This window comes from Manis pentadactyla, chromosome 13 (genome assembly GCF_030020395.1).
Source record: "Manis pentadactyla isolate mManPen7 chromosome 13, mManPen7.hap1, whole genome shotgun sequence".
Taxonomy (NCBI): Eukaryota; Metazoa; Chordata; class Mammalia; order Pholidota; family Manidae; genus Manis; species Manis pentadactyla.
In genome coordinates, this window is record NC_080031.1 from 10,287,890 (window position 1) to 10,432,068 (window position 144,179).

A 144,179-nucleotide genomic window follows, 5' to 3' on the forward strand; every position below is an offset into this window, starting at 1 on the left:
ATAATGAAAAAAGGAAAAATCACTATAGATACAGAAATACAGAGAATTATTAAGAATATTATGAAAAGTTATATGCTAACAAATTGTATAACATAGAAGAAATGGACAACTTTCTAGAAAAATACAACCTTCCAAGATTGACTCAGGAAGAAACAGAAAATCTGAACATACCAATTAGCAGCAGTGAAATTGAATTGGAAATAAAAACACTGCCTAAGAAAAAAATGCCTGAACCAGATGGCTAACCGGAAGAATTTTACCAAACATTTAGTGATGGCATAATACACATCCTTCTAATAGTTTTCCAAAAAGTAGAAGAGGAGAGAATACTTAAAAACTCATTCTATGAAGCCAACATCACTCTAATACCAAGACCAGGCAAGGACACCACAAAAAAACATAATTACAGACAAACATCCCTGATGAGCAGAGACGTAAAAATCCTCAACAATATATTAGCAAACTGAATTAAAAAATACATCAAAACATCATCAATCATGGTCAAGTGGGATTTAGTCCATGAATGCAAGGATGGTACAATATTAGAAAATCGATCAATCTCATACACCACATCAACACAAAGGACAAAAATCACATGATCATCTCCATAGATGCTGAAAAAGCTTTTCAGAAAATTCAACATCCATTCATGATAAGAACTCTCAAAAAATGATATAAAGGGCAAGTACCTCAGCATAATAAAGGCCATAAATGTCAAACCAACACTCAACATCACACTTAACAGTGAAAAACAAAGCTTTTCCTCTAAGATCAGTAACAAGACAGAAATGCCCAATCTCCCCACTTTTATTCAACATAGTACTGGAGGTCCTTACCACAGAAATCAGACAATGCAAAGCAATAAAAGGCATCCAGACAGGAAAGGTAAAATTAAACTGTCACTGTTTGCAGATGACTGATAATGTACATAAAAACCCTAAAGAATTGACTCCAAACTACAGAACTAATATCTGGATAGAGCAAAGTTGCAGGATACAAAATTAATATACAGAAATCTGCTGCATTGCTATACCATAACACTAAATAAGCAGAAAGAATTCAGGACAACAATTTCATTCATAATTGCATCAAAAACAATAAAATACCTAGGAATAAACCTAACCCAGGAAGTGAAAGACCTATACCTTGAAAAGCATAAGACACTTGATAGAAATTAAAGAGGAAACTAATAAAAGGAAATACATCCTTACTTATGGGTATGAAGTATTAATATTTTCAAAATGGCCATCCACCCCAATCAATCTATAGATTCAATGCAATCCCTATCAAAATACCAACAGCATTCTTCAATGAACTAGAACAAATAGTTCTGAAATTCATATGGAATCACAAAAGACCCCAAATAGCCAAAACAATCCTGAGAATGAAGAACAAAGCTGGGGAGAGTATGCTACCCAACTTCAAGCTCTACCACAAAGTCACAATTAGCAAAACAATTTAGTACTGGAACAAGAACGGACCCATAGACCAATGTAACAGAATAGAGAACCCAGGTATATACCCAAGTATAGATGGCCAATTTATATATGATACAGGAATCATGGATATACAGTTGGGAAGTGAGAGCCTCTTCAAAAACTAGTGTGGGCAAAACTGGACAATTACATGTAAGAGAATGAAACTGGATTCCTTTCTAACTCCAAACACAAAAGTAAACTTGAAATGAATAAAAGACCTGAATGTAAGTCATGAAACCATAAAACTCTTAGAAGAAAACATAGGCAAAACTCTCTTGAATATAAACATGAGCAACTTTTTTATGAACATATCTCCTTGGGCAAGGGAAACAAAAGCAAAAGTGAACAAGTGGACTATATCAAAGTAAAAAGCTTCTGTACAGAAAAGGACACCATCAGTAGAATGAAAAGTCATCCTACAGTATGGGAGAATATATTCATGAATTATAAATCCTAAAAGGGGCTGACATCCAAAATATATAAAGAGCTCATGTGCCTCAACACCCAAAATGCAAATCACCCAATTAAAAATGGGCAGAGAATCTGAACAGACACTTCTCCAAAGAAGGAATTCAGATGGCCAACAGGCACAGGAAAAGATGCTATACATTGCTTATCATCAGAGAAATGCAAATTGAAACCACAATGAGATAACACTTAATACCAACTAGGACAGTCACAATCCTACAGACAAACAACAACACATGCTGGTAAGGATGTGGAGAAAGGGGAATCATCCTACACTATTGATGGGAATGTAAATTAGTTCAACCATTGTGGAAAGCAGTACGGAGGTTCCTCATAAACTTAAAATAGGAGGCAGAGCCAAAATGGCGGCGTGAGTAGGACAGTGGGGATCTCCTCCCAAAAACATACATACTTTTGAAAATACAACAAATACAACTAATCCTAAAATAGAGACCAGAAGACACAGGACAACAGCCAGACTACATCCACACATGCGAGAGCCAAGTGCCTGGTAAAAGGGGTAAGATACAAGCCCCAGCCCGGTGGGACCCCACCAGCACCCCTCCCCACAGCTCCTAGCGGGAGGAGGGGACTCGGAACAGGGAGGGAGAGGGAGCCCAGGCCTGCTAATCACCCGGCCCTAGCCATCAGCACCAGAGTGCAGACACAGTGCATGCATGGAGGGCTGGAAACTAGGGAAACAGGGCAGCAAGACCTCGGAGCGGGTTCCAAAGCTGGTGCCCCTGTGAAAAAGAAAAGCGAGTGCTTTTTGAAAGTCTTAAAGGGACAGGGACGCAACAGCTGGACGGAAACAACAAAGGTCACAGTCCAGAAGCTGGAAATTACAGGAAAAACCGGGTGCACTAACGCCCTGGGCAACAGCTCTGAGACCCCTCATTGAGGTAAACAGCCAAGCAGCCCCCCATTCATTAACCCTCTGGGGTGCGGCGAAAGCAGAGAAGCAGCCTGAGGCTGGCCACGCCCTCAGCAAGGGAGCTTCCTCCATACCGGCCGGGCAAGACACAAAGACCCAGTCTACAAGCAATTACCCAACACAAACCACTAGGGATCGCAGTTGTCCCAGTAAAGAAAGGCCAGTAGCAAGCGGAAAGTTTGGCCCTCCCAGCTGACAGTCAATAGCACCTATCAACATGAAAAGGCAAAAAAATATGATCCAGACAAGACTAATCCAGACAGCTTCGGCATCTGCTACATCTTCCCATGAGAAGGAACCTGGGGAGATAGATCTAACCAGTCTTCCTGAAAAAGAATTCAAAACAAAAGACATAACCATCCTGATGGACTTGCAGAGAAACATCCAAGAACTAAGGAAGGAGAATACAGAAATAAAACAAGCTGTGGAAGGACTTCAAAACAGAATGGACGAGATGCAAGAGACCATTAATGGACTAGAAAACAGAGAACAGGAATGCAGAGAAGCTGATGCAGAGAGAGGTAAAAGGATCTCCAGGAATGAAAGAATTCTAAGAGAGCTGAGTGACCAATCGAAACGGAACAATATCCACATTATAGGGGTATGAGAAGAAGAAGAGAGAGAAAAAGGGATAGAAAGTATCTTTGAAGAAATAATTGCTGAAAACTTCCCCAAACTAGGGGAGGAAATGGCCTCTCAAACCACAGAGGTACACAGAACTCCCATGACAAGGGATCCAAGGAGGGCAACACCAAGACACATAATAATTAAAATGGCAAAGATCAAAGACAAGGAAAAAGTATTAAAGGCAGCCAGAGAGAAAAAAAAGGTCACCTACAAAGGAAAACCCATCAGACTTCTCAACAGAAACCCTACAGGCCAGAAGAGAATGGCATGATATACTTAAGGCAATGAAACAGAAGGGCCTCGAACCAAGACTATTGTATCCAGCACGATTATCATTTAGATATGAAGGAGGGATTAAATAATTCCCAGACAAGCAAAAGTTGAGGGAATTTGCCTCCCACAAACAACCTCTACAGGGCATCTTACAGGGACTGCCCTAGATGGGAGCACTACTAAAAAGAGCACACAACAAAACACCCAACATATGAAGAAGGGAGGAGGAGGAATAAGAAGGGACAGAAATAAAGAATCATCAGACTGCGTTTATAATAGCTCTACAAGTGAGTTAAGTTAGACAGGAAGATAGTAAAGAAGCTAACCCTGAACCTTTGGTAACCACAAACTTAAAGCCTGCAATGGCAACAAGTACATACCTTTCAATAATCACCATAAATGTAAATGGACTGAATGCACCAATCAAAAGACACAGAGTAAAAGAATGGATAAAAAAGCAAGACCCATCCATATGCTGCTTACAAGAGACTCACCTCAAACCCAAAGACATACAGAGACTTAAAGTCAAGGGATGGAAAAAGATATTTCATGCAAACAACAGAGAAAAAAGCAGGTGTTGCAATACTAGTATCAGACCAAACAGACTTCAAAATAAAGAAAGTAACAAAAGATAAAGAAGGACACTACATAATGATAAAGGGCTCAGTCCAACAAGAGGATATAACCATTCTAAATATATATGCACCCAATATAGGAGAACCAACATATCTGAAAAAAACACTAACAGAACTAAAGGAGGAAATAGAATGCAATGCATTCATTCTGGGAGACTTCAACACACCACTCACTCCAAAGGACAGATCCACCAGACAGAAAATAAGTAAGGACACAGAGGCACTGAACAACACACTAGAACAGATGGACCTAATAGACATCTACAGAACACTACATCCAACAGCAACAGGATACACATTCTTCTCAAGTGCACATGGAACATTCTCCAGAATACACCACGTACAATGCCACTAAAAGAGCCTCAGTAAATTCCAAAATATTGAAATCCTACCAACAAATTTTTAAGACCACAAAGGCATAAAACTAGAAATAAACTGTTCAAAGAAAGCAAAAAGGCTCACAAACACATGGAGGCTTAACAACACACTCCTAAATAATCAATGGATCAATGACCAAATCAAAATGGAGATCCAGCAATACATGGAAACAAATGACAACAACAACACAAAACCCCAACTTCTGTGGGACACAGCAAAAGCAGTCTTAAGAGGAAAGTATATAGCAATCCAGGCATATTTAAAGAAGGAAGAACAATCCCCAGTGAATGATCTAATGTCAAGTTATCGAAATTGGAAAAAGAAGAACAAATGAGGCCTAAGGTCAGAAGAAGGAGGGACATAATAAAGATCAGAAAAGAAATAAAATTTTGAAGAATAAAACAATAGAAAAAAATCAATGAAACCAAGAGCTGGTCCTTTGAGAAAATAAACAAAATATACAAGACTCTAGCCAGACTTATTAAGAGGAAAAGAGAGTCAACACAAATCAACAGTATCAGAAATGAGAAAGGAAAAATCACGACGGACCCTGCAGAAATACAAAGAATTATTAGAGACTACTATGAAAACCTATATGCTAACAAGCTGGGAAATCTAGGAGAAATGGACAACTTCCTAGAAAAATACAACCTTCCAAGACTGACCCAGAAAGAAACAGAAAATCTAAACAGACCAATTACCAGCAATGAAATTGAAGCGGTAATCAAAAAACTACCAAAGAACAAAACCCCCGGGCCAGATGGATTCACCTCGGAATTTTATCAGACATACAGGGAAGACATAATACCCATTCTCCTTAAAGTTCTCCAAAAAATAGAAGAGGAGGGAATACTCCCAAACTCATTCTATGAAGCTAACATCACCCTAATACCAAAACCAGGCAAAGACCCCACCAAAAAAGAAAATGACAGACCAATATCCCTGATGAATGTAGATGCAAAAATACTCAACAAAATATTGGCAAACAGAATTCAAAAATACATCAAAAGGATCGTACACCACGACCAAGTTGGATTCATCCCAGGGATGCAAGGATGGTACAACATTCGAAAATCCATCAACATCAATCACCACATCAATAAAAAGACAGACAAAAACCACATGATCATCTCCATAGATGCTGAAAACGCATTTGACAAAATTCAACATCCATTCATGATAAAAACTCTCAGAAAAATGGGTACAGAGGGCAAGTACCTCAACATAATAAAGGCCATATATCATAAACCCACAGCCAACATTATACTGAACAGCAAGAAGCTGAAAGCTTTTCTTCTGAGATCGGGAACAAGGCACAGATGACCACTCTTCCCACTGTTATTTAACATAGTACTGGAGGTCCTAGCCACGGCAATCAGACAAAATAAAGAAATACAAGGAATCCAGATTGGTAAAGAAGAAGTCAAACTGTCACTATTTGCAGATGACATGATATTGAGCATAAAAAACCCTAAAGACTCCACCCCAAAACTACTAGAACTGATATCGAAATACAGCAAAGTTGCAGGATACAAAATCAACACACAGAAATCTGTGGCTTTCCTATACACTAACAATGAACCAACAGAAAGAGAAATCAGGAAAACAACTCCATTCACAATTTCATCAAAAAGAATAAAATACCTAGGAATAAACCTAACTAAAGAAGTGAAAGACTTATACTCTGAAAACTACAAGTCACTCTTAAGAGAAATTAAAGGGGACACTTACAAATGGAATCTCATCCCATGCTCGTGGCTAGGAATAATTAATATCATCAAAATGGCCATCCTGCCCAAAGCAATATACAAATTTGATGCAATCCCTATCAAACTACCAGCAACATTCCTCAATGAACTGGAACAAATAATTCAAAAATTCATATGGAAACACCAAAGAGCCCGAATAACCAAAGCAATCCTGAGAAAGAAGAATAAAGTGGGGGGGGATCTCACTCCCCAACTTCAAGCTCTACTATAAAGCCATAGTAATCAAGACAATATGGTACTGGCACAAGAACAGAGCCACAGACCAGTGGAACAGACTAGAGACTCCAGACATTAACCCAAACATATATGGTCAATTAATATTTGATAAAGGAGCCATGGACATACAATGGCGAAATGACAGTCTCTTCAACACATGGTGCTGGCAAAACTGGACAGCTACATGTAGGAGAATGAAACTGGACCATTGTTTAAACCCACACACAAAAGTAAATTCAAAATGGATCAAAGACCTGAATGTAAGTCATGAAACCATAAAACTCTTAGAAAACAACATAGGCAAAAACCTATTAGACACAAACATGAGTGACCTCTTCTTGAAAATATCTCCCCGGGCAAGGAAAACAACAGCAAAAATGAACAAGTGGGACTATATTAAGCTGAAAAGCTTCTTTACAGCAAAAGACACGATCAATAGAACAAAAAGGAACCCTACAGTATGGGAGAATATATTTGTAAGTGACAGATCCTATAAAGGCTTGACGTCCAAAATATGTAAAGTGCTCACATGCCTCAGCAAACAAAAATCAAATAATCCAATTAAAAATTGGGCAGAGGAACTGAACAGACAGTTCTCCAAAAAAGAAATACAAATGGACAACAGACACATGAAAAGATGCTCCACATCACTAATTATCAGAGAAATGCAAATTAAAACTACAATGAGGTATCACCTCATACCAGTAAGGATGGCTGCCATCCAAAAGACAAACAACAACAAATGTTGGCGAGGCTGTGGAGAAAGGGGAACCCTCCTACACTGCTGGTGGGAATGTAAATAAGTTCAACCATTGTGGAAACCAGTATGGAGGTACCTCAAAATGCTCAAAACAGACTTACCATTTGACCCAGGAATTCCACTCCTAGGAATATACCCTAAGAATGCAGCAATCAAGTTTGAGAAAGACAGATGCACCCCTATTTTTATCGCAGCACTATTTCCAAAAGCCAAGATTTGGAAGCAACCTAAATGTCCATCGGTAGATGAATGGATAAAGAAGATGTGGTACATATACACAATGGAATACTACTCAGCCATAAGAAGAGGGCAAATCCTGCCATTTGCAGCAACATGGATGGAGCTGGAGGGTATTATGCTCAGTGAAATAAGCCAAGTGGAGAAAGAGAAATAAAAAATGATTTCACTCATCTATGGAGTATAAGAACAAAGGAAAAACTGAAGGAACAAAAGATCAGTGGAAACACAGAACCCAAGAATGGAGTATATGGTACCAAAGGGAAAGGGACTGGGGAGGATGGGTGGGTAGGGAGGGATAAGGGGGGGGAATAAGAAGGGGGGTATTAAGATCAGCATGCATGGGGGTGGTGGGAGAAAGGGGAGGGCTGTACAACACAGAGAAGACAAGTAGTGATTCTACAACATATAGCTATGCTGACTGACAGTGACTGTAAAGGGATTTATAGGGGGGCCTGGTATAGGGGAGAGCCTAGTAAACATAATATTCTTCATGTAAGTGTAGATTAATGATAACAAAAAAAAAGAAAGGAAGAAAAGGGGGATTACTCCCTGATAGGATAAAACTAACTGCAAAACAACGATTAATGCATGCTTTAAATATCCTTAATTTTGATCACTTAAAGTGTGTCAGATGATCGGCTATGAAGGTACATTTTTCAGATAATATTCCTTTCTCTTAAAAAAAAAAAAGAAAAGCAGTTCCTGTGTGGTGACCTCCAATGAGTTCTACACAATGGTATAAAGGGCATATCAAAGTGTGGGCAAAGGGTCTGTTTGTGTTTATACAGAGGATAAAAGCCTAATTTGGCTACCCAGAAAATGAACTAAGATACGATATGAATAAGAACTTCCTACATCAGCACTCTCTAGGAGAGTCATACCAGAAGATGATCATCAAATAACCTCAACAAAGATCCAGGCGCTGCTACAGCTGTAGATGCACTCATCCCACCGGTTCCTGGACTTTCCATGGGAATGAAGAAGGAGATATCTAAGCTGGCCTGTGCATACAGTAAAACAACAAATTTTACTGGAACTATACTGTTGGAACTCAACCAAGTATTAGGAGAAGTGCAAGTTGTAGCGCTCCAAGATCTTACAACTACAGACTATCTAATGTTAAAAGAACATGTGGGATGTGAACAGTTCCCAGGAATGGGTTGTTTTAATTTGTCTGATTTCTCTCAGACTGTTCAAGTACAGTTGGACAATATCCATCATATCATAGATAAATTTTCACAAATGCCTAGGCTGTCTAACTGGTTTTCCTGGTTTCACTGGGGATGGCTGGTAATTATAGATCTGCTTTGGTTATGTAACTGTATTCCTATTATGTTAACGTGTGTGCACAATTTAATTAGTAGTTTAGAACCTATATATGTTTAAGTTACTCTACAAGAAGGTACGTCAAAGAAATATTCAATCTTCCCATGTTTTCTTCTGTCTGCTACTTCTATAGCTTTTCTTCTTCCTTCCTAATTACAACCCTTAAATAGAATTCGTGCCTCATATCGAATTTACCGAGTATCATAATTCCTCCAAGTGGTAAAGATACCTCAAGACAAATGCTGGGCATAGAAGAAACAGGGCATAAATCTGCAAAGAAGTAAAAAGCTAACCTTTTCAAACAACATGGTTTCTCTCTCACTTACCAACTTTACATTTCCCTGTATGGCCCCGGAAGATGACTGGTTAGCCAGAGACGGGTAAGATTCCTCAAGGGAGGAACAACGTAAGACAGGCACAGTTGCACGGGGGCCATCAGGTGAGAAATTGGGGATCAACAGAGGTGAGGCTTAGAACCTCACCCCCCTGTTTTGAGAGAAATCTTCTCCATCCATGGATGTTTCGTTGCCCTTGTCTAGCTTGGATTAATATTTAGTCTACAGGCACACACCTGATCATCTACATTTGCCCTCTTACAACACTAAACTATGTTTTCTACCTTTATCTTGCATCTACCTACCACTTCAGCATTTTATTAAAAACAATAATAAAAATAATAATAAAGGGAGAAATGTGGGATCCACATATAAATCAAGTATAAAAATCAAACGAATATTCATATCTGACCTGATTGTTTGTAGTTCATAATGCGTGATCAAAACCGAAAGTTTCTGTGATGACTGCCCTTGTACTCTTCACCATGTAAGAACTTATTCACTATGTAAGAATTTGCTCACCATGTAAGAACTTGTTCATTATGCTTCAGAAGATTGGAGACTGAAGAGAATTAGGCTTGGGGTGGATTAATGATTGTGCATTGAGCATTGACTCCCCTATACAGAATTGTATTGTTGTTAACAACCATTTGATCAATAAATATGAGAGATGCCCTCTCAAAAAAAAAAAAAAAGAACTCATAATAGAAATACCATTTGACCAAGGAATTCCACTCCTAGGAATTTACCCTAAGAAAACTGGATCACAGATTCAAAAAGATATATGCACCCTTATGTTTACCACAGCACTATTTCCAATAGCCAAGAAATGGGAGCAACCTAAGTGTCCATCAGTAGATGAATGGATAAAGAAGATGTGGTATGTATACACAATGGAATACTATTCAGCCATAAGAAAGAAACAAATCCTACCATTTGCAGCAACATGGATGGAGCTGAAGGATATGCTCAGTGACATAAGGCAGGCAGAGAAAGACAAGTGCCAAATGAGTCCCCTCGTTTGTGGAGCATAACAATGAAGCAAAACTGAAGGAACAAAATAGCAGCAGACACAGAGACTCCAAGAGAGAACTAGTTGTTATAAAAGGGGAGGGGCATGGGACAGTGGGTAGGGAAGGGGGAGAAGGGGATTGAGGGGCATTATGTTTAGTACACATGGTGTGGGGGGTCACAGGGAAACAGTGTAGCATAGAGAAGGCAAATCGTGAATCTGTGGCATCTTACTTGACTGCTGGACAGTGAATGCTTTGGGTTATGGGTGGGGACTTTATAATATGGGTAAATGTAGTAACCACATTGTGTTTTCATGTGAAACCTTCATAAGAGTGTATATCAATAAAAGCTTAATTAAAAAGTTAACAAGAATAATAATAATAACAGTCTACCCGTTTTCTGTCATAAACTCAATAAAGATACACAGGGTCTGAAATAAACTTGTTTCTGGAATGAATCTAATTAAAATATCCTTTTGTGTAATGAATGAAGTTTAGGCCACCTGTTCAAATCCCAACTTCCTACTTTGTGCCATAATGTTAGGCAATTCAAATATTTCTGTAGCATAACAATGAGAGTAAATTTCAGACCCTTGCAAACATGTTAATACTCCTTTATCATATGATCCTCTTTTTGTTGTGATATCAATGTTATTATAACAATTTGAGGGGCTCTCTCTTTCTGCTCCACAAAAATATCCAGATAAATATCAATAAATATAATTCACCATATCAAATGAGTAATAAAACTATGTGATCATCTTAATAACAGAAAAATACCTGTCAACACTTAGTGTTTATTAATTTTTATTGGAATAAAGTTGATATGCAATATTATATTGGTTTCAGAAGTACAACATACTGACTTGATAATTACATGCATTACTAGATGCTTCCCAAGGTAAGTGTAGTTCCCCCTGTTACCAATACCAGGATATTAAGTATTATAGGTTATATTCTATATGTTGTACTTCCACTCCAATAAGTAACTTCTTTTACAATTTGCAGTTTTTACCTCTTTATCCCCTTCACTGATTTCACCCATCACCCAACCTCCTTCCCTATGGTAACCAAGAGTTAGTCTGTTATTCATATGAATGGGTCTATTGCATTTTTGGTTGTTTTCTTCTCAGATTCCACATGTAAGTGAAACCATATGGTATTTGTCTTTTTCCACCTGGCTTATTTCACTTAGCATGATACCCATTAGGTCCACCTATATTGTTGCAAATGGCAACATTTCTTTCTTTCTTGTGCCTGAGTAATATCCCATTGTGTATATGTACCAACTTTTCTTTATTCATTCAACTATCAGTGGACATTTGGGTTGCTTCCGTATCTTGGATATTGTAAATAATACTGCAGTGAACATAGATGTGCATATATCCTTCTGAATGAGAGATTTTGTTTTCTTCCAGTAAATTCCCAGAAGTGGAATAGCTCAGTCATATGGTATTTCTATTTCCAGTTGTTTAAGGAACTTTCATATTGTTTCCCACATTGGCTGGACCAATTCACATTCTCACCAACAGTGTAGCAGGGTTCCCTTTTCTCCGCATCCTTGCTGACACTTGTTATTTCTTGTCTTTTGGACAGCAGCCATTCTGACTGGTGTAAGATGATACCTAACTGTGGTTTTTATTTGCACTTCCACAATGATTCGTGATGTAGAGCATCTTTTCATATGTCTTTTGGCCATCTCTATGCTGTCTTAAGAAAAATGCCTGTTCAGGTCCTCTTCCCATTTTAAATTGGAATGTGTTTTGGTGTTGAGTTATATGAGTTCCTTATATATTTTGGGTATTAGCCAGCTATTGGATATATCACTTGCAAATATATCATCCCATACAGTAGATTACCTTTGTGTTTTGTTGAGGGATTGCTTTGTGGTGAACAACCTTTTAAGTCTGGTGAAGTCCCACTTGTTTATTTTTGCTTTTGTTACCCTTGTCTGTGGAGATATATCCACCAAGAAATTTTTCATGGTGATGTTCATTAGATGCTAGCCTTTGTTTCCTTCTAAGAGATTTATGGTTTCACATCTTACATTTAGGTCTTCATACATTTAGATTTTACTTTTGAGTATGGTGTAAAAGGGTGATCTAGTTAAATTCCTTTGTTTATAGCTGTCAAATTTTCCCAACACTGTCTATAGAAGAGACTGTCTTTTCCCCATTTTATATTCTAGCCACCTTTGTCATATATTAATGGGCTATATATGTATGGACTTCTTTTTGGGCTCCCTATTCACTTCTGTTGACCTGTGGGTCTGTTCTTGAGCCAGTACCATCCTGTTTTAATCACTGTAGTTTTGCAGTATAGCTTGAAATCAGGGAGTGTGATAGTCCCAGCTTTGTTCTTCTTTCTCAATATTGCTTGGGATTTTCAAGGTCTTTTGTGGTTCCATATAAGTTTTAGGATTATTACCACTAGTGCATTGAAATATATGATTGGTGTTTTGATAGGGATTGCAATGAATCTGTGAAATTACTTTGGGCAGGATAGCCATTTTAACAGTATGGATTCTTCCTATCCATGAACATGGGATAGATTTCCATTGCTTTATGTCTTCTTCAACTTCTTTTACCAGTGTCTTATACTTTTCAGAGTATAACAGGTCTTTCACCTCCTTGGTTAGTTTTATTTCTAGGTATTTTATTACTTTTGTTGTAATTGTAAATGATTTTGTTTTCCTGATTGATGTTTCTTCTATTTTGTTGTTAGCATGCAGGAATACAACCAATTTCTGTGTATTAATTTTGTACCCTGCAACTTGGCTGAATCCAGTCATTCATTCTAATAGCTTTTGGTGCAGTTGTTGGGTTTTCTTTGTATAACGTGTCATCTTCAAGTAGTGACGGTTGTAATTCTTCCTTACGAATTTGGATGCCTTTTATTTCTTGGTGTTGTCTCCTTGTTGTGGCTAGGACCTCCAGTACTATGTTGAATAAAAGTGGTAAAAGAGGACATCCTTGTCTTGTCCCTGATCTCAGTGAAAAAGCTTCAGCTTTTTGCCATTTATTATGATGCTAGTTGTTGGTATGTCATATTTAGCCTTTATTATGTTGATGTATGTATCCTCTATACACATATTGTTGAGAGTTGTTATCATGTATGGATGTTGAAATTTGTCAAATTCTTTTTCAGCACCTATTGAGATGATCATTGTTTTTTATCCCTTTTGTTAATGTGGGATATGATACTGATTGGTTTATGGATATTATACCATCCTGACATCCCTGGAATAAATCTCTGCTGGTCATGATGAGTTTCTCTATTTTTGAATTCAGTCTGCTAATATTTTGTTGTGAAATTTTACATCTTTGCTCATCAGGGATTTTGGTATGAATTTTCTTTCTTTCTGTAGTGTATGTTTCTGGTTTTGGTTTTAGTGTAATACTGACCTCAGAGAATGAGTTTGAAAGTATTCCCTCCTATTTTTCAGGTATCTTAAGAAGGATAGGTATTAGCTCATCTTTGAATGTTTGGTAGAATTCACCTGTGAAGCCTTCCATCCCTGGACTTTGGTGTGTTGGAAGTTTTCCTATTACCAGTTCAATGTCATTATTAGTAATTGTTCTGTTTAGATATTAGGTTTCTTCCTGGGTCAGTCTTGGTAGATTGTATGTTTCTAGTAATTTATCTGTTTTATCTAGGTTGCCAATAAATTTTATCAATATATTGGCATATAATTTTTCATAGAATTCTCTTATAGTTCTTTGAATTTCTGTGGTGTTGGATGTAATTTCTTCTTTTTTCACATCTGACTATTCTATTTAATCATTAAATTAAATTAAAGCATATAAATATAAAAATAAAAAAGTAAACTAAATAAAAAAATCAATTATTAAATACACCAGTTATCCACTGATTGGCTAAAATAACAGCTCAACTATACACTATAAGAAACTCGCTTCAAAAAGAGTAATGTAAGTAGGTGAAAGTAAAACAATGGAAATACGTATACCATGCAGACATTACTTCTAAAAAATAAAGTGTGGATGTCTTCATATCAGTTAAAGTAGACTTCAGGGCAATAAGGCAAAATATCAACAATAACAAAATACTAAAAAGTTCATCCAGTCCGCAAAGGAAGAAATACAACATTTTAGTAATACATTATTGCCTGCATAGAAAACCGTTTGGAATCTACAAGTAAAGCTTCTATAAATAGCAACTGAGTTTAGCGAGATGGTAGGAAACAAGATGAATTATACAAAATCCATCATTTTCAATATATTACCAATGAACAATAGGAAATTAAATTTTAAAATACCATTTGCAAAAACATGAAACATGAAATCCTTAGTGATAAATCTGGCAAAATATATGTAAAATCTTTACAAGCAAAATATTTTTGAGAAAAATTAAAGAAAACCTGAATATATTGTGTTCCTGCATCAGTTTTCCTCACGTTTATTTATAGATTCAGTATAATCCCATTCGAACTCACAGCAGGCATTTTATGAAGATTGATAAACTTTCTACAGTTCATGAGGAAATGCAAAATGACAAGAATTTAAAAAGCAGCTTTGATAAACAAGAACAAAAGTCAAGAATTTATGTTATAAACTTTAAAACATATTATGAGGCTACAATTAACAAGACAGTGTGGTTTAGGGATCAAGATAGACAAGTAAATTAAGGGAGTAGAATAAAAAGCACCAAAATAGACACACACATAGATGGTCAGTTGATCTCAACAAAGTTTCATTCTAAGGCAATATGATGGTTCTTAAAAAAAATAACATCCTTATGCAAAGAGGAAAAGAAGAAAAAGAAGAATGAAGTGGAGAGAGGTAAAAAGAATTTTTGATACTTGCAAAACCATAAGTGATTCTCAAAATAATTATGCTGAATATAAGAAGCCAAGGAAAGCATGTCTGTTTATGGTTCTATAAGTAAAGCATTCTAGGAAATGCAGACTCATCTACAGTGAAAGAAAGTGGATTCATGGTTGCCTGGGGATCAATGGAAGAAAGCTCAGAGGAAAGGATTAGAAAGGGGGTTGGATAGGTTAATTTTCCTGATGGTTTCATGAGTAAATATGTCAAATTTACCTAATTATACACTTTAAACGTGCAATTTATTGTAGGACAATTATACTTCAATAAAGATTTTTATCTACAATTTTGATAAAGATATGAACAGACAGTTCATGATGGTTTAGAATGGAAAAAATTAATGTATTTGAAATCAGGTCTGCCCAGGAAAATTGTAGGGATATATGCTTTCCATAGACATGTGACTTTACAAGAAAATCCTGTGGGGCCCAGCTTACACTTTCTGAAATCACAGACGAGAAACAGATCACTTATTCTTTTTCTCGATGTATAATCCCCCAAAACATCCAGATAAGTTAGGAATAAAAAAGCTTGTCTATGTTTGGATATGATGGAATGGATTTGGCTGGATTATAGAATTCATAAAATGCTTACAAAAATGGTGTTTTGCAGTCTTGATAAAGCACTTTAATTTTAATGTGTCAAAAGCTGTGTATTTACTATGGAATCATTATTAATCTTCTTAAGACTCAGGGAAATAAATTTGATGTTTTCTTTGAATACCCCAAGGATCAATAAGAATGTCACTGCACTGCCAACAAATATTTATTTGTAATTGTTTCTTCCCTATAGAGCCCAACTACTGAGGCAACAAGCCCCTAAGGAGGACGTCTGTTTACAAATACACCCAAATAAAATTCCCTTTAATGATAGAGGACTAAGGTCAGTAAGATTATCTTGTTCTGCTTGGTCAGTCGAAAACTGTTACTCTTCATCAGTACTCTCTGAATTTTTTATGCAGATTCAACTCCATAATTTTGCCAGAATCAGAGTAAATCTGGCCCATTAGTGTTTGCTGATAGAATTATCTTCTAAGTGTGTGTGTGCACACATGCACTATATGAGACCAAAGATAAAAAATCATGCAGACCAGCAGCACCTTCCCTGGTGGCAATATTCAGGTAAGTCATAAAATGATTCTATTTATCATTGATAAGATACTGTAGTTGTAATCAAGCTTTGTAAGGAAGTTAAAAATTCTTACTACTCATGCTATATGGACAAGGCTGCACAGCCGGGCAGTGTCTGCTTCCTGACCGGCGGACACAGAGCGCAGTGCATGGAAACGTTTCCCCTTCCGCTAGTTCTATACCTGTATCTTCTGACCTCAAGCGCTTGGCTTCCCCATGATGTGTCCAGTCATATTAATATATCTCTCATTTATATTGATCTTGGAAATTTAAAGAGCATTTGCACACACATTCACACTGTAATAGGAAAAGGGTTATGCCAGGAAATCCTCTTTATCTACCTACTCTCCAACATCTGAGTTAGAAGTGGGTCAACCCAGCAATACAAATTCAAACTCCTACTTCTATCCCACCTCACAAACTGCTATATTCAGGGTCAAAAATGGTCTCTTTCCCCACTTAACACTTTTCCAAGAGTGGATTCACAAGGGTTCCCAAAAGCCAATCTTAAAAATGAAAGGCAGGAACCCCCGGCATTGCCTGTCATTTTTATTCATTTGTTTTATGCCTGATTTCCTTTCCTGATTGTAATTCAGGAATAAGAATCTTCTTTCAGCACTTGAATTACATTAAACATTTCTACTAACTGAGATTAAATGTATTTTTCTTGAGACTTAAACACCCCGATCCTCAAACTTCTCCTCAGAGGCACCATCACTCAGAGATCCTATTGTGCTACAAGTTGTTAAAGAATTTCTGTATCTAATAGTTTGTCAAGGAAGAAGGATCAAAGTATTTTGTTGATGTCACAGCCCACACAGATATATGTCTTAATATTTATCTGAAATGTGTCAAATTTGGAATAGCACTGGACTGTATGTCAGTACTTATTATTTAGATTTATAATAATGATGAGTAATGAGTGGCATATTAAGTAAAGCTGCAGAGAAGTTATGATAATGTGGTCAGGTTTAGGAAAAAATATCAGTTAACTTGACACATTGTTTGACTTGTAACAAAACAGACAAGAACATGAATTCTGGCTCCAACCCTTCTAGTCATGTAAACTTGGAATATTTACAGAATCTCATTTATAAAAGAGTGACAATAATACTGCCTACATGTTATGTGATGTAGGGCACGCATTTACTTAACCTCTTTCTCTGTCCCTCAGTCAATCTACAAAATAGAGGTAAGACACAGTATCTGTTTCACAGGGTTAATAAGAATATTAAACCAGATCCTTAATAAAATCTTCTTAACACATGGCACATGATAGATGCCCAATAAATGCCCCAAACCAGCTCTTCCTGTCATCACTCTTCTCCTCTTACTACAGCCCATGGCACCAGCTCTCCCTCCACCACTGCCCTCCCCCCACTGCCCCCAGCACACTTTCATTCCTCTCCTATCTGTGTCATAACCTGGGTAGAGGATAGAAAAGGCAAGGCAAAAACCAGTAATTGAGAGGGGAAAGGAAACCTTGGAGGAAACCCAAGTTCGTTGTGACTGGAGTCAGGGTCTGAATGAGCAAAGGGAAGCTGTCAAAGCCGGTGGGGACGTTCAAGGGACAGCCGTAGGGAGAGGTTAAGCTCCCAGGCATCAGAAGCGGGTGAGGATGGCTGCAGATGAAAATCAGCAGAATAACACCGTGCAGTCTCCCTAAAGGTGACTGAATAACTGAAAGCTTATCTTTGATTTATAAGAGTTTCCAAAACTCACTTTCTGAGGACAAAATGATTTTCATTTCTAAATATCACATGAAGCCAAGTGAAGCATTAATATCTTGATAAAGGCTTCAGTTACAAGTAGATTTTGTCTCTTGGTTTTCAGAAATTCTGTGTCATAATAAGTTAAATATAATGTCTTTAATCAGGTCTCTGATGACTGAATCCTGTAAAATGTCAATGTTCACCGAATGAGAACATCTTCCCTGAGCCACTCAGCCTGTCACAAGTGGAGAAGAATGCAAACAGGAAATCATTCCTTGGTCACTGAGTTTATTCTTGAGGGGTTAACAGACCAGCCAGGACTCCAGGTTCCCCTCTTCTTCCTCTTTCTATCGATCTACATGGCCTCTGTGGTGGGAAATCTGGGCTTGATCTTTTTAATCAGGATCAGTCATCAGCTTCAAATGCCCATGTATTATTTTCTCAGTCATTTGTCCTTCATAGATCTCTGTTACTCCTCGGTTATAATTCCCAAGATGCTGGTGAACTTCGTGTCAGAGAAGAATTTCACCTCCTTTCCTGAGTGCATGACCCAGCTGTTTTTCTTCTGCTTCCTTGTTATTGATGAGTCTTACATGCTGGCCGCCATGGCATATGATCGTTACGTCGCCATCTACAACCCCTTGCTCTACAATGTCACCATGTCTGAAAGAGTCTGTTTCCAACTTGTTGCCAGTGTGTATACAGTGGGGATATTTGGAGCCTCGATTCACACCGGCTACATATCTAGGTGCCTCTACTGTGGAACTAATGTCATCCACCATTACTTCTGTGACATCCTTCCTCTTCTGACTATATCTTGCTCGAGAGACTACAGCAAAGAGCGCTTGCTGATGGTTTTGGTTGGAGTCAATGTATTTGCATGCGCTTTCGCCATCTTCATCTCTTACACCTTCATCCTTATCAACATCTTGTTCATCCGCTCAGCTGAGGGCAGGTCCAAAGCTTTCAGTACCTGCAGCTCACACCTTGCAGCTGTTTGCGTCTTCTATGGCTCCATCATCTTCATGTATTTTAAAACCTCTAAGAGTGACACCAAGCAGGAGAAGGTGGCCTCTGTGTTTTATACAACAGTGATTCCCATGCTTAACCCCCTTATCTACAGCCTTAGGAACAAGGATGTCAAAGAATCCCTAAAAAAAGTTCTGAAAGGAGGGAAACTTTCTGGGTCTATGTAGAAAACTGCATTTAAAAAAAAGAAATAACACTTCTAAACATAAATCTTGTGCTTTGTTTCTGCCAGATTTTAGGAGTAACTAATTAGTTTCAAATCAAGGGTCATGTTAAATTAAAATGTCTGATATATTTTTGGTGACCCTCACTTCCTTTTTGGATGAGTGAATTTCAAACAGAATGAACTTTAGACAGAGTGTCCTTTAAATAGAGTGAGCCAGGATCAGAGTAAGAAATAGTGCTTTCTTGTGGATGTTGGAGTCAGAGAGGCAAAATCTGTATGAATTTAAGGGCAATTTGAATGGTTTGCTGTTCCTTTAAGTGAATGGGAAGCCACTGAAGTGTTTGAGTAGAAGAGTGACATTATCTGATTGATAGATTATTACTCTTGTTTTTTTCATTGCATGGGTTCAAAGTAATGAAATCCTAGTAACACAGCTCACACCTATCATCCACTGACAATCTTTTCTAAATAGTATACCCCACTAAAAGAAACAGAACTTCAGAGAGAAGTGGCAAATGCATTCCATGATGAAGTATCTAAACTTCAAGATTAGCCTAGCACATCTTAGTATCCCATTGGGTAAATAAGTGTCCAATATTTATGGACATGGGTCAAAAGTAAACAACTCTACTGTACAAATTTAAAACAATTTGAACATCAAAATGGAAGGCTCATGAGAATCTTTGAGTTCTTACTGATACAATGATAATGAGCCTAATAAAATAAGAACCAATTGAAAAGGGAAAGCTCTTCTTACATAAAATATCAGGTAGTAAGTGCAAAAGGAATGATATCATTACAATATTATATTATAATGACCACATAATTGAATCAGATAAATCTTCAATGGAAACTAAAGTCCATAGGTACAGATTTATAGGGGAATAAGGACAAGACAGACCCACAATCTCAAAGTACCCTGTCTCACAACACTTATTAATAACAAAGAAAAGGAAGCACACTTATATTAGTAAAATTTTGTGCAAACTATCTTAATGAATGGTTAAATCTAACATGAATGATGGGACAAAAATGACATCATGTGCCTTCTGGTGTTATTTTTCTGAAAAAAAAAAAACAAAGCACAATATCACATGTGTAGCCATATGAGTCAAAAATGTTTAACCTGAATTGAATCATGAGGAAAAAATCAGAGAAATCAAAACTGGGGGATAATCTCTAAAATAGCTAACCATGTATTTTTTAAACTGTCAATGTCATAAAAGACAGAAAAAGGCTGAGGAATGATTCTAGAGTATGTACACTAAAGGGAGATGTCAATTAAGTGTCATGCTTAGTTAGGTATGGATAAAAAGACAAAGAAAAAGAACCTATAGCACATGTTATTGGGGAAATTGAAGCTATTTAAATGTAGATTGTATATTTATCAATGGAATTGAATCGATGTTAAATTACCTGAATGTAATTGTTGTAAGTTGGTTATATGGAAGATGATCAACTATATAAGGCTGAAGTGCCATGATGAGTATAATCATCTCTGAAATAGTATGGTACTGTGTGTGTGCATGTATGTTAGTGTCATGTAGTGCGGTGTGGGGAAAGAGAACAGTAAAACAAATCAGGCAAAATGTTAGCAATGGTGAACCCAATGGAGAAAGTATGGGTGATCATTGTTCTTGGGACTTCTCTGTAGTTGCACACTGTTTGAAACAAGAAGTGGAGAATTAAATAATCACTCTGTTTGTTCTCTGGCAAATGAAACATAGTAGGATGTGGCTGGAAGCAAGGATATCACTTATGAGGTGATTACATTAACCCAGGTGGGAGACCAGAGGATCAGGGGTCTGATGGGTACAGTAGAGGCAGTGAGAAGAAATATGACTCTGGCTGTATCTTGAAGATCAAGACAATGTTTATTAACAGACTCAATGTAGGTTTTTAGAGAAAGAGCATAATGAAAGATGGCTCCAATGTTTTTGGCCTCAGCAACCAGCAAGATAGAGTTGCAATTTCCAAGGATGGAAAATTGTGAGAGTGGCTTAGACAAGAGTACACTTACTCCACATAGGAGTCTCAAGTCTCCTTTACTAGAAAAAAGGCCCCTTTGAGGTACAAAGAGTTTTGTATACCTTATTTGTAGACCAACAATACTGTTAAAAATGTTTGCCAAAAAATTAAGCAAAGATTCTGGATCTCAAGAAGTAAACATAAACAGTAGCAGGAGAACTAAGGAAAGTGAGTGTATAATGACTGAAGACATGGACTTCAACACCTACTCACACAATCTGGGATGAGCTGTATTACTGAGTCAGCTTTCACATGCAACACTGAGCTCTTCTGCAAGCAGATTTGACTCACACAAGGCTTTTCAGTTGGACCAGTGTTGAAAATAGCAGAAAGAGATAAAATTGAAATAATAGACTCTCCCTCTAGTGTTTGAGCTCTTCACTCTAAAATGTGTCACAAGAAAATCACCGTACTGGGATTTAGGGAATCTGGACAGATTTGCTCCAAAATAGCTTTGTAATCTTGGACAGCTTTCTATGTGTCTCTCTGGGGGTGGGTTTCCTTAAGTTCTATACATTCTTTTCTTGCAGATTCCTAGGAACAAAATAGGGAAAGCATTCTGAAAAATGAATTCATAGAAACCTATTCATCTCCTTTAAAGTACTTATTGCAACTTTAATTAAATATTTAACTCTGGAAGTTATCAGGTAGTATCTGTCCACCCCCTGTAATAAAAGCCTAAGGCAATAGTGGCCATGTCTCTCTTACATGCCTTTCTATCTCCAAACCTAGAGCAATAAACGGCATGTGGTTGTCCAAACAATACTTATTGAATAACTAAATGAGTTTCTATGAATAAGAATTTTAGGGGAAAAATAAGTAAGTAAAGCAAATAGAGGGAATGTATGCTGCAAACTCCTCTATACATATATTTCTCTCCTCTAGGAATCTTCCTGTCTGGTCTCTGGTTCTTAAACCTTTTAAACCTCTCAAAGGTTTTCCACTGGCCTCCTAAGCAAGATGTGTAAAGATTCTCAGGCCACAGTGAATAAAGGCAGCTGGAAGACAAGAACACATTGTTCCTCAACAATTGAGTTTTTAAAAATATTAACTAATAATTTATTAACTACCACGTTTATAGAAATTACCTCATGTCATTCTTACCAAAGTCCTGTGATCAAGGTTTTTGTATTTTATGGTATATAAATGGGAAATTTTAGACACCAAGAGAATAAGTAGCTTGCTTAAGATTTCAGCTAGTAAATGACAGAACAAGGATGTCTTCAAACCTAGTTCTTTGGAATCTAAAGCCCAAACATTTTTACTATCATGTTGATTAAGACTTGGTTATTTCTGTGTTAACAAAGAATTCAAGAAATTCCTACAAAATATATGATGAAAATTCACAGACGATTTTTGTTTATGAAAGCTTGCACAGCACAAATCTATTTTAATAAAATGATTTCTATTTGTTCTTCTGTGTAATAATACTCTGTGTGTACGTTTGTCTCTGTATATGATTACTTGCTGGTGTTTTACGTTGCATGTGTAATCAAATGAGAGATGGCTTTTGTTGCTTTTCTATTTTACTTCTCTTATTTGAATACCTTTGAAATTAGCATAATTAATTTTCATAAAAATGAAGTTATTCTAAAAAAATAAAATGCTGACAGATGCAACTAGAGAAAGTAAAATGCTGTCATCATTTCCTTGTGCAACATGCCTGGAGTCTGAGGGTTGCTTCTTATTCGTTTGCTTTTTCAGTAATTTTTTGCTAATGTTTGTGTTGTTTTTCAGATTATTGAGCCAAGAAATGGGTTGTGCTGGAAAATGCAACAAGGTACCACTATATATGTTGTCTCCTTAACTTTTACTACACTGAAGGGGCTCATTAAAAAGTACTAAAATAATTAGAACAATCAGTAGATAAACTGAAGCGGGGAACAGTTACTATTCAGATGTTCATTAGTGACCTGAAAGAAAAATGAAATATCAAACCCCACACAGACACACACACAAATACACACAACACACAAAAGATATACAATTTTCAGTAGATTTCATTTTTCAGAGCAGCTGTAGTCTCATAGAAAAATTGAGCAGAAGGTACAGAGTTCCCATACACCCCTTCTCACCACCCCTCTACCCCAGCAAATTTCTCCAATTAGCAGTATCTTGCATTGGTGTGGTTCATTTGTTGCAATTGATGCTATATTTTTAACTAAATTCCATTGTCCACTGTGTTACTTTCTGTGAGTTTTAACAAGTGTATAATATGTATCACCATGATAGTAACAAAACAAATACTTTCCCTGTCTTAAAAATCACCTGTTCTCCACCTATTCATTTCTTCCTCTCTCTCCGCAAGCCCCTAAACCACTGCTCTTTTACTGTCTCCACACTTTGGCCTTTTTCAGAGTGTTTAGTTGGATTCAAATAGAACAAAGCCCTTCCAATTGACTTCTTTTACTTCACAATATGCTTTTAAGTTTCCTCCATGTCTTTTGATGGTTTGATAGCTCATTTCTTTTATATTGCATAATATTTTATCATATGAAGGTACTACAGTTAATCTATTCTCCTTATAAGGCCATCTTGATTGCCTCCAGGTTTTGACAAATATGAATAAAACTATTATAAACATTTATGAAAAGGTTTTTATGTGGACATAGTTTTCAAGTCATTAGGGTAAATACCCTGTTGCTGGATGATATGGTAGGAATATAGTTTTGTTAAAAATTGTGGAACTATCTTTCACAATTGCTATATACCATTTGCATTTCCACCAGAAATGAGTAAGAGTTCCTGTTGTTCCATATCCACACCAACATTTTGTGTTGTCAATATTTTCTATTTTACCTTTGTATTATGTATGTTGTGGTATCTCATTGTCTTAATTTGTAGTTTCAGGATGGCATATGATGTTGAATATGTTTTCATATGGTTATTTTCTATCTATATATCTTCTTTTGTGAGGTGTCTTGTCCAAATCTTTAACACTTTAAAGACTGAATCGATTTTTTTTTCTTACTGTTGAGTTTTAAGGGTTCTTTGATACCAGTCCTTTATCAAACGTGTCTTGCAAAGATTTTCTCTCAGTATGTGGCTTGTCTTTTCATTCACTTAATAGTGTGTCAGGGAGGAAGTTTTAATTTTGACAAAGTCCAACTTATCAATTTTTTCTCTCATGGATTGTGCCTTTTGTATCACAGCTAAAATGTCATTGCCAGATTCAAGTTCATCTCACTTTTATCCTATGCAGTCTTGGTGGTGGTGGTGACTTTTTTTAATAGGCTATATTTTTAGAGGAGTTTTAGCTTCACAGCAATGTTGAGGGAATGTATATCTCAGCTATGAACTCAAATACCCCTTCCTTCACTGTTAACATGCCAATCTAGAGTAGTGCATTTGTTACAATACAGGAACAAAGATTAACATATTATCATCACCTAAAGTCCATAGTTATATCAGAGCAATTCTGTGTTGTACATTCCATGGGTTTTGACAAATGTGTAATGGCATGTATCCATCAACATAGTATCACACATAGTTTCACTTCCCTAAAATCTGTTCCCCACCTATTCATCTCTCCCTCCATTGAAATCCTGGCAATCACTGAATCCTTTACTGTCTCTAGTTTTGCCTCTTCCAGATAACTATATATTTGGAATCATACAGTATGGAAACTTTCACTTAGTAATATGCAGTTTGTTTTGTGGTGTGATTTCATTTCTTTTTAGTGCTGAGTAATTTTCCATTGTATAAATGTATTTCAATTTATTATCTAGTCACTGGCTGAAAAATTCCTTGGTCTCTTTTAAGTTTTGGCAATTATGAATAAAGCTTCTATAAACAACCATGTGCAGGTTTTGTGTAGACATACAATTTCAATTCCTTTATCTAAGTACCAAGGAGTGCAGTTGCTGGATTATATGATTCAAGTAGTTTCAGTTTTGTAAGAAACCACCAAACTGACTTCTTAAGTGGCTATATCCTTTTGAATTCCTACCAGCAATGATTGAGATCTTGTCTGCATTGGTGCTATTAGAGCTTTGGGTTTTAAACATACTAATAGATGTGTAGTGGTGTCTCATTTTTATTGATTTGTAAGAATTTATAAGAATATTTATTGGTGGCTCATATTTTAGAATACTCTTCTCATTTTAAGTGTGCTCTTTATTATTCTTTAATATTAGGTATTTTTAATTCCTATGCATAAGATGTCCCTGGTTGACTTTTCCCCTCCAAGTTTCATAGATTATATCCAAATTTGTCTCATGATTTCTACTTTCATATCCAACAATTATCTCAAACTCATTTTGTCCTGCATTGAAATTCTGATCTTGCTTTCCCAATCGGCTCCCACTCCTCCGGCAATATTTTCCATTTAAATTAATGAAAATTCAATTCCAGTTATTCAAGCAAAAAACTTCAGTCACTGTTGGCCTGGCCTTTCTCTCTCACACAAAATCCAGTCAATAGAAAATCCTTCAAAGCTACCTGCATCCAGCCGTGTGTCACCACCTCCACTGTGGTCCCAGTCCAGACTCACGGTCTCTTGCTTGAATTTTTGCAACAGCCTCAGAACAGTTCTCCCTGCCTCACCTTTGCCAAACCACCAGTGGCCAGAGTGAACCTGTTAGAAGCCACATCATGTCACTCTTATGTCCCAAACCCTCTGGAGGCTCCCCATTTCACTCAGGTTAAGAGCTGAAGTCATTATAGTTTCAACATATATAGTTTCAAGTCATTAGGGTAAATACCCTATTGCTGGATGTTACAGTGGTCTGTAAGTCCCTAAATAATCCCTTCTTCCAACCCTACCCCTTGGATTTTTTAAATCTATTTCCCTTCTCTCACTCTGCTCCAGTCCCTCTCTCTCCTCTTTCTTCCTCTAATTACCCAAACACTTTTCCATCTCAGGACATTTGTACCAGCTGACTCCACTTTCTAGAATATTCTTCTCCAGATACCTACCTGGCTCACTTCCGTACCATTTTCAAGACTTCACTCAAATCATAACTTAGTGAAAATTTCTCTGACCATCTATTTGAAAGATGTACTCCCAGAATTCCCTATTTCTTCTCTGCTTTATTATTTCCATAATCATCATCTTCTATTATATCACATAATTGACTTATTTTGCTCATGGTAAACAACACACAGGTAGAAAATTTGGTGTGCTATATTTCCTGTCTTATTTCTAGTACCTGAAGAACTGTAAGGAACAACAGTAAATATTTGTCATGTGGATGAATGAATGGATTATTTTGCTGTTTTCTGGTTTATTGTTGTGGTTAATGTCCTTGTTGGTTTGTCATTCCTTCCAAAGTGAGTGAGTCATCTTTTCTCTTTACCTGGTCAGACTATTTCCTTGGTCTTTGTTGCTCTATAGTACTGTAATGTGTCTGGGGATGGGTTTATTTGTGTTTGTTCTACTTTATATATGCAGTGGCTCCTGTATCCCTACAGGATCTGTTCCTCTCCCTTTGCCATTTAGGACCTCTAATTTATTACCTTTCCCTCATTACCTTTGTTCAGCAAAATTAGCCTATGCCTGTGAATTCATATATTTTACAAATCTTGGAAAATGCTCAGCATTCACCTCTTCAGATTATTTCTCTTTAACCTGTTCTCTATTCTCTCTTCCTAGCGCTGCACTTTGCCATTTATGAGTGCACAATGTTTAGCCTCTTTCATATTTCTTATCTTCTAGGGTCTCTGTGCTGCATTCTAAATAATTTCTTCAGATTCTTCCTCTAATCTGTGCCTGATCTGAATTGAGTTTATTTTTATGCCAGAAATTATATTTCTAAAAGTTTTATTTTGAATTTTTGTGTATTCTCTTGTTGCTTGCTCATTTCTATGACTCTATCTTCTAGTTATCATTTCATACATTATTGTTTATAATTACTTATCTAACAGTTCAAATGTCTTAAACCCTTGAAAGACTCTGTCTTTAATTGGTATTTCTAATGACTACTTAGAGGTTGTTCTGTTTTTCCCACTGTGTGTTTGGTGATCTTTGACTATAAAATTGTATTTGGTTTATATTTAGCATTAGAAAGCCTACGGACTTAAACTGGGGGCACTAATGATGCTTTCCTTCAGTATGTATTTACATTTGCTTGTTTCGACCTTGTAGGTTTGTCATTCCTTCCAAGGTGAGTGAGTCATCTTTTCTCTTTACCTGGTCAGACTATTTTCCTGATTGCTTGCTAATCTGATTAAATGATATCATTCCTCATGTGAGCCCCTATGTGTATGGAATGTTGTTCCCATTCCAGTGATATATATTTTAAGTTTGTCTGACTTCTTTCCTTCTCTCTTGTTTCCTTACTTCCTTCTTTCCTTCTTTTTTGTTCTCCTTGGCAATTCCCATATATCCTTTTTGCACAACAATTCAATGTATATTATATTTTATGCAGGATCCAGTTACTTTATAGGGATGGGACCCACTAGAATATCTAGTTCACCATATAGCAGGAAGTGAAAGTTAATACCTTTTATTGCTTATTGTCATTTTTACACAAGTATTCATGGTTTGGTTAAAAGTGTTTTATTATGGTTTTTTCCTTCTGTGTTCACACATTGATGGCATTTAGTGGTTACAAAATATGTTCTGTTTTATATTGTTTTTTACATGAACACAGGAATGACTGAAGCAATAACCATTTCCTCTTCTCAGATTCAGCAAATACTTTCTGTTCAGCTCTTGCCCTTGGGAACTATAACTAGAAACCATCTACTTGAATACATGAATGTGCACAGCAAATATTAAAAGTGGGTTGTATGCCATGCTTTAGATATTAAGCAGGGAGCTCATAAGATATGAGTTGAGACACTGTGCATGTGTGTGTGTGTGTGTGTGTGCGTGCGCATGTGTGTGTGTGTGTGTGTAGGGATGCAGGGTAAAGAAGAGCGGAGGATGGGGTTCAATAATGTTGGGGGTTCAGGCATTAAAGGGATAAATAACTCAAAACCCTTCCACTTCTGGCTGTCATCAGCCCTCAACCGCAGTGCACCCTGATCATGTTCATCCCAAACTGGATCCCGAACAAGAGCAGCTCATTTAGAGAAGGTTTACATTAAACAAATTCAGAACATAGTTAGGGGACTTTCTTTAACTCGGAGGACAATTTTCTCTTATGCCTGGAAAATAAAATCTTTCTCACTGACTCGGAACAGCTGTGTCCTAGTACACGGACCAGGCTTCTTTGTTTGACTCTCAGCTGTACACCTTTAATAGAATCATACTTTCTCTCACTACTTTCTTAGAGCCATTCACAAAACACAAAAAATTAAAAACTATAAATAATAAGTTAATGTTGTACATGTAAAACACCCTAACTTGATTCCCCTCCTTTGAGAGAAGTCCAGAGCTTGAGTTGCGTATTGAAAGTTATAGCTAAGTTGATTCTTCTGCAACTTTGTCAAACATAAGTTTTACAAGGTGTATTTAAACTTTATTATTTTTCCCAAAATAATCTGAAAGAATGGAAGCTAATTTGAAAGATTTATCTTTTCAAAAATGAAATTTAATTTTGAGGCTTCTCAAATAAAAGTTAGTGACCAGGTTTAACACACACTTTGGGCCACCTCAAATAATAAGCAAATAAGTAACAATGTGGAAGCACCTCTGCAATGTTTACAGAGATTCCCAAAGGTCACAGATATTATTTACTTATTTAAATACACCTCTCTTTTAATAAGGAAAAGAACTTAATCAACAGGGACAATAAGTAAATGAAAAAACAAAAAAACTAAAACCACCAACCTAGATCAACTATTTTATAAAAATAGAACTTAAGTGAAAATGAAGCATATTAATATTGGAGTCAGGGGATTTGATGTAAGTGGTCACTTAAAAACTGTAAGTTAAGAATTTAGCCATGCCAAACACCTAAAAACAAACAAGCCAACATACCATGTTAATAATTTCATAGTATCTAAAACTTAATTGGAGATTAGAAAACAAGTACAATACAAAATATTATTAAAGTTATCTTATAAAATGTTGAAATCGTCCCCTGGTTAATATTAAGGCTTTTTAGAGTAAAATACTTTTATGTCTGTTTCCTCAAAGAAAAATAATCCAGCATCTTATTCCAGAAGAGACATTGTCAAGCTTGATATATTCACTGAAATTTCTTTGAAATTACCATTGTTTTCCTAATTAAAATTTGAGGGTTTTATACCTTAAAATCTATTAGGAAGTAGTGTACAGGGGCCTACAAAAACAGGAGTGATTTAGTCATTTCCAGGTCCTCCAATTTTGTGAGTTAAACTTTTTAAATTTCAAGTTACTTGAGCTTTTATCCTCTCCAGAGAAATCCCTTGGCCCCCATAATATTTCTAGTGAAAGAAAAGAATCATAAGAATAAGCTTTTATTGTCCATCATCTTACTTTAGGGTTCCTACTTTCCAATTTGACTTTGATAACTACTCATTTCATTTTATCTCGTGAAAAATGTCCCATCTCCACCTAGTTCCTCAAATGTGGCCCCAGCTTTTCACCTCTTTTCCCCAAAATACTACAAATGTATGGTCACTGCATTATAAGTTTCATGAAAGCTTCAGGAACTGTTTATTTATAGTATCATATTGAACAGGATAAACTTCCAGACGAAAGTGTGGTTTTAAATCCTCATGACCCCTCTGCACACAGGAATCTCTTAATTATTGGCCATACGTCTTGTTGAGTCCTGGACTAACTACATGTTCTGGGCTCCTGTCCCTCTCATGCCCCATTCTCTGAATTACAAATGCTTGCAAACATTCCCAATATTTTTTTAATTCTGTGGAAGAAGAAACTTTCTTATTCCAGCCAATTATTTCCCAACTGTACTGGCCCAAAAGACCTTCCCTTCCCAATGAAAAGAACCATCAAACTATTTTTCTAAACAACAAACAAAAGAAGAAATACACAGATTGAGAAAAATTTATGTATCATCTAGGAACAAAGCACAGTCAACTTTTCAATTAGATATGTTTTCTCATATTCCATGCTTTTGTAACAGAAATAATATAATAAAGCACTAACAGAGTATACTAGAAAAAGTAGGAGACTTGAAATCAGAACACTAAGAGTTCAGATTTTTTTGTTAAGAATATTAGTGACTATAAATCATTAACCTGAGCTTTACTTTTTATGATACATGCAATAAACATGTTCTGCAAATGGCTACGTGCAGGGTCGGAGTGTGCAAAAGTAGAAAATACTTAGTGAAAGAAAACATAGTGCAGTCTTTACAGAAGCAAAATGGGTTGCACTTAACAGTCTTTTGGGACCTTCCATCTCTGGAATTGAGACACACTGAAGAAAAAAACCAGTGATAGAGAATTTTGTTATATTATAACTAGAATTAAATAAAGGTGAAAATAAAAGAAAAAGAGATAAGAAAGGGTGAAAATGGTGAAGAGAAAAAGAGAGATCTATGTGGTATAAACTTCAAATTAAAACAATTTTGTTACAGGCATGGAATATATAGAGAATTTAGTTACAGCATAGGGAATATAGCCCATAATATTGTATATCTTTGTATGATGATAAGGTAATTATATTTTTCATGGTGAAGATTTAGTAGTGTATATATTTAATGAATAGCTAGATGTTAAACAGAAACCAATATAGTATTGTATTTAAACTATATTTAAATACAAAATAAAAACAATAGAAAAATGAAAGGGAAAACGTAAAACTTTTTAAAAATAAAAAGAAATCATTGATAGAATATTTAAATTTCCTTCAACATGATAAAAAAATTGGATAAGACTGCAAATAAAATTATCATCATTAAAACAGAGTCACCCTGTCCAGTGACTATCCACAGACAGATGATGTTTCTAATCAAAAGATTCTCCTCAGGGTCTTTCTCAGAGCAAGTTTAACATCTTTGTTCCTCAAACTGTAGATTAAGGGGTTCGTCATGGGGACCACATTGGTATAAAAGACAGAAGAGATTTTTCCCACATTCATGGACCCAGCAGAAGAAGGTTGGAGATACATAAATGCAAACGATCCAAAGAACAAAGAAACAGCAATGATGTGGGAGCTGCAGGTGCTGAAGGCTTTGGACCTGCCCTCAGTGGAGCTGATGCGGAGGATGCTGGAGAGGATGAAACCATAGGAGACAAAGATGGTGATGCTGGGCACAATGATGTTGATGCCCCCCACAATGAACACCACCAGCTCATTGACATGGGTGCTGGTGCAGGAGAGCTGGAGCACAGGGAGGATGTCACAGAAATAATGGTTGATGGTGTTGGCGTCACAGAAGATCAGTCTCAGCAGGCATCCAGTGTGGGCCATGGAACCAGAAAAGGCCACCAAGTACGAACCAAGCATAAGGCTGGAACACACTTTAGGGGACATGGCAGCATTATACAAGAGTGGGTCGCAGATGGCCACATAGCGGTCATAGGCCATTGATGTCAACACATAGCATTCAGAAATAGCAAAAAAACAGAAAAAGTAGAGCTGGGCCATGCACCCCATGTAGGAAATAATATTCTTCTTTGATAAGAAATTCATCAGCATTTTGGGTGTAAACACTGAACAATAACAGAGATCTATAAAGGACAAATTGAAGAGGAAAAAGTACATGGGAGTGTGGAGGTGTGAATTCAGCCCAATAATAGTTATCATGCCCAGATTTCCCAGTGCAGTGACCATGTACATTACTAGAAATAGGAAGAACAGGGGGAGCTGGAGATCTGGCTGGTCTGTTAATCCCACCAGAATAAATTCTGTCAGGGAAGAACCATTTCCAGTAGGCATTCTCCTCTACAGCAATCTGTGGACACAGGACGAAGGGTTACATCACAGAACAATTCAACAATTTATGCACTGTCTTATCCAGAAAGAAAATGTATAAACTTGAAATGCCTGAGAGTAGCCCAACTTGGACACATAGAATATTACCACTACCGTGATATTGAATGGCACTAAATATCCCTTTTTGAAGCCGAAATAAGCTGAATATAGCACAGAGAATCACAAACTAGCCTACTGAGGGGAGGCCAGGGCTTCAATATGCAAACACGACTGCTGGAAAAACCAAGGAAGAGGGACAAGTTGGGACCCCGATAGGATCATCCTTCTCTCAACTCCATTTCTCCCAAGAACAATGTTTCTATGAGAAATAAGAGAGCAGAGTCTAGGACAGGTTAAGTTACGGTCCATGTCACAGAGTAAAAGCCATAAATGAGGAAGAGTGAGCCTTCCTTTCAGGGAGAGGGAACTTACTGAGATGATGCATCCCCTGAGCCCCGGAAATCTTTAACATTCCCTGTTTTCCCTTCAAAAAGATTCTTCCATCACATTCACCTGAATCTCAGAAATGCAGTAAAATGGGAACGCAAGTGGCATGCCTTAGGTCCCTAAACTTAATCTCAAAAGAAGGAACATATTTTTCTAAGCAGAACTAATAAACTCACCTCCTTAGGTCAGAAGACTTCACTGTCCTAGTATCCTTGGTATTTAACCCTGTGGTCCTGGAAAGGAAATTACAGGCTCAGAGTCTTGGATGCCTTTGATTCTAAGAGGAAGGCAATTTATGTAAGACATAAACTCAGGTATGTCCTGGAAGTCTTTCTGGGCTACACATTGTGATTCCTCACTGTGACTTTCAATCCTCTCAAGCAGCAGAGAAAACCAGAGTCTTTGTTATGATCACATTTGCTACCTGATTAGACATAGATTTAATGTGAATTCAGTGAGACAGTGCACTTGGTTATAAACAGGTAGAAGCTTGCTCATCTTTTCTTCAGGGAACAGATTTCTGGTGTAAAGGTGCAATAAGGAGATCACATACCTGGACCATGATATGCCTTTAGTTCCATAGGGACTCAGTGTTTCATTCATTTTCATTTCACTCTAGGGATTGTACATCCCTCTCTGCAGATCCAACCTAAATTCCCATATGTCTATTATCTTCATCTCTGAAGGAAACCCTACTATTGTTTTGTGTCCTCTTTACTCCCATAACCTATATGGAAATTTTCTTCTGCACTGGTTCTGCCTCCAGTCTTCTTTTTTCTTCTCTGCAATTTTTCAAATATGCAGTAACCTATTTCAGCTGTTCTCTCTCCTGAGATATCTCCAGATGTGATGTTGGGTATCTCTTCTACAGTTTACATTTTAAACACTTACTGGAAATTTCTACCTGACAGTCCTGCTGGATGAATATAAGTAACATTTCAGTTACAGATGTTATCGGCCTTTCTCATCACAGACAAGATCAGGAGCTATGGAGTTAGAGGGTGTTTGTATCAATCTGACCTCCCTTCTCTCAATCTTTTGTACAATACATTGAGATTATGTTACTTAATCTCTCTGTTCCTCTGGCTCATTTTTGTCAAATGGGGATGGTAACAATGGCAACTCTTTCAGTGGGTTACTATGATAATTAAATGGGAAAAAATGTAAATAAAATGGTGAGAATAGTTCCTAAAGAGACCTAAATGGGTAATGCTAATTTTAGGTGTTTAAGTAAAAACAAATACAAAAACCATGGGTTTTTTCTTTTCATTGCAAAGCTTCTATAGTTATACTTACCTCTTTCAATAAAAGAATACATGTTAATTAAGGATAAAACGCCTGATTTTCATCTCATGAATACCAGTGTTTCCTTAAGCTCCCAATTTCTTTTACGTACAAAGAAAAAATAACGTGCAAGATGAAATCAGGAAGCCACGGTATTAAATCTGTAAACGCCAAAATCTTGAGACTCGCTACAACCACTAGAAGCACCATAGCTCAGCCACTATTTATTCAAGGAAACTCATTGAGTACATAAGAGGTACTAAAACCTGAAGAATTAATAGTTAGCAAAGTAACTATTTTCTCTAAAGATCTTACACTTTAGTGAGGAATGGAGATATTTTCTGAAAGGAGATGCCCAGGACATTCCTCAGTTTGGAGCTGAGACTCTTCACTCATTGAAGCTCACTTGGCAGAAATATAAAACTAGCTAACACATCTATAATATGATATATTGCTTGAGTATAGGCCCTAGGGATATTTTGGAAATGAAAGTATGACAAACAGTTGTACATATATATATATATATATATATACATATATATATATATACATGCTTGTACATGTACATGTATATGTGTTATGACTTCCATGTGGACGTGTGAGCACTGAGTAGTCTGCAAGGGTGAGGACAATATCCAGAATCAAACTGAGCATCTGGCTTCAGAGTACCTCAGATAACAGTAGGTTTCCTGACTGAACACACAAGGAAATAAAAGTTTATTGAGAGCCTCAGATTCCTAGATGAACTCCACCCACCATGATCAGTGACAACTATCTACCCTTTTCAGATGAATGAGGAACTCTAGTTTTATTTAACTCTGTTTTCTTCTGCACATCGAATTAAAATATGGTTTTCTTTGCTCATACTTTCTAGATATGTTCTCTATGCAAAGATTCACTCATTTAAGGGAAAGAAATTACTTTACTGTGTTTGACACATGAATGTAAAAAGCACTTACCTACACTACACTGGGATTCACACTCCAGTAGAAGCAAACACCAAAGGGATGCAAGCAAAGGAGGAAACCCTCACCCTGTGTTAAGGAATCAGAAAATGCTCCTGCACAGGAAGGACCAGTGGAAAACAGGGTAGGGAAAAACAGGAGGTAATGATTTCAGGCAGAGGGAAAGAATGGGTCAACGATCAAAATTACATCAACTACAATAGCCATTTTCTGAGATGTGAAAGACAATCTTTCACTCTGTACACTTAAATCTACAACTAGTTATCTAATACCTTAAGTTCTATAACAATTTTTATAATGAGCTACAATCCCTAATTTTAGTTTCAATAAGCAAGATTTACAATTCATGAATACAATTATTTATAATGAGAGCTCTCCTTGAATGCAAAGAATTTCAAAAATGTAGGGACTAATTAAATGCTCCTGTTTTCCCCTCAGTGACAGGGTACGAGAAGGTTCTTGGCTGAATACATGCAAGAACAAATGAAAAAAATAGCATTGACTCTAGCTTGAGCAGATTTCACAAATTTGGGGATGTCAATTCCTAGACTGAAGACCTATTCTGTCATAGTAATGTTAATGTTTTCACATTTTCTAATCTTGGCATAAGTAGTGAATGAACTTTTTTCCTTGGCCAGTTGTTAAATAACTGTCCCTATCAGCCTATAGTGTTTTATGTTTCCTTTATTATTCCAAACAGAATGGCTACCAATTTCATTTTCACCAATTTTCATTATCACATATCACTATCACTTTTACAAATCAAATAATCTATACTAAATTCCTGGGAAGTCCAAATAAACTTATTTTTAGAAAGATAAAAATAATTTAGTGCCTACACATACAAAGACCAGGGGTCAATTACTTATTCACTGTCCACTCTACTTAACTGAGAATAGCTGACTTTCCCCTTCAGGTTCAAGTCTCTCTTGACCTCCAGGAACAATTCTTAGGCAGGCAGCTGAAATATAAAAGGCTCTAACCCAAAATTATGGGCAACAACATAAGATTACTTACAGCTGCATTGCCTCTCACCTTGAAGAACAATTGTGATACCTGGTTCTGATACAATCTTTACATTCTACAATTCTTGCGATTGAAGCAGTCTTTTCTCGTTAAGTAGACATTCCCATATTATACACTTTCACATTCTTTTCATTAATGATATCAAGTATGATGCCTGGAAAGTTTATCTTTAAGGAAATACTTTATGAAGAAGGTATACAGGATTCAGAAACAGGAATTATATAGCATAGAATAAGAACTACACCCTCTTTACTTTACCAATAACCTAAGCATAATGATACATAATATAATACAAATCCAGAAAATGGCATTGCACATTGACTTTCTTACTTACACAGACATTGTTGCAAAGTTTCCACTGGGTTGATGAAGAGAATAGCCTCTGCCCTATGGTGGTCTGTATTGTTCTGTAAGCATTACACTACAAATGGTGGACCTCTTCTGTGTGAGCCAGCCTGTACTTGGAGGTACCCCAACAGCAGGGATTTGATTCTTATGTTTTGCTTCTGGATTATTTTAGTGGTTAAGTAGAGTTCTAATAAAAAATATTTGTAACCTTACTTGATTGTGAAATTTACCTCAAAATGCATACAAAAAGTGTGTAAAATTACACTTCACCCACCATCATAATATTAAACGCTTATAATCACCATGCAGGTGAGAGCATATTACCGGCACACTAGAGCCCTCTGAGTCTCCCTACTTGATGGTAGCTCCGTCCTTCCTCCATTCTCTATTCTGACTGTGTGCCAATCACTCTCTCACTTTTCTCTCCACTTCATCACATACATTGGGTCTCAACACCACCCTGATCCAACCCGCAGAATATCAAAGACAATGCAGGAAGGGCAGAGCTTGGCCCTGGAACGGAGCCCATGAAGTGTAGACCTAAGTCACATGACAAGCTTCACTGCAAGGAGGAAATGTGTGTTTTGGGAGAAGAGGGAACCAGCTATTAATCTCGACTCAATGGCCAATCATCTTGGTGACTAATGAACATCACTAATGAATTAAATATGGTAATGAACATGTGAACTGACTGCTAGACATGGGACCTTGATTATAATGATTATCATAGGATATATGTGGTTTCTATGTTCCCATTTCTTGTACACACCTGCATCAAATGAGAGTATGTTCACACATTCTACATTAGGCAAGAGAATTGTCAAATGTGACATGTGAAAGATATTTTCTGGTCATTAATCTTATTTGAATATTTTCCCTTCATATTGTGTTCAGAGGGACTTAAATCATGAAAACTCATTGTACAATGCTCACTGAATTCTAAAACTATGGTGAATTCTGTATAGTAATAATAAAAAATACTGATACATTGAGATCAGAACACCAAAGTCCTATTCTCAGCTGTACCACTTATAAATTGTGAATTGGAGCAAGTCATGAACATCTCTGAGCATTAATCTCACCATTTCTGAAATGGGAAACAGGGTCCCTTTGTTTATGTACCTCAACGTCCTTCCCTGAAGAGCACATAGACTGACAGATGTGACATGTAGAGAACACTGCAACACACACTGCCCCTAAAGCGATTGTAAACCCTGCACACATCTATCTTTTGAGTGCCTCTATTCACCTTTATGTGAGAGTGAGGCTCCGAACTGCACAGGTGATTGCACCTGCCCTGTCACTCACTGAGGAAGGCAGGGACTCTGCCTCAGAATGCAACACTTCTCACAAAACAAGAGTCACATATAGTGTGTAAAACTGCATGTTTTGTAAAACGAAGCCCCACATATAATCTGAATCCTTCATCTAGGCCAGGCTGAATATACAATGAAGTGTTCCCATGCTTTTAGGGAAAACAGCCATTTCTGTCTCCATCCTGCATGTTTGGTGGCAGAATCAACTGTCAGGAGTAATGCTGACTGTGTTAGGCCAATCTTAGAATCTGTCCAAGGTAGGATGTATCTCTACTGTGTTGCATGATGAAAGCACACCTTTTTATCAGTCTGTTACCTTGCCATTTTTATGTTACTGACATACAGCACATTTCAACACAAACAAGCCACCCGTGCTAAATTTCAAAATATTTAAATATTGAGTGGAGTTCAGAAAATGGTAATCATTTTGGTAATATGGGAATATGGGAATAAAATGTTGATAATGAATATTATGAAAAGTATACACTGGCAGATATTTATAGTGTGCCCAGATCAATCACATGGAGGAATTACAGTAGCATTTTTCAAAAAAATAATAATCCATCCTCCTTTCCACTAAAGCAATTGTCACAGTTAGGTTTATTCACCAAATGTTTCCTTCAAGTTGTCCTTGCCCTCCTAGCTGTAATTGGGGGTTTTTGTATTTCAAATCCATATGGAAGTAGAACGTGGAAGTAGAAAAAAAAACAGCAATTATTTCATTGTTACAAGGATCTTCCACCCTATGAGTTTAACTTTTCAAGTGTCAAAAATTACTAAAGTTTCATCCCATTCAGATAAATCCTGTGGTGTCCATAATAAATCTAGAGACTGCAAGAAAGGAGAGAGTTGTGGGTAGAGCATTTCATTAACCATCATTTTACTTTGTAAATTCCTCCTTCTACTACCACATTCCAATGAAATTTCATTGTTTTATTTCCCAAAGCTGCTGTCCTCTCTCTACCTGCTTCTAAATGTGGCCAAAGATTTTCCACATCCATTCTATAAAACACTATTAATGTGCATTCACTGTGCACTATAGTTCTATCATAGATATGGACAAGGGGCTATTTTGACAATACTGTACAGAAATGAATTTCAGAATGAAATAAGGTGACTAAAACTCATTATGACCCTCCCACCTGCAAGGACCTCTTCTCTACTGGCCATGTGTCTGGTTGAGTCCTGACCTAATGAATGGTCTCTGTGCTCATTTCTCCTGTGCTCGGTTCTCTGAAATACAAACACTGGCACACATTCCAAATTCAGGATTTGAATTCTGTAAATAAAACAACCTCCTTATTTGAGACAAACACCTCCCCAATATGCTAGCATACACAAAAAAAGCCAACAACCTGTTTTCCTAAACAAACAAACAAACAAAATAAAGTCTATCTGAGAGAAATTCATGTATTGTTGGACAAAACAGTCAACATTCAAATTAGAAATGTTTTCAAATAATCCATGTTTATGGAAACAAAAATAATAGAATAAAGAAGCATGGCCTATTGCAGAGTAGAAGACTTGAAATCAGAAGACTAAGAGCTTACTCTAGACCTTTTGTTTATGATGCTGTGTGACTCTGGGCAAATCATGAATCATTCTGAGATTCGCTTCCATCCATACAATAAATATACTTTCATTATTAGATATGTGGTGATTTGAGTACAAAGGTAAAAAGAAATCACATTTCCAAAGGAAGTTTATTGCAAAATGATGCAATTTGATTATATATACATAGTTTTTATGGAACCATTATCTATGGTATTTAAAACATACATATTCTTGATAATTGGATGATAAAGATATATGAGCAGAAACACAGTATCTGACTTAGATTTTCGTACCAGTTGGCAGATAACAATACCCAATATCACTCTATTCTTACCTAATTAGATCAATGTAGACCATTCCTTTTCTAGTGGAAACAAAAAGCACAAATTCCAATTTTGAAAAAGACACTATATTTCTTAACTAATGTTATTACTAAACAGGAAAGAGGCGGAGAAAGTAAGGCAAATGGTAAGTAAAAAAGAAGACCTACATACAAAGACTGGAAATACTAAGACACGACTCAATTATCTTTCATCATGTTAAGACAGAAATATGACAAGAAGGCTATCACTACAAATATTTTAATTAATTACACAAAATCTCTGTCTTGTACCTACCTGCACAGACAGAGACTGTTTCTGTTCATAAAATTTGAAGAAAAATTCAGGGTTTTTTGCAGAGCAAATTTCACATCTTTGTTCCTTAAACTATAGATTAGGGGGTTCAACATGGGGACCACATTGGTATAAAAGATAGAGGAGAATTTTCCCTCATTCATAGACACAGACGAAGAAGGTTGGAGGTACATAAATGCACCTGATCCAAAGAACAAAGAAACAGCAATGATGTGGGAGCTGCAGGTGCTGAAGGCTTTGGACCTGCCCTCAGTGGAGCTGATGTGGAGGATGCTGGAGAGGATGAAACCATAGGAGACAAAGATGGTGATGCTGGGCACAATGATGTCGATGCCCCCCACAATGAACACCACCAGCTCATTGACGAAAGTGCTTGTACAGGAGAGCTGGAGTAGAGGGAGGAGGTCACAAAAATAATGGTTGATGATGTTGGCATCACAGAAGGTCAATCTCAGCATGCATCCAGTGTGGGCCATGGAACCACAAAAGGCCAGCAAGTATGAACCAAGCATAAGACTGGAACACACTTTAGGGGACATGGCAGCATTATACAAAAGTGGTTTACAGATGGCCACATACCGATCATAAGCCATTGATGTCAGCACATAGCATTCTGAAATTGCAAAAAATGTGAAAAAGTAGAGCTGGGCCATGCACCCCATGAAGGAAATAATGTTTTCCTTTGGTAAGAAATTCATCAACATTTTTGGTGTTGATACTGAAGAATAGCAGAAGTCTATAAAAGACATATTAAAGAGGAAAAAGTACATGGGAGTATGGAGGTATGAATTCAGCCCAATGAGGGTTATCATGCCCAGATTTCCTATCACTGTGACCAAATACATTACTAGAAACAGGAAGAACAGAGGGAGCTGGAGATCTGGCTGGTCTGTTAAACCCACCAGAATGAAGTCTGTCAGGAAAGAACGATTTCCCTTTTGCATTCTTCTCTACGGGAGTCTGTGGATACGAGAAAAAAGGGGTTGCATTAGGCAACAATTCAACATTTACAGTACTGTCTCATCTTGAAAGCGAAGGTATAAATGGGGAATCAGTGAGAACAGCCCAACTCAGACCGAGAGAATCTGACTTTACCACTACCATGATACTGAGTGACACTAATTCTCCTTTATTGGAGCTGAAGAAAGTCGGATACAGCAAAGAGAATCACAAACTAGCCCACAGCTGGAAGGCCAGGGCTTCAACATGCAAACATGACTGCTAGAAAAACCAAGGAGAAAGGGTCAGATTTGGACCAGGACAGAATCATCCCTCTCAGCTCAGTATTTCTTCCAAGAACACTGTTTCTGTCACAAATAACAGACCAGAGTCTAGGACCGGTTGAGTTACTGTCCATGTCAGCAGGAAAAGATATAAATGAAGAAGAGTGAGAGATCCTTTCAGGGAGAAGAAACTTAATAACTGAAATAATGCAGCCCCTGAGCCCCTAATGTCTCTGAACATTCCCTGTTCCCAATTCAAATAGATTCGTCCATCGCTTTCACCTGATCTTATAACTGCACTAACTGGGAAATCAAGTGGCATGGCTTAGGTCCCTGGTCTCATCTCAAAACAAGGACCATATGATTATGAGCAGAACTCAGAAACTCACCTCCTTAGGTCAGAAAATATCAGTGTTCTCCTATCCTTGATATTTACCCCTATAGTCCTGGAGTGGAAATGTCAGGCTCTGAGCCTTTGATAACTTTGATTCTAAGAGACTGAAGCCCAGACTTAAATTCATGTATGCATTGGAAATTTTTCTGAGCTAGAGATTGTAATTCCCCCCTATGACTTTGAACCGTCACAAGCAGCAGAGAAAAATTTAGTTTTTGTTATCACATTAGCTACCTGATTAGACACAGATTTAATGTGAATTCAATGATACAACACACTTGGTTATAAACAGGGTTGAAGCTTGCTCAGCTTTTCCTCAGGGAGCAGATTTCTTGTGCAAAGGGCAAGCAAGGAGATCACATCCCCTGGATAATGATATGCATTTATTTCCCTAGGGACTCAGCATTTCACTCATTTTCACTTCACTCTAGGAATTGTACATTCCTAAATGCAGATTCAACCTAAATTTCCATGTGTCTATTATCTTCATTTCTGAAGGGAAATCTACTACCTTGTTTTGTTCCCTCTTTATTCCCTTATCCTAAATGGAAATTTTTTTCTGCAAGGGTTCTATCTTCAGCATTCGTTTTTCTTCTCTGAAATTTTTTGAACATGCAATGACCTATTTCAGTTGTTCTCTCTCCTAGGGTATCTGTAGACTAATTTGTAATGATATAAATTAAGATGCATGAAGGTCTAGAGATTGCAGAGGGTTAGGCTATATAAAGTTCAAGAGATTGTCGAGTCTCCCAACAGGCACTGGTAACTTCTCCAGGACAAGACCAGTCCATGAAGATTAGGACAGATGGGTCTTGTGTCTCATGTGCAGACATCAAAGCAGAAGGTCATTGAAAATGAAGACAAGTTGAAATATTTTCCAGAAAGGAACAAGATAAATGTCTGCAAACTGATACTAATAAAATGGAAATATGAGATTAACCTGACAGAGAATTTAAAATAACTGCCATAAAGATGCTCACTGTACTGAGGGGACAACACATGAATGAAGTGAAAATTTCAACAGAGAAAGAAAACTTAAGGTGCTAAACAGAAATCATGCACTAAAGAATAACATAACAACAGAAGAATTCACTACAGTGGTTCAAGAGCACCAGGATCAAACAAAGAGGTCATTGACTGTGAAATGGGGCATTGCAAATTATTCAGATGGAGGGGCAATATGAAAAAAGGCTGAAAAATAGGTAAGAAACTCAGGGGCTTACTGGAAAGTACGAAGTGGATCAATGCATTTCAGAAATTCTGGCAGGAGAAAAGAGAAAGGACCAAAAGACTTACTCAAAGAAAAAAATAGCTGAAAAATTCCCAAATCATGGCAACTTCCCTATTGTGTCACCTATTTATCAAAAGATAAAACCCACAATAATGGCATCATGACTACACGCATAGACCAAGGGGCAACCACTTACACACTCTTCATTTGACTAATGAGCCAACCTGAATCCCATGTGCAGAATTACCTCTACACGATCTCTGGCCACAATGCTTATCCGAGCAGGGGAGATGTACAGTTCTCTCACCCAATACTCCCTGACTCAGTGCAGATTTGCTAACACTGAATCACCTCTAAACGTGAATTACCATTGGGATATGTGGCTCTGATTCAATCCTTATGTTTCATAATACGTATGATGATTGAAGCCCAGTCTTTTCTCTATGCCTAAATATATTCATTTTTCTATAGTCCAAATTCCTGTTATCACATACTAGTCAAAAATAATGCCTAAAGGGAGCCAACATGGCGGCGTGAGTAGGACAGTGGAAATCTCCTCCCAAAAACATATATACTTTTGAAAATACAACAAACACAATAGCCCTAAAAGAGAGACCAGAAGACGCAGGACAGTGGCCAGACTGCAGCTACACCAGCGAGAACCCAGCGACTGGTGAAAGGGGTGAGATACAAGCCCCGGCCCCGCGGGACCCGAGCGCCCCTCCCCCCAGCTCCCGGCGGGAGAAGAGCAGGCAGAGCGGGAGGGAGACGGAGCCCAGGACTGCCGAACACCCAGCCCCCGCCATCCGGGCCAGAGCGCAGACACAGTACGTGCCCAGGGGGCCCTGGATACTGGGGGAACAGGGAGTAAGACCTCTGAGCGGGTGCCGAAGCTGATGCCCCTGAGACAAAGAAAAGCGGAGGCTTTTTGAAAGTCTTAAAGGGACAGGGACTTAACAGCTTGACGGAAACAACCCAGGTCACAGTACAGCAGCTGGAAATTACAGGGAAAACCGGGTGCACTAACCCCCTGGGCAACAGCTCTGAGACCCCTCACGGAGGCAAACAGTCAAGCAGCCCCCCCATCCATTACCCCACCGGGCGCTGCGAAAGCAGAGAAGCAGCCTGAGACAAATTCCGCCCACAGAAAGGGAAATTCCTCCCTTCCGGCCAGGCAAGACACAAAGACCCACTCTACACGCAATTACCCAACACAAGCCACTAGGGGTCGCAGTTGTCCCAGTAAAGAAAGGCCAGTAGCAAGTGAAAATTTTGGCCCTCCCAGCTGACAGTCAATAGCACCTGTCAACATGAAAAGGCAAAAAAATATGATCCAGACAAGACTAACCCAGACAGCTTTGGCATCTGCTACATCTTCCCCTGAGAAGGAATCTGGGGAGATAGATTTAGCCAGTCTTCCTGAAAAAGAATTCAAAACAAAAGTCATAACCATGCTGATGGACTTGCAGAGAAATATGCAAGAACTAAGGAAGGAGAATTCAGAAATAAAACAAGCTCTGGAAGGACTTCAAAACAGAATGCACGAGAAGCAAGAGACCATTAATGGACTAGAAAACAGAGAACAGGAACGCAGAGAAGCTGATGCAGAGAGAGATAAAAGGATCTCCAGGAATGAAAGAATTTTAAGAGAGCTGAGTGACCAAACGAAAAGGAACAATATAAGAATTATAGGTATTCCAGAAGTAGAGAGAGAAAAGGGGATAGAAAATGTCTTTGAAGAAATAATTGCTGAAAATTTCCCCAAACTAGAGGAAGAAATAGCCTCTCAGACCACAGAGGTACACAGAACTCCCATGACAAGAGATCCAAGGAGGGCAACACCAAGACACATAATAATTAAAATGGCAAAGATCAAAGACAAGGACAAAGTATTACAAGCAGCCAGAGAGAAAAAAAAGGTTACCTACAAAGGAAAACCCATCAGGCTATCATCAGACTTCTCAACAGAAACCCTACAGGACAGAAGAGAATGGCATGATATACTTAATGCAATGAAACAGAAGGGCCGCGAACCAAGACTACTGTACCCAGCACGAATATCATTTAAATATGAAGGAGGGATTAAACAATTCCCAGACAAGCAAAAGTTGAGGGAATTTGCCTCCCACAAACCACCTCTACAGGGCATCCTACAGGGACTGCTCTAGATGGGAGCACTCCTAAACAGAGCACACAACAAAACACCCAACATATGAAGAAGGGAGGAGGAGGAATAAGAAGGGACAGAAATAAAGAATCATCAGACTGTGTTTATAATAGCTCAACAAGCGAGTTAAGTTAGACAGTAAGATAGTAAAGAAGCTAACCCTAAACCTTTGGTAACCACAAACTTAAAGCCTGCAATGGCAATAAATTCATACCTTTCAATAATCACCCTAAATGTAAATGGACTGAATGCACCAATCAAAAGACACAGAGTAATAGAATGGATAAAAAAGCAAGATCCATCCATATGCTGCTTACAAGAGACTCACCTCAAACCCAAAGACGCCCACAGACTTAAAGTCAAGGGATGGAAAAAGATATTTCAAGCAAACAACAGAGAGAAGAAAGCAGGTGTTGCAATTCTGGTATCAGACAAAACAGACTTCAAAATAAAGAAAGTAACAAAAGACAAAGACAGACATTACATAATGATAAAGGGCTCAGTCCATCAAGAGGATATAACCATTATAAATAAATATGCACCCAATACAGGAGCACCAACATACCTGAAACAAATATTAATAGAACTAAAGGAGGAAACAGAATGCAATGCATTCATTCTAGGAGACTTCAACACACCACTCACTCCAAAGGACAGATCCACCAGACAGAAAATAAGTAAGGACACAGAGGCACTGAACAACACACTAGAACAGATGGACCTAATAGACATCTACAGAACTCTACATCCAAAAGCAACAGGATACACATTCTTCTCAAGTGCACATGGAACATTCTCCAGAATAGACCACATACTAGGACACAAAAAGAGCCTCAGTAAATTCCAAAAGATTGAAACCCTACCAACCAACTTTTCAGACCACAAAGGCATTAAACTAGAAACAAACTGTTCAAAGAAAGCAAAAAGGCACACAAACACATGGAGGCTAAACAACACGCTCCTAAATAATCAATGGATCAATGACCAAATCAAAATGGAGATCCAGCAATATATGGAAACAAATGACAACACCAACACTAAGCCCCAACTTCTGTGGGACACAGCAAAAGCAGTCTTAAGAGGAAAGTATATAGCAATCCAAGCATATTTTAAAAAGGAAGAGCAATCCCAAATGAACGGTCTAATGTCACAACTATCGAAATTGGAAAAAGAAGAACAAATGAGGCCTAAGGTCAGCAGAAGGAGGGACATAATAAAGATTAGAGAAGAAATAAATAAAATTGAGAACAATAAAACAATAGCAAAAATCAATGAAACCAAGAGCTGGTTCTTCGAGAAAATAAACAAAATAGATAAGCCTCTAGCCAGACTTATTAAGAGGAAAAGAGAGTCAACACAAGTCAACAGTATCAGAAACGAGAAAGGAAAAATCACGACAGACCCCGCAGAAATACAAAGAATTATTAGAGACTACTATGAAAACCTATATGCTAACAAGCTGGGAAACCTAGGAGAAATGGACAACTTCCTAGAAAAATACAACCTTCCAAGACTTACCCAAAAAGAAACAGAAAATCTAAACAGACCAATTACCAGCAACGAAATTGAAGCGGTAATCAAAAAACTACCAAAGAACAAAACCCCCGGGCCAGATAGATTTACCTCGGAATTTTATCAGACATACAGGGAAGACATAATACCCATTCTCCTTAGAGTTTTCCAAGAAATAGAAGAGGAGGGGATACTCCCAAACTCATTCTATGAAGCTAACATCACCCTAATACCAAAACCAGGCAAAGAAACCACCAAAAAAGAAAACTACAGACCAATATCCCTGATGAACGTAGACGCAAAAATACTCAATAAAATTTTAGCAAACCGAATTCAAAAATACATCAAAACCATCATACACCATGACCAAGTGGGATTCATCCCAGGGATGCAAAGATGGCACAACATTCGAAAGTCCATCAATATCATCCACCACATCAACAAAAAGAAAGATAAAAACCACAATGATCATCTCCATAGATGCTGAAAAAGCATTTGACAAAGTTCAACATCCATTCATGATAAAAACTCTCAGCAAAATGGGAATAGAGGGCAAGTACCTCAACATAATAAAGGTCAACTATGAAAAAAACACAGCCAACATTATATTGAATAGCGAGAAGCTGAAAGCATTTCCGCTGAGATCGGGAACTAGACAGGCATGCCCACTCTCTCCACTGTTATTTAACATAGTACTGGAGGTCCTAGCCACGGCAATCAGACAAAACAAAAAAATACAAGGAATCCAGATTGGCAAAGAAGAAGTTAAACTGTCACTATTTGCAGATGACATGATACTGTACATAAAAAATCCTAAAGACTCCACCCCAGAACTACTAGAACTGATATCGGAATACAGCAAAGTTGCAGGATACAAAATCAACACACAGAAATCTGTGGCTTTCCTATATACCAACAATGAACCAACAGAAAGAGAAATCAGGAAAACAACTCCATTCACAATTGCATCAAAAAAAATAAAATACCTAGAAATAAACCTAACCAAAGAACTGAAAGACTTTATACTCTGAAAACTACAAGTCACTCTTAAAAGAAATTAAAGGGGACACTAACAGATGGAAACGCATCCCATGCTCATGGCTAGGAAGAATTAATATCGTCAAAATGGCCATTCTGCCCAAAGCAATATACAGATTTGATGCAATCCCTATGAAACTACCAGCAACATTCTTCAATGAACTGGAACAAATAGTTCAAAAATTCATATGGAAACACCAAAGACCCCGAATAGCCAAAGCAATCCTGAGAAAGAAGAATAAAGTACGGGGGATCTCACTCCCCAACTTCAAGCTCTAGTATAAAGCCGTAGTAATCAAGACAATTTGGTACTGGCACAAGAGCAGAGCCACAGACCAATGGAACAGACTAGAGAATCCAGACATTAACCCAGACATATATGTTCAATTAATATTTGATAAAGGGGCCATGGACATACAATGGTGAAATGACAGTCTCTTCAACAGGTGGTGCTGGCAAAACTGGACAGCTACATGTAGGAGAATGAAACTGGACCATTGTCTAACCCCATATACAAAAGTAAACTCAAAATGGATCAAAGACCTGAATGTAAGTCATGAAACCATTAAACTCTTGGAAGAAAACATAGGCAAAAACCTCTTAGACATAAACATGAGTGACCTCTTTTTGAACATATCTCCCCGGGCAAGGAAAACAACAGCAAAAATGAACAAGTGGGACTATATTAAGCTGAAAAGCTTCTGTACAGCAAAAGACACCATCAATAGAACAAAAAGGAACCCTACAGTATGGGAGAATATATTTGAAAATGACACATCTGATAAAGGCTTGACGTCCAGAATATATAAAGAGCTCACACGCCTCAACAAACAAAAAACAAATAACCCAATTAAAAAATGGGCAAAGGAACTGAACAGATGGTTCTCCAAAAAAGAAATACAGATGGCCAACAGACACATGAAAAGATGCTCCACATCGCTAATTATCAGAGAAATGCAAATTAAAACTACAATGAGGTATCACCTCACACCAGTAAGGATGGCTGCCATCCAAAAGACAAACAACAATAAATGTTGGCGAGGCTGTGGAGAAAGGGGAACCCTCCTACACTGCTGGTGGGAATGAAAACTTGTTCAACCATTGTGGAAAGCAGTATGGAGGTACATCAAAATGCTCAAAACAGACATACCATTTGACCCAGGAATTGCACTCCTAGGAATTTACCCTAAGAATGCAGCAATCAAGTATGAGAAAGACCAATGCACCCCTATGTTTATCGCAGCACTATTTACAATAGCCAAGAATTGGAAGCAACCTAAATGTCCATCGATAGATGAATGGATAAAGAAGATGTGGTACATATACACAATGGAATACTACTCAGCCATAAGAAAAGGGCAAATCCAACCATTTGCAGCAACATGGATGGAGCTGGAGGGTATTTTGCTCAGTGAAACAAGCCAAGCAGAGAAAGAGAAATACCAAATGATTTCACTCATCTGTGGAATATAAGAACAAAGGAAAAACTGAAGGAACAAAACAGCAACAGAATCACAGAACTCAAGAATGGACTAACAGGTACCAAAGGGAAAGGGACTGGGGAGGATGGGTGGGTAGGGAGGGATAAGGGGGGGCAGAAAAAGAGGGGTATTAAGATTAGCATCCATAGCGGGGTGGGAGAAAGGGGAGGGCTGTACAACACAGAGAAGACAAGTAGTGATTCTACAACAGTTTGCTACGCTGATGGACAGTGACTGTAAAGGAGTATATAGGGGGGACCTGGTATAGAGGAGAGCCTAGTAAACAAAGTATTCGTCATGTAAGTGTAGACTAATGATTAAAAAAAAAAAAAAAAAGCAGTTCCTATGTGGTGACCTCTAATGAGTTCTACACAATGATATAAAGGGCATATAAAAGTGTAGGCAAAGGGTCTGTTTGTGTTTATACCGAGGATCAAAGCCTAATTTGGCTACCCCGAAAATGAACTAAGATATGATATGAAAAAGAACTTCCAACATCAGCACTCTCGGGAAGACTCATGACAGAAGATGATCAGCAAAAAAAAAACTCCAACAAAGATCCACGCACTGCCACAGGTGTAGATGCACTCATCCCACCAGTTCCTGGACTTGCCATGGGAATGATGAAGGAGATATCTAAGCTGGCCTGTGCATACAGTAAAACAAAAAATTGGACTGGATCTATACTGTTGGAACTCAACCAAGAATTAGGAGAAGTGCAAATTGTAGCACTCCAAAATCTTACAACCACAGACTATTTATTTTTAAAAGAACATATGGGATATGAACAGTCCCCAGGAATGGGTTGTTCTAGTTTATCTGAATTCTCTCAGACTGTTTAAGTTCAGTCGGACAATATCCACCATATCATAGATAAGTTTTCACAAATGCCTAAGGTGCCTAACTGGTTTTCTTGGTTTCACTGGAGATGGCTGGTAAATACAGGTATGCTTTGGTTAGGTAACTATATTCCTATTATGTTAATGTGTGTGCACAATTTAATTAGTAGTTTAAAACCTATCCATGCTGAAGTTACTCTACAAGAAGATATGTCAAAGAAATAATCAATCTTCCCAGGTTTTCTTCTGCCTGCTACTTCTATAGCTTTTCTTCTTCCTACCTAATCACAACCTTTAAATAGAACTCGTGCCACATGTCGAATTTACCGAGTATCATAATTCTTCCAAGTGGTAAAGACACCTCAAGACAAATGCTGGGCAAAGAAGCCACAGGGCATAAATATGCAAAGAAGTAAAAAGCTAACCATTTCAGACAATAAGGCTTCTCTCTCACTTACCAACTTCACATTTCCCTGTATGGCCCCGGAAGATGACTGGTTAGCCAGAGACGGGTAAGATTCCTCAAGGGAGGAAAACCTAAGACAGGCACAGTCGCAGGGGGCCATCTGGTGAGAAAATGGGGAGCAGCAGAGATGAGGCTTATAACCTCCCCCCTCATGTTCTGAGAGAAATCTTCTGCATACGTGGATGTTTTATTGCCCTCGTGTAGCTCGGATTAACACATAGTCTACAGGCACACACCTGATCATCTACATTTGCTCTCTTACAACACTAAACTCTGTTTTCTACCTTTATCTCGTATCTACCTACCACTTCAGCATTTTATTAAAAATAATAATAATAGAGAAATGTGGTATCCACATATAAATCAAGTTTAAAAATCAAATGAATATTCATATTTGAACTGACTGTGTGTAGTTCATAATGCATGAACAAAACCGAAAGCTTCTGTGATGACTGCCCTTGCACTGTTCACCATGTAACTTATTCACTATGTAAGAATTTGTTCTCCATGTAAGAATTTGTTCATTATGCATCAGAAGATTGGAGACTGACGAAAATTAGGCTTGGGGTGGATTAATGATTGTGCATTGAGTATTGATCCCCCTATACAGAAATTTATTGTTGTTAACAACTATTTGATCAATAAATATGAGAGATGCCCTCAGAAAATATATATATATATATATATATATATATATATATATATATATAAACACACTTCCAATTGTAAAATAAATAAGTAACCGGGATGTAATGTATAGCATAAGGAATATAGTCAAAATATTGTAACAACTTGGTATGGTGATAGCTGGTACCTAGAATTATCATGTATATAAATGTTGAATCACTGTGTTGTACACCTGAAACTAATGTAATGTAATACTGTTGTCAACTACCCTTCAATTAAAAAAAATAATAATAATGCCTAAAAAAATTATTCAAATAAGAGCTTTATGAAGAAAGTAGAAAGGGCTAGAAATTGAAAAATATGATATGGAATGAAAATTACAGCCTACCTTTTTCATTAACCCAAATATATTAACATTTAAGCTACTACAAACCTATATAGTTGGATTATATATTGAATTCCTTCCTCCCAGACACTGGTGGAAACCCCTCATTGATTTTAGTAAAGGATCATCTCTGCCCTGGACTGGGCTGGATCACCCTGCGTGTTACTCTGCCTCTGCTGGCTCTTCGGTATGAGGCCTTCTGTACTAGGCAGGCTCTTCTCATACAGTTGTACCCTCATTGGCAGTCGTTGCTTTTTGAGTAGTTTTAATATTCAGTTTAAATGGGGGTATAATCAAAGTTTTGTAATCTCAGTTTATTGTGAAAGTTAGCACAAATGTATACATACAAATCTACACAATATGCACAATGGGTATTACATTTATTTATGCTGTGACTAATTCCTTTCTATATTTAGAATCAGAACTCCCAAGTATTTCTTTTGATTATGTCCTTTGCTATTCAGAAACTTTTTATTTTGATGTACTCCCACTTGATTATTTTTATTACTTAGCTTTCATGGAGGGACATATCCAGGAAAAAATTCCTAATGCCAATGTTCGAGGGTTAGCTACCTCTTTTCTCTTACGAGTTTTATGACTTCACCCATGGTTATTAACCTGAAGGAAATAAATTGATTCAAAAAGATATATGCACCCTATGTTTAATGTAGCATTATTTACAATAGCCATGATATGGAGGCAAATTATGTGTCCATTCATAGATGAATGGAAGAAAATTGGTATTTATGTGAAATGAAATATTAATCAGCCATAAAAAAGATTGTAATCTTGTCCTTGTGACAACATGGATGGACCTAGAAAATATATGCTAAGTCAAATGCATTAGATAAGATAATTCATATGTGGCACCTAATAAAATTAAAAACAAACAAAGATAAATAGACTAAAAAATACAGAAAACAGGCTGGTGATTGCCATAATGGAGTGGTGGGGGAAAGGGTGAAATATGTGAAGGGTATATAGAGTGACATCTTTCAGTTATAAAATAAGTAATTTGCAAGGATAAAAGTATAACATAGGAAATACAGTAAAAGATATTCTAATAGCTTTGTATGTTAACAGACTCTAACCACGCTTAATGTGGTGAGCATTTCATAATACATATAAATCGTCAAGTCACTGTCCTGTACACCTGAAACCAATACAATATTATAGACTAACTATACTTCTGTACACACACACACATGAACACCCAAGTCCCAGTCTCTCCTCCACCACATAAAAGTTGTGTCTTGGAACAAACCATGAGCACATCTGACCATCAGTTCTATTACCTATGAAATGAGAACTAATATTCCCTCTGCTGTTCATCTCTCATCATTTATCCTTGGAAAAGAGAAACTGATGGATGTGAAGGTGCAGAGATGAAACCCAATAAAAACAATTACAACATTCTTCTCTTCCCTGTAGTAATATATAAAAGTGGTTTAATTTAACTTTAAGTCAGAGGGAAACTTCAAACAGCCCATGTGCTTCCACTAGTCTTCCCACTCTGAGGAAGATGACAGTCTCAGCCTCACAAAGAAAACCCTCCCATTGGGTGTGATATGAATGTTTAAATGGGCCTATTTTGTACCAGAGGAATGTCCCAATGCCCAAAAGAAGAACCAACAGTGCCAGACTTAGGGAGAAGCACTACATCTGTCTCAACACATCCTTTGAGCCAATAAACTCTATTTTAAGAAGTACTTTTGAACTCAAAAATACATGAAAAAGATCATCAATCATGATCAAGTGGGATTCATTCCAAGGATGCAAGGATGGTACAAGATTCAAAAATCCATCAACATCATCCACTACATCAAAAAAAAGGACAAAAACCACATGATCATCTCCATAGATGCTGAAAAAGCATTTGACAAAATTCAACATCCATTCATGATAAAAACTCTCAACAAAATGGAAATAGAGGGCAAGTACCTCCACATAATAAAGGCCATATATGACAAACCCACAGCCAACATTATACTTAACAGCAAGAAGCTGAAAACTTTTCCCTTAAGTTCAGGAACAAGACAAGGATGCCCACTCTCCCCACTTTTATTCAACATAGTTCTGGAGGTCCTAGCCACGGCAATCAGACAACACAAAGAAATAAAAGGCATCCAGATTGTCAAGGAAGAAGTTAAACTGTCCCTGTTCGCAGATGACATGATATTGTACATAAAAAACCCTAAAGAATCGACTCCAAAACTATTAGATTTAATATCTGAATTCACTAAAGTGGCAGGATACAAAATTAATACACAGAAATCTGTTGCATTCCTATACACTAACAATGAACTAGCAGAAAGAGAAATCAGGAAAACAATTCCATTCACAATTGCATCAGAAAGAATAAAATACCTAGGAATAAACCTAACCAAGGAAGTGAAAGACTTATATTGTGAAAACTACAAGATACACATGAGAGAAATTAAAGAAGGTATCAATACATGGAAACACATTCCATGCTCATAGATAGGCAGAATTAATATTGTCAAAATGGCCATCCTGCCTATAGCAATGTACAGATTCAATGCAATCCCTATCAAAATACCAACAGCATTCTTCAACAAACTAGAACAAATAGTTATAAAATTTATATGTAACCACAAAAGACCCTGAATAGCCAAAGCAATCCTGAAAAGGAAGAATAAAGCAGGGAGAATTATGCTCCCTGACTTCAAGCTCTACTACAAAGCCACAGTAATCTAGACAGTTTGGTACTGGCACAAGAACAGACCCATAGACCAATGGAACAGACTAGAGAGTCCAGATATAAACCCAAGCATATATGGTCAATTAATATATGATAAAGGAGCCATGGACATACAACGGGGAAATGACAGTCTCTTCAACAGATGGTGTTGGTAAAACTGGACAGCTACATGCAAGAGAATGAAACTGGATCATTGTCTAACCCCATACACAAAAGTAAACTCCAAATGGATCAAAGACCTGAATGTAAGTCATGAAACCATAAAACTCTTAGAAAAAAACATAGGCAAAAATCTCTTGGACATAAACATGAGCAACTTCTTCATGAACATATCTCCCCGGGCAAGGGAAACAAAAGAAAAATGAACAGGTGGGACTATATCAAACTAAAAAGCCTCTGTAAAGCAAAGGACACTCTCAGTAGAACAAAAAGACATCCTACAGTATGGGAGAATATATTCATAAATGGCATATCCAATAAGGGGTTAACATCCAAATTACATAAAGAGCTCACGCACCTCAACAAACAAAAAGCAAATAAGCCAATTAAAAAATGGGCAGAGGAGATGAACAGACACCTCTCCAAAGAAGAAATTCAGATGGCCAACAGGCATGTGAAAATATGCTCCACATCACTAGTCATCAGAGAAATGCAAATTAAAACCACAGTGAGATATCACCTCACACCAGTTAGGATGGCCACCATCCAAAAGACAAAAAACAGCAAATGTTGGCAAGGATGTGGAGAAAGGGGAACCCTCCTACACTGTTGGTGAGAATGTAAATTAGTTCAACCATTATGGAAAGCAGTATGGAGGTACCTCAAAAAACTAAAAAGAGAAACACCATTTGATCCAGTACCTCCACTCCTAGGAATTTACCCTAAGAATGCAGCAGCCCAGTTTGAAAAAGACATATGCACCCTTATGTTTATCGCAGCACTTTTGACAATAGCCAAGAAATGGAAGCAACCTAAGTGTCCATCAGTAGATTAATGGATAAGGAAGATGTGGTACATATACACAATGGAATATTATTCAGCCATAAGAAGAAAACATATTCTACCATTTGCAACAACCTGGATGAAGCTAGAGGGTATTATGCTCAGTGAAATAAGCCAACCAGAGAAAGACAAATACCAAATGATTTCACTCATATGTGGAGTATAAGAATAAAGAAAAACAGAAGGAACAAAACAGCAGCAGAATCACAGAACCCAAGAATGGACTAACAGTTACCAAAGGGAAACGGACTGGGGAGAATGGGAGGGAAGGGAGGGATAAGGGGGAAAAAGGGGTATTACGATTAGCACACATAATGTAGTGGGGGGAGGGATACGGGGAAGGCACCAGACCACAAAGAAGACAAGTAGTGATTCTATAGCATCTTACTACACTGATAGACAGTGACTGTAATGGGGTATGTGGTGGGGGCTTGATAATAGGGGAGTCTAGTAACTATAATGTTGCTCATGTAATTGTACATTAATAATACCAAAATAAAGAAAAGAAGTAATTTTGACCATATAAGACTGATTTTAGGACCTATCAACATATAGTATGTAGCTCTACTCTGCTGCATTATGAGAATCTCCATGTATATCTTTATCTTACCATGACCTAATGATTGTGACATATATCCCCAAGCCATAGTTGTTAGGCAACTTAAGGTTCAAAATGCTTGTGTGTGTGTGCATGCAGAAGGGTGTGCCTGTGTGTGTTTACATAAACAAGCAAATGATCACATGCACATAATGTTTATGAATTGAATTAGTAACTGAGCTTCAGCAGCCTGTCTATACAATAAATATACATTAACAATCTATTGTGTGTGTCAGTTGCATAATTACAAGGGTAAATAAGAAATCTCTGCCAAAAGAAGCTTACTGCATAGTGTTTACCCCTGGGAAGGCGATTATATTTTATAGCCTTTGGGGAACCTGCTCTCTGTGTGGAACTGGCATTTAAAGGAGGCACATCCCTGATCAAGGGAGAATGTAAAACAGGAGTAGAAAGAAATGATCATCTCTTTCCTGAATCCAGTGGAATATGATAAATGGCAGACAGGAAATCCTTCAATAAAAAAAAAAAGCTCAATGGTCCTATATTACCCTAATGTTACTTTTCTAAACCATTTAGAACTCTGTTCAATTTTTTCCCAAGAAGAAAAACAAACACCATAATGACCATGGGGAACAAAATGTACATTTTAATGTTGTTTACAATCAGGTAAAGAAAGAAAAGAGGAAATGATGAAAATAGTGAGGTAGGAAGATGTACCATTAAAAAACTGGAAACAAATTGAAATGATACAAATTTCCTACACCATGGTAAAAAGGCTTTCACTAAATTACTACAATGAACAAAATATACCAGTTCCATAATTACCTACAAAATAACACTGTTCCTGATAAAAAAATTTCTCCTACTCAGGGTTTTTCTCAGAGCAACTTTAACATCTTTATTCCTCAAGCTATAAATTAAAGGGTTCATCATAGGGACCACATTGGTATAAAAGACAGAAGAGATTTTTCCCACATCCACAGACCCAGCAGAAGATGGTTGGAGATACATAAATGAAAATGATCCAAAGAACAAAGAAACAGCAATGATGTGGGAGCTGCAGGTGCTGAAGGTTTTGGACCTGCCCTCAGTGGAGCTGATGTGGAGGATGCTGGAGAGGATGAAACCATAGGAGACAAAGATGGTGAGGCTGGGCACAATGATGTTGATGCCCGCCACAATGAACACCACCAGCTCATTGACATGGGTGTTGGTGCAGGAAAGCTGGAGCACAGGGAGGATGTCACACAAATAATGGTTGATGGTGTTGGCATCACAGAAGGTCAGTCTCAGCAGGCATCCAGTGTGGGCCATAGAGCCCGAAAAGGCCATCAAGTAAGAACCAAGCATAAGGCTGGAACACACTTTAGGGGATATGGCAGCATTATACAAAAGTGGGTTGCAGATGGCCACATAGCGGTCATAGGCCATTGATGCCAGCACATAGCATTCAGAAATAGCAAAAAAACAGAAAAACCAGAACTGGGTCATACACCCCACATATGAGATTATATTCTTCGTGGTTAAGAAATTCATCAACATTTTCGGTGTAAATACTGAAGAATAGCAAAGGTCTATAAAAGACAAGTTAAAGAGGAAAAAGTACATTGGGGTGTGCAGATGTGAATTCAGCCCAATTAGAATTATCAAGCTAAAATTTCCCAACTGAGTGACCATATACATTACTAGAAACAGGCAGAAAAGGGGCAGCTGGAGATCTGGTTTGTCTGTTAATCCCAATAGAATAAATTCAGCAACGAGAGAGCCATTTCCAGCAGCCATTCTTTTCCAAGGTAACCTGTGAGCACAGCAATAAAGGTTAAATTAAAGGAAAATCAGCTTTTCCTATAATATTTCTTCCTACAAGAAGACATATGGGCTGGAAATATCTGAGAATAATCCAATCTTAACCTGTAAAATCTGCCTTTACCAGTCTCACACTGAGTGACACTAACACTCCCTTTATTAGAGCCCTTATGAGATAAATGTAACAGGTAATCACAAAATGAGGCTGCAGAGAGAAGGCCAGTGCTGACCAACGCAAACACTGCTGGTAATAAAACCAAGGGGAAAGGGATGAGGAAGGATATTCCAAGAAAGATTGTCCTATTCTCATATCACTTGAACCCTCTCCTCACCAGTAATATTGGAGGCAGAGGTCCCAACATCCAGGTGCTGCCCTATAATGCAGTTCAGACTTAGTGTTGGGGAACCAGAACACAGCTTCTAATCTAACACTGAGGGGTCACACTTAGAGAGATTAAGCTACTGCCTATGTCAAAGAGAGAAAGCCATAAATTATAAAAGAGCAAGAATTCCTTCCCTAGAGAGGGATCTTACTAAGATACTGCCCCCCCACCAAGCCCCTTAATGTCTCTGAATATTCAGACGTCTTGCCTCAAACAAATTCCTCTTCCATTTTCACTTGAATCTCAGAACCGCACAAAATGGAAAAGAAAGTGGCCTATCATGGATCTCTGTATATCCATCTCACAAGAAGGACCCTCATGTAAATGGAAGTCAACAACTCACCCTCCTTAGGCCAGAAAACCTCAGTGCTTCCTTAGTATCGTCTTTCATCCCTGTGGTCTTAGAAGGGCAGTTTCAGGCTGAAACTTTGGCTCTTGATTCTAAGAGAATGCTGTAGATTTTATCTCCGATGTGCTTTGTAAATCTTTCTGAACTAGAGGTCATAATTTCAGAATAAAACATTGGGTCTTCTTAAACAACAGAGAAAAATAACTTCTTTTTTGCTACCATATTTGCCACTTGTTAAGATACAGATGATTGAATGTGGATTTAATGAAATAATGCATGTGGTTATAAACAGGGTAGAAACTGGCTTAGTCTCTTTCCCATGGGAATAAGGGAAAAGAGAATAACAGGATTGTGTACTACATCCTGGGCCATGGGTCTGTCTTTACTTCCTTAGGGACTCTGACTCATTTTTCTGGTTACTGTAGGGATTGCCTGTCTCCTGAAACTGCACTCCCATCTCCCTGCCTTCATCATCTCTGAAGGGAAATGCATGCTATTCTTTCTTTCTTCCCAGATCCTAAGTGGAACATTTTCTGCAAGGGTTCTGATTCCAGGATTCTTTGTTTCTTTTTTGTAATTTTTCAAGATGCAGTATATCATTTCAAATGTCTCCCTCCTGTGATATCTCTAAAATAACTTGTGATGTCATGTATTCATTGTAAAGTCTTAACTTCTGAACACCTACTGGAAATATCTACCTCACTATCCTGCTGAGACCATTTATGAAATATTTCAGTGACTGAGATCATCTATTTCTTCTCAACACAAACAGAATAGGGACTAAAGACTTAAAAGGTGTTGTGTATGAGTCCTCCCGCTCTCACTAACACTAACACCTTGGGAAAATTAACTTCTTTCTTCTTCTGCCTCTTTTTTGTAAAATAATTATGGTAAAACAGCATCTCTTTCAATGAGCTGTTATGATGATAACATGAAAAAATGAAACTCAAAAGGTTACAACAGTGCCTGGTCTATGGTAAATAGTCAACTAATGTCAGCTGTCATTTTCTGTGTTTTCATAAATTCTCGCAGATCTTCCATCATGACACTCATCAGACTTTTATTTTCCTGAAGTCTTCTGTTTTCTTCAAGTTTCATTTGAATCTCAGAAATTTTCCAATGCTGGCTTAATAAGATGTAAGAAGTGTCCCTTTGTCTGCTGTTTTTTAGAAGAGTTTAAAGAGATTTAGTACCATTTCTTCTTGGAATGTTTGGTACTATTCACTCAGGCCATATGAGCCTGGGGTTTTCTTGTTGAGACATTCTGGTTACAGATTCAATCTTTCAGTGTTTGGTGTTTTCAGACTTTCTAATTATTATTCAGTTTCAGTAGGTTGTGTGTTTCTAGAAACTGATCCGTTTGTTCTAGGTTATCCAGCTTGTTGTCATCTGATGTTCATAATAGTACATTGTGATCCTTTTGATTTTTGAGTCATCTGCTATAATACCTTCTCTTTCATCACTTAATATATTGGAGTCTTGTCCCTTTTTTTTATCAGTCTATAAAAACAATTTTAAATTCTGATACATTTTAAAAATATCTGACCTTAGATTTATTGCTTTTTCTATTTTCTATTTGATTTATTTCTGCTCTTACCTTTATTACTTGATGTCTACATAACTTTAGGCTTTTGATTGTTGTTCATTGATGTATAAAGCTAGGCTTTTTTATTTCAGATCTTTCTTTGTCTTTTGTATACCTATCTAAGAACGTTCCTTTAGAACTGCTTTTAAATGATTACATAATTTTTGGCATGTTATATTTTCATTTTTATCTATCCCAAGATACTTTAGGTTCCATGTGATTTCTTCTTTTTCCTAATGGTTCTTCAGGACTGTATACTGACCTTCCATATATTTGTGAGTTTTCCCATTTTTCACTATTACTGATATCTAGTGGCATGCTATTCTGGTCCAAAAGATACTTGCAAGGATTTCTATCTTCTTAAATTTGTTGCTTTGTTCTGGGACGTAATATGCAATCTATCCTGGAAACGTCCCACAGGGATTTGGGAAGAATGTACATCCATTTGTTGTTTGGTGAAAAGTTCTCTTATGTCTCTTAGTTCCTTTTTGTCTATAGGGTTGGTCAAGTCAGCAGCTCTTTCCTGATTTTGTGTCTGGATGTTCTTTCCATTGTTGAAAGAGGGGTAGTTAAGTTCCCTACTGTTACTGTATTGCTATAATTTTCTCCCTTCGAATATGTCTACATTTTCTCTGTAATATACGTGACCTGTTGCTGGGTATGCATGTATGTATAAATATAATGTATTTCTGTAGAATATAATTGATCTATATATAATAATCTTCTTTGCGTCTTTCTGACAGATTCTGACTTTAAGACTATATTTTTCAGATATAACTATAGCCATACATGGTTTCCTTTGGTTACCATTTTCATGGAATATTTTTTCCTTTACATGATATCAGCCTATGTGTGTCCTTAAGTCTAAAGAGACTATATAGACACAGAAGGCATGAACTCGAGTCGCTCCATCGGCTGGAGTCATTGTTGGTGAAGCTGAAACTGTCATAAGTGATGAAGGCTGTTGGAGTTCCATTCTTTTCCCTACTGGGAGAAGTCTCAGCTGAGGGTATTCCTCTTGATGTCAGCTCTTTAATATGTATATATAGGTTTTGACTACACCATAACACTCCGAACACCGATAAAGACAAAATTCTAAAGTAAGGAAAATGTGCACAGAGTATCCTTCACATTCTATATTTAATAGCTCTTTTGCCTAGTTTAAATTGTGAATAGATTTGATAAAGGCTTATTCAGTGAATGGGAAAACATAAGGGTAGCCTGTAATAACCATCATTATTAGATTTTTACAACATTCCAGGGCCACCTCACATTCAGTATCTTATTAATCTTCACATTCAAGATGTCTGACACCCAGTGTGGCAGAGGTTGCTAGCTGTTCACCTCCTCTTCCAGAACATACATTTCCCAGTGTTTCCTGCAGTTAGATGTGATGTATGACTGAGTTCTAGACATGATGGACAAGCTGTACCTTTTCCATATTCTCTTCTACCTTCTGCAAGTGAGTAGCAGGTGACAATGAGGTGCTATGGAGGTGATGAAGCTTTAAAGAAAAGACAGGGAGTGGTTGCAATGGGCATGATGAAGAATGGAAGAATGGACAGAGCACTCATCTAGGAGGGCACATAGAGGGCTTTCAATATGTGAAAGAAGTTAGAACTTATGGCAATTTCCTAATGCTGTGGCAATGACCAGTTTTAGAAAGATAAAACCCAGAATAATACAATTATAAGTATACACTACACAGAGCAAGGGTTAACTACTTAATCACTCTCTTGAGCTGAGTATAGCAGAATTCTACCTTTAAAATGAGGTGTATCCTATCTCCAGGAAAAATGCTTGATCTGTTCTAGTATATGCATAGTGGTTATAAGCTTTTAATTTGGTAATCATTGATGTAGTGTATTTTCATACACTTCATTTTTTGAAGCTAAATTTTGCAATGAATAAAGCTTATACAACTTTGATCAGAGCTCTACTTTAATGGAACACTGATCTTGACCTGAAACAGCTCTGTCCTAGTACACAGGACCAGGCTTGTCTGCTGGATTCTCAGCTGAACAGCTTCGATAGAATCATGCTTTCTCTCTTTACTTCCTTAGCATCATTTATATAACACAAAAAAGCAGAAACTATAAAGGATGACTCTACGTTGTACATGTAAAACGGCCTAACTTGATTCCCCTCCTTTGAGAGAAGTCCAAATAGCACTTGAGTTGCGAATTGAATGTTACAGCTAAGTTGAATCTTTTAAAACTTTGTCAAACATAAGTTTCACAAGCTGTATGTAAGCTTTTTCATTATTTTTTCCAAAACAATCTGAAAGAATAAAAGCCAATTTGAAAGGTTTGTCTTTCCGAAATTGAAAAATTTGATTTTGAGACTTCTCAAATAAAAGGTTGATGACTAGGTTTAACACGCACTTTGGGCCACCTCAAATAGTGAGCAAGTAAATAACAATGCAGATGTTCCTCTGCAAAATCAACAGAGATTCCTGAAGAGCACTAGAAATTATTTACTTATTTAAATACACTTCTTTTTTAATAATGGAAACAACTTTATCAACAGGGACAGTGAGTAAATGAAAAAACTAAAACAAGGAGAAAACACCAACCTAGATCAACTGTTTTAGGTAAATAGAACTTAAGTGCAAAACACTACCAATATTGGAGTCAGGGGATGTGCTATGAGTCATCATTTAAAAACCGTCAGTTAAGGATTTAGCCATGCCACACATCTAAAAAAACAAATGAGATAACTTACCAGTGTTGCTAAATTTCTTAATATCTAAACCTTATGTGGAGATTAGAAACCAAGTAAAATTGAAAGTGAAGTTATCTTACAAAATGTTGAAATTGTCTCTTGGCTAAGATTAAGGCTTTTTGGAGTAAAATAATGATTTTCCTGTTTCCTCAAAAGAAAAAAATCCATCATCATATTCCAGAAAATACAACCACAATTTAATTTATTCACTGAAATTTCTTTCAAATTATCATTGCTTTTCTAATTAAAATTTGAGGGTTTTATAACTTAAAATCCATTAGAAACTAGCATAAGGAAGCCAATAAAAAAAAAAAGGACTGATTTAGTCACTCCCAGGTCCTTCAGTCTAGTGGGTACAAGATTTTAAATATCAAATAAATTGAGAATTTCTCCTCCCCAGAGAAATCCCTTGATCCCCATAATATTTCTAGTGTCTTCCAGAAAGGAGAAGAAAATCATTAGAATGAGCTTTTATTGCCCATCATCTTCCCTGAGGTTTCCTACTTCCCAATTTGAGTTTTGATGACTACTCACTATTTTATCTCATGAAAAATGTCCCATCTCCACCTACTTCCTCAATTGTGGCCACAGCTTTACACCTCTATTCACCAAAACACTACCAATGTATGGTCACTGCATTATAAGTTTTATGAAAGCTTCAGGAACTGTATATTTAAAGTATCATATAAAGCAGGATAAAAATTCAGATTGAAATGTGTTTTTAAATCCTCATGTCCACTCTGCACACAGGGTTCTCTTAATTATTGGCCACATATCTTGTTGAATCCTGGACTAATTATATATTCTGGGATCCTTTCTCTCTCATGCCTCATTTTCTGAATTACAAATGCTTGCAAACATTCCCACTTTTTTTTTGATTCTGTGGAAGAAGAAACTTTCTTATTTCAGCCAATTATTTCCCAACTGTACTGGCCCAAAACACCTCCCCTTTTGCAACAAAAAGAACCATCAAACTGTTTTCCTAAACAACAAACAAAAAAAAGCAATACACAGCCTGAGAGAAATTTATGTATCATCTTGCAACAAAACACAGTATACTTCCAAATAAGAAATGTTTTCTCATATTCCATGCTTTCGAAACAAAAATACTATAATGAAGCACAAGTACAGTATACTAGAAAAAGTAGGAGACTTGCAATCAGAACAGTTAGAGTTTAGTCTAGATTTTATTGTTAAGATTTGCGACTGTAAATCACTAACCTTCTGAGTTTTACTTTACAATCCATGCTAAAGTATGTTCTGCAAACAATTATGTGCAGTGTTGGAATGTGTAAAAGTATGGAAATCATTTGTAAAAGGAAATACAGTGCAGTGTTCACAGATGCAAAATACGTTGCCCTTAACAGTCTTTATAGAACCTTCCATCTGTAGCATTAAAAGAGATGCACTGTCACTCAGGGATGTTGGAAAGATAGGAGAAACACATCGTTTGATTCATGCCTCCGGTGGCAAGTGCCAGATATAAGACATCCCCAATAGCAGTATGTCACCCTAGTTTTTTTGGTTTTATCATTTATACATAAGACTTCTATTTCTAGAGAGAAAAACAATTCAAAATGATAATGAAAACGGTATAGAGATAAAAATTTTTGTTAATATTATTACTACTATTAACATAAAGGTGAGAAGAAAGGGTTAAAATAGTGAAAGAGAGATCTATTAGGTATAAACTTCAAATTATAAAATAATTTAGTCACAAGCATGCAGTACACAGCACAGTGAAAATATTTCATAATATTGTATACCTCTGTATGGTGACAAGATAATTGCACTTATCAGGATGAACATTTAGTATGTATATAACTGATGAACCACTAAATTGTTTAACTGAAACCAATATAATATTGCATATAATTTATATTTAATTACAAAATAAAAACCATCAACACCTGATCATCTACATTTCCCCTCTTACAGCACTAAACTATGTTTTCTACCTTTATCTTGCATCTACCTACCACTTCAGCATTTTATTAAAAATAATAATTATAATAATAAAGGAGAAATGTGGGATTCACATATACATCAAGTATAAAAATCAAATGAATAATCATATGTGACTTGATTGTTTATAGTTCATGATGTGTGATCAAAACCGGAAGTTTCTGTGATATGACTGCCCTTGCACTGTTCACCATGTAAGAACTTATTCACTATGTAAGAACTTGTTCACCATGTAAGAACTTGTTCGTTATGCTTCAGAAGATTGGAGACTGTTGAGAATTAGGCTTGGGGTTGATTAATGATTGTGCATTGAGTCCCCTATACAAAATTTTATTGTTGTTAACAACCATATGATCAATAAATATGAGAGATGCCCTCTCAAAAAAATAAATAAATAAATAAATAAATAAATAAATAAAAATAAAAATAAAAGAAAATAAAAACCATTGAAAAACAAAAGAGAAAATGTAAACATTTCTAATGTAAAAATAAATTATTTCCAGAATATTAAAATTTCCTTCAACATAAGAAAGAAAGAGGATAAGATGGTTACCAATAAAATTACTACAACTAAAAACACAAATTTGCCACTCCTTTGACTATCTGCACAGGCAGATGCTGCTTCTGATCAAAATATCATTCTACTCAGGGTTTTGTGCAGAGCACATTTAACATCCTTGTTCCTCAAGCTGTAGATTAAGGGGTTCATCATGGGGACCACATTGGTATAAAAGACAGAAGAGATTTTTCCCTCATCCATAGATCCAGCAGAAGAAGGTTGTAGATACATAAATGCACATGATCCGAAGAACAAAGCAACAGCAATGATGTGGGAGCTGCAGGTGCTGAAGGCTTTGGATCTGCCCTCAGTGGAGCTGATGCAGAAGATACTGGAGAGGATGAAACCATAGGAGACAAAGATGGTGAGACAGGGCACAATGACGTTGATGCCCACCACAATGAACACCACCAGCTCATTGACGTAGGTGCTGGTGCAGGAGAGCTGGAGTAGAGGGAGGATGTCACACAAATAATGGTTGATGGTGTTGGCATCACAGAAGGTCAGTCTCAGCATGCATCCAGTGTGGGCCATGGAACCAGAAAAGGCCATCAAGTATGAACCAAGCATAAGGCTGGAACACACCTTAGGGGACATGGAAACATTATACAAGAGTGGGTTGCAGATGGCCACATAGCGATCATAGGCCATTGATGTCAGCACATAGCATTCAGAAATAGCAAAGAAACAGAAAAAGTAAAGCTGGCTCATGCACCCCATGTAGGAAATAACATTCTTCTTTGATAAGAAATCCAGCAGCATTTTTGGTGTAAACACAGAACAATAGCAGAAGTCTATAAAGGACAAGTTAAAGAGGAAAAAGTACATGGGAGTGTGGAGGTGTGAATTCAGCCCAATTAGAAGTATCATGCCCAAATTTCCTATTGCCGTGACCAAATACATTCCTAGAAACAGGAAGAACAGGGGGAGCTGGAGATCTGGTTGGTCTGTTAATCCCACCAGAAGGAAATCAGTCAGGAAAGAGCCATTTCCAGTAGGCATTTTTCTCTACAAAATCTGTAGACAGGAAAAAGACTACATTAGAGAACAATTAATAATTTCTACACTTTCTTGTTTTAAAAGAAAATACATAAGCTGAGAATGCCCAAGAATAGCCCAACTTGGACGCATAGAATCTGGCCTTACCACTACCATGATATTGACTAACACAAACTCTCCCTTACAGGAGCCTAAATAAGCTCACATAGCAGAGAGGATCACAAACAGCCTGCAGAGGGAAGGCCAGAGTTTCAATATGCAAACACCAAGGCTGAAAACAAACAAGGAAGGGGGATAAGTTTAGACCAGGAGAGAATCATACTCTTCTCATTTCTTCCAGGAACACTGTTTCTATGACAAATAACAGACCAGAGTCTAGGACAGGTTAAGTTACTGCCCATGTCTCAGGGAAAAGCCATAAATGTAGAAGAGTGAGAGCTCCTTCCTGGGAGAAGGAATTTACTAACTGAGATACTGCAACCCCAGAGCACCCAACGTCTCTGAACTTTCCCCACTTTCCCTTATGATGGAATTTTCCATCGCACTCACCTGAAACTCAGATATGCACAAAATGGGAAAGCAAGTGGCATGCCTTAGGTCCCTGGCCTTGCCGTCTCAAGACAGGGAACCTATTATTATAAGCAAAACTCAGAAACTCCACTCCTTGGGTCAGAAAACCTCGGTGTTCTTCTCCCCTTGGTATTTAACCCTGTGGTCCTGGAGGGAAACTGTCAGGCTCTGAACCTTTGATACATGTGATTCTAAGAGAAAGAAGCTTAGACGTAAACTCATCTTTGTCTTGGAAATATTTCTGGGCTACAGGTCATATTTCCTCACAATGACTGAATCGTTTCAAGTAGCAGAGAATAATGTACTCCTCGTTAGTAATACATTTGATACCTGATTAGACACAGATTGGATATGAATTCAATGTTACAATGCACTTGGCTATAAACAGGGTGGAAGCCTGCCCAGCTTTCCCTCAGGGAACAGATTTCCTGTGTAAAGGGGGAACAGAGATCACATACCTGGGACCATCACGAGCCTTTAGTTTCTCAGGGACTCAGTATTTCAATCATTTTCACTTCTCTCTGGGGTTGTACATCCCTCAGTGCCAATCCAACCTAAATTCCCATGTGTCTATTTTCTTCATCTCTGTAGGGGAACCTACTACCTTGCTTTATTCTCACTTTATTCCCATATCCTAAATGGAAATTTTTTCTACAAGGCTTCTACCTCCAGCCTTCTATTTTCTTCTCTGAAATTTTTCAAATATGCAATAAACTGCTTCAGTTGCTCTGTCTGCTAGGATATCTCTAGAGGAATTTGAGACATTGTGTATCCCTTACTTTAAACATTTACTGGAAATTTCTACCTGCAATCCTGCTGGGTGAATGTATGTAATATTTTAATAATTAATGTTATCTGCTTTTCTCATCATATACAAGATTAGGACCTACAGACTTAGAGGGTGGGTGCTCCTTTGTAATTACTAATTTAGTAACAGTTCTAAAAAATTAGAGTCTTACAGAAACATAAAACAATGAAAAAATGTTTCTCTAGAAAAGAAGCTCTAGGCTCTGAGAAATTTTTGCTAAATTCTATGTAAACACTTTGAAAAATTTTGTAAGCATAGATCTAAATCAGCTTTGCATGGGAGGACAGGGTAAAATTAGCAATGGCCTAGCTATGGAAACTCAGTGCATTGATAAAATGAATAATGCTAAATTTAGTGGTGTTTAAGTAAAAATAAATACCAATGCAATTTTTTTCATTGCAAAGCTTCTATGGTTTTACTTATGCTTATATTTTGAATAAAATAGTACATTCTGACTAAAGATAAAACTCCTGTTTACATCTCGTGAATCTCAGTACTTACTTAAAGCAGCCAATTTCTTATATGTACAAAGAAAAAAATAAAGTGCAAGATAGAAGCAGGAAGTTACCCTATTAAATCTGTAAACTGATATCAAACACCAAAATATTGAGACTCATTACAACCACTAGAAGCACCATAGCTCAGCCACTATTTATTCAAATAAATACACTGAACACTCATGAGGTACCAAAACCTAAAATATTAAGAGTTAGCAAAATAATTGTTACCTTTAAAGCTCTTACACATTAGTGAGGAATAGAGATATTTTCTGGCAGGAGATGCCCAGGATATTCTTCAACCAGGAGCTGAGACCCATCAATCACTGAAACTCCATTGGCAGATATTTAAAACTAGCTAACACATTTACAATATGGTATATTATTTGAATATAGGCATCAATGCTTTTTTGGAAATGTAAGGATGGCAAACAGTTTTGTAAATACATACATACATATATATATATATATATATATATATATATATATATATATATATATATACACACACACACACACACATATGTATATGTATAAATAGGTGTTTGTGTATGTACATGTATATGAATGTATGACTTTTACATGGACACATGAGCCCTGAACACTCCACAAGACTGAGGACGATATCTAGAATCAAAATGGACATCTGTCTCCAGGGTATCTAAGATAACAAGGTTTATAGCAGGACATTTCCTGACTGAAAAGACAAGGAAAGACAAGATTCTTGAGACCCTCAGATTGCTAGACCAACTCCACCTGTCATCATCAGTGACTATTATCTACCCATCTTAGAATGGTGAGAAAGTCTAGTCTTATGTAACTGCATTTTCTGCTCTAAGCCTGCATTAAATGTGGTTTTGTTTGCCCATACTTACTAAATATGTGCTCTATGCAAAGACCCACCTGTTTTAAGGGAAAGAAATCCATTTTATTGAGACTGACACATGAATGCAAAAAGTATTTAAATACACTGGGATACACACTCCAGTAGATGCAAACACCAATGGGATGCAATCAAAGAAGGAAACCCTCACTCAGTGTTAAGGAATCAGAAAATGCTCCTGCAAAAAGGAAGGACCAGGAGAAAATAGGATAGGGAAAAGCAGGAGGTTCTGATTTCAGATAGGCAGAAAAGAATGGTCAAGGATCAAAATTACATCAACTACAATACCCATTTTCTGAGATGTGAAAAGCAATCTTTCACTCTGTACAGTTTAATCCACACTTATCTCATTCTTTGAATTCAATCAAAATATTTTTAATGAGCTACAATTTCAAATTTCAGTTTCAATAAGCAAATTCACAATTCATGAATACAATTACCTATAATGTGAGTGATGTAGGTGAGAGACATGGAGCAAACATCATTCTTAATTTTCCAAAAGATGATGAGATATAAATAGTAAGCATAGAAACAACAGGAGGGACTCCATCTTAATGCCAAGATTCCATTATAAAAGCAGGATGTAGGGAAGTAAGATGCTTAACATATTATCTGGTAATCAGCCAACACCCTACCTTAAGGCAAGGCAAGCACTCTTAACGAATATGTTCCCAGTGCCTGGTAACTACTATCTTGGAGAGGAAAGGGACCAATGAATTCCTTGAGTTAAGTTTATCTTGCATAATTACCTGGAGGACTGGCTGTGGGTGAGGGCAGAGTGTACTTCACTGGTGACAGACATGATGAGACATCCAAACCCCTGACCCTCACCCTTTGTCCCATTCTTGAAAGCCTTAAAAGTCAGAATACTGGAGCCAACATGGTGGCCTGAGTAGGACAGTGGGAATCTCCTCCCAAAAATATATACATTTTTGAAAACACAACAAATACAACTAATCCTAAAAGAGAGACCAGAAGACACAGGAAAACAGCCGGACTACATCCACACGTGTGAGAGCCCAAGGCTGGTGAAAGGGGTAAGATACGAGCCCCGGCCCGGTGGGACCCGAGCGCCCCTCCCCCCAGCTCTTGGAGGGAGGAGAGGAGTCAGAGCGGGAGGGAGACGGAGCCCAGGACTGCTGAACACCCAGCCCCGCCATCCGGGCCAGAGCGCAGACACAGTGCATGCGTGGGTTCCTGGATACTAGGGAAACAGGGCAGCAAGACCTCTGAGCAGGTCCCGAGGCTGATGTCCCTGTGACAAAGCAAAGTGAGTGCTTTTTGAAAGTCTTAAAGGGACAGGGATGCAACAGCTGGACGGGAACAACACAGGTCACAGTCCAGCAGCTGGAAATTACAGGGGAAAACCAGGCACACTAACCCCCTGGGCAACAGCTCTGACACCCCTCACAGAGGTAAACAGCCAAACAGCCCCCCCATCCATTACCACTCCAGGGCGGCGAAAGCAGAGAAGCAGCCTAAGGCTGGTCACGCCCTCAGCAAGGGAGCTTCCTCCATACCGGCCGGGCAAGACACAAAGACCCACTCTACACACAATTACCCAACACAAGCCACCAGGGGTCGCAGTTGTCCCAGTAAAGAAAGGCCAGTAGCAAGCAGAAAGTTTGGCCCTCCCAGCTGACAGTCAATAGCACCTACCAACATAAAAAGGAAAAAAAAATATGATCCAGACAAGACTAACCCAGACAGCTTTGGAATCTCCTAGATCTTCCCCTGAGAAGGTCCCTAGGGAGATAGATTTAACCAGTCTTCCTGAAAAAGAATTCAAAACAAAAGTCATAACCATGCTGATGGACTTGCAGAGAAATATGAAAGAACTAAGGAAGGAGAATACAGAAATAAAACAAGCTATGGAAGGACTTCAAAACAGAATGGACAAGATGCAAGAGACCATTAATGGACTAGAAAACAGAGAACAGGAATGCAGAGAAGCTGATGCAGAGAGAGGTAAAAGGATCTCCAGGAATGAAAGAATTCTAAGAGAGCTGAGTGACCAATCGAAACGGAACAATATCCGCATTATAGGGGTACGAGAAGAAGAAGAGAGAGAAAAAGGGATAGAAAGTGTCTTTGAAGAAATGATTGCTGAAAACTTCCCCAAACTAGGGGAGGAAATGGCCTCTCAGACCACAGAGGTACACAGAACTCCCATGACAAGGGATCCAAGGAGGGCATCATCAAGACACATAATAATTAAAATGGCAAAGATCAAAGACAAGGACAAAGTATTAAAGGCAGCGAGAGAGAAAAAAAAGGTTAACTACAAAGGAAAACCCATCAGGCTATCATCAGACTTCTCAACAGAAACCCTACAGGCCAGAAGAGAATGGCATGATATACTTAATGCAATGAAACAGAAGGGCCTCGAACCAAAACTACTGCATCCAGTACGAATATCATTTAAATATGAAGGAAGTATTAAAAAATTCCCACAGAAGCAAAAGTTGAGGGTATTTGCCTCCCACAAACAACCTCTACAGGGCATCTTACAGGTACTGCTCTAGATGGGAGCACTCCTAAAAAGAGCACAGAACAAAACATCCAACATATGAAGAAGGGAGGAGAAATAAGAAGGGAGAGAAATAAAGAATCATAAGACCGTGTTTATAATAGCTCAACAAGTGAGTTAAGTTAGAAAGTAAGATAGTAAAGAAGCTAACCCTGGACCTTTGGTAACCACAAACTTAAAGCCTACAATGGCAATAAGTACATACCTTTCAATAATCACCCTAAATGTAAATGGACTGAATGCACCAATCAAAAGGCACAGAGTAATAGAATGGATAAAAAAACAAGACCCATCCATATGCTGCTTACAAGAGACTCACCTCAAACCCAAAGACATGCATGGACTTAAAGTCAAGGGATGGAAAAAGATATTTCATGCAAACAACAGAGAGAAAAAAGCAGGTGTTGCAATACTAGTATCAGACAAAACAGACTTCAAAATAAAGAAAGTAACAAAAAATAAACAAGGAAATTACAGAATAATAAAGAGCTCAGTCCAACAAGAGGATATAACCATTATAAATATATATGCACCCAATACAGGAGCACCAACATATCTGAAACAAATACTAACAGAACAAAAGGAGGAAATAGAATGCAATGCATTCATTCTGGGAGACTTCAACACACCACTCACTCCAAAGGACAGATCCACCAGACAGAAAATAAGTAAGGACACAGAGGCACTGAACAACACACTAGAACAGATGGACCTAATAGACATCTACAGAACTCTACATCCAAAAGCAACAGGATACACATTCTTCTCAAGTGCACATGGAACATTCTCCAGAATAGACTACATACTAGGCCACAAAAAGAGCCTCAGTAAATTCCAAAAGATTGAAATCCTACCAACCAACTTTTCAGAACCCAAAGGCATAAAACTAGAAATAAACTGTACAAAGAAAGCAAAAAGTCTCACAAACACATGGAGGCTTAACAACACGCTCCTAAATAATCAATGGATCAATGACCAAATCAAAATGGAGATCCAGCAATATATGGAAACAAATGACAACAACACAAAGCCCCAACTACTGTGGGATACAGCAAAAGCAGTCTTAAGAGGAAAGTATATAGCAATCCAAGCATATTTAAAGAAGGAAGAACAATCCCAAATGAATGGTCTAATGTCACAATTATCAAAATTGGAAAAAGAAAAACAAATGAGGCCTAAAGTCAGCAGAACGAGGGACATAATAAAGATCAGAGAAGAAATAAATAAAATTGAGAAGAATAAAACAACAGCAAAAATCAATGAAGCCAAGAGCTGGTTCTTCGAGAAAATAAACAAAATGGATAAGCCTCTAGGCAGACTTATTAAGAGGAAAAGAAAGTCAACACAAATCAACAGAATCAGAAACAACAAAGGAAAAATCACGACGGACCCCACAGAAATACAAAGAATTATTAGAGAGTACTATGAAAACCTAAATGCTAACAAGCTGGGAAACCTAGGAGAAATGGACAACTTCCTAGAAAAATAAAACCTTCCAAGACTGACCCAGAAAGAAATAGAAAATCTAAACAGACCAATTACCAGCAACTAAATTGAAGTGGTAATCAAAAAACTATAAAAGAACAAAACCCCCGGGCCAGATGGATTTACCTCGGAATTTTATCAGACATACAGGGAAGACATAATACCCATTCTCCTTAAAGTTTTCCAAAAAATAGAGGAGGAGGGGATACTCCCAAACTCATTCTATGAAGCCAACATCACCCTAATACCAAAACCAGGCAAAGACACCACCAAAAAAGAAAACTAGAGATGAATATCCCTGATGAATGTAGATGCAAAAAAAATACTCAACAAAATATTAGCAAACCGTATTCAAAAATACATCAAAAGGATCATACACCATGACCAAGTGGGATTCATTCCAGGGATGCAAGGATGGTACAACATTCGAAAATCCATCAACACCATCCACCATATCAACAAAAAGAAAGGCAAAAACCACATGATCATCTCCATAGATGCTGGGAAAGCATTTGACAAAGTTCAACATCCATTCATGATAAAAACTCTCAGCAAAATGGGAATAGAGGGCAAGTACCTCAACATAATAAAGGCCATTTATGATAAACCCACAGCCGACATTATATTGAATAGCGAGAAGCTGAAAGCTTTTCCTCTGAGATTGGGAACTAGACAGGGATGCCCACTCTCCCCACTGTTATTTAACATAGTACTGGAGGTCCTACACACGGCAATTAGACAAAACAAAGAAATACAAGGAATCCAGATTGGTAAAAAAGAAGTTAAACTGTCACTATTTGCAGATTACATGATATTGTACATAAAAAACCCTAAAGACTCCACCCCAAAACTACTAGAACTGATATTGGAATACAGCAAAGTTGCAGGATACAAAATTAACACACAGAAATCTGTAGCTTTCCTATACACTAACAATGAACCAACAGAAAGAGAAATCAGGAAAACAACTCCATTCACAATTGCATCAAAAAGAATAAAATACCTAGGAATAAACCTAACCAAAGAAGTGAAAGACTTATATTCTGAAAACTACAAGTCACTCTTAAGATAAATTAAAGGGGACACAAACATATGGAAACTCATCCCATGCTCGTGGCTAGGAAGAACTAATATTGTCAAAATGGCCATCCTGCCCAAAGCAATATACAGATTTGATGCAATCCCTATGAAACTACCAGAAACATTCTTCAAAGAACTGGAAAAAACTTCAAAAATTCATATGGCAACACCAAAGACCCCGAATAGCCAAAGCAATCCTGAGAAGGAAGAATAAAGTAGGGGGGATCTCACTCTCCAACTTCAAGCTCTACTATAAAGCCATAGTAATCAATACAATTTGGTACTGGCACAAGAACAGAGCCACAGACCAGTGGAATAGACTAGAGACTCCAGACATTAACCCAGATATATGGTCAATTAATATTTGATAAAGGAGCCATAGACATACAATGGCGAAATGACAGTCTCTTCAACAGATGGTGCTGGCAAAACTGGACACCTACATGTAGGAGAATGAAACTGGACCATTGTCTAACCCCATATACAAAAGTAAACTCACAAGGGATCAAAGACCTGAATGTAAGTCATGAAACTATTAAACTCTTGGAAAAAAAACACAGGTGAAAACCTCTTAGACATAAAGATGAGTGACCTCTTGAACATATCTCCCTGGGCAAGGAAAACAACAGCAAAAATGAAGGAGTGGGACTATATTAGGCTGAAAAGCTTCTGGACAGCAAAAGACACCATCAATAGAACAAAATGGAACCCTACAGTATGGGAGAATATATTTGAAAATGACACATCCGATAAAGGCTTGATGTCCAAAATATATAAAGAGCTCACATGCCTCAACAAACAAAAAACAAATAACCCAATTAAAAGATGGGCAGAGGAACTGAACAGACAGTTCTCCAAAAAAGAAATACACATGGCCAACAGACACATGAAAAGATGCTCCACATCACTAATTATCAGAGAAATGCAAATTAAAACTACAATGAGGTATCACCTCACACCAGTAAGGATGGCTGCCATCCAAAAGACAAACAACAACAAATGTTGGCGAGGCTGTGGAGAAGGGGGAACCCTCCTACACTGCTGGTGGGAATGTAAGTTAGTTCAACCATTGTGGAAAGCAGTATGGAGGTACATCAAAATGCTCAAAACACACTTACCATTTGACCCAGGAATTGCACTCCTAGGAATTTACCCTAAGAATGCAGCAATCAAGTTTGAGAAAGATAGATGCACCCCTATGTTTATCGCAGCACTATTTACAATAGCCAAGAATTGGAAGCAACCTAAATGTCCATCGATAGATGAATGGATAAAGATGTGGTACATATACACAATGGAATACTACTGAGCCATAAGAAGAGGGCAAATCCTACCATTTGCAGCAACATGGATGGAGCTGGAGGGTATTATGCTCAGTGGAATAAGCCAAGCGGAGAAAGAGAAATACCAAATGATCTCACTCATCTGTGGAGTATAAGAACAAAGGAAAAACTGAAGGAACAAAACAGCAGCGGAATCACAAAACCCAAGAATGGACTAACAGGAACAAAAGGGAAAGGGACTGGGGAGGATGGGTGGGTAGGGAGGGATAAGGGGGGGAGAAGAAGGGGGGTATTAAGATTAGCATGCATAATAGGGGGGGTGGGAGAAAGGGGAGGACTGTACAACACAGAGAAGACAAGTAGTGATTCTACAACATTTTGCTATGCTGATGGACAGTGACTGTAAAGGGGTTTATATGGGGGACCTGGTATGGGGGAGAGCCTAGTAAACACAATATTCTTCATGTAAGTGTAGATTAATGAAAAAAAAAAAAGAAAGGAAGAAAAGGGGGATTACTCCCTGATAGGATAAAACTAACTGTAAATCAACGATTAATGCATGCTTTAAATATCCTTAATTTTGATCACTTAAAGGGTGTCAGATGATCGGCTATGGAGGTACATTTTTCAGATAATATTCCTTTCTCTTAAAAAAAAAAAAAGCAGTTCCTGTGTGGTGACCTCCAATGAGTTCTACACAATGGTATAAAGGGCATATCAAAGTGTGGGCAAAGAGTCAGTTTGTGTTTATACAGAGGATCAAAGCCTAATTGGGATACCCAGAAAATGAACTAAGATACGATATGAAGAAGAACTTCCAACATCAGCACTCTCTGGAAGAGTCATACCAGAAGATGATCATCAAAAACCCCAACAAAGATCCAGGCGCTGCTACAGCTGTAGCTGCACCTGTTCCTGGACTTGCCATGGTAATGAGGAAGGAGATATCTAAGCTGGCCTGTGCATAGAGTAAAACAACAAATTTGAGTGGATCTGTACTGTTGGAACTCAATCAAGAACTAGGAGAAGTGCAAGTTGTAGCGCTCCAAAATCTTACAACTACAGACTATCTACTGTTAAAAGAACATATGGGATGTGAACAGTTCCCAGGAATGGGTTGTTTTAATTTGTCTGATTTCTCTCAGACTGTTCAAGTACAGTTGGAAAATATCTATCATATCATAGATAAATTTTCACAAATGCCTAGGGTGCCTAACTGGTTTTCTTGGTTTCACTGGAGATGGCTGGTAATTACAGATATGCTTTGGTTATGTAACTGTATTCCTATTATGTTAATGTGTGTGCGCAATTTAATTAGTAGTTTAAAACCTATACATGCTGAAGTTACTCTACAAGAAGATATGTCAAAGAAATAATCAATCTTCCCATGTTTTCTGCCGCCTGCTACTTCTATAGCTTTTCTTCTTCCTTCCTAAGTACAACCCTTAAATAGAATTCGTACCTCATATCGAATTTACCGAGTATCATAATTCCTCCAAGTGGTAAAGATACCTCAAGACAAATGCTGGGCATAGAAGCCACAGGGCATAAATATGCAAAGAAGTAAAAAGCTAACCTTTTCAAACAATAAGGCTTCTCTCTCACTTACCAACTTTACATTTACCTGTATGGCCCCGGAAGATGACTGGTTAGCCAGAGACAGGTAAGATTCCTCAAGGGAGGAACAACCTAAGACAGGCACAGTTGCAGGGGGGCCATCAGGTGAGAAATTGGGGATCAACAGAGGTGAGGCTTAGAACCTCACCCCCCTGTTTTGAGAGAAATCTTCTGCATCCATGGATATTTTAATGTCCTTGTCTAGCTTGGATTAACACATAGTCTACAGGCACACACCTGATCATCTACATTTGCTCTCTTACAACACTATACTATGTTTTCTACCTTTATCTTGCATCTACCTACCACTTCAGCATTTTATTTAAAAAAATAATAATAATAATAAAGGGAGAAATGTGGGATCCACATATAAATCAAGTATAAAATTCAAACGAATATTCATATCTGACCTGATTGTTTGTAGTTCATAGTGCGTGATCAAAACCGAAAGTTTCTGTGATGACTGCCCTTGTACTCTTCACCATGTAAGAACTTATTCACTATGTAAGAATTTGTTCACCATGTAAGAACTTGTTAGTTATGCTTCAGAAGATTGGAGACTGACAAGAATTAGGCTTGGGGTGGATTAATGATTGTGCATTGAGCATTGAGTCCCCTATACAGAATTTCATTGTTAACAACCATTTGATCAATAAATATGAGAGATGCCCTCTCAAAAAATATACATATATTTCTCTTTCAAAAAAAAAAAGTCAGAATCCTAAGCCCTTAAGTGCTCCTTGTCTCTGTGGCACCTGGACTCCTCTCTATGTGTGTACTTTCAAATAAAGCCTTCTCACTGCTTAACTTGCTGTGCTTTGTCTCTGCACTCTTTCAGTGCTAAGCGTCTTTGTCTCTTTCCTATTTCATTCTATTTCCAAGTCTTCACTCTGTCTCTGTTACTCCTGATGAGCAGAGAGGGGCTTCTGAGAGCTCTGGTTTGGGCCTGCAAGTTCCCATCACCTGGGTGACCCGGAGAGAACTGCAGCTGCATGATCTGCTCTGAAAATCTCCTCTCTTTGGGAAGTTCTCAGAACATAATCTCACCCCATCCAGTGCTCCACAGCTCCCTCAGATCCTGAGATAGTAGGAGATAGTCCCCACTCTGTGCAGAACCAAATGGACACGGGATGTCAAGTGACCCTGGCTTTAGGACTCTGCCCTTTGCTGTGGAGCTCAGTGAACTTTCCCTCTTTCCCTCTGCACTTTCCTGCTCTCAGCTGACTGCAAGGCAGCTGCTATTCTCTGCTGCTCTCACTCTAATGAATTCCTTCCATACCTACACTCTTCTAACCTGCTCTAGATTTCTTTTGCGTCTAGAGTCAAGAACCCTCCCCGGTCCAGGTTGAGATTTCACCTGGTGCACAGGAAGAAATCTCCTCAGACACAGCTGCCTGGCAACATGAACTTTCCATAAAGAATATAAAGAATTTTAGAAATTTAGAGTTTCTTTTTTTCCCTCAATGACAGTGCATAATGAGGTTCTTGCCTAAATAATTCAAGAACAAATGAGAAAAATAGCATCGAAACTCAATTTGAACAGACATTCCTAATTTGGGAATGTCAATTCATAGTTTCAAGACTGGTTCTGTCTAAGTAATGTTAATGGTTTCAAATTTCCTAATCTTACTCTCAATGGTGAATGACATCTTTTCCTTGGTCCTTATTTTAAATGACTGCCCCTATCTGCTTGTAGTGTTTCCTTTATTATTGCAAAGAGTATTGCTAACATTTTTCATTTTCACATTTTTTAATTATCACATATCACTACCACTTTAACAAAAAAATAACCTATACTACATTCCTCGCAAGTGCAAATAGTAACCTATTTTTATGAAAGTAAAAATAATTTCAGGTCTATATATGTAAAGACCAATGGTCAACTACTTATTCACTCTGCATTTTACTTAACTGAGAATAGCTGATTTCTACCTTCAGGCTTAAGTCTCTGCTGATCTCCAGGAACAATTCTTATGCAGGCAACTGAAATATAAAATTCTCTAACCCCAAATTCTGGCTAACAACACAAGATGACTTACTGCAGCATCACCTCTGAACTTGAGCAATTGTGATAACTGCTTCTGATTTAATCCTGATGTTTTACAATGATTCTGGTGACTGAAGCAGTCATTTATCTGTAAGTAAATATTTCCATATTATGCACTTTCACATTCTTTTCATTAAAGATATCAAAAATGATGGTTGGAGAAGGTCTTTAAGGAAAGACTTTATGAAGAAAGTAGGCAAGATTCAGAAAATCGAATTATATAACATAGGATAAGAACTATACCATCTTTACATACCAATAACCTAAACATAATATACTGCAAATTCACCAACTGGGATTGTACACTGACTCTCCTACTCATACAGACACTGTTAGAAAGTTTCCACTGGGCTGATAAAGAGAATTGTCTCTGCTCTGTGGTGGTCTGTATTGTTCTGTAAGCATTACACTAAAAATGGTGGTCCTCTTCTATGTGAGCCAGTCTACTTGGAGGCACCCCAATAGCAAGGACTTTATTCTCATGTTTTGCTTCTGGATTATGTTAAGCTGATGGTTTAAGTGATGCTCAAATCAAAAACTTTTGTAACTTTACTTGATCGTGAAATTTACCTTAAATACACATTAAAATTTTGTAAGATTCCACTTCACCAATTATCATAAAATTAAAAGCTTATAACCACCATGCAGGTGACATCAGAATATTACCAGCACAGTAGAGCCCTCTGAGTCTCCCTACTTGATGGTACCTCCGTCCATTCTTCCATTGTCTATTCTGATTGTATGCCAATCACTCTCTCACTTTTCTCTCAGGTTCATCACATATATAGGGCCTAATCATCCCCTGCATCCAGCCCACAGTATGTCAAAGAGAATGTGGAAAGGACAGACCTGGACCCTGGAATGGAGCCCATCACGTGTAGACCTCAGTCACATGCCAACCCACAGTGAAAGGAGAAAATGTATGTTTTTGGAGAAGAGGTAAGCAGCTATCAATCTCAGCCACAGTGGGCCAATCATCTTGGTGCTTAACAAACATCGCTGAAGTGAATATTAAACATGGTAATAAATGTGTGAACGGACTGCTGAACATGGGACCTTGTATAAACACCTGATTATAATGATTATCATAGTATGTATGTGCTTTTCACATTCCCATTTCTTTTACACACCTGCATCAAATGAGAATATGTACACACACTTTACATTAAGAAAGAGAACTGTCAAATGTGACATGTGAAAGATAATTTTCTGAACATTTTTCTTATTTGAATATTTTCCCTTTAGAGTGTGTTCAGACGTACTTTATTCATGAAAACTCATTGTTCAATGTTCACTGAGTCCTAAAAGAATGTAAAGAATGTATAATAGTAATAAAACCCTGATACATTGAGATCAAAACAGCCAGTCCTACTCTCAACTGTGCCACTTATAAATTGTGATTTGGAACAAGTCATGAACATCTCTGAGCATTAATCTCACCATCTCTGAAATGGGAAATAGGGTCCCTTTGTCTATGTACCTCAAAGTCCTTCCCTGAAGAGCACACAGATAGGCAGATGTGACACGCAGAGACCACTGCAACACAACACACCCCCAAGAGCAAATGTAAACCCTGCACACATCCATTTTTTGAGTGGTTCTATTCACCTATATGGGAGAGTGAGGCTCTGAAGGGCACAGGTGATTGCACCTGCCCTGTCAATCACTAAGGAAGGCAGAGACTCTGCCTCAGAATGGAACACTTTGCACAAAATGGAGTCTCATTTAATATTTAAAACTGCATGGTCTATAAGACAAAGCCCTGCATATAAACCAACACCTTGATCTGGGGCCAGGCTGAAGATACAGTGAAATTTACCTAAGCTCAAGAAAAAAAAAAAAAAACAATTCTGCTGATTTAGGGAAAAACACCATATCTATCCCCAAATTGCACGTTTGATGGCATGATCAACTGTCAGGGGTAATGTTGACTGTGTGAGGCCAATTTTAGAACCTGTCCAAGTGTAAGATGTAACTACTATGTTCCATGATGAAAGTCTACCTTTTTATCAATCTATTACATTGCCTGTCTTATGTTTCTCACATACAGAACTTTGCAACACAAACAAACCAAAAAAGCACCCATGCTAAATTTCAAAGTATTTAAATATTGGGTGGAGTTCAGAAAATTGTAAAAATTTTGATAATGTGGGAGTATGGGAATAAAATGGTGACGATAATGAATATTATTAAAGGTACATTGGAAGATATTTATAGTGTGTCCAGATCAAACAAATGGAGGAATTACAGTAGCATTTTTTTTTTAAATGATAATCCATCCTCCTTTACTCTAAAGCAATTGTCACAGTTTGGTTTATTCAACAAATGTTTCCTTCAAGTTGTCCTGGCTTTCCCAGCTACAATCTGAGGTTTTTGTACCTTCAAATCCATGGGAAGTGGTATGTGGAAACAAAAAAACAGCAATTATTTCATTGACAGCAGATTCTCCTGCCCTGAGGTTTTAACTTTTCAAATATCAAAAATTACATAAGTTTCATCTCATTCAGAGAAATGCTGTGATGTCCATATCTCTAGAGACTGCCAGAAAGGAGAGAGGGAGAGAGTGATGGGTAGGGCCTTACATTATCCATCCTTTTACTTTGTAAATTCCTTCTTCTTAAACTGCATTTAAATGATATCTCATTGCTTTATTTCCTGAGGCTGCTGCCCTCTCTCTACCTATTTCTAAATGTGGCCACAGATTTCCAGATTCTTTCCACAAAACACTATTAATGCACACTCACTGTGAATTACAGTTCTATCACAGAGATGGGCAGTGGACTATTTTGAAAATACTGTACAGAAATGAGAGAATTTCAGAATGAAATGAGGTGACTAAAACTCACTGTGACCCTCCCACATGCAGGGACCTCTTATCTACTGGTCATGTGTCTCACTGAGTCCTGGCTTAAAGGTTTCTGTGCTCCTTTCTCCTGTGCCCTGTTCTCTGAAATACAAACATTGGCACACATTCCCAATTCGGGATTTGAATCCTGCAAATAAAATAACCTCATCTGAGTCAACCACCTCCCCAACATACTAGCCCAACAAAAAGAGCCAACAACTGGTTTTCTTAAACAAACAAATAAAATAATATCTACTGGAGAGTAATTCATGTGCTATCCTGGAACAAAACAGTCAACCTGCAAATTAGAAATGTTTTCTAAAACACAATGCTTATGGAAACAAAAAGAATAAAAGAGAAGCAAAGCCTATTGCAGAGTATTAGACTTGAAATCAGAAGACTAAGAGCTTACTCTAGACCTTTTGTTTACGAAGCTGTGTGACTTTGAGTAAGTCATTAACCATTCTGACACTCACTTTGCATCCATACAATAAATGTATTTTCATTATTAGATATGTGGTGATTTGAGTACAAAGGTAAAAAAAGGAAACTCATTTCCAAAGGAAGCTTATTATAAAATGATGCAAAATGGATTACATATATATAGTTTTTATGCAACAATCATCCCTGGCATTAAAAATATATATATTCTTCCTAACTGCATGACACAGATATACGAGTAGAAACACAGTATCTGACTTGGATTTTAATACCAACTGGCAGATAAAAACACCCCAGTGACACAAAGTCACTCAATTCTTACCTAATTTGATCATTTGTAGACCATTCCTTTTTTAGTGGAAACAAGAAGCACAAATTCCAATTTTTAAAAGACATTATTTTTCTTATTTAAAGTTATTACTCAACAGAAAAAAAGGTGGAGGAGATAATGTACAAATGGTAAGAAAAAAAGAAGACTTAAATATAAAGACTGGAAATATATTATTAAAAGGAGACTCAATTATCATTCATCATATTAAGAAAGAAAGAGGATAAGAAGACTATCACTAAAAATATTTTAACTAAATACACAAAAACTCTCTGTTATGTGTCTACCCTACACAGACAGAGAATATTTCATATCATAGCATTTTCCTACTCAGGATTTTCCTGAGAGCAAATTTCACATCTTTGTTCCTCAAACTATAGATTAAGGGGTTCAACATGGGGACCACATTGGTATAAAAGACAGAAGAGAATTTTCCCTCATCCATAGACCCCACAGAAGAAGGTTGGAGATACATAAACGCACCTGATCCAAAAAACAAAGAAACAGCAATGATGTGGGAGCTGCAGGTGCTGAAGGCTTTGGACCTGCCCTCAGTGGAGCAGATGTGGAGGATGCTGGAGAGGATGAAACCATAGGAGACAAAGATGGTGATGCTGGGCACAATGATGTCGATGCCCCCCACAATGAACACCACCAGCTCATTGACGAAAGTGCTTGTACAGGAGAGCTGGAGTAGAGGGAGGAGGTCACAAAAATAATGGTTGATGGTGTTATCACAGAAGCTCAGTCTCAGCATGCATCCAGTGTGTGTCATGGAACCAGAAAAGGCCATCAGGTATGAACCAAGAATAAGGCTGGAACACACTTTAGGGCTCATGGAAACATTATACAAAAGTGGTTTACAGATGGCCACATAGCGATCATACGCCACTGATGTCAGCACATAGCATTCAGAAATAGCAAAAAACGTGAAAAAGTAGAGCTGGGCCATGCACCCCATGAAGGAAATAATATTCTTTGTTGATAAGAAATTCATCAACATTTTTGGTGTAAATACTGAAGAATAGCAGAGATCTATAAAAGACAAATTAAAGAGGAAAAAGTACATGGGAGTGCGGAGGTGTGAATTCAGCCCAATGAGAGTTATCATGCCCAGATTTCCTATCACTGTGACCAAATACATTATTAGAAACAGGAAGAACAGGAGGAACTGGAGATCTGCTTGGTCTGTTAATCCCACCAGAACGAATTCAGTCAGGAAAGAGCCATTTTCAGTAGGCATTCTTCTCTACAGGAGTCTGTGGATACAGGAAAAAGGGTTACATTGGGGAACAATTCAAAAATTCCTGCACTGTCTCATCTTGAAAGAGAAGGTATAAATGGGGAATCCCTGAGAATAGTCCAACTTGAACCAAGAGCATCTGGCTTTATCACTACCATGAAATCAAGTGACACTAATTCGCCCTTATTGGAGCTGAAAAAAGCTGGATATAGCAAAGAGAATCACAACCTAGCCCCCAGAGGGAAGGCCAGGCTTCAACATGCAAACACGACTGCTGGAAAAACCAAAGAGGAAGGGACAGGGTTGGACCAGGACAGAACCACCCTTCTCTCATCTCACCATTTCTTCCGAGAACACCGTTTCTATTACAAATAAGAAACCAGACTCTTGGACAGGTTAAGTCACTGCTGATGCCACAAGGTAAAGCCATAAATGTAGAAGAGCAAGGATTTCTAGCAAGGAGAAGAAACTACTGACTGAGATACGGCACCCCCTCAGCCCTTAATGTCTCTGAAGGTTACCTGTTCTCACTTCAAATAGATTCTTCTATCGCTTTCACCTGACCTCAGAACTGCACTAACTGGGAAATCAAGTGGCATGCCTTAGGGCCCTGGCCCGATCTCAAAACAAGGACCATATGATTATGAGCCGAACTCAGAAACTCACCTCCTGAGGTCAGAAAAGGTCAGTGTTCTCGTATCCTCGGTATTTACCCCTATGGTCCTGGAGAGGAAACGTCAGGCTCTGAGCCTTTGATAACTTCGATTCTAAGAGGATGAAGCCCAGACTTAAATTCATATATGCATTGGAAATCGTTCTGAGCTACAGATTTTAATTCCTCATTCTGACTTTGAATTGACTCAAGCAGTAGAGAAAAATATAGTTTTTGTTATGATTCCATTTGCTACCTGATTAGACACAGACAATGATACAATGCACTTGGTTATAAACAGGGTTAAAGCTTGCTCAGCTTTTCCTCAGGGAGCAGATTTCTTGTGCAAAGGGGGAGCAAGGAGGTCGCATCTCCTGGACAATGATATGCATTTATTTCCCTAGGGACTCAGCACTTCACTCATTTTCACTTCACTCTAGGGATTGTACCTCCCTCAGTGCAGATCCAACCTAAATTTCCATGTGTCTATTATCTTAATTTCTGAAGGGAAACCTACTGTCTTTTTTGTTCCATCTTTATTCCCATATTCTAAATGGAATTTTTTTCTGCAAGGGTTCTAGCTCCAGCCTTCATTTTTCTTCTCTGAAATTTTTCAAACATGTAATGACCTATTTCAGTTTTTCTCTCCTGCTGGGTATCTCCACATTAACTTGCAATGATGTAAATTAGGCTAAATGATGGTCAAGAGATAGCTGATTCTCCCACCAGGCTTATTGGTGACTTCTCCAGGACAAGGCCAGTCCATGAAGATTAGGACAGATGGGTGCTGTGTTTCACGTGCAGACACCAAACCAGAAGGTCACTGAAAATGAAGACAAGTTGAAATATTTTCTAGAAAGGAATAAATGCCTGCAAACTGAATCTAATAAAAAGGAAATATGAGATTAACATGATGAATAAATTGAAATAACTGTCATAAAAATGCTCACTGTGCTCAGAGAATAACAGATGAATCAAGTGAAAATTTCAACGGAGACAGAAAACTTAAAATGCTAAACAGAAATGCACTAAAGAATACTGTAATAACTGAGGAATTCACTAAAGTGGTTCAAAAGCACTCAGATCAAACAAACAAGCAGATAATTGACTGTGAAATGGGGCATGGAAAATCATTCAGTTGGAGGGGCAATATGAAAAAAAGAATGAAAAATAGTGAAGAAAGCCAGGGGCTTACTGGACAGTATGAAGTGGATCAATGCATGCATTTCGGAAATTCTGTCAGGAGAAGAGAGACAGAAAGGACCAGAAGACTTACTCAAACAAAAAATGGCTCAAAAATTCCCAAATCATGGCAACCGCCCAATTTTGTCACCTATTTATAGACAAATTAAACCCACAATAATGGTATTATGACTACACACACAGAAAGACCGAGGGTCAACTACTTACTCACTCTTCACTTGACTAATGGGCCAACCTGAATCCCATGTGTCGATTACCTCTCTACGATCTCTGGCCACAATGCTTATCCGAGCAGAGGAGACATACAATGCTCTCACCCAATACTCCCTGACTCAGCACAAATGTACTTCCTGCTGAGTCACCTCTAATATGAATTACCATTGTGACATCTGGTTCTGATTCAATTCTTATGTTTCATAATACTACTGATGATTGAAGCCCTCTATGTCTAAATATATTTGTTTTTCTATAGTCGAAATTACTATCATCACATACAAGTCAAATAGAATGCCTAAAATAGTTCTTCAAGGAAAGGCTTCAAAAGAAAGTAGAAAGGGCTTAGAAAATGAAAAATAAAATATGGGATGAAAATTACAGCCTACCTTTTTTCATTAATGCAAACACATTGACATTTAAGCTACTATAAACCTATACAGTTGGACTATATATTGAATTCCTTCCTCCCAGACACTGGTGGAAACCCCTCATTGATTTTAGTAAAGGATCATCTCCACCCTGGACTGGGCTGGATCACCCTGCGTGTTACTCTGCCTCTGCTGGCTCTTTGGTATGAGGCCTTCTGTACTAGGCAGGCTCTTTCCACATATTTGGGCCTTTATTTGCAGTCTTTGCTTATTGATTAGTTTTAACATTCAGTTTAAATCGGGGTATAATCAAAGTTTTACAAGCTCAGTTTATTGTGAAAGTTAGCTCAAATATATATACACAATTCTACAAAATATGCAAAATGGTTATTTGAAAATGAACAGCTTATAACAACCAAGCAGATCTATAAACAGAACACTGTCAGCCCCCCTCACCCTGTATTTGCCCCCACTTGATAGTACCTCTATTTATTCTTCCATTCTCCATCCCGACACTCTTGCAATCACACTCTAGTTTTCTTTATAGTTCTATCATCTTTTGGTAGGGCTTCATGGAAATCTGTATCCACCCACAGAAAGCCAAATAATGTGGAAGTGATTATAATGTCCCACAGTCACAGGTTTCCACTCCTTATGTATGTCAGTATTAAGGAAGAACATATTCAAACATGCTGATATGTCAAAAATAAAATGTGAAACACAACTTTTTGACTTTTTCCTTACTTTAGGATTTTGTGTTTATTTGTGTTACAAGGCATTTTTATTACCATAAACCATTGTTCACATTCCACTGGTATTTAGAAGTATGGCAATTTTGTATATTAATAATAAAATAATACATTGATATATTTATTTTATTTATTTTTTAATTAAAGTATAGTCAATATACAATATTATACTGGTTCCAAGTATACAACACAGTGGTTCAACAGTTCTGAACATTATTAAATCCTCCTCCCAGGTAGTGTAGACACATCTGTCAATATAGAACAATGTTACAGAAATATTGACTATATTTTCAATGCTGTACTTTTATCCCTGTAACAGATTTCTGTTGTGACTTATTCATTGCTATATTTAGAATCACAATACCCAAGTACTTTTTTTGATGGTATCCTTTGCTGTACAGAAACTTTTTACTTTGATATACTCTCACTTGATTATTTTTGTTTATTTAGCTTTTATGGAGAGTCATATCCAGCAAAAAAATTGCTAATGACAAAGTTCAAGGCTTTACTACAAAGGTTTTCTCTTAAGAATTTCATGGATTCAGGCCTGGGGATTAACATGAAGAAAATGACCTACTTCAGAAAGATATGTGCACCCTGTATTTAATGCAGCATTATTTACAATAGCCATGCTATGGAGGCAACCTATGTGTCCATTGATAGATGAATGAGAGAAAATGTGGTACATATGTGCATTGAAATAATAATCACCTATAAAAAGTTGTAATCTTGTCTTTGTGACAACATGGATGGACCTAAAGAATATATGCTAAGTTAAATGAGTCAGACAAGACAAATACCATATGATTCCAATCATATGTGGAATCTGAAATAACTTAAAAAAATAAAAGAGAAATATACTAATAAATATGGAGAACAAACTGGTGATAGCCATAAGGGAGCAGTGGGGGAAGGAGAGTGATATTTTTCTATTATAAATTAAGAAAGTTGCAGGAATGAAAGTATAGCATAGGAAATAGAGTAAAAGATATTGTAAAACCTTTGTATGGTCACAGATTCTAACCACACTTAATATGGTGAACATTTCATAATATGTATAAACTATCAAATCAGTGTGTTGTACAGCTGAAACCAATATAATATTATATAGCACCTATACTGCAATACATATAAAAAAACACCCAAATTCCAGTCTCTTCTCCACCGTGTAAAAGTTGTGTCTTGCAACAAACCATGAACACATCTGACCATCAGTTCCATTGTCTATGAAATAAGAACGAGGATTCCCTCTCCTGTTCATCTCACATCACTACCTTCGGAAAACACAAATGGACAGATGTGACAGTGCAAAGATGAAACATGATAAAAGCGATTACAACACTCTTCTTAATAGTAATATTTAAAGTGGTTTAATTTAACTCTATGCCACAGAGAAATTTCAAACATCTCATGTGATTCCACAAGCCCTCCCACTCTCTGAGGAAGATGAGAGTATCCATCTCACAAAGTAAACCTTCTAACTGGGTGTGATTTTAATGTTTAAAGGTGCCTATTTTCTACAATAAAAGTGTCCCAATGCTAAACAGAAAAACCAACTGTGCCAGACTTAGGGAGAAGCACCACATCTGTCTCAACAGGGATTTTGAGACAATAAAATCTATTTTAAGAAGTAATTTTGACCATATGAGACTGATTTTAGGACCTATTGACATGAAGTATGTAGTTCTACTCTGTTGTATTATGAGGATCTCCATGTATATCTTTCTCTTACTGTGCCTTATTCATGAATGTGGCATAGAGCCCCAAGTCACTGTTAGGCAATGAGATGCACAAACTGCTTGTGTGTGTGTACATGCAGGAGTTTATGCTGTGTGTGCGTTTATATAAATAAGCAAATGATTGCACACACATGCACACAATGTACACGAATTAAATAATTAACGGAGCCTCAGTATCGTGTCTATATAGTAAATTTACATTGACAATCTTTTGTTTCAGTTCCAGAGTTACAAAGGTAAATATGAAACCTCTGCTAATGAAGCTTACTGCATTCACCTGCATACACCTGGGAAGGGGATTATATTTTATGGTCTTTGGGAACCTGCTCTCTCTGCGAAACACTGGCATTTAAAGGAGACATGTCCCTGGCCAAAGGAGAATGTAAAACAGGAATAGAAAGAGATGATCATCTCTTTCCTGGATCCAGAGCATATGATAAAAGGCAGATAGGAAATCCTCAATTAAAAAAAACAAAGCTCACCAATCAAATATCAACCAGTTGTTACTTTTCTAAATTATTTCCAAATCTGTTCAATTTTTTCCAAGAGAAAACAAAGTCCATAATGACCATGGGAAACAAAATGTATATTTAATGTTGCTTTCAATCAGGTAAAAGAGGAAAAAGAAGAAATTATGAAAACAGTGAAGCAGGAAGATGTACCACTCAAAAACTGTAAACAAATTGAGGTAAGATTTAAAATCCTACACCACGGTAAAAAGGCATTTTCATAAACTGCTAAAAAAACAGAATATACCAGTCGTATAATTACTGCAAAATGACACTGCTTCCAGTCAAAACTTTATCCTACTCAGGGTTTTTCTCAGAGCAACTTTAACATCTCTGTTCCTCAAGCTGTAGATTAAGGGGTTTATCATGGGAACCACATTGGTATATATGACAGAAGAGAATTTTCCCACATCCAAAGAACCAGCAGAAGAAGGTTGGAGATACATAAACGCACATGATCCGAAGAACAAAGAAACAGCAATGATGTGGGAGCTGCAGGTGCTGAAGGCTTTGGACCTGCCCTCAGTGGAGCGAATGTGGAAGATGCTAGAGAGAATGAAACCATAGGAGATAAAGATGGTGAGACAGGGCACAATGATGTTGATGCCCCCCACAATGAACACCACCAGCTCATTGATGTAGGTGCTCGTGCAGGACAGCTGGAAGACAGGAATGAGGTCACAAAAATAATGGTTGATGACGTTGACATTACAGAAGGTCAGTCTCAGCATGCATCCAGTGTGGGCCATGGAACCAGAAAAGGCCATCAAGTATGAACCAAGCATAAGGCTGGAACACACTTTAGGGGACATGGCAACATTATACAAAAGTGGGTTGCAGATGGCCACATAGCGGTCATAGGCCATTGATGTCAGCACATAGCACTCAGAAAGAGCAAAAAAACAGAAAAAATAAAATTGGGTCATACACCCCACGTAGGAAATAATATTTTTCTCTAAGAAATTCATCAACATTTTTGGGGTAAATACTGAAGAATAGCAGAAGTCTGTGAAAGACAAGTTAAAGAGGAAAAAGTACATGGGGGTGTGCAGGTGTGAATTCTGCCCAATTAGAATCATCAAGCCCAAATTTCCCAACTCAGTGACCATATACATTACTAGAAACAGGCAGAAAAGGGGCAGCTGGAGATGTGGTTTGTCTGTTAATCCCAACAGAATAAATTCAGCAATGAGAGAGCCATTTCCAGCAGCCATTCTTTTCCAAGGTCATCTGTGAGCACAGAAATAAAAGGTTAAATTAAAGGAAAAGCAGCTCTTCTCACAATATTTCTTCCTACAAGAAGGCATACAGGCTGGGAATATCTGAGAATAACCAAATCTGAAGCTGTTAACATCTGCATTGGCCTGTGTCATAACACTGAGTGACACAAACTCTTCCTTTATTAGAGCCCTTTATAAGATCAGTGTAACAAGGGATCACAAAATGAGGCTGTAGAGGAAAGGCCAGTGCCGCCCTATGCAGACATGGCTACTGAGAAAACCAAGGGAGAAGGGATGAGGAAGGATACGCCAGGACGGATTGTCCTACTCTTATCTCACCACGTCCTCATTCACTTGAAATCTCCCGTCACCAGTAAAATTAGAGTCAGAGATTCTAATATCCAGGTGCTGCCCTATAGTGCAGCTCAGACGTGCTGATAGGGGAACCAAGAACACAGCACCTACTCTAACACTGAGGGATCAGCACCTACAGATGTTAAGCTACTGCCCATGTCCCAAAGTGAAAGCCATAAATACAGAAAAGCGAGAATTCCTTCCACAGCGAGGGATCTTCCTAATATACTGCGCGCCCTGAGTCCTTAATGTCTCTGAACATTCACTGGTCCTGCCTCAAACAGGTTCTTCTTCCAGTTTCACTTGAATCTCAGAACTGCGCAAAATGAAAAAGGAAGTGACATATCATACATCCCTGCATATCATTCGCACAACAAGAGGGATGTTCCTGTAAATGGAACTCAGCAACTCACCCTCCTTAGGCCAGAAAACCTCAGTGCTTCCTTGTCATCATTGTTCCCCGCTGTGGGCCTGGAAGGACAATTTTAGGCTCTGAGACTTTGGTGCTTTTGATTTTAAGAGGATGCTACAGATTTTATCTCAGATGCACCTTGAAAATCTTTCTCAACTAGAGGCCATAATTTCAGAATAAGATTTTGGGTCCTCTTAAACAGCAGGGAAAAATAAGGTCTTAATTACTACCATAATTGCCACTTGTTAAGATACAGACGATTGAATGTGGATTTTGTGATATAATGCATCTGGTTATAAACACAGTAGAAGCTTGCTTAGTCTATTCCCCATGGGAAAAAGGGAAAAGGGAAATAAGAGGACTGTATTTTACACCCTGGGCCATGGATCTGTCTTTACTTCCTTAGGGACTTAACATTTATCTCATTTTTCAGGTCTCTGTAGAGATTGCCCATCTCCCAAGACCGAATCAAAACTGCACTCCCATCTCCCTGTCATCATCATCTCAGAAGGGAAACGTATGCTGTTCTTTCTTTCTTCCCAGATCCTGAGTGGAACATTTTCTGCAAGTGTTCTAATTCCAGGATTCTTGGTTTCTTTACCTGAAAATTTTCAAGATGAAGTATGTCACTTCAGATGTCTCCCTCCTGTGATATCTCTAAAATAGCTTGCAATGTCATATATTCCTCATAAAGTCTTAACCTCTGAACACCTACTGGCAATTTCTACCTCACTATCCTGCTGGACCCTTATATGTAACATTTCATTGGCTGAAATCATCTATTTTTTTCTCATCACAAAAACGAATAAGGCATATAGACTTGCAGACTGTGTGTATGAATCCTCCTCCTGCTCTTACTAACAGAAACACCTCGGGCAAGATAATTTCTTTTCTCCTCTGTCTTTTTGTAAAATAGATGCGGTAAAAGTAGCATCTCTCTCACTGAGTTGTTTTGATGATTAAATGAAAAAATGAAAGTGAAATGGTTACAACAGTTCCTGGTCCTTGGTACATAGTCAATAATGTCTCAGGTGTGAATTTTTGTGCTCTCATGAATTTTGGCAGATATTCCCTCATGACACTCATCAGACTTTTATTTCCCTTACTTCCTGTGTTTTCCAATAAATCTAAAGTTCTAAAATACCAAACTTCATTTCTGTCTTATTTGATAAGTACAATATAGTACATAGGAGGAACTCAAAAACATTCCTGAAAATTATGTTTTTCTCTGGTTGAAAACCTTCAGGATATTTTCCACATCTCCAACGCTAAGCATGTAACAGTTGAGTCTACAAACCACAATGACCTCTATCACTTCCCCCCAGCCAACACAGAAATATAGAAATTGTTAGGTTTTAACTGAGCTGTCCTGCTGAATTGTACAGGCTCCTGTCTATTACTCTAGCATTCTCACATACTCCCTCTGAATTAGCCACCTACATTGCTTCTAGAATGAGTTCTGAAAACACAACTCTGTGATTCCCTAGTTCAAGAAATTTCAATGGTTCTCCATTGCCACAGGCAGTAGACATTTGTAATAAAGAAATAAGCCTCAAACTGTGATTCAGCCTCCATAAAGGCTATAGAAGAATTTGGTTAACAGTTATTTTCTTTTTCACCCACACTTCTTTACAATATACAATTGAAAAATAGTAATTTTATGTATTTAAAATACATGGCTCTTTCTGATATTTATGAACACTTGAAATAATCATCCAAATGAATCTAATTAAAATATCAATCACATCAGAGTAGGAGGATTTTTTTCGTAGTAGGAGAATTTAAGACCTTATTATTAGCAAATTTCAAGTATACAGTACAGTACTACGAGCTATACTAGCATTTATGTACATTACGTATTCAGAACTTACTCATTGTGCATGGACCCTGACGAATGTCTCCCTTTTCCAACTATGCACAGATTCTGGCAACCACATTCTACTCTCCTCTTCAATGAGTTTGATAATTATAGAATAGTTATTTAAAAGAGATCACACAGTATTTGTCTCTTTGCATCTGGCTTATTTCACTTATCATAAAGTTCTCCAGGTTCATCATATTGTCACAATGGCAGAATACTTTGTTTATTTTTAAAGCTCAGTTATATTCCATTTCTACCTATACCACTATTTCGTTATCCATTCATCCATTGACAGACATTTACTTTGTTTCTATAGATTCCCTATTGTGAAAAGTGCTTCAATGAACAATGGAGTGCAAATATCTCTTTGAGAAACACATTTTATTTATGTAAATTACATTCCCAGATTGGGATTATGGATCATAAGGTAGCTCTTCTATTTTATTATTTTTAGGTATGTCTATAGTATTTTCCATAATGGCTATACCAATTTTATAATCCTGCCAACACTATAAGGGCTCTGTTTTACCCATAATCTGAACAACACTTGCTATCTCTTGCCTTTCCAATAGTAACCATTCTAACTGTGAGATATTCTCTCATTGTGGCTTTCATCTGTATTTCTGTGAAGATTAGTGATGTTGACTACCTTCACATAAAACTGCTGGCCCACTTGTATGTTGCCTACAAGAAATGTCAGTTCAGGCTCACTGCCCACTTTTAAATGGAGTTATTTGATTTGTGTTGATGTTTTCCCTATTCAGGTGTAGGTGTTCCTTATATATTCTGGATACAAACTCTTATCAGATATTTGGTTTGCAAATATTTTCTCTCTTTATGTAGGTTGCCTTTTCATGTTACTGATTATTTTTTTTGTTCTGAAATAGCTTTTCATGGTGAAGAAATTCCACATGCCTATTTTTTTTTTTGCTTTGGTTTTGTTGTCATATCCAAAACACCATTTTTGCCCAGATTAAAATCAAGAAGAATTTTTTAAGTCCATAACTTTAGAAAATTTTAGGTTCTCAAGGAAATGGAAAGAAGGTACAGAAATTTGCACATATCCTCTGCTAACAGTTATAAAGAAACTCCACTTTCATCAATATGGAAGCTTATTCCCTGCATTTGCCCAACACTTTCACATCTTATGTTTAAAATTTTAATTTATTTAAGATTGATTTCTATATATATAGTGTGAGATGAGCCCAATTTCATTCTTCTCCATAAGGATGTTCAGTTTCCCCAACATCATTTCTTGAACAGACAATCATTTCCTCACTGTGCATTTTTGGCAACAATGTGGAGAATAAGTTGACCACAGATGAATGGGTCTATTTCCGAGCTCTCTAGTGTGTTCCATTGGTTTATTTGTCTCCTTTTAGGCCATGACCATGCAGTTTTGATTGTTCTAGGTTTGCAATATACTATGAAAACAGGAGGACTAATGCCACCAGCTTTGTTCTTATTGCTCAAGATTGATTTGGCTATTTGGCACCTTCTGTGATTCCATATGACTTTTATGATGGTTGTTGTCTATTCTACAACAATAACATTGTGATTTTGATAGGGATTGCATTGATATGTAGTGGCATTCTATGGTAGTCCAAAAACATACTTGCAAGGATTTCTATTTTCTTCTATTTTTTGACTTGCAATCTATCCAGGAAACATTCCATAGGCATGGGGGAAAAATGTATATTCATTTGTTGTTGTGTGAAAAGTTCTCTAATGTCTGTTGGTCCCATTTATCTATTGAGCTGATATAGTCAGCAGCTCTGTCTTGATTTTGTGTCTGAATATTCTCTCCATTGTTAAAGAGGGTAGTTAAATTCCCTACTGTTTTATGTTGTTGGGTAGGCATATATTTATAGTTATTATGTGTTTCTGTAAAGTTTAATGTATCTATGTATGATAATCTTCTTTGTGTCTTTGACAGATTTTGACCTACAGGCTATTTTTTTCTTACATAACTATAGCTACATCTGGATTTCTTTGGTTACCATTTCCATGGAATATTTTTTCCCTTCCATGACATTCAGCCTATAAGTATCTTCAAATCTAGAGTTACTCTCTGTGTAGACACAGAAGGCTTGGACTCTAGTAGCCCCATCAGCTGAGGTCATTGTTGGTGAAGATGGAGGGGGCATCAGTGATGAAAGCTGAGGGAGTTCTACTCTTGGCCCTACTGGGAGAAGTCACCACTGAGGGGATTCCTCTTGGTGTCAGCTGTGTAATATGTATACAGGTGTTGGATACACCAAGACACAGGGCGTGATGTGCATGCAGTAGGGGCATGCCAGGGCACATGGTTCATGTGGTTGTGGGAGGGAGGGTGGTTACAGGTGCAGCCACTCAGGTTTGGGATGTGCACAGGGTGGCTCCCCATCCTGGGAACCACAGTGCTACAGACTCCAAGCAGCCCTGTCACCCAGGCTCAGCATCTGCAATGCCATCCAGGTTCTTGATGGTGAATGATACGGTTGACGTGACAGTGGAGGTTGCTGATCGTCAGTGGCGAAAGCTGCTGAATTCCTCCCGCACTCCTCTTCTCACACTGGGCTACCTCTTGCCTTCAAAGGTATGCTGGCCTAAGGGCTCGGCTGATAAAAGGCAAATATTTCCTATGCTTTTCTATGCAGCCATACTCACTTTTTCTCCTCCTCAGATTTGACGTACCTTTATAATTGTACTCCAGAGCTCTCCCAGAGCTATATTCATACTTGAGTAGTTGTTAAGTCAATATGTTTTTGTGGGAAGATGAGAGCTGAAACCTGCTAGACCACTATTTTCTTAGTGTCACTATCAAGTCAGTTATACTTTATAAGAGGACATGAAAAAAATATTTCCTCTCAGTATAATCAAATTATACTGTACTCTCTTTAGTGTTCAGCACATTTAATGGTATGTGAATTATGTAAATAAATCTATTAGCAGAAATAGATGCTAATCATAAAAAAAGGGAATCAGAAAATATTTTGGAGTGAAAATGTAAAAGAACTTTCAAAATATATGCACTGTACTTATATATAGCATTTATGTGGCAATTTATTCCACTTGCACACTTATCTTGGATAGAAGAAATCTCAAGTTAAAGATTACAACTTCCATATTATGAAACTACAAAGAAACACCATCAAATTAAACTGAAAATTATAATTAATAAAGATAAGGGCAATGAGATAAAATAGGAAAAAGAGGAATAATATGTAAAATCAGTCCTCCAAAAGTTATATTTTTATGATCCATAATGTGATATTCTACTAACAGACTGGCAAGGCAAAAAAGAAAAAAGACACAACCAACATTACAAATATGACAGGACATTGCTATATATGCTAAAAATATTACAAGGAAACTAAGGGAATATTTGCCAAACTTATACCTAATAAATTTGACAACCAATTCAATGGAGAAATTCTCAGAGAGGCACAAGTTGCTGTAGCTCAATGAGGAAGTGGGTTGGTAGATAAAGGGGCTTATAGATATTAAAGAAATTAAATTTTAAGGTGCAACATTTTCCCACAAAGAAAAATCTGGGCACAGATAGTTTGCAGTTAATTTCTAACAAACTTTACAGAAGAAATAATATGAATTATATAGAAATTCTCAAAAATTCATAGGATGAAAACATAAGAATTCATCCCTTCAGACAAGCATTATCCTGAACCAAAACAAGGCAAAGTAGTTTCAAAAAAACAAAACTGAAGACCAATAGCCTTCATAAACATATATGCAAAAATTACTTTCAAAAGTTTAGTATATTTGATTTAATAGTATATAAAAAGCAAAATACAGTATAACCAGACAGGCTTAATCTTCAGAATGCATATTTTTAATATCTGATATTAATCAGTATAATTTCCAACACCAAAGAGTAAAGTACTAAAAACTACATTATCATCTCAACAAATACAAAAACATTCAATAAAATACAATGCTTATGTACTGTTTTTAAAAAATAACCCTGGAAATAAAAAGAACCTTCATCAACCTGATTAAGGGCACCTAAAAACTGTAACTAGCTTTACATTTAAAGGAAAATAGTGAATAGTGAATCTTCGGCCCCAAGGTGTAGAAACAATGCAAGAATTTCCACTCTCATGACTATTTTGTGCTAGAATTAATAAACAATGCAATAAGGCAAGATAAAGAAATACACAACAGATGTATTGCAAACAAAGTTTTAAGAGTATCTCTAGTAGCAAATGCCATGATTGTGATACATTAAAACTCAAAACAAATCTAAAAATCAATCCTACTGGGACCCATAAGAGATTTTAGGGCAGTCACAGGAAACAAGGTCAATGTTATTTCCACTTATTAATAATGAACATTTAGAAACTGAAACTTGTAAAAGGCAATGCCATTTACAACATCATCATCCCTTCTCCTATTGCTTTTTTGACTTTTAGATACAACTGCATCACAAAGTTAGTGACTTATTTGAAATAGGTCTCAAAAATTATATTAAAAGTACATGCAGTCTCCTTCACATATGCTGGTTTTCTGTATGAGTCACTGTGTACTAGGCAGGCTGTTTCCACATACTTGGGCTCCTTTATTTGCAGTCTTTGCTTATTGATTAGTTTTAAAATTCAGTTTAAATTAGGGTATAATCAATGTTTTGAAAGCTCAGTTTGTGAAAGCGCAAATATATATATAAAATTCTACAAAATATGCACAAAGGTTACTTGAAAATGAATAGCTTATAACGACCAAGCAGATCTACAAATAGGACATAGTCAGCCCCCTGCACACTATTTGCCCTTACTTGATAGTACCTCCATTTATTCTTCCCTTCTCCATCCTGACACTGTTGCAATCACTTTCTAAAATTTCTTTACAGTTTATTACTTTTAAGTAGGGCTTCACAAAAATCTGTATCCACCCACTGAATGTCAACTAATGTGAAAATGATTGCAATGGCTACTGTCACTTGTTTCTACTTATTATGTATACCAGGATTAAGGAAGAACATACTCAAATGTGCTGCACTATCAAATATGAAATGTGAAAAACAACTTTTTGACTTTTTCCTTACTTTAGAATTTTGCTTTTATTTGTGTTATGTAGCGTTTTTATTACCATAACTCATTGTTCATTTTGTATTGATATTTAAAAGTCTGGTAATTTTGCATATTTATAATAATGCCACATTGATATATTTATTGAATTTATTTTTTTTAATTGAAGTATAATCTATATACAGTATTATGTTGGTTTCAAGTATACAACACAGTGGTTCAACTGTTCTAAGCATTATTACATTTTACAAGTAGTGTAGTTACTATCTGTCAACATAGAAACATGTTACAGAAATATTGACTCTATTTTCAATGCTATACTTTCATCCCCATGCCTAATTTATGTTATGATTGATTTCTTGCTATATTTAGAATCAGAACACCCATGTACTGTTTTTTTGATGGTATCCATTGCTACACAGAAAGTTTGTAGTTTGATGTAGAGCCACTTATTTATTTTCACTCATTTTGTTTCCTTGGAGAGACATATCCATGAAAAATTGCTAAGGCCAGTGTTCAAGGTCTTACAATGTATTTTCAATTGGAGTTTTATGGATACAGTAATGGGAATTTACCTGAAGAAAACAAACTAATTCAAAAAGATACATGCGCCCTTTATTTAATGCAGTATTATTTAACAAAGCCATGTGTGTCCATTGATAGATGAAAGGAAGAGGCAACTTATGTGTCCATTGATAGATGAATGGAAGAAAATGTGAAACTTATGCACTAAGAAATATTACTCAGCCATAAAAAAGAATGAAATCTTATGCTCAGTGAAGTGGGCCAGGCAGAGAGGGACAGGTGCTGAATGATTTCACTCATCTGTGGAGCACAGGAACAAAGCAAAAACTGAAGGAACAAAACAGCAGCAGACTCACAGAACCCAAGAATGGACTAACAGTTACCAAAGGGAAAGGGACTGGGGAGGATGGGTGGGAAGGGAGGGAGAAGGGGGAAAAGGGGCATTATATTGGCACACATAATGTAGCAGGAGTGGCACAGGGAAGGCTGTATAACACATGAAAGAGAAGTAGTGACTTTATAGCATCTTACTACGCTGATGGACAATGACTGTAATGGGGTATGTGGGGGGGACTTGATAATGGAGGGAATCTAGTAACCATAATGTTGCTCATTTAACTGTATATTAATGATACAAAAATTTTTTTAAAAAGGAGAAAAAATCTTGCTTTCTGACAACATGGGTGGACCTAGAGAATATTATGCTAAATCAAATGAGTAAGACAAAGATAAGTACCATATGATTCCACTCATATGTGGAATCTAAAAAAATTAAAAGCAAACAAAAGAGAAATAGACTAATAAATACAGAAAACAAACTTGTGGTTGCCATAAAGGAGGAGTAGGGGATAAGGTGAAATATGTAAAGGGTATATGTATATAGAGGGACATCTTTCAATTATAAAACAAGTTGCAGGGATGAAAGTGTAGCATAAGAAATACAGTAAAAAATATTCTAAAAGTTTTGTATGGTAACAGATTCTAACCACACTTAATGTAGTGAGCATTTCATAATATATATAAATTGTCAAATCACTGTGTTATATACCTGAAACCAATATAACATTACATATCAACTGTACTTCAACACACGCACACACACACACACACACACACACACACACACACACACACACACAAGTCCCAGTCTCTGCTTCACCTTGTAAAAGTTCTGTCTTGGAAAAAAACATAAACACATCTGACCATCAGTTCCATTCGCTATGAAATGAGAACAAGGATTCCCTCTCCTGGTCATCTCACATCACTTATCTTTGGACAACACAAACTGACAGATGTGACAGAGCAAAGTAAAAAAATGATAAAAGCGATTACAATACTCTTCTCTGTAGTAATAATTAAAGTGGTTCAATTTAACTCAGTGTCAGAGAGGGACTTCAAACAGCCCATGGGATTCCACCAGCTCTCCCACTCTCTCAGGAAGATGAGAGAATCCACCTCAGAAAGTTAAACCTTCCCACTGGGTGTGATTTTAATATTTAAAGGTGCCTGTTTTTTACAAGAGAAATGTCCCAATGCTAAACAGAAAACCAACTGTGCCAGACTTAGGGAGAAGCAACACATCTGTCTCAACATGGACTTTAAGCCAATAAAATCTATTTTAAGAAGTAATTTTGACCATATGAGACTGATTTTAGGACCAATCGACATGTGGTATGTAGCTCTACTCTGTTGCATTATAAGAATCTCCATGTATATCTTCCTCTTACCGTAGCTTATATATGATTGTGACATATAGCCCCAAGCCACAATTATTACCTGAGCTTCAGTATCCTGTCTATACAATTAATATACATTGACAATCAATTGTGTCAGTTGTGTAGTTACAAAGGTAAATAATAAATCTCTGCCAAAAGAAGCTTACTGCATAGTGTTTTAACCTGAGATGGAGATTACGTTTTATAGTCTTTGGAGAATCTGCTCTCCCCGTAAAACACTGGCATTTAAAGAAGGCAGATCCCTGGACAATGGAGGATGTAAAACAGGAGTAGAGAGAGGTGATCATATCTTTCCTGGATCCAGTAGCATATAACAAATGGATTAGAAGAAACTCCTCAAAAAAATAAAGAAACACCTCAATGGTCCAATATCACCCTACTGTTACTTTTCTATATCATTTTCACAATTGTTCATTTTTTTCCAAGATAAAAAACAAAGTCCATAATGACCACTGGGAAAAAAATGTATACTTTAATGTTGTTTTTAATCAGGTAAAAAAGGAAAAGTAAGAAATTGTGACAACAGTGAGACAAGAAGATGTACTATTAAAAAACTGGAAAAAAAATGAGACAAGATTCAAATTTCCTACAACAGAGTAAAAAGAGATGACATGAAGTCTTTTATTAAATTGCTATAATAAAGAGAATATACTAGTCCTATAATTACCTGCACAGTGACACTGTTTCTGAACAAAAGCCTCTCCTGCTCAGGGTTTTTCTCAGAGCAAGTTTAACATCCTTGTTCCTCAAGCTGTAGATTAAGGGGTTCATCATGGGGACCACATTGGTATAAAAGACAGAAGAGATTTTTCCCTCATCCATAGACCCAGAGGAAGATGGTTGGAGATATATAAATGTACATGATCCAAAGAACAAAGAAACGGCAATGATGTGGGAGCTGCAGGTGCTGAAGGCTTTGGACCTGCCCTCAGTGGAGCTGATGCGGAGGATGCTGGAGAGGATGAAACCGTAGGAGACAAAGACGGTGAGACAGGGCACAATGATGTTGACGCCACCTACAATGAACACCACCAGCTCATTGACATAGGTGCTGGTGCAGGAGAGCTGGAGTAGAGGGAGGATGTCACAAAAATAATGGTTGATGGTGTTGGCATCACAGAAGGTCAGTCTCAGCAGGCATCCAGTGTGGGCCATGGAACTAGAAAAGGCCATCAAGTAGGAACCAAGCATAAGGGTGGAACACACTTTAGGGTTCATGGCAACATTATATAAAAGTGGGTTGCAGATGGCCACATATCGATCATAGGCCATTAATGTCAGCACATAGCATTCAGAAATACCAAAGAAACAGAAAAGACAGAACTGGCTCATGCACCCCACATAGGAGATAATATTTTTCTTTGAGAAGAAATTCATTAACGTTTGGGGTGTAAATACTGAAGAATAGCAGATGTCTATGAAAGACAAGTTAAAGAGGAAAAAGTACATGGGGGTGTGCAGGTGTGAATTCTGCCCAATTACAATTATTAAGCACAAATTTCCCAACTCAGTGAGCATGTACATTACTAGAAACAGGGAGAAAAGGGGCAGTTGGAGATCTGGTTTGTCTGTTAATCCCAAAAGAATAAATTCAGCAACGAGAGAGCCATTTCCAGCAGCCATTCTTTTCCAAGGTAATCTGTGAGCACAGGAATAAAAGGTTAAATTAAAGGAAAACCAGCTCTTCCTGTAATATTTCCTCCTTCAAGAAGGCATACAGGCTGGGAATATTTTAGAATACCCAATCTGAACCTGCAAGATCTTCCTTTACCAGTATCATGATACCAAGTGACACTAACTTTGCCTTTCTTAGAGCTCTTTATAAGATAAATGTAACAAAGGATCGCAAAATGCGGCTGCAGAGGGAAGGTCAGTGCCGCCCTATGCAAACATGGCCATTGAGAAAACCAAAGGAGAAGGGATGCGGAAGGATACGCCAGGATGGATTGTCCTACTCTCATCTCACCACGTCCTCACTCACCTGAACCGTCTCCTCACCAGTAAACTTGGAGGCAGAGATCCGAACGTCCAGGTGCTGCCCTGTAGTGCAGCTCAGACTTGGCAGTGGGGGAACCAAGAACCCAGCACCTACTCTAACACGGAGGGATCAGCACCTACAGATATTAAACTATTGCCCCCTGTCCCAGCATGAAGGCCATAAATACAGAAGAGCATTAGTGCCTTCCATAGAGAGGGATCTTCCTAAGATACTGCGCGCCCTGAGCCCCTTAATGTCTCTGAACATTCACTGGTCCTGCCTCAAACAGATTCTTCTTCCAGTTTCACTTGAATCTCAGAACTGCGCAAAAAGAATGAAAGTGGCCTGTCACAGATCTCTGCATACCATTCACATAACAAAAGGGACGTTCATGTAAATGGAACTCAAAAACTCAACTTCCTATGGGCAGAGACTGTAATGGGGTATGTGGTGGGGACTTGATAATGGGGGGAATGTAGTAACCACAATGTTGCCCATGTGATTTTATATTAATGATACCAAAAAAAAACAAAAAACAAAAAAACTCACCTTCCTTAGGCCAGAATCCCTCAGGGCTGCCTTATCATTCTTATTCACCCCTGTGGTTCTCACAGGGCAATTTCAGGCTGAGACTGGTTATTTTGATCCTAAGAGGATGTTACAGATTTCATCTCAGATGTGCCTTGGAATTCTTTCTGAACTAGAGGCTACAATTTCAGAATAAGTCTTTGGGTCCTCTGAAACAGCCACCAAAAATAAGGTCTTTATTGTTACTATATTTGCCAACTGTTAAGAATAACTGACTGTGAATTTAATGTTATAATGCATCTGGTTATAAACAGGGAAGAGCCTTGCTTAGTCTATTCCCTGTGGGAATAAAGGAAAAGGGAAATAAGAGGATTGTATATTATACCCTCGGCCATGGATCCATCTTTACTTCCTTAGGGACTCATTATTTATCTCATTTTTCAGATCACTGTAAAGATTGCCCATCTCCCAAGACAGAGTCAAAACTGCACTCCCATCTCCCTGTTGCGTCATTTCAGAAGGGAAATGTATGCTATTCTTTCTTTCTTCCCAGCTCCTAAGTGGAATAATTTCTGCAAGGATTCTGATTCCAGGATTCTTTGTTTCTTATCTGAAATTCTTCCAGAGGCAGTAGATCACTTCAAATGTCTCTCTCCTGTGATGTCTCCAAAATAACTTGCAATGTCATGCGTCCCTTGTAGTCATAACTTCTGAACACTTACTGGGAAGTTCTACCTCACTATTCGACTGGACCCTTATATGTAACATTTCAGTGACCAAGATCATCTATTTCTTCTCATCACAAAAATGAATAGGGGCTAAAGACTAGGAGGGTGTGTGTATGAGTCCAGCTCCTGATCTTACTAACAGTGACACCTTGGGAAGATTGATTAATTTCTTCTTCTGGCTTTGTAAAATAGACGAGGTCAAAATAGCATCTCTCTCGTTGAGTTCTTAAGATCTTTAAATGAAAAAATGAAAGTGAATGCTTACAACAGTTCCTGGTCCATGGTAAATAGTCAATAATGTCACGTGTCATTTGTTGTGTTCTCATGAATTTTGGCAGATATTCCCTCATGACACTCATCACACTTTCATTTCCCTTACATCCTGTGTTTTCCAATAAATCTAAAGTTCTAAAATACCAAACTTCATTTCTGTCTTATTTGATAAGTACAATAGAATGTACATAGGAGGAACTCAAAAACATTCCTGAAAATTATGTTTTTCTCTGGTTGAAAACCTTCAGGATATTTTCCACATCTCCAACGCTAAGCATGTAACAGTTGAGTCTACAAACCACGATGACCTCCATCACTTCCCCTCAGCCAGCACAGAAATATAGGAGGTTGTTAGGTTGTAACTGAACTGCCCTGCTGAATTGTACAGGCTCCTATCTGTTGCTCTAGCACTCTCACACACTCCCTCGATTTAGCCATCTACACTGCTTCTAGAATAAGTCCTGAAAACACAGATCTGTGATTCCCTAGTTCAAGAAATTTCAATGGTTATCCATTACCATGGACTATAAAAATTTTGTAACAAAGGAATAAAACTCAAACTGTGATTGAGCACCCATAAAAGCTATAGAAGAATTCAGCTAAAAATTATTTTCATTTATTAGCAATGAACATTTGGAAATAAAAGCCAGTGCCATTTACAACATCACTATCCCTTCTCCTATTGCCTTTTTACTTTTAGGTACAGCTGCATCACATAACTAGTGACTTATTTGGAATAACTCTCAAAAATTATATTAAAAGCACATGCAGTCTCCTTCACATATGATGGTTTTCTGTATGAGTCACTGCATACTAGGCAAGCTGTTTCCACATACTTGGGCCTTTATTTGCAGTAATTAGTTTTAATATTTGGTTTAAATGGGGTATAATCAATGTTTTGAAAACTCAGTTTGTGAAAGGGCAAATATACATACAATTCTACAAAATATGCACATAGTTTACTTGAAAATGAACAGGTCATAGCAATCAAGCAGTTCTATAAATAGAACACAGTCAGCCCCCCGCACACTGTTTTTAGCCCTACTTGATAAAACCTCCGTTTATTCTTCCCTTCTCCATCCTGACACTGCTGTGATCACTCTCTAAATTTTCTTTATAATTTATAACTTTTAGGTAGGGCTTCACAATAATCTGTGTCCACCCACCGAAGACCAACTAGTGTGCAAATGATTATAATGCTCTACTGTCACGTGTTTCCACTTATTATGTATGTCAGTATGAAGGAAGAACATACTCAAATGTGCTGAACTGTCAAATATGAAATGTGAAACACAAATTTTTGAATTTTTTCTTACTTTAGGATTTTGCTTTTATTTGTGTTATGAGGCAGTTTTATTACCATAACTCATTGTTCATGTTGTATTGATATTTAAAAGTCTGGTAATTTAGTATATTCATAATAATACCACCTTGATATATTTATTGGATTGTATTTATTTTTTAATTGAAGTATAATCTATATACAGTATTATGTTGGTTTCAAGTATACAACACAGTGGTTCAACAATTCTAAGCATTATTAAATTTTTAAAACTACTGTAGTTACTGTCAACATAAAAACATGTAACAGAAATACTGACTATATTTTCAATGCTATACTTTCATCCCCATGACTAATTAATGTTATGATTGATTCCTTGCTGTATTTAGAATCAGAATACCCATGTACTATTTTTTCATGGTATCCATTGCTACACAGAAACTTTGTGGTTTGAGGTAGTGCCATTTGTTTACTTTCACTCATTTCATTTCCTTGGAGAGGCATATCCATGAAAAAATTGCTAATGCCAGTGTGCAAGGGCTTATGATCTATTTTCTCTTAGGAGTTTTAAGTATTCAGTCCTGAGAATTTACCTGAAGAAAATAAACTATTTCAGAAAGATATATGCACCCTTTATTTAATGCAGTATTATTTACAAAAGTCATGTGTGTCCATCAACAGATGAAAGGAAGAGGCAAATTATGTGTCCACTGATAGATAAATGGAAGAAAATATATGAAACATATGCACAATGAAATATTACTCTTTCGTAAATATTCTTTTTTTATAAAAGAATGAAATCTTGCCTTTCTGACAACATGGGTAGACCTAGAGTATACTATGCTAAATCAAATGAGTAAGACAAAGATAAGTACCATATGATTCTACTCATATGTGGAATCAAAAAAAATTAAAAACAAACAAAAGAGAAATAGACTAATAAATACAGAGAACAAACTGATGGTTGCCCTAAGTAGGGGTGGGGTAAGGTACAAAATACATGAAGAGTATAAAGAGGGACATCTTTCAATTATAAAATAAGTAAGTTGCAAGGATGAAAGTATAATGTAAGAAATACAGTACAAGATATTCTAAAAGATTTGTATGGTAACAGATTGTAACCACACTTAATGTAGTGAGCATTTCATAATATACATAAACTGTCAAATCACTGTGTTGTATACCTGAAACCAACATAATATTATATATCAGCTATACTTCAACACACACACACAAAAACAAAAACAAAAAACACCCAAGTTCCAGTCTCTGCTTCACTTTGTAAAAGTTCTGTCTTGGAACAAACCACAAACACATCTGACCATCAGTTCCATTACCTATGAAATGAGAACAAGGATTCCCTCTCCTGGTCATCTCACATCACTTATCTTTGGACAACACAAACTGACAGATGTGACAGTGCAAAGTTCAAAAATGATAAAAACAATTACAATACTCTTCTCTGTAGTAATAATTAAAGTGGTTCAATTTAACTCGGTGTCAGAGAGGGACTTCAAACAGCCCATGGGATTCCACTATCCCTCCCACTCTTTCAGGAAGATGAGAGAATCCACCTCAGAAAGTTAAACCAACCTTCCCACTGGGTGTAATTTTAATATTTAAAGGTGCCTATTTTTTACAAGAGAAATGTCCCAGTGTGCAACAGAAAAACCAACTGTGCCAGGCTTAGGGAGAAGCAACATATCTGTCTCAATATGGGCTTTAAGCCAATAAAATCTATTTTAAGAAGTAATTTTGACCATATAAGACTGATTTTAGGACCTATCAACATGTGGTATGCAGCTCCAGTCTGTTGCATTATGAGAATCTCCATGTATATCTTCCTCTTACCGTACCTTATGTATGATTGTGACATATAGCCCCAAGCCACAATTGTCAGGCAACCAGTGGTACAAAATACTTGTGTGTGTGTGGGTGTATACAGGAGAGAGTACGTGCGTTTGTGTCTACATAAATAAGCAAATGATTGCACACACACATACATACAATGTGTATGAATTAAATCATTAAGTGAGCTTCAGCATCCTGTCTATACAATAAATATACATTGACAATCCATTGTGTCAGTTGCATAGTTACAAAGACAAATAAGAAATCTCTGCCAAAAGAAGCTTACTGCATAGTGTTTAAACCTAGAAAGGGGATTGTTTTATAGTGTTTGGGGAACCTGCTCTCTCTGTGAAACACTGGCATTTAAAGGAGGCACATCCCTGGCCAATGGGGGATGTAAAACAGGAGTAAAAAGAGATGATCATCTCTGTTCTGGATGCAGAGCATATAATAAATGGCAGATAGGAAATCCTTCAAAAAAAACACCTTCAGTGGTCCAATATAACCCTAATGTTACTTTTCTAAATCATTTTCACAATTGTTCATTTTTTTCCAAGATGAAAAACAAACTTCATAATGACCATGGGAAAAAAAGACATATTTAATGTTGTTTTTAATCAGGTAAAAGAGGAAAAAGAAGAAACTGCGGGAACAGTGAAAAAGAAAGTTGTACCATTAAAAACCTGGAAACAAATTGAGATAAGCTTCAAATTTCCTACAACATATTAAAAAGAGATTACATGAAGGCTTAAGCCTAAATTGCTGTAATGAACAGAACACACCAGTTCTATAATTACCTCCACAGTGACAATGTTTCTGATCAAAATATTCTCCTACTCAGGGTATTTCGCAGAGCAAGTTTAACATCTTTATTCCTCAAGCTGTAGATTAAGGGGTTCATCATTGGGACCACATTGGTATAAAAGACAGAAGAGATTTTTCCCACATCCATAGAACCAGCAGAAGAAGGTTGGAGATACATAAATGCACCTGATCCAAAGAACAAAGAAACAGCAATGATGTGGGAGCTGCAGGTGCTGAAGGCTTTGGACCTGCTCTCAGTAGAGCTGATGCGGAATATGCTTGGAAGGATGAAACCGTAGGAGACAAAGGTGGTGACCCAGGGCACAACAATGTTGATGCTCCCCACAATGAACACCACCAGCTCATTGATATAGGTGCTCTTACAGGACACCTGTAGTAGAGGGAGGATATCACACAAATAATGGTTGATGGTGTTGGCATCACAGAAGGTTAGTCTCAGCAGGCATCCAGTGTGGGCCATGGAACCAGAAAAGGCCATCAAGTATGAACCAAGCATAAGGGTGGAACACACTTTAGGGGACATGGCAACATTATACAAAAGTGGGTTGCAGATGGCCACATAGCGATCATAGGCCATTGATGCCAGCACATAGCATTCAGAAATACCAAAGAAACAGAAAAAAAAGAACTGGGTCATGCACCCCACATATGAGATTACATTTTTCTCTGATAAGAAATTCATCAACATTTTTGGGGTAAATACTGAAGAATAGCAGAAGTCTATAAAAGACAAGTTAAAGAGGAAAAAGTACATGGGGGTGTGCAGGTATGAATTCTGCCCAATTAGAATGATCAAACCCAAATTACCCAACTCAGTGAGCACATACATTACTAGAAACAGGAAGAAAAGGGGCAGCTGGAGATCTGGTTTGTCTGTTAATCCCAACAGAATAAATTCAGCAATGAAAGAGCCATTTCCAGGAGCCATTCTTTTCCAAAGTAACCTGTGAGCACAGGAATAAAAGGTTAAATTAATGGATAACCAGCTCTTCCCATAATATTTCTTCTTACAAGAAGACATACAGTCTTGGAATATCTGAGAATAACCCAATCTGAACCTGTAAAATGTGCATTTACCAGTATCATGATACTAAGTGACACTAACTCTCCCTTTTTAGAGCCTTTCCTAAAAATGTAACAAGGGATCACAAAATGAGACTGCACAGGGAAGGCCAGTGCTGCCCTATGCAAACATGGCTGCTGAGAAAAGCAAGGGAGAAGGGATGCGGAAGGATACGCCAGGACGGATTGTCCTTCTCTCATCTCACCACATCCTCATTCACTTGAACCCTCTCCTCACCAGTAAAATTGGAGTCAGAGACTCTAATATCCAGGTGCTGCCCTATAATGGAGTTCAGACTTGTTGGTAGAGGAAACCAAGAACACGGCTTCTAATCTAACACTGATGGATCAGCACCTAGGAGAGGTTAAGCTACTGCCTATGTCAAAGTGAAAGCCATAAATACAGAAGAGCAGGAGGTCCTTGCATAGAGAGGGATCTTCCTAAGATACTGCACCTCCTGAGTCCCTTAATGTCTCTGAATATTCACTAGCCCTGCCTCAAACAGGTTCTTCTTCCAGTTTTACTTGAATCTCAGAACTGCACATAATGAGAAAGAAAGTGGGATATCATAGGTCTCTGCATACCCATCTCACAACAACAGGGACATTCATGTAAATGGAACTCAACAAGTCACCCTCCTCACACCAGAAAACCTCAGTGCTTCCTTATCATCCTCATTATTCAGTCCTGTGGTCCTGGAAGGGCAAGTTCAGGCTCTGAGACTTTGGTTTTTTGATCCTAAGAGGATGTTACAGATTTCATCTCAGATGTGCCTTGGAATTCTTTTTGAACTAGAGGCTACAATTTCAGAATAAGTCTTTAGGTCTTCTTAAACAGCAGAAAAAAGTAAGGTCTTAATTACTATCACATTTGCCACTTGTTAAGATACAGATGACTGAATGTGGATTTAATGATATAATGCATCTGGTTATAAACAGGTTAGATGCTTGCTTAGTCTCTTTCCCAAGGGAATAAGGGAAAATGGAAATAAGAGGATTGTATATTACACCCCGGGTCATGGATCTGTCTTTACGTCCTTAGTGACTCAATATTTACTCATTTTTTCAATTACTGTAGGGATTGCCCATCTCCCAATACAGAGTCAATACTGCACTCCCATCTCCCTGCCATCATCATCTCAGAAGGGAAATGTATGTTATTCTTTCTTTCTTCCCAGATCCTAAATGGAACATTTTCTGCAAGGGTTCTGATTCCAGGATTTTTTGCTTCTTTACCTGAAATTTTTCAAGATGCATTACAGCACTGCACTTGTCTCTCTCCTGTAATTTGAGCTATAGTCACATTTATGTACATTATGTATCCAGAACTTATTCATAGTGCATGGAGGAAACTTCATATACCTTTACCAATATCTCCTGCTTCCGCCTACCCCCAGATTCTGGAAACCACATTCTACTCACTGCTACTATGAGTTTGATGATTATAGAATAATCATTTAAAAGAGATCACACAGTATTTGTCTCTTTGTATCTGTCTTATTTCACTTATCATAATGTTCTTCAAGTTCATCCCATGGACACAAATGGCAGAAGACAGTTTTTATTTTTAAGGCTCAATAATCCATTTTTTATCTATAACACAATTTTCTTATTCATTCATCTGTTGACAGACAATTTGTTTCTATATCTTGGCTATTGTGAAAAATGCTTCAGTGAACAATGGAGTACAAATATCTCTGAGAAACAGATTTTATTTCTGCAGGATATACACCCAGATTGGGATTACTGGATGAAAAAGTAGTTCTTCTATTTTACTATTTTTATGTATCTCTATATTTTTCTCCATAATGGCTGTAACAATTTTACATTACCACCAACACTACAAGTGTTCACTTTTCTCTACAATCAGAACAACACGTGCTATCTCTTGCCTTTATTTCAAGAACATTTTATAATTCTCAGTTTACATGTCTTTCACCTCTTTGGTTGAGTTTATTCCTAAGAATTTTTATTTACTATTGCAAGTGAAATTGCTCTCTTAATTTCCTTTTGGAGAGCTCATTGTCTGTTATAAAAATGTGACAGATTTTTGTACATTGATATTGTGTGATGCTACCTTACAAAGTTCCTTTTTTAGTTTTAGTAGTTTTTGGTAGATTCTTTACAGTTTCAGATCATGTTCATGCAAGCAGAAGTAATATGTCATCATCTTTTGTGATTTGGAGAACTTTTTTTCCTTTTATCTGTCCTAATTCCTCTGGCTAGAAGTTCTAGTGGTATATTCAATAAAAGTGATAAGAGTGGGAATCTAGCCCTGTTGCTGATCTTAGGGGAAACTTTTTTTTTTGTACTGTATGTTAGATGTGTATTTTCCTACATGGCCTTTAGTACTGAAGTATATTGATGTTATATTCATTTTGCTAAGTGTTTTATCATGAAAAAGGGTTGAATTTTGTTAAATGATTTTTCTGCTTCTATTTAGATGATCCTATGACTTTATCTTTCTCTCTATTAAGGTAATATATCTCATGATTTCCTTATGTTGAACCATCCTTGTATCCCTGAGATAAATCCCAGCTGATCATGGTTTATGATTGCACCATTGGATTCATTTTCCTAGTATTTTGTTGAAAATGTTTACATCTATATTCATCACAAGCAAGGGCTGTAGTTTTCTTTTCTTGTAGTGTCTTTGTCTAGTTTTGCTACCAGAATAATGCTGGCCTAATAAAATGTATTATAAGGGTTCCCTTGTCTTCTGTTTTTTGGAAGAGTATAAGAAAAGTTGGTATTGTTTCTTCTTGGAATGTTTTACCTGTTGGGAGGTTTTGATTACAGATTCAGTCTCTTTATTTGTTAATGTGTTTTTATGCTTTCTAATTATTCAGTTTAGTCGGTTGTGTATTTCTAGAAACTGATCCATTTGTTCTAAGTTATTCTAGGTATTGTCATATAATGTTCAGAATAGTCTATTCTGATCCCTCTGATTTCTGAGTCATCTACTCTATTACCTCCTCTTTCATCACTTATTTTACTTAGTGGGATCTTCTCCCTTTTTTACTTAGTCTAGCTAGGCAGTTTTCAATTTTGATACTTTTCAAAAACATTTACTCTAGATTTGTTACTTTCTCTATTTTCTCTATTTGACTTATTTTTGCTCTTGTTATTTGCTGTCCACATTAACTTTGGTTTAGTCTTTTTTTGCTGTTGTTCCTTGATGTATAAAGTTAGGATTTTTTATTTGAGATCTTTCTTCATGTTTAATATACCTATTTACCACCATAACTTTCCCTTTAGAAGTGCTTTGATCCATCCTGTAAGTTTTGAAACGCTATATTTTCATTTTCACCAGTACCAAGATACTTTTAGACTCAGTTTGGTTTCTTTTTTGACCTAGTGCTTCTTTAGGATTATATAACTTACTTTCCATATATTTGTTAATATTCCCTTTTTTTTTTTTTACTATTAGTGATATCTAGTGGCTTTCCACTGTGGTCCAAAAGATACTTGCAAGGATTTTATCTTCTTAAATTTGTTAAGCCTTGTTTTGGGACCTAATATGCAATCTATCCTTGGTAATGTTCCACATGTTCTTGAGAAGAATGTATATGAGTGAAAAGTTCTCTTATGCCTGTTTGGTCCCTTTGGTCTGTAGATACGGGTAAGTCAGCAGCTCTTTCCTGGTTTTCTGTCTGGATGTTCTCTCCATTGTTGAAAGAGGGGTAGTAAGTTCCCTATTACTGCATTGTTATAAATTTCTCCCTTGAAATATCTCTATATTTGCTTTGTATATATAGGTGTTCTGGTGTGGGTATGCATGGATTTATAATTATTATGTCTTCCTGTAGAATATAATTTGTCTATATATAATAATCTTCTATGTATATTTTTGACAGATTTTGACTTAAAGACTATTTTTTCCTGATATAATAGCCATACCTACTTTCTTTTGGTTACAATTTCCATGAATTATTTTTTCCTTTGCATGACATTCAGCTTATATGTGTCCTTAAATCTTAGGCAACTCTATCTAGACATTGCACTCATGGACTCTGAGTAACTCCATCAGCTAGGGTCACTGGTGAAGATGAAACTGTCATCAGTGATGAATTCCAATGAATTTCTACTCTCCTTTTCCCTACTGGGAGAAGTCACAGCTGAGGGGATTCTTCTTGGAGTCAGCTCTGTTATATGTACATAGGTATTGGCTACACCTAGACATAGGACATGAAGTGCATGCAGTGATGGCATGCCAGGGCACGTGGTTCATGTGGTTGTGGGAGGGAATGTTGTTAGGGGTGCAGCCACTCAAATTTGGGATGTACGTGGGGTGGCTCTCCATCTAGGGAACCACAGTGGTATGGACTCCAAGCAGCCCAGTCACCTATGGTCAGCCTCTGCAAAGGCCATCCAGGTTCTTGGTGGTGAAAGCTATTGTTGTTGGATGTGGCAGTGGGGGTCGCTGATCCTCAGTAGCAAAGGCTGCTAGAGTCCTCCTGCGTGCCTCGTCTACCACGGGTCCCCTCTTGCCACCAAGGTATGCTTGCCTGAGGGCTGGGTGGATATAGGTCAAATGTTCCCTGTGCTTTTCTCCACAGCCATACTCAGTTTCTGTCCTCCACAGGTTTGATGTAGCTTTATAATTGTACTCCAGAGCTCTCCCAGAGCTATTTTCACGCATGGTTAGTTGTTAAGTCATTGTTTTTGTGGGGAGATGAGGGCTGAAATCTCCTAGGCTACCATTTGTCAATGTCACTCTCAATTCAGAGTTATACATGATGAGGAGTCATAAAGAAATATTTCTTCAGAGTTGAAGATTTTGAGCACATGGTTATGTACTCTCTAAGGTGTTGAGCATGTTAAATGGTATGTGAATCATATCAATAAATATATTTCCAGGAAAAATACTAAATGCCAGAAACCAAAATAAAAATGGGAGTCACAAAATATTTTGAAGTGAAAATGTAAAACAACTTGTAGTAAATGTGCATTACAGTTAAGTAGAGCTGTGGTTATTTGCTCCACTTAAGCATCTATCTTGGAAAGAAATGTCTCAAGTTAAAGACTTAAAATTCTTTGTTATGAAAGTAGAACAAAACCACCATCAAATTAAACCCCCAAAAAACCCAGAAAATTTTAATGGTAAAGATAAGGGCAAAGCAATACAATAAAGAAACAGAATAATAATATATATACCTTCATCCAAAAGCTGCATTTCGGAGATCAACAATATGATCCTCTGCTAGCCACACTGGTCAGGCAAAAAAGGCAAATGACACAACCCAACCAACATTACGAATATGACAGGACATTCCTACCTATGCTAAAAATCTTAAAAGGAAACTTAGGGAATATTATTAATGAATGTATACCTAATAAATTTGACAACTAATGCAATGGAGAAATTCACTGAAAGACACAAATTGCCTGCCAAGAGTGAATAGGAGTTCCAATTTCTCCACATTCTTACCAATACTTGTTTATTTTTATTCCCTTGATAGAAACCATCCTAATGGGTGAGCAATATCTCACTGTAGCTTTGATTTACATTTCAGCAATAATCAGTGAAACTGTGAATCACTTCTTGTGCTTATTACCCATTTGTACATCTGCTTTGGAGACAAGCCCATTGTACATTTTTCAATCTGGTTATGTGTTCTATTTTTGTTGAGTTTAAAGGGTTTTCTACATATTCTGGCTATTAATTGCTGTCCACTATATAATTTGCAAATATAGTCTCCCATTCTTAGGTTGCATTCTTATTTTAATTATTGTATTTTGATACACAAAATGTTCTTAATTTTCCTTAAGTTCAGTTTGTGTGGTTTTTTTCTTTGATGCTTGTGCCTTTGGTGTCATATCCAAGAATTCATTGTCAAGTCCAAGATTGTGAATCTTACCTCTTATGTTTTCTTCTAACAGTTTTATACATTTAGAACTTTGATCCATGTTTATTAGGTTTTTTGTATACATTGTTAGGTAAGGGTCCAAATTCACTGTTTTCCGTGTGGATATCCAATTAATTATGTACATAGTTTGTACATAATTCTACAACACCATTTGTACAAAACACTATCCTTACCCCATTGAAATTATGTGGCATCCTTATCAAAAGTCATCTGATCATATGTGCAAGAGCTTATATGTGGGCTTTCTAATTTTTCCACTGGTCTCTATGTTTTTTTATGCCAGTAGCTTTGATTACTATAACTTTGTACTAAGTTTTGTAACCAGAAAGAGTGAGTCCTGCTGCTTTATTTATTTTTCAAGATTGTTTGGGGTTTCAGGGTCCCTTGATTTTAAATATGAATTTCAACAGAAGTTTTTCTATTTCTGTAAAAAAAATAACAAGCCTTTGGAATTTTGATATAAATTGCATTGAAACTGTAGATCACTTTGGGTAGTACTGACATCTTTAAAATATTAACTGTTCTTTAATTTTTATTGAAAGTTATTTAAATTTCGTTAAAATATTCATGGACTTGGTTTCAATTTATTTACATCGTTTTTATTTTCTTTCAGAAATATTTCTTAGTTTTCACTTTACAAGGCTTTTACCATTTGACGCTGTTGCAAATGGAATTTTCTTAATTTCCTTATAGAATTGTTCATTGTCAGTGTATAGAAATGCAAGTGAGTTTTGTGTGTTGACTTTATATCCTGCAACATTAGTGAGTTCATTTTTAGTTCTAACAATATTTTTGGCATCTCTAGAATTTTCTACACATAAAACCATATCATTTCTGACTATAGATAATTACACCTCTTCTTTTCTAATTTTTATTTCTGTTACTTTCCTAATTCTCTGCCTAGACATTCCAGTGCTATGTTGAATAGAACTGCTGAGTGTTAGCATCCTGGTCTTATCCCTGGATCTTTGAGAAAAAGCTTTCAGGTTTGTCCATTAAGTTTCACTTTCATAATAGGGTTATCAAATATGGCTTTTATCCTGTTGAATACTTTGCTTCTATTCCTAGTTTGTTAAGAATGTATACCTAGGAAGGATCCTGAATTTGGTCCAATACCTTTTCTGAATCAGTTGACATGATTGTATGTTTTCCCCTCATTTTATTAATGTGTATTGTATTGACAAGTTTTAATCTGTTGAACTTTCCATGCATTCCAGGAGTAAATCCCACTTTGTTATAGTGTATAATCCTTTAAATTTGCAGGTAAATGTGATTTGCTAGTATTTTGTTGAGGTTATTTGTCTGAATGATCATTAGGGATATTGATCTAGAATCCTCTCTTGCAGTGTCTCTACATAGCTTTAGTAGCACGGTAATGGTGACTTCAAACAATGATCCAGGAAGTGTGCTGTCCTTCCATTGTTTTGGAAAAGTGTGAGAAGGACTGGTATTATTGGTAGTTCTTTAAATATTTGGTAGAATTGAGCAGTGAAGCCTTTAGGTCCTGTGTTTTTCATTACTGGGAGGGAGATTTTTGATTACTGATTGAATCTCCTTAACTAGTTATATATCTATTCAGATTTACTATTTCTTCATGATTTAAACATGGTAGATTTTGCATTTCAAGGTATTTATAAATTTCATCTGTTATACAGTTTGTTTGCTTATAATTGCTCAAAGCACTTTCTTATAACTCTTATTTCAGGAGAATTAACAGTTACATCCTCAGGTTCATTTCTGGTTTTCCTTTTTCTGTATTTTAAAAAACTTTCATTATGGAAAATGTCATACATATAGACGAGTTGAAAGCATATTACAATTTACTGCCCTGAACCCATCATAAAATTTCAAAAATTGTCAACTCTTAACTAATTGTATCATGTCTACCACACTTAATCCCTCTCCTCAATTGTGTTATTTTGGAGCAAATCCAAGATATCATATTTTAATATGTACTTCCAAAAGATAAATATTTATTAAAATGATATCACAACCCTACTTTACTCCCAAATTAAACAATAACATCGTAACACTATCAAATGTCCTATTTGCATCAGAATTTCCCTGATTGTGGGGCTAGAAGTTTAACATAGGCCTACACTAAAAGTATGAAGTACAGATGTGTGATAAGATTAGTGGATATACTTGGTCCACTCTGAAAATCTTTCCTTGCAGCATCCTTTTGTCATAAATTCTTCAATAGAAATTCATTCAAATGTTGGCCATCACTCCCTTGGATCCTCACATGCAAGTAACTGTTGTAGTTCCATTCTGCATTTAACATGCTTTATAGGTTTTAAAAGTAAAGGAAATAAGGAAAAGGTATCACATAACCTTTCACCTCAGTCCCTCCAACAACTTATGAATATCTATTATGGTTAGAGGAGGTGACAGTTACAGAGAGCAAAGTAGAGAAGGGATAAATCTTTCCTGAGAAGAAATGAGGTAGATATTTTTTCTCCTAAACAGGAAATGATATGTTCATGATCAATTTGTTCTTGTCAACAATATCTTGTTTTGACATCATTAATTTGAGCCTTCTTTTTTTCTTAGTCCATGTAGGTCAAGGTTTTCCAAGTTTGTGAATTATTCCAAAGAACCATCTTGTGGTTTTACTGATTTCAGAATTGTTTTTCTATCCACAATTTTATTTGTCTCTGCCTTAGTCTTTATATCCTTTCTCTGATAGATTGAGGTTAGTTTGCTCTTATTTTCCTACTTCTTTACATTTTAAGATAATGTTGTTTACTTAAGATATTTCCTCTTCTTTTATGTAAGCTTATACAGCTACAAAATTCCAGCTTACCACTGCTTTTGCAACATCCCATAAGCCTTGGTGGGTTGTGGTTTTGTTTTCATTAATCTTTAAGTGTTTTCTAAATTTCCTTGTGATCTCTTCTTTGATGCATTGGTTTATTTTAGATTGTGTTTTTGAATTTCCACAAATTTTTGCTTTTTCTAATTTTCCTTGTTATTGATTTCTATCTGTCTTTATCCCATTGGAGTCAGAGGAAATACCTTATATGACATTTCTATTTTTAAATCTACTGAGATTTAATTTGTGTCCTAATATATGATCTCTCCTACAAAATATCCCAGATGCACTTGAGGAAATGTGTATCCTGCTGTTTGGGGGTAGATGCTTTGTATGTGTCTAATAAATTTATTTGCTTTATTATGTAATTCAATTCTTCTATTTCCTTCCTTATCTTATGTCTGGTGTGTTATCTGTGTTTTAAGAATGGGTTATTAAGTTCTCCAATTATTAGAACTTTCCATTTTTCAGGCCAATTCTATCTGTTTTTGCTTCATACGTTTTTTTCAAAAGATCCTATAGATTTACCTCATTTTTTAATTAAGGGGTATCAATGATATACATTTTTATGATGGTTTCACATATACAACACAGTGGTTTCAACATTCACCCATATTATCTAGACCTCAACCCCTCCATGGTAGTTAATGTCTACCAATGTAGTAAGATGTTAGAAAGTCATTAATTGTCTACTCCACCCTGTACTGCCTTCCCCATGACCTACATATATTGTATTGTGAGTGCTAATTATAATGTCCCTAAATCCCCTTCTCCCTCCCCACCCACAACCCCCAATCTCTACTTTGGTAACCACTAGTCCATTCTCAGTATCTGTGAGTCTACTGCTATCTTTTTCCTTTTGTTTTGCTTTGTTGTTATACTCCACAAATGAGTGAAATCATTTAGTATTTGTCTTTCTCCAACCAGCTTATTTCACTGAGCAGAGTACCCTCTAGATCTATCCATGTTGTTGTGAATAGTAGGATTTATTTTCTTTTTATGGCTGAATAATATTCCATTATATATATGTATCACATCTTATTTATCTATTCATCTATGAATGGACACTTAGGTTGCTTCCATATCTTAGCTATTGTAAATACTGCCATTATAAACATAGGGGTGCATATGACTTTTTGAATCAGGGATCTTGTTTCCTTTAGGTAAATTCCTAGGAGTGACACTACTGGGTCAAATGGTATTTCTATTTTTAGTTTTTTGAGAAGCCTCCATACTGCTTTCCACAATGGGTAAAACAATTTACATTCCCACCAGCAGTGTAGGATGGTTCTCCTTTCTCCACATCCTCACCAACATTTGTTGTTTCTTTTCTTTTGGATATAGACCATCCTAACCGGTGTGAGGTGATATTTGCATTTCCCTGATGATTAGTGATGTGGAGCATCTTTCATTGTACCTGTTGGCCAGCTGAATTTCTTCTTTGAGGAAATATCTGTTCAGATAATCCACCTATTTTTTAATTGAGTTACTTGTTTTTTGGGTGTTGAGACACGTGAGTTCTTTATGTATTTTGTATGTCAACCCCTTATCAGATAAATCATTTACGAATATAATCTGTCCTACTGTAGGATGACATTTTGTTCTGCTGATAGTGTCCTTTGCTGAACAGAAGCTTTTTAGTTTGATGTAGTCTTATTTGTTCATTTTTTATGTTGCTTCCCTTGACTGAGGAGATATATTCAGGAAAAAGTTGCTCATGTTTATATTCAAGAGATTTTTATGTTTTCTTCTATGAGTTTTATAGTTTCATGACTTACATTCAGGTCTTTATTCCATTTTGAGTTTAGATTTGTGTACAGAGTTAGACAATAATCCAGTTTCATTCTCTTACATGTAGCTGTCCAGTTGTCCCATAACCCATTGTTAAATAGGCTGTCTTTTCCCCACTGTATATTCATGGCTCCTTTATTGTATATTAATTGGCCAAATATGCTTTGGTTTATATCTGGGCTCTCTATTCTATTCTATAGGTATGTTCTTGTGCCAGTACCAACCTGTTTTGATTACTGTGGCCTTGTAGTAGAGCTTGAAGTCAGGGAGCATAATTCCCCCAGCTTTGTTCTTCTTTCTCAGGATTGCTTTGGCTATTCAGGGTCTTTAGGGGTTCCATTTGAATTTTGCCTTAAGCAATCTAAAGATTCAGCTCAATCCCTATCAAAATACCAACAGCATTCTTCAACAAACTAGAACAAATAGTGCTGCATATCTTTTTGATGGTGTTTGACTAAAAATCTAAATTCAAAAGCCATGTTTTTATCTTTTCATTGTATAGCTTCTAAAGATTTACTAATGCTTATTTATTTGAATAAAATAATATACTCTATTTTAAGATGTTTAAAAATCTGATGAATCTCTGTATTTATTTAAAACTCCCAAATAAATCCAATATACAAAAAAAAAAAATCTGAAATTACTAAATCATGAAGACACCATGCTGAAACTCAAGTAAACCAGCTTCACACACTAGACTCCTGTAACTCACTATGACCACAGTTGGCCCCATACCTAATGCACAGCCACTAATTTGCTAAAATAATATTAGATGATTATCTATGAATTAACAAACCAATACTACACCCTTAAAGATCTTATACATCAGTAAGATATACAGATTATTCTAGGTAGAGAAGTCCAGAACCGTCTCCAGTTAGATGCTAGGACTCATCAATCAAATATTCATTCACTGAAGCCCACTCACCTTAAAAATGAAACTTGTTAATACATATGGATTATGACTGATGGGTTTGAGGTTAGACAGCAATGCTAGTTTTGAAATATAAGCATGTCAATCTGTTTTATTCATAAATGTATATATATATAAATATGGATGTAAATGTATATATGTTTGTATATGCATTACATATACATGTATATATATATGACTTACACTTGGACATGTCAGAACATGAGTGGCTGTTCAACTCTCCACAAGGGTCAGGACTATATCTAGCTGGCCCAAAATAATCAGGGCAGATATCTGTCCCCAGGGTATCTAACACAGCAAGTCTTCTATATGCCAAGATTGGCCGAGAATAGTAGCTTTCCTTCCGGGACAGACAAGATGAGTTTCTGCAGCCCGTCAGATCAGCTCCACTAACCATTCTCACTGAGCATGTATCTACTGCTCATGGTGAGAAAGTGTATCTACATACTACATGGTGAGAAAGTGTAAAGTCTTACTTAGTTCCGTCTTCTTACCCAGGCCTGGAACACAGTTGGTGGCATTAAAACTTGGTTTTGCTTTACTGGTACTTTTTAAATTGGTGCTCTAGACTGCCTTATTGTAAAAGGGAAAAGAATCCTATTGTAGTATTGCTTCTTTATTGAGATTGATGGATGAATGTAAAAATATTTTATTATATTTATAATAAAATATAAGTGTTATAGTAGAACAAACACCCATAGGATGAAACCAAAGATGGAAATCCCCACCAATATTATGCAATAGAAAATGCTCCAAAGAAGGTAGGACCCACGGGTAACAGGTCAGGGAAAAATAGTAGTTAGTAATTCCAGGCAGGAGAAAAGAATTGTTTGAGTCTCAGAATTTACATCAACTAAAAAACAAATGTTCTAAGATACAAAAGATAATTTTTCACTCTACAGATTTTTTGTCCACATTTGTGTACACATTTGCTTATCTACTAATTAGAATTCTACCATAGTTAACAAATTCCATTATCAGCTACAATCCCAAACTTCACTTTCAATAAGCAATGATCATCAATTCATTGATAGAAATATCTGTAACTTCAGATTTCTTTGGATAGAAATGAGGGTTTAAGAAATTTAAAGACTAATAAAATGCCTGTTTGGGGTATGTTTATTTCCTTGTTTATCAGAAGATTCTTTCCTAAATAATGAAAACACAAATGAAAAAATATTATTGAGTCACTGTTCAGCAGACTTTACTAGCTTGGAGCTTCAATCATATACTCAAGTCAGAATTCTGTCAAAATACTATTAATGGTTACACATTTCCAAATTCCAGTATCAGTGATGAGTAAGCACTTCTACTTGGCCTTTTTTTTTCTTTTTTCTTTTACAATAGTCTCTCTAGTTCTATTTCTTTATGTTTCTTTTATCTTTATCATTCCTATCATAAGTGCTCACATGTTTATTTTAATCCCCTTTTATCACCACAGTTAACAATTACTTTAATAAATCAAATAATTTATACCGAACTCACGGCAATTTCCCAATACTGTGAACAATTTTCGAAAGATAAAACCCTCAATAATAGCATTATGAATATATTCACACAAAAACCAAGGGTTAACTCTTATTCACTCTCCAACTTACTCGACTGAGAAGAGCTGACGTCTGTCTTCAGACTGAGGTCTAACCTACCTCAAAGAACAATGCATATCCAATATTCTGAGACTCCACACAAATTTACTTACTGCTGAGTCACCTCCAAACTTGAACTACAACTGTAATACCTGATTCTGATTCAATGATTATTATGTTTTATAATATTTCTTATTTTTGAAGCCCAGTCTTTTCTCTATGCCTAAATATTGCCATATATCTAAATTTCCTAATTCTGGGGGGAACAGATATCCAAAATAATGCCTGAAGAAGTTCCTTAAGGGAAGACTTTATGAAGAAAGTAGACAAGACTCAGAAAATGGAATTACATAATATGGGATGAGAACTGTATGCTCTTTATTATACCACTGACTTAAGCGTAATGATACATAGCATAATACAAATCAGCAAACTGAGATTATATATCAGGTTTCCTCCTCCCGCAGATGCTGGTGAAATTCTTCATTGGGTAACTAAATAGAATTGATCTGCCTGGACTGGTCCGTAATGTACCCTAAGTATTATCCTGCATATGGTGGTCCTCTTCAATGGGAGCCATTCTGAACTCAGAAGGCTGTTCCTGTATACTTGGGGCTTTAGTCTCAGTCTTTGCTTATGGATCAGTGTTCTATTAAAATAGAGCTCTAACAAAAGTTTTATAACCTCAATTTATTGTGAAATTTAATTTCAATGAATAAAGCTTGTAAAACTACACTTCATCAATTATTACAAAAATAACAGCTTATAACCACCATGCACATTTAAGAATAGGCTAAGTATTATTCCTGGAGATCAGCATAGACCTCAGTCTCAAGGTAGTAGTCATCTATACTTAAGTAAAGTGGCGAGTAATATGCAGTTGACCCTAGGTCTGTGTATGTGTGTATTCATAATGCAGTTATTATGGGTTTTATATTTCTAAAATAGATTGCGGTATTAGGAAATTACCATAAGTTCAGAATAAAATCTTTGATGTATTGAAAGCCTTCTATGTGCCCTCCTAGATGATTGCTCTGTCCATTCTTCCATTCTCCATCATGCCCATTGCAACCACTCCCTGTCTTTTCTTTAAAGTTTCATCACCTACATAGCACCTCATTGTCACCTGCTACTCACTCACAGAAGATGGAAGAGAATGTGGAAAAGGTACAGCTTGTCCATCATGTCTAGAATTCAGTCACATGTCACATCTCACTGCAGGAAACACTGGGAAATGTATGTTCTGGAAGAAGAGGTGAACAGCTAGCAACCTCTGCCATACTGGGTTAACCAATTTTATGGCTATCAGACATCCCAGGTGTGAAGATTAATAAGATACTGAATATGTGATGGTGCTGGGATTTTGTAAACAGCTAATAATAACGGTTATTACAGGCTATCCTTATGTGTTCCCATTCACTGTATAAACCTTTATCAAAGGACAATATAATAACACATTTTAAATTAGGCAAAAGGGCTATTAAAGATGGATTGTGAAAGATACTTTATGGACATTTTTATTTCAGTATTGTGTCCTTATTGGTGTTCAGAGGTATTTTGTTCACTAAAACAATGGTTCAACTTTCACTGATTTATCCAAAGTAAGACCATAATAATGTATAATAATAAATAAAGTATCATAATAAAATAATAATAAAGTATAATAATAACTATTTTTAAAAGATCCTCAAAGGTTTAGAATCAAAACATACAAGTCCTAGTCTCAGCTATTCCATTTAATTGTGATTTGTAACAACCATGAACATCTCTGAGCATTAGTCTCAGCAGCTCTGAAATGGGAAACAGGATCCCTTTCCCCATGTACCTCAAAGTCCTTCCCCAAGTGGCACACAGACTGACTGATGTGGCATGCAGAGAACACTGCAACAAAATACTCTCCGTAAAGCAAATGTAAACCCTGCACACATCTCTATTTTCCGAGTGAGTCTTTTCAACCTTATGTCAGAGAGAGACTCCAAACAGAAGAGGTGATTCCACCAACCCTTCCACTCACTGAGGAGGATGGGAGTCTCGGTCTCTGAACTTAGAACTTCCCACCCTGAGTGAGAAGTTAAGGTTTAGAGGTTCATATTTTGTATGACAAAGCCCTGCATATAAACCAACTACTTCACCTAGTGCCAGGCTGAATATACCAAGAAATGTCCCAATGCTCAAGAGAAAAACCAGTTGTGCCACCTTTAAGGAACTGTCCCCAACATGGACACTTGCTGACATAATCAAATTTCAGGAAGAATGTAAGACCATATAAGACCAATTTTAGAATCTTTCCACATGTACAGTGTAACTCTACTTTTATATGAAAATCTGCCTTTACATCAGTCTTACATTGCCTTGTTTGTGCTACTTGGTGGTGCTTGCAAAGATCAAAAGTGGATCACATGCAATTGAAGTTAGGCAGTGATCTCATAAAATGAACTGAAGAACTGTGTGTGTGTGTGTGTGTGTGTGTGTGTGTGGAGGCCATGAAAAAAAAGTACAGAATAGGGTTCACTTGGGAGCTTTAGGAATTCAAGAAACAGAACTCAGAACATATTTTACTTCTGCTTTTCCTCAGACCTTATGCATAGTGCACCCTGATCATGCTGATTCCAAACCTGATCCTGAGCAACAATAGTCGCTCACCTACAAATAGCTTACACTAAATAAATTCAGCCTGTAATCACAGACCTTTCCGACTTTTAACTAAAAGGATCATTTTCTGTTATGCCTATAAAATCAAAGCTTTCACACTGACTTAGAAACAGCCCTGTCCTGGTACACAGAACAGGAGAATCCCATGGCTCAGCTGGGTGACGCAGCTGTGATAATTTCAATAGAATCATACTTGCCCTCAAAACTGTCAGTGTCATTTTCATAACACAAAAGAATAAAACCTAAGGATAACTATGTATGCAAATAAAAATACCCTGACTTGGTTTGCCTCCCTCTGAAAAAGATCCTAAGACATAGACACAGGGGTTCTTGCTGCAAAGGGCTTAAGATGCCTAACAGTTGCTAAGATGACTCTTTTAAAATATCACCACTTTTAAATATCACAAAGTATACTTAAACAATTTAAAAAAATTTTTTTTACAATTTGTCAAAAGTAAATTTAAAAGAAAGTTTATATTTTGGGTACATGAGACATCTCATTTGAATTTTGAAGCTCATAAAATTAAAGGTTAGTGACCAGGTTTAAGCCACCTCTCAGGTCACCTCAAATCATGATAAAATACATAATGTAGTAGACACACCTCTGCAATGTCTACAAAGGTTTTCAATAACACAGGCATTATTTATTGATTTATATAAATGTCTTTCGATAAGGAAAAGAAGTTTTGCAAAAAGATGAGTTAAGATAAAAAAGGCATAACAAAACACCGAAAAGACCAACTATTTCATATACAAATAGAACTTGTCAAGTGAAAATGAAGCGTGTTGATAGTGGGATCAGGGAATGGCAAACAAGTGGCCATTTAACCCTAAAACAAGGATTTAGCAATCCTGAACATGTAAAAAACAGACATTTCAACACACCAGTTATGCTGAATTGAAACACTTAAATGTTCAGTGGTGATTAGGAAAATGATGACTAGTGAATATTATTAGAGTTATCATAGAAAAAATTTAAATTGTCACATGAAACACCAAATTGAGGATTTTTAGACTAGCATATTTTGCTTAATTTCAAAAAAATATCCCACATACATCTTTGCTAGTTAAAGACACTGTCACAATTGGGTTTATTCACCCAATGTCTCCTTAGTGTCACTCCTCTCCCAGCAGCCATTTGAGCTTTTTGTACCTAAAATTCGATAGGAAATTAGCATATGGAAGCAAATAAAAACAGGAGTGATTTGTTTCTATGTCTTCCACAGTGTGGTTTAACTATTTATAAACACCGAATTAACTTATGCTTTTACTATCCAGAGAAACCCTGTAATCTCCATAACATTTCTACAGCCTTCTAGAAAAGAGAGAGTTGTAGGTAGAGGCTCTCATCAGCCATCATTTTACTTTGTAAGTTTCTTCTTTCTAACTTGAGTTCCGATTACCTAACACTACTTTATCTCCTGAGGCTTCTGCTCTCTCTCCATCTGAATCCTCAAATATGGCCACAGCTCTTCTGCCTTCATTCCCAACTACTAACGTGCAGGTTCTGTACATTACAGTCTTCACAAAGCCGTGCGGACAGTGGAACACGTTTACAGCGCTCTACAGAACGGGACACCAATTCAGATTGAAACACGGTTCCTAATCTTCATGATCATTCCCCACAGGGTAAACACTTACTTATTGACCATGTGTCGTATTGAGTCCTCACCTGCTGATGTAATTCCGGGCTCCCTTCTCTCCTGTGCTCTCTTCTGTGAATTACAAATACTTGCAAATATACCAAATTAACGGTTTTTTAAAAATTTGCATCAAAAATAAGTTCCCTACTTAAACCAATCATCTCTCCACCACACTGGTCCAAAAGGTCTCACTCTTTTACAACCAAAATAATCAACAAGTTTTTTCCTAAACAAAAAATTGAAAAAATGTAATATCCACACAGAGGGAAATTCATGTGTCATCCTGGGACAAAGACACACTCAACTTTGAAGGTAGCAATGTTTTTTTCATATTCCATGCTTACTGAGCCAATATTAATAAGAAAAAGCAGAAGCGAAGTAGACTACAAAGAGTAGTAGGCTTGAGGTCAGAAGGCTAAGAGTTTAGTCTAGACTTTCTCTTTATGAAGCCACATGACTTTAGGGAACTCACTAACCAGTCTCCAGTTTCTCAGCCATAAAATAAAACTACTTTGACTATCAGTGATGTGCTGGTGTAAGTGTTTAAAGTAAAAAAGAAAACTGTGACAATAAGCTTGATGCAACATTGCAAACTGGACTCTTCGATAGTCCTTAAGGAATCTTCAGTATCTGGCATTTAAAGGAGACATATTTTGCTAATCACAGGATAGAAGAATGAGAGTACTAACAGGATAATCTGATTCATGTTCCTAAGAGCAAGTCACAGGTAAAAACAACATCAACAATCCAATGTCACTCTAGTGTTACCAATTTTAAACATTAGAAGACTGTTCATTGTGTTCCAGAGCAAAAAAATAAATAAACAATTAAAAAATGCAATAAATAAAAAGCAGATAATATATTTTTTACTCAATGCTATTACAAAAAAAGGGGAAAAAAGGAGAACATTTTGAGGTAACAATAATAATAAAAAGGATCTAACCTATAAACATTGGAATTTGTGATATAAGACTCAGATACCTTTCACCATGCCAAGGAAAAATTAGGATAAATTGGTAACTACCAAGAATACTTTAAATAAATGCACAGAATTTTCCTGTCCTGCAGCCACCAGCAGAGACACATACTGCTACTGAACAAAACTTTATCCTACTCAGGGTTTTTCTCAGAGCAAGCATCTTTGTTCCTCAAGCTATAGATTAAGGGGTTCATCATGGGAACTGTATTGGTGTAAAAGACAGAAGAAATTTTCCCCACATCAATAGAACCAGCAGAAGATGGCCTGAGATACATAAAAGCACCTGATCTGAAGTACAAAGAAACAGCAATGATGTGGGAGCTGCAGGTGCTGAAGGCTTTGGACCTGCCCTCAGTGGAGCTGATGCGGAAGATGCTGGAGAGGATGAAACCATAGGAGACAAAGATGGTGAGACAGGGCACAATGATGTTGATGCGCACCACAATGAACACCACCAGCTCATTGACATAGGTGCTGGTGCAGGAGAGCTGGAGCACAGGGAGGATGTCACACAAATAATGGTTGATGGTGTTGGCATCACAGAAGACCAGTCTTAGCATGCATCCAGTGTGGGCCATGGAGCCAGAAAAGGCCATCGAGTATGAACCAAGCATAAGGCTGGAACACACCTTAGGGGACATGGCAGCATTATACAAAAGTGGCTTGCAGATGGCCACATAGCAGTCATAGGCCACTGATGTCAGCACATAGCATTCAGAAATACCAAAAAAACACAGAAAAGAAAGCTGGGTCATGCATCCCCCATAGGAAATAATATTCTTCTCGGATATGAAGTTAATCAGCATTTTGGGTGTAAAAACAGAAGACAAAAAGCAATCTACGAAGGACAAATTAAAGAGGAAAAAGTGCATGGGGGTATGTAGGTGTGAATTCAACCCAATTAGAGTTATCATGCCCACATTTCCCAGCACAGTGACCATATACATTACTAAGAATAGGAAGAACAGGGGAAGTTGGAGATCTGGTCTGTCTGTTAATCCCAACAGAACAAAATGAGTAATGAAAGAGCCATTACTAGAAGCCATTCTTCTTTAGGGAAATCTGTGGACACAGGAGAAAAAGTTATAAGAGAAACATTAAGCTTTCCCACAGTATCTCCTCTCAAAGGAGTGGTGTAGGCCCTGAGAAGGTCTGAGACTCACGCATTTTGAACCCAGAGAATCAGTTTTCCTATTTCCATTAAACTGAGTGACATGAATACCCCCTTTTTAAGATATGTAAGACTGTCAAAACTTGACCAACAGCATGAGGGTCACTGCTTCCATTTAAAAACATGCCTACCTGAAAATAAGAGTCTGAGGGGGAAGAAGTTTAACCAGAACCGTCATTCTTCTCTCATCTCACAATTTCTTAACTCACATGTCCCCTCTCCACAGCAGTAAACTTGGAGGCAACACCCCCAGCATCCTGGTGCTGGTCTCTATGCAGATTGGACTTGGCGGGTAGGAACCCGGAACATGTTTCTGCCTTCCAAAACACAAACACCAGAACCTGGGAGAGGTTAGGTTATTGTCCCATGTCACAGACTAAAGCCATAAACATAGAAGAGTGAGAATTCCATCCATGGAACTTCTGTATTTCATCCTTTGAGCTCCATAGATCTCTGAACCTTCCCTGCACTTCCCCCTACTGAACACTCTTGTATTAATTTAAATGTGAAACTCGGACTAAAAAATGGGAATGTGTCATATCTTCAGTCTCCGGACTTCCATCACAAAATGAGGACATCAGAATAAACAGAATTCAGAAACTCACTCTACTTAGAACTACAGCTCATAGTTTCTGAGTATGAGTCCTTTCAATCCATAGACAAAAATAAACAGTCTTTAATATCATCATTTTTGCCCCGTGGTAAGTCATAGAGCTCATGTGAGGTTAATGATGCAGTGCACTCAGTTATCCAGGGCAGAAGCTTGCTCAGTCTCTTCCCCAGGGAACAGATTCTTGGTGTAACAAGGTACTGAAGGGATTGGATTCACACTCAGGATCATAATGTGTCTTTACTTCCTTAGAGACTCAAAACTTTACTTAAGTTTTCTCTTCACTGTAGGGATTGTACATTCCCCAGTGGAGAGCCAAAAATTAACTCCCGTTTCAGAAGATGGCAGAAAAGGAAGCCCTTGTCCCTCTTAACCTCCATGAACACACACTCTGACTCAAAAAATATTTCATGTATAGAATTCCTTTGTAAGAAATCCAGACACTAGTTAAGGGGGCCCTGATATGGGTTAAGCATGGAATCAGTCATATTGAAGCTCTTAGGGAAATTCAATATATTCTCCTGCCATAATACTTCTCTGACCCAGCACCTTCCAAGTGGGACAAAAGCCCCAAGGTCCTAGTTTCTTCAAGAGGAGTGAAAGAAGTACACCATGTGTTTAATGTCCCAACTTTTCTTAGGGTTGTCCGAAAGACTGGTTTCTGGATAGCTTATATTGGAAGGCAGGGGGACCCAGGACACAGCACACTTGAGCTGTCCAGGATGAGGGGGAACCAGTATGGTGTTTGGGGCTAGAAATCACCATAGCACCTTCCCCTTGCTTAGCACAGAGCAACCAATTCAAATCCTCTCTTACAACTTCTCCCTGGTGTGGGAAAAGATTCCCCATGCATCTAGTGACACAACAGAGAGGGTAAACTTTGAAATACTAAACAGAAATCATGGACTAAAGAATACAGTAACTGAGCTGAAATATTCGCTATAGTGGTTCAAGAGCAAACTAGATCAAACCAAAAAATTTCAATGAATTTGAAAAAGGTCATTGAAAATTGTTCAGTGAGAGGGACAATATGAAAAAAGAATGAAAACAGTGAAAAAAGCCCAGGGACTTAATGGGTAATACCAAGTGGACCAATGCATGCATTTCAGAAATTCCAGCAGGAGAAGAGAGAGAAAGGACCAGAAAGCTTACTCAAGGAAAAAGGGGCTGAAAGATTCCCAAATCATGGCAACTTCCCAATATGTCACCTATTTAAAGAAAAATAAAACCCACACTAATAGCATTATGACTACACACATAGAAAGACCGAGGGTCAGTTACTTATTCACTTTCCACTTGACGAAACTGAGCCAACCTGTCTTCTATGTACAGAATCACATCTATTCTGATCTCTGGCCACAATGCTTATCCAAGCAGGTGAGACCTACAATGCTCTAACCCAACATTCCCAGACTCAACACAAATGTATACTTACTGCTGAATCACCTCTAAACATGAATTACCATTGATATTGTGATACATGGTTCTGATTCAATCCTTATGTTTCCTAATACCTCTGATGCCTGAAGCCCAGTCTTTTCTCTATGTCTAAATATATCCATTTATCTATATCCCAAACATTATAATCACATCGTTGTCAAAAATAATGTCTAAAGAAGTGCTTTAAGGAAAAACCTTATGAAAAAAGTAGAAAGGGTTCAGAAAATGAAAAATATAATGTGGAATGAAAATTACACTCTACCTTTTACATTAACCTAAACATAATGACATATAACCTACTACAAACCTATATATTGAGTTCCTTTCTCCCAGACACTAGTGGAAATCCCTCACTGATTTTACTAAAGGACTGTCTCTGCCCCAGACTGGTCTGGATCACCCTGCATGTTACTCTACCTCTGATGGTTCTTTGTATGAGTCATTCTGTACTGGGCAGGCTGTTCCCACATACTTGGGCCTTTATTTGCAGTCTTTGCTTATTGATTAGTTTAATATTTAATTAAAATAGAGGGATAATCAAAGTTTGAAACTCTGCCGAGAAATTCACATAAATACTTATATAAAGCTGTATAAACTATACTAGTCAAATATTATTATAAAATGAACATCTTTGAAAAACATGCACATCTATATATAGAATATTGCCAGCACCCCAGTGCCCTGCAGGTGCTCCTACTGAATGTAACTCCATGTATTCTTCCATTTTCCATCACTTAGATAGAGCTTCATGGTGATCTGTGTCCACCCTCAGAAGGATCAAGAGAATAAGGAAAGATGATTATAGTTTGTATTTCTTTTTATTGAGCAGGCCATATCAAAGAAGCACATGTTCACATATTCTAGACTAAGCAGTAGAGCTGTCAAATAGAAAAGATGAAAAATAATTTCTTGACATTTTTCTTATTTTAAGATTCTGCTTTTATTTGTATTGTGAGGCATCTTTATTACCATAAACCATTGTTCATGTTCCAGTGATATTTAAAAGTATGGTAAACTTTGTAGGATAATAATGCTCTGATATATTTAGAATCAGAACACCCAATCCTTTTGCTGATGGCTTCTTTTATTGTACAGAATCTGTTTAGTTCTATGAAGTCCCAAATAAACATTTGTTTATTTTTGCTTTTGTTTCCCCTGCTTAGAGAGACATATCCAGAAAAAAAATTGCTAATGCCAATGTTCAAGGATAAACTGCCTCTATTTTCTATTAAGAATTTTACAGTTTCAGGTCCAGATATTTACCCAAAGAAAATAAAATCACTAATTTGAAAAGGTATACCCACCCTACATTTATTGCAGCAATATTTACAATAGTCAACAAGTGTTGAGTGATAGATGAATGGATAAGTTGATGTGGTACATGAAGAATATTGCTCAGCCATGAAAAAGAATGACATCTTGCCATCTGTGATGACATGGATAGACATGGAGAGTATTAAGCTAAATAAAATAACTCAGAGAGAGACAAATACCATATGATTTCACTCATACATAGAATCTAGAAACAAACAAGTAAACACAACAGAAATAGACTCATAAATATAGAGAACAAACTGGTGGCTGACATAAGGTAGGGGCTGAAGAGATGGGCAAAAATAGGTGAAGGGGATAAAGAGGGACAAAATTTCAATTATAATATAAATAAGTCACAGGGATGAAAGTACAGTATAGCAAATATAGTCAATAATATTATAATTGCTTTAAATGGTGAACAGATTCTAACTACACTTATTGTGGTGAGCAGTTTGTAACATATATAAATAGTTGATTCAGTATGCTGTACACCTGAAAGGTATAATATTGTATATCAACTACACTTCAATCTATAAAAGACACCCATGTCCTCGTCTCTGCTCCACCAGGTAAAAGTTGTGTCTTGGACCAACCCATGAGCACATCTGAGCATCAGTTTCATCACCAGTAAAGTGAGAACTAGGATACCCGCTTACTCATCTCGCATTGCTTGCCTTCAGAAAACACAAACTGACAGATGTGACGGTGCAAAGATGAAACACGATAAAAGTGATTACAACACTCTCCACTTCTCTATAGTAATATTTAAAATGAGTTAATTTAACTTTGTGTCAGAGAGAAACTTCAAAAAGCCCACGTGATCCCACCAGCCCTCCCACTCTCTGAGGAAGATGAGACTCTGCCTCACAAAGTAAGCCTTCCCCCTGAGTGTGATTTTAATAGTTACGTGCATATTTTGTACAAGAGAAACCTGCATATAATCCAGCTACATCCTCTGGTGTTGACCATACAGTGAAATGTCCCGATGTCCAAGAGAAGAAGCAATTGTGACAGACTCATGGAGAAGCACCACATCTGTCTCAACACGCATATGGAGCCAATAAAATCTACTTTAAGAAGTAATTTTGATCAGATGAGACTCATTTTAGGACTTATCTACATGTAGTATGCAGCTCTATTCTGTTGCATTATGAGAATCTCCATGTATATCTTTCCTCTTACCATGCCTTATGCATGTTTGTGACAAAAGGCCCAAAGCCACTCACTGTGAGAAAATTCCAGGCAAAAAATCCTTGTGTGTGGTTGCATGCAACTGTGTGTGTGGACATGCCAGTGTGTGTGTGTGTGTGTGTGTGTGTGTGTGTGTGTGTGTCTGTGTGCAGGTATATAGCCATGTGCGTGTGTATGTGTTTACATAAACAAGCAAATGACTGAATCAATAATAATTTCCTCCTTCTGCATTCAGCAAGTATTTTCTGCTCAGCCCTTCAATTCAGATCTGGAACCAGTAACCTGTACATGAATGTCCTCACAAAGATTCAAAGTGGATAGCAGACTATCTTGCAGATGTCAGGCAGGGGTCTCATAGAACAGGAGACTTGAAGATGCTGTGGTGTGTGTGTGTGTATAAGGAAGCAGAATAAAGCGGTGGACCATGGGGTTCAATAAACTTGAGGGTTAAGCAATTAAAGGGATCTAAAACTCAGAACCTCTTTCATTTCTGGTTTCCATCAGCACTTCATCATAGTGCACCCTGATCATGCTCATTCCAACCCTGATCCTGAGCATCAGCAGCTTGGCACTTAGAGAAAGTTTACATTAAACAAATTTGCCACATAATCAGGGACCTTTGCTTCTCATCCTGAACTAGGAACTTTTCCTGTTTTTGCCCAGAAAGCTCAAGCTTTCACACTGACTGAGAAACAGCTCTGATTCAGCACACACAGCATGGGAGAGGCCTGCTTACCTGCTTGACTCCCAGCCGTGACAACTTCAAGATAATTACATTTCCTCTCATAGCTACTTTTATTGCCATTCATGTAACTTGGAAAAGCAAAAACCACAAAAGTTACTCTGCTGTGCATGTAACATACCTGACTTGCTTCCCCTCCTTTTAAAGGAGTCTCAGTGCATACACAGTGCTCAAGACTACTACCCAAAAAGCTGTCAGCTGAGTTACTTCTACTAAAATTTGTAAACCTTAACTTTAATTAACTGTCTTTATACTAATATAACACTTTTAATCAACTTTCTCCCCAATAATCTGAAAAAAAAAATAGAACTTAATTTGAAAGAAAGGTTTTCATTTTCACAATAAAAGTTCATAATTTCTGGAAGTGTTTTTCTGAAACTGAAACAGATTTCATTTGTATTTTGAGGTGTGTCAAGTGAGAGATTAGTGACCAGGTTTAATATACTCTTTGGGGCATCTCACATAGTGACATAGTACATAACAGAGTAGACACCTCTTTGCAGTATCTATAAAGGTCCCCAAATAGCACAGATACTACTTATGTATTGACATTACACTCTTTTCAGGAAGGAAAACAATTTTGCCAAAACAGACAGTAAGTAAAAAAAGACAGTAAAAACAGTTAAAGGAAAACTCCAACCAATACCGGCTATTTCATATATATGGACCTCGTTACATGAAAATCAAGCATGTTAACATGCGATCAGGGGATGTGGTATGAGTGGTCTTTTAAAACCATTAAGTCAAGGTTTTAGTGATGCTGAACATCTACAACAAACAAACCAACAAACCAGATATGCCAAATTTCACAATACATAAATCTTACAAATACAAATACAAGATACAGAAACTAGAGTACTGGTAAAAATAGCAAATATTATTAAAGTTATCTTAGAAATATTTAAAATGTCTTCATTAAGGATCAAAGACTTCAATTAGTCATCTTTTTCGCCTTTTTCTCAAAAAAAAAAAAAGTAATTCAACATCCTGTTACAAAAGACCCATTTTTGCAATTTGATTTATTCATCAAATGTTTCTCTCAAGCTGTCATTGGTCTCCCAGCTGCAATTTCAGGTTTTTGTTATCTCAACATCTGTGCAAGTAGCTCGTGGAAGCAGAGCGACAGAAACAGGAGTGATTTAGTTGTTCCCAGGGCTTCCAGCACTGTGAGTTTAAACTTTTTAATATCAAATAAATTGAGCTTTTATCCTGTCCAGAGAAATCCTATGATCTTTACATTTCTAGAGCCTTCCCAGAAAGGAGGTGAAAGTCATAAAAAGGGCTATCTTTTCCCTATAATTTTGCTTTCTAAATGCCTTCATCCTAATGGAATTTGGTTACCACATCCTGTATTACCTCCTGAATTACTGTCCTCCGTCTTTTTGGTTCCCATTAAATATGGCTACCTTCATTCCCCAAAACACTACAAGAGTCTGATCACTGTGCATTATAAATTTTATCAAAGCTGTACACAGAGTGGAAGTTAATTACAGTACCCTACAGAAGAGCAAACAAGTTGAGTTTGAAATGCAGTTTTAAACCTCATTGTCCTTTCTCTAAAGGGAGACTTCTTGCTTATTGCCCATGTGTTTTTTGGGTCCTGCCATAATGATTTATTGTTGGTTCCTTTCTCTCCCGTGCACTATTCTCTGAATTACAAACATTTGTAAACACTGTAAATTTTTTAAAATTATTTTGCAGTAAAAGTCCCTATTTGAGACAATCATCTCTTAACTATCTTAGGACTCCTCTTTCACCAGAGAAATTTCCATCAAACTATTTCCCTAAGCCAAAAAAAAAACCTCAAACAACTACTACCTTGAGAGATTTTCATGCATAAGCCAACAAAGCACAGTCAACTCTCAAAAAAATAAAAATTTCCTCATATTTCTTTATTACTGAAATAAAAACTATGAAACAAAGTAGATGAAAAGTGTATTTGGAAGAGTAGTAGAACTGGCATCAGGATTTTTAACAATTTATGTAGATTTTTCATTAAGAACCTGTAAATTTCCATCATTAACTTCTCTGAGCCTAAAGCTATGCAATAAATATGTATTACAATTAATTATGTGTCACCCTGATAGTTACGAAGATAAGTATGAAATCTCTACCACAGGAAACTTAATGCATTGTGTTTACTTGTGGGAAGGGGATTATGTTTGACAGTTTTTGGGGAACCTGCTAGCTCTCTGAAACACTGGTATTTAAGGGAGGCACCCCACTGGCCAATGGGACATGTAAAACAGGGACAGAAACAGATTTATTTGTTTTCTGGTTCCAGCAGGACATAACAAATGGCAGGTAAGGAAACCTCCAAAGATCTAACAACACCCTAGTGTTACATTACTTGACCATTTGCAGAATTTGTTTTTTTCCAGGATAAAATCTTTTTTTAATTTTGACAGTGGAAAAATCAAAGATAAATTTATTTTTTAATGTTATTCTTAAAAACATGGAAAGAAGAAATTGTGAAAAATGTGAGGCAAGAATTTCTACTATTAAACAATTTGAGACAATATTCAAATTTCCTTCAATACAGTAATGAAGATATATGGCAGGAAGGCTCCCACTAAACTTGTAATAAAAGAGATTATACAGGTCCTAAAACTACATGCACAAAGACAATATTTCTGATCAAAACTTTCTCCTGCTCAGGGTCTTTCTCAGAGCAAGTTTAACATCCTTGTTCCTCAAGCTGTAGATTAAGGGGTTCATCATGGGGACCACATTGGTATAAAAGACAGAAGAGATCTTTCCCTCATCCATAGACTGAGCAGAAGAAGGCTGGAGATACATAAATGCACCTGATCCAAAGAACAAAGAAACAGCAATGATGTGGGAGCTGCAGGTGCTGAAGGCTTTGGACCTGCCCTCAGTGGAGCTGATGTGGAGGATGCTGGAGAGGATGAAACCATAGGAGACAAAGATGGTGAGACAGGGCACAATGATGTTGATGCCCACCACAATGAACACCACCAGCTCATTGACATGGGTGCTGGTGCAGGAGAGCTGGAGCACAGGAAGGATGTCACACAAATAATGGTTGATGGTGTTGGCATCACAGAAGCTCAGTCTCAGCAGGCATCCAGTGTGTGCCATGGAACCAGAAAAGGCCATCAAGTATGAACCAAGCATAAGGCTGGCACACACCTTAGGGGACATGGCAGCATTATACAAAAGTGGGTTGCAGATGGCCACATAGCGATCATAGGCCATTGATGTCAACACATAGCATTCAGAAATACCAAAGAAAGAGAAAAAAAAGAACTGGGTCAAACACCCCATGTAGGAGATAATGTTCTTCCTTGATAAGAAATTCATCAGCATTTTGGGTGTAAACACAGAAGAATAGCAGATGTCTATGAAGGATAAATTAAACAGGAAAAAGTACATGGGGGTGTGTAGGTGTGAATTCAGTCCAATTAGAGTTACCAGGCCCAAATTTCCCAACACAGTGACCATGTACATTACTAGAAACAGGCAGAACAGGGGCAGCTGGAGATCTGGCTTGTCTGTTAATCCCAACAGAATGAATTCAGTCACAAAAGAGCTATTTCCAAAAGCCATTCTTTTCCAAGGCAATCTGTGAGCACAGAGAAAAAGGGTTTACATTACAGGAAAGCCGGGATCTTCCCATAATATTTCCTCCTATAAGAAGACATAGGGGCAGGAAATATCTGAAAATAACCAAATCATAGCCTGTAAAATCTGTCTTTACCAATATCACAATACCGAGTGACACTAATTCTCTCTTTATTAGAGCCTTTTATAAGATCAATGTAACAACGGGTCACATCATGGAACAGCAGAGGGAAGGCCGGTGCTGCCATACACAAACACGGCCACTGAGAAAACCAGGAGAAAAGGGATGAGAAAAATATACCAGGACAGATTGTCCTACTGCCATCTCACCACGTCCTCATTCACTTAAACTCTCCCCTCAGCAGCAGAATAGGAAGTAAACCACCCAACAATCTGGTGCTGCTCTATAATGCAACTCAGACTTGCTGGAGCGGTGACAAAGAACACTGTTGCTAATAGAAACCTAAAGAATCAGCACCTCGGAGAGTTACTGCACACGGCACACGGTAAAACCCATAAAGGCACAAGAGCGGGAGTTTCTTCCATGTAGAGGGAACTTACTGAGATCCTGCACTCCCAGATCCCCTTAATGTCTCTGAACTTTCCCTGTTCTCCCCTGAAACAGATTCTTCTGAGGTTCTCGTGACTCTCAGAACTGCGCAAAATGGAATGGTGGCGTATCTTAGATCTCAGCATATCCACCTCACAACATAAGGACCCTCATGTAAATGGAACTCAGCAACTCACCCTCCTTAGGCCAGAAAACCTGAGTGCTTCCTTCTCATCGTTATTCACCCCTGCGGTCCTGGGAGGGCAATTTCAGGCTCTGAGATTTCGGTTCTTTCGATTCTAAGAGGATGCTATAGATTTTATCTCAGATGCACCTTGGAAATCTTTCTGAACTACAGCCCATAATTTCAGAATAAGACACGGACTCCTCCCAAACTGCAGAGGAAAAAAAGTCTTCATTACTATCATATTCGCCACTTGTTAAAATACAGATGATTAAATGTGGATTTAATGATATAACGCATCTGGCTATTAACAGGGTGGAAGCTTGCTTAGTCTTTTCCCTTGGGAATGCATTTTATGTGCAAAAGGAAATTAAGAGGATTGTATTTACATCCTGGCCCATGAATATCTCTTTAATTCTTTAGGGATCAATATTTACTTATTTTTCCTGTCACTCTTGGGATTGACTGTTTCCCAAGATGCAACCAAAACTGCCCTCCCATCTCCCTGTCATCTTCATCTTGGAAGAGAAATCTATTCTGTCTCTATTCTTCTTTCTTCCCAGGTCCTACGTGGAGATTTTCTGCAAAGGTTCTAATTTCAGGATTCTTGGTTTATCTGAAAATTTTCAAGATGCACTATATTACTTCAGTTGTCTCTCTCCTGTGATGTCTCTACAATAATTTGAAATGTCGTGTATTTCACCTGAGGTTTTAACTTCTGTACACCTACTGGAAATTTCTACCTCACCATTATGCTGAGATTTTGTATGAAACAGTTCCGTGACTGAGATTATCTATTCCTTCTCATTACCAAAAAGAATAAGGATTATAGACTTATATGGCATATGTGTGAGTCCTACGCCCACTCTTACTAACTACATCACCTTAGGCAAATTACTTAATTTCTTTCTTCCTCAGGATCATTTTTCATTGAGTTGTTATGACTATTAAATGAAAAAGTGAAAGTGAAATAGTTAGAAAAGTGCTTGGTCCATGGTTAACAGTCAATGTCAGGTGTCGTTATTTGTGTTGTCTTCAATTTTGGCAGATCCTCCATCATAATGCTCATCAGTCTTCGTTTTCTCTTAATCCCTGCATTATCCAATAAATTATATGTTCTCTAAGAACATACATCACTTCTCTTTTTTGATAAGTACAATATACTGTACATAGAAAGAAGTCAATAAACATTTCTGAAATTTATGTTGTTCTCTACCTGAAAACTTTCAGTACTTTTTCCACAATTCTCCCATGCTAAGTCTGTGAGGGTCTATAACCACACTACCTCTATTACTTTCCCTCAGCCAACACACAAATCCAGGACATTTTTAGGTTATAACTAAACTGTCCTGATGAGTTGTAGAGGCTCCTATCTATTATTCTAGCATTCCCTCATACTTCCTCTAATTTAGCCATCTATGGTGCATCTAGAATAAGTCTCGAAAGCACAGATCTGTGACTCCCTAGTTCAAGAAATTTCAATGGTCCTCCATTACTGTGGGCAATTGAAGTTTTGTAATAAAGGGATAAGTCTCAAAACTATGATTCAAACTCTGTAAAAACTAAAAAAGAATTGAATCACAGGTAATTTTTACTTCCATCTTGTAGGGTATAACTGAAAAATAAATTTATATACTTAATGTACATGACATTTTTTCATATTTGAAAACATTGTGAAATAATTGCCATAATCAAGCTATTTAAAATATCCTTCACATCACATAGATACTGTGTTTTTTTTAGTGGTAAGAACATTTAAGATCTGCCCTCTTAGCAAATTTTAAGTATTCAATACAGTATTGTTAACTATACTGACATTGATGTACATTAGATCTCCAGAACTTAATCATCTTGCCTGAAGGATAATTTATACACCTTGGCCATCATCTCCTTTACTCACTTTCTTCTAGATTTTGGAAATCACCACACAACTCTGCTTCTGTGAGTCTGACATTATAGATTTCTCATTATTATAGGGAGATCATATAGAATTTGTCTCTGCCTCACTTATTTCACTTAATGCCCTCCAGTTTCACCCACGTTGTTGCAAATGGTGCACATTTTTATTTTTAAGGCTCAATAATACTCCATCTTTTGTGTATATCACATTTTCTTTTTGCATTCATCCACCCATAGACATTTAGTTTGATTCCAATAATGCTTCATTGAACATAAGGATCAATATCTCTTTGAGGAATAGTTTTTATTTCCTTGGATTATATATCCAGAGTGGAATTGTTGGATCATGCGACAGTTCTTCTAATTTTTCAGGAACCTCTATAGATTTTTCCATAATGGCCGTAAAAATTTTACGTTCCCTCCAACACTGTATAAGAGTTCTCTCTTCACCACAATCTCACCAACACTATGTCTTGACACTTTAGTAATAACCATTCTAACAGGTGTGAGGTATGTCTCCCTGTGGATTCCATTTGCATTTCCCTGATGATTAGGGATGTGGACTACTTTTACATATACCTGTTGGACACCTGTATATATTTTCTTTGGAAAAATATCTATTCAGGTTCTTGGCTCATTTTCAATGTAAAGTTACTTGTTTTGTGTTGATATTTTCGCTATTATGTTGTAGGTGTTCCTTATAAATTGTGGATATAACCTATTTTCAGATACATGGTTTGTAAACACCTGTCTCAGTCTGTAGGGTGCTTTTTCACTTTGAAGTAATTCCAGTTGGCTGTTTTTGCTGTTGTTACCATTGCTTTTGATGTCATATCCAAAAAAAAACACATTGTCTAGACCAAAGACAATAAATTTTCTTTAAGATTTTATTTTTAGAAAAGGTTAAAAAAATGGAAAGGAACATACAGAAATTCCTTATACCCACTGCCACCATGGATACATTGCCTCTGCCATTATCAACATGGGAGTTTTCCCCCTGCAGTTTCCCTACAGATTCAAGTCTTATGTTTGAGCTTTTAATCCATTTTGGGTTGATTTTTGTATATGCTGTGAAATAACAGTCCAGTTTTATTCTTCTGTTTGTAGATACCCAGTCTTCCCAACACCATTCCTTAAAGAGACTATCCTTTCTCTATTGAGGATTCTTGGCACCAATATGGAAAATTAGTTGACCATAGACGAGTGATTCTATTTCTGGGCTTTCTAGTCTATTCCGTTGGTTTATGTGTCTGTTTTTATTCCACTACCATACAGTTTTGGTTATTCTGGATTTATAGTAAACTATGAAAACAGGAGTAGTAATGCCTCCAGCTTTGTTCTTATTGTTCAAGATTGCCTTGGCTTTTGGCACCTTCTGAGATTCCATATGAAATTTAGGATGCTTTTTCCTATTTTTTATAAAAATGTCATGTGATTCTGATAGAGATTGCACTGAATTTAAAGATGGGGTAGTATGGTCATTTTAACAGTATTGTTTTCCAAACCATAAACTTAAGATCCCTTTCCATTTATCTATATCTTCTTTAACTTCTTTTATCAGTGTTCTATAATTTTCAATGCACATGTCTTTCACCTATTAGGTCAAATTATTCCTAAGTATTTTACACTTTTTTGCTACTGTAAATGGAATTATTTTCTAATTACTGTTTGGATAGTTCATTGCCTGTGTACAGCAATGTGACTAATTTTTGAATGTTGATTTTGTAAGCTGCCACTTCTCTGCATTTGCTTATTAGTTCTAATAGTATTTTGGTGGAGTCTCGGGGATTTTTAAAACATGTCAATTGCAAATGGATATAATTACACATTTTCCTCTCTGATTTGGATAACTTTTTTTCTTTCCTAATTGCCTTGGTGAGAACTTTCAGTACTATGTTAAATACACATGACAAAAGTGGGAATCCTTTCTCTGTTCCTGATAGTAGAAGCACGTTTTCTTGATTGTCACCATTGAGAGAATTAGATATGCATTTTTTCTAGCTGGCCATTATTTTACTAAGGTACATGCTTACTATCCTCAGTCTCATGGGTGTTTTTCTCATGAAAAAGTGTTGAGTTTTGTTAAATGCTTTTTCTGCCTCTAATGAAATGATCATATGATTATTATCTTTCACTCTATTAATGTTATGTATCTGATGATTTCCTTATGTTGAACCATCTTTGTATCCCTGTGGTAAACCCCAGGTGGTTATGGTGTATGATCCTTTTAATGTACTGCTGGATTCATTTTACTAGTAATTTCTTTAGAAATTTTACATCTACATTCATCAGGGATATTGTCCTGTAGTTTTTTCTTATAGTGTCTTTTTCTAGCTTTGTATCAGGATAATGCTGGCTTAACAAAAATATTTATAAGTGTTCCTTTATAAGAAGAATTGGAATTAATTATTCATTGAATATTGGTAGTTCTCACCCATAAAGCTCTCCAGCCATGGGCTTTTTCTTTCTTGGGAAGTTTGGATTATAGATTCAACCTCCTTATTCACTATTGGTCACTTGAGGCTTTCTATTTATTCTTCATTCAGTTTGGGTGGTTTTATATTTCTAGGAACTGATCCTTTTGTTCTAGGATATTCAATTTGTTTTCATATGATGTTCATAATAGTCCCTTATAATCCTGATTTTGAGTCACTACTGTAATATCTGCTTTCCAAATCACTGATTTTATTTCCTGGAGTCTTCTCCTTTTGTTAGTAGTCTAGCTAAGCATTTGCCAATTTTGTTAATTTTCAAAAACCCTCTTAATTTTGTTCCTTTTTCTATTGTCTTTGTATATTCTCTGTTAGATTTATTTCTGCTCCTGTCTTATTTTCAGTCCTTTGCTAACTTTGGGATTAGTTCTTTTTTTCCTTTTTTATTCCTTGGAGTATAAGGTTAGGTTGCTTATTTGAGATCTTTCATAAACTTTAATGTAGCTATTTATCACTATAAACTTCCCTCTTAAAATCACTTTGACTGCACTCTATGAGTTTTGATATGTTGGACTTTCATTTTCATTTGTTGCAAGATAATTTTAATTTCCCTTTGATTATTTCTTTAACACCGTGGTTATTCAGAAGTATATTGTTTACTTTCCACATATTTGTGGATTTTCCCCTTTTTTTCTGATTTCTAGTAGTATTACATTGAGGTGAGAAAAGATCCTTGGGAGGATTTCTATCTTATAAATTTGCTATGACTTGTTTTGTGACCTAATATGTGATCTGCCCTGCAGAATGTTCCACACACACTTAAGAAGAATCTATATTCCTTCGCCATTGAATGAAAAGTGTCTATATGTCTGTTAAGTTCCTTTTGTCTTTAGTATTCATCAAGTCAGCAGCTCTTTACTGATTTTCCATTTGGATAGTTCTTTCCATTGTCGAAAGTGAGGTATTAAATTCCCTCACTATTGTATTTGCCATCAATTTCTCCCTTCAGATTTGTCTATATTTGCTTAAATACATAGGTGCTCTGATGTTGGGGGTAAGGAATATATATATATATATATATATATGTTTTTGGCTTCAGGTACATTATTTCCTGATATAATTATATCCATACCTGCTTTCTTTTAGTTACCATTTGGTTGGAATATCTTTTCTTTTCTGATGGCATTTAGTCTGTGTGTGTCCCTAAATCTAAAGTAATTGTCTATGTAGAGACAGCAGTATGAACATTGAGTAGCTCCAACAGCTGTAGTCAGTGTTAGTGAACACTGAATGGGGTACTCAGTGATGAAATCTGCTGGAGTGCTTCTACTCTCCTTTTCTGCACTGGAAGAAGTCATGGCTGAGGGGTATTCTCTTTGAGCTAACTCTGAAATATGTACTTATGTGCTGAGAGCACCAAAGCCTGGGGCATGACATACATGAAGTGATGGCATGGGCCTAGGTTTCATGCAGTGGTGCAAGCATTGGAGGTGGGGTGTGCACCTCAGGCTCAGGACGTCTGCAGGGGGGGCTCTGCATCCAGAGAGCCACAGCAGCATAGACTCAGGCACTCCGGTCACTTGGCGTCAAGTTCTGCAAAGCCCATGTGGGGTCTCAGTGGCAAAAGCTATGGTTGTTCTAGGTGGCAGTAAGGGTTTCTGGTCTTCAGTGGTAATGGATTCTGGAGTCCTCCTGCACTCCTCATCTCCCATAGAGAACATTCCTGACCTAAGCGCAATATTTTGATAAATGGGTTGATATTGGTAAAATATCTAATATGATTTTCTATGCAACCATACTCACTCTTTGTGCTCTACACGTTAATGTACCTTTATAATTGTACCCCAGAACTCTCCCAGAGCTATTTTTATGTGTGAATAGTTGTTAAATCATTGTTTTTTGTTGGGGGATGAAGACTGAAACCTTCCAGTCCACCATTTTGTTAATGTCGCTCTCAACTCAGAATTGTGTTTGATGAGAAGCTATGAAAAAATATTTCCTCTAACTTGAAGGTTTTGAGCACATTGTTATGTACTCTCCTAAGTGCTGAATACATTAAGTATGTGAATGATATCAATGAAGCTATTGAAAAAAATATTAAGTATAAAAATATATGAAAAAAATTAAGTATAAAAAAGAAAACTGAAATTAAAGAGGAAATCCAAAAATATTTTGAAATGAAAATGTAAAACAACTTGCAAAATATGTGTTCTATAGTTAAATAGAGCACTTACATGGCAATTTATTCCACCCAAGCATCTGTCTTGGATATAAGAAATGTCTCAAGTTCAAGATTTAAACTTCTATTATTATGAAACCACCAAAAAAAAC

At 37.1% G+C, this 144,179-nt stretch overlaps 11 protein-coding genes across 11 annotated transcripts; 1 reads left to right on the forward strand and 10 right to left on the reverse strand.

The window, feature by feature from the left end:
- The first annotated feature begins 18,392 nt into the window (after positions 1-18,392).
- Positions 18,393-19,334, forward strand: LOC118934560 (olfactory receptor 8D2-like). Its single transcript, XM_036930169.2, has one exon. The coding sequence runs from the start codon at positions 18,393-18,395 to the stop codon at positions 19,332-19,334; it is 942 nt and encodes a 313-aa protein (XP_036786064.2).
- Positions 19,335-31,151: 11,817 nt separating this feature from the next.
- Positions 31,152-32,468, reverse strand: LOC118934592 (olfactory receptor 8B3-like). The gene has a single exon (XM_036930199.2). The coding sequence runs from the start codon at positions 32,079-32,081 to the stop codon at positions 31,152-31,154; it is 930 nt and encodes a 309-aa protein (XP_036786094.2). The 5' UTR covers positions 32,082-32,468.
- A 7,202-nt stretch (positions 32,469-39,670) lies between these two features.
- LOC118934559 (olfactory receptor 145-like) lies at positions 39,671-40,636 on the reverse strand. Its single transcript, XM_036930168.2, has one exon. It carries the CDS (start codon positions 40,634-40,636, stop codon positions 39,671-39,673), a length of 966 nt encoding a protein of 321 aa, XP_036786063.2.
- A 15,527-nt stretch (positions 40,637-56,163) lies between these two features.
- LOC118934558 (olfactory receptor 8B3-like) lies at positions 56,164-57,129 on the reverse strand. Its single transcript, XM_036930167.2, has one exon. It carries the CDS (start codon positions 57,118-57,120, stop codon positions 56,164-56,166), a length of 957 nt encoding a protein of 318 aa, XP_036786062.2. The 5' UTR covers positions 57,121-57,129.
- A 7,649-nt stretch (positions 57,130-64,778) lies between these two features.
- LOC118934590 (olfactory receptor 8B3-like) lies at positions 64,779-65,726 on the reverse strand. Its single transcript, XM_036930197.2, has one exon. The coding sequence runs from the start codon at positions 65,709-65,711 to the stop codon at positions 64,779-64,781; it is 933 nt and encodes a 310-aa protein (XP_036786092.2). The 5' UTR covers positions 65,712-65,726.
- A 16,709-nt stretch (positions 65,727-82,435) lies between these two features.
- Positions 82,436-83,377, reverse strand: LOC118934589 (olfactory receptor 8B3-like). Its single transcript, XM_036930196.2, has one exon. The coding sequence runs from the start codon at positions 83,363-83,365 to the stop codon at positions 82,436-82,438; it is 930 nt and encodes a 309-aa protein (XP_036786091.2). The 5' UTR covers positions 83,366-83,377.
- Positions 83,378-89,085: 5,708 nt separating this feature from the next.
- LOC118934598 (olfactory receptor 8B3-like) lies at positions 89,086-90,018 on the reverse strand. The gene has a single exon (XM_036930220.2). It carries the CDS (start codon positions 90,013-90,015, stop codon positions 89,086-89,088), a length of 930 nt encoding a protein of 309 aa, XP_036786115.2. The 5' UTR covers positions 90,016-90,018.
- A 10,578-nt stretch (positions 90,019-100,596) lies between these two features.
- Positions 100,597-101,565, reverse strand: LOC118934557 (olfactory receptor 8B3-like). Its single transcript, XM_036930166.2, has one exon. It carries the CDS (start codon positions 101,554-101,556, stop codon positions 100,597-100,599), a length of 960 nt encoding a protein of 319 aa, XP_036786061.2. The 5' UTR covers positions 101,557-101,565.
- Positions 101,566-107,393: 5,828 nt separating this feature from the next.
- LOC118934601 (olfactory receptor 8B3-like) lies at positions 107,394-108,335 on the reverse strand. The gene has a single exon (XM_036930223.2). The coding sequence runs from the start codon at positions 108,324-108,326 to the stop codon at positions 107,394-107,396; it is 933 nt and encodes a 310-aa protein (XP_036786118.2). The 5' UTR covers positions 108,327-108,335.
- An 18,526-nt stretch (positions 108,336-126,861) lies between these two features.
- Positions 126,862-127,776, reverse strand: LOC118934627 (olfactory receptor 147-like). The gene has a single exon (XM_036930269.2). It carries the CDS (start codon positions 127,774-127,776, stop codon positions 126,862-126,864), a length of 915 nt encoding a protein of 304 aa, XP_036786164.2.
- Positions 127,777-135,835: 8,059 nt separating this feature from the next.
- On the reverse strand, positions 135,836-136,777 carry LOC118934597 (olfactory receptor 8B3-like). The gene has a single exon (XM_036930219.2). It carries the CDS (start codon positions 136,766-136,768, stop codon positions 135,836-135,838), a length of 933 nt encoding a protein of 310 aa, XP_036786114.2. The 5' UTR covers positions 136,769-136,777.
- Between the last annotated feature and the right edge of the window lie 7,402 nt (positions 136,778-144,179).

Bases quoted from the DNA above. Each gene is read 5' to 3' on its own strand.
- LOC118934560 (XM_036930169.2), top strand. From the start codon at position 18,393: ATGCAAACAGGAAATCATTCCTTGGTCACTGAGTTTATTCTTGAGGGG.
- LOC118934592 (XM_036930199.2), bottom strand. From the start codon at position 32,081: ATGCCTACTGGAAATGGTTCTTCCCTGACAGAATTTATTCTGGTGGGA.
- LOC118934559 (XM_036930168.2), bottom strand. From the start codon at position 40,636: ATGCAAAAGGGAAATCGTTCTTTCCTGACAGACTTCATTCTGGTGGGT.
- LOC118934558 (XM_036930167.2), bottom strand. From the start codon at position 57,120: ATGGCTGCTGGAAATGGCTCTCTCGTTGCTGAATTTATTCTATTGGGA.
- LOC118934590 (XM_036930197.2), bottom strand. From the start codon at position 65,711: ATGCCTACTGGAAATGGCTCTTTCCTGACTGATTTCCTTCTGGTGGGA.
- LOC118934589 (XM_036930196.2), bottom strand. From the start codon at position 83,365: ATGCCTACTGAAAATGGCTCTTTCCTGACTGAATTCGTTCTGGTGGGA.
- LOC118934598 (XM_036930220.2), bottom strand. From the start codon at position 90,015: ATGGCTGCTGGAAATGGCTCTCTCATTGCTGAATTTATTCTGTTGGGA.
- LOC118934557 (XM_036930166.2), bottom strand. From the start codon at position 101,556: ATGGCTGCTGGAAATGGCTCTCTCGTTGCTGAATTTATTCTTTTGGGA.
- LOC118934601 (XM_036930223.2), bottom strand. From the start codon at position 108,326: ATGGCTCCTGGAAATGGCTCTTTCATTGCTGAATTTATTCTGTTGGGA.
- LOC118934627 (XM_036930269.2), bottom strand. From the start codon at position 127,776: ATGGCTTCTAGTAATGGCTCTTTCATTACTCATTTTGTTCTGTTGGGA.
- LOC118934597 (XM_036930219.2), bottom strand. From the start codon at position 136,768: ATGGCTTTTGGAAATAGCTCTTTTGTGACTGAATTCATTCTGTTGGGA.